This window comes from Theobroma cacao, chromosome 1, assembly GCF_000208745.1.
Source record: "Theobroma cacao cultivar B97-61/B2 chromosome 1, Criollo_cocoa_genome_V2, whole genome shotgun sequence".
Classification (NCBI taxonomy): Eukaryota; Viridiplantae; Streptophyta; class Magnoliopsida; order Malvales; family Malvaceae; genus Theobroma; species Theobroma cacao.
Genome location: NC_030850.1, coordinates 29,716,357 through 29,818,668, shown reverse-complemented (window position 1 = coordinate 29,818,668; position 102,312 = coordinate 29,716,357). Strand labels below are relative to the sequence as shown.

The window sequence follows — 102,312 nt, the reverse complement described above, 5'->3', positions numbered from 1 at the left end:
AATGACTTGGTATAAAAGGGTTATATTTAAGGAAAACTAACCCAAATCGGCATCCATGGATGAAGCCTTTGCTTTGGAAATTGCGATTAGAGTTGTGGAAAATTTTAAAAAATTAAAATAAAAATCTTAATTGAATCATGATGTATGAATTCAGTTTGTATAAATTGTGTGGTTAGGTGTATGTTTCTTTTTCTTTTTCAATAAAAATTGAAGTCGAAATTAAGTAAACTTGAGTGATTGGTCATACAAATGTTTATTGTAAAGTACATTGTAATTTCTTTTTTCAGTAAAATTCACTAACACTTCTAAGTTTTGCTTATAATTTCACATGAGTCTATTAGTTTTCAAAATGAACAATCCGTTCCAAACGTGTACACAGTGTTAACAGTAAACATGAAATGTGTAAAACACCTTTATTCTTTCTTCACTTTTTTTCATTATTTTTTTCTCAGGTTAGTCGACGACGCTCTTTGGCGGGATTTGGTCAGTGGGGGGGGAGGGTGTGGCTCCCTTAAAGAGTGCGGGGGAGGAGGGCGACAACTCTCCTGGAGAGATCTGATCGGAGCCAAATCTGGTGCTACTCAACAAGAGCTGGATTTGACATTTTGGCCTCAAGAAGAGGTAAGGGAGAGATTTTTTTTTTTTGATTAGGAGAAAAAAATAAAAATGAAAAATTATAATTCATATAATGTGATAATTTTTAAAATTAATGAAAGATAAAATTATTTAAAAAATATTACTACGTCATCAAATTAATAAAAATATTAACGGTTGATTAAAAATTAAATTTATCTGTCTAATGAAATATATTTTTTTAAGATAAATTATATATTTCGAAAATTCCTGAATTCGTATAAAATTATCGATAAAATTTAAAAATATTAATATATTTTACTTTTTTTTATTTATCGAGGTCGAAACAAAGAGGTCCAAAAAGGACTTAAGAACGTCAAATCGTTCTAAAAGTTCAAAAGGCAAATAAGGGAGCCATAGGAATTTGGTTTCATAGTCTCTTTAGATACCAGATAGTAATGGAGGGAGAAGTAAAGTGACGATAATTTATTAGCAATGTGTTAAATTTCATTTTTTTTTTTTGGTTTAAATAGTAGATGACTGATAAGAAGGAGAGGAAAAAAATGAGATTACTATAGGCTTGCTTTTGATTTAACACAAGTGGTTCATTTTCTTTACATTTCATTTGGAAAGTCTCACATCCTCATATTTGGTTTAATATATTCATGAAAATGTGCTTCCATAGAAACGTGATTCTCATTAACCATGGAAGGAATGTAACTTTTCCATTAAAGTTCTATATTAAATTCGGACAAGTTTATCAAATCATGCACGAAGAATTGCATTAGCATAATGTTCATTTCCCTTCAAACTTTTGAATCAACTTACGTACAGAGATAAAAGATGGAACCGACAATAGATAATGCTAATGTCTCTCTAATTTGAAATCCAAAAATGAAACTTGTTTACTATCACTTTTCTTGGTTTCATTTCTCTTTGCTTCGTGTCAACACCAAGCATACTCGTATCAAACATTTGGGAGAAAAGCTACGAAGGGGACAAAATCCCTCCTAAATTCATGTAAATCTCACAACCTGTGTGTGTGTGGGTGTGTTTTTTAGTATTATTATTTTAGGGTTTTGTGATTTGGTCAAAAAAATAATAAAAGGTTGGAAGAAGCGAATGACTGGAAATCTCCAAGGAGATGCGGTCTCTCAAGTTTCCCTACTTTGTCATAAAAAGAGAGCAGGTTTGATGTGAAAGGGTAGGATTCTGTTAAATGAAGACGGAGCAGAAAGAGTTAAAAGGGATACATGGGAATTATTGTTGCCATTACTCCCAGGTGGAAACTTGGTCTAGTACTATAGTCTATAGTCCAGTCTCTTTCTCTGCGTTAGTAGAGTTGACCCAGGCAGTCTTTTCCTTCTACTCTACTCTACGCACAGAGGTGGAAGGCCTGCGACTCTATATTCTGATTTTCTGACGCGTGCTCGTGGATTGTGTTTCTCTACTCTTTTTATTTCGAACCATCATGTTCGATCATGGCTCACCATCTTTTGTCTTCTGCTTCCTGCTACTATTGTTGCCTCAATGAAATGCAACAAAATCTCCTATCACCTAGGCTCACGTGTTTAACACCATTGCAATTTTCCATCTTTTCTTGTTTGGTTTTTTCTTCCCCACTCTGTTCTAGCTAAACAATATGTGGTTCCACTAATGTTAAGGAGTAATTATTTAGGCACCTGAACTGAATTAATATTTTACCTTGCTTAACAAATGCCTATGATATGATATGAAAGTCTGTTACGTTAATCATGAATTTAAAGATGATTTGTTAAGCAGGTGGGAAGCATGGACGGTTGTGATTCATTAAAGCAATAATAATTGACGTCAACAATCAACAATGTACGATCATCATCAATCTACACATGAGTGGGCCCTGTCTAACAGCCATCGTCAAGACATATTACTAGGAGGATATTAAAGTGAGGAAAAAAAAAAAGAAGCAGAGCTTAAAATAAGTACAGTCGAAAGAAGACAAGAAATCTAATCATTCCAATATATCCCAACAGAGGAAAGAGCCGCACAGGCGGATATCCAGAATCTAATGGTAACAGGATTATGTCGTGGGTCCTGTTTTGATACCTTGATGGACTGGATCCTCTGAAAATCCACCATTGACAAAAGAGCCACCCTGCTTCGACTACTCTTCCTACTACTGCCACTACTACTCGTACTCACTGTTTCTGCTCACTTCACTCAAAATCGTCGCTGTATGTATTATGTGGAACATAACGCAAAACAAGTTGGCAATTTGGTTCGAATAGTGGAAGATGGAATGGCGCTCCTTTGCCCCTTTGCTAGCCCCCTAGCTCCACGCGGCTGTCCCAATTGTGCACGCATCATGATTTGCTGCTGCGATTGTCATTTCATTAATTAATGTTTTGTTTTGCATGATCAACTTTCTCTTTTACGTAAAAATTAAAAAAAATTATAAAAAATAAGTCTCCTCATAAAAAAATTTTAAAAATAACTATTCATATAAAATTATTTATTTCTAACAAGAAATAAGCATAAATAGATCAAAATGTTTTTAAAAATATCATGACAAATTAAGCTCCCAATGTTTTCCTCTCGTCATAAAGAAAATCGAAATAAACACTCAGTTGTTTGCGATCACTCAGCTTTCTCTCTCAGCTCTCTGAACTGTATCAACTCTGTCAACTCTTTGTTAAACACCATCGTCATCAGCTCTCTGAACTGTATGAGCTCTGTCAACTCTCTTTTGAGCACTATTATCATCGTGCTGTGATCTATCTCTCGACATCTGACCATATTGTCGTCGATAAATAGACCTTATAGCAGATATGACATCAAGGTATGTTATTGGGTTTATTGTTGCAACACATAAATTTTTGAAACTTTTTGTGTAAATTAGAACATGGATTGAAAACATTGACCCAGAGTTGCTACACCCCATCCGTCTATAAAGCAGATGACGTGTGAAAAATATACTGAAATAACATGTATTAGCACATGACGTGTAATTTTTATTTAACATGGCGTGTAACATTTTTATTTAACATGGCATGTAACATATTGTGAACATAACGTGCTACATTTTTTAACTTACATGTAACATTTTTGAACAGGGCGTGTAATTATTTTTGAACTTGCGTGTAACATTTTTGACAAGACGTGTAACAATTTTTGAACAATGCATATAGATAGCATAGTGTTCAACTTGCGTGTGATATTTTTGAACATGGCGTGTAACATTTTTCAAAAATTACGTGTAACATATTTTAAACATGGCATATAACAACGTGATTGACAAAATTTTGAACATGGCATGTAATGTGTAAAATGATTGACAAATTTTTTGTTCTCGTCAATTTTAGTGGGGTTCTAATTGTGCGACTTGTGATAAGACAAGGTAGTCAGTGGGTGAATGACATTTACAAGGGTGGTGAGTCACGAATGCAGGGGGTTAGGAGTGATTTGTCGTTTGCGGGCTTGATGAAGCTGGTTGAAGATGTTGTTGGGGTAAACTCAAAAATTGACGAGATTGAGTTACATGCATTGATTAGTACACCCGGATAGCTATCTCGCCCAATTATCAAGGACGATAAGGATGTTGCATTAATTTTACTAAAACAGAGAAATGTTCAGGCTGTGCATGTTAGCATTAAGGGATGTCAAACAAATATTATGTCACATGAAAAAGTTGAACAACATGATAATCAGCTTAATGAAAATGAGATTTACAATGCTTCACATACCACAACATTTGGTCCATAACCCACAACAATGGCAATTGACGTATGCACAAGAGTTTGTGCAACCCGGTAGACAAATGACATTTACAAAACAATTGGCTGCACAATTTTGATCAAGATATGCATTGAACCAATTACTTGCTTCTCTCCAACAAATGCGGCAATCAGGTGAAACTGTAGAAGGTGTAATGCCATTTTCAAATGAGAATACGACACTTGAGGATAACACTGCGACGCTCGATGATAATACTACATCTGATGAGGGAAATGAGTATTTGTTCCCTGTCGGTGAAGATAAATTTGATGACAATTCAGATGATGGGCTTGATGAATGGCATGATGACAGTTCAAACGATGACTGGCTTTATGACAGTGACATTCCAATTTGCAATAATGTTGAAGGCCAAACGGAAGCTGTTAGAGGTGTTGATGTAGGAGATGCTCAGTGTGATTATCCCATATACAATAACCCCATCGCTGAAGAAAACGGGATTCGTTCCCCTAATACATTGCTCGATGACAGTTATCAAGAAAGGGGAAATGCAAGGATATCTCGTACGTGGGTAATTCGAAGTGCAGAAAAGTTCTCTTTCCAAACAATTACCACCGAGGAGTCAGCATGTGTCGATGATCGCTTATATAAAGGAAGAATGTTTTCTTCGAAGGCCAAGTTGAAACGAGCTTTGAACATGTTGGCTCTAAAAGAGCAGTTTAGGATAAGAGTAAAAAGGTCATGTAAAGGTCGTTATGAGGTTGGTTGCAAGAACAAGGCATGCAAATTTGGTGTGCGTGTAACGAAGTTACGTGAAAGAAAATATTGGCAAGTTCGGGCATTCCACAAAGTACACACATGTACTGTCGATGGTTTGCAAGGACGATTTCCAACCATGAGTGCGAAGATAATTGGTGAACTTATGTCACACAAGCTTCAGGCTAATGGAGTAGCATTGAGACCTAAGGACATAATTGGTGAGATGAAGGTTCAGTGGGGTTTGGAATGCTTGTACAGTAAGGCCTGGCAAGCGCAGAAGTATGCGAAGAGGCTTGTTTTCGGTCCCTCGGAGGAGTCATTTCAAGAACTACCCTTGTAATTTTATATTTTCGAACAAGAAAATCCCGGCACAGTCACTGCAGTGGCTATTGATGAGGTAAAAAGATTCAAATATTGTTTCTGATCATATGGGGCTTGTATTCGTGGGTTTAGGGATGTAATGCGTCCTATGGTTGTAGTAGATGCGACACATCTAAAAAGTAGGTTTAAAGGTGTTCTGTTTGTCGTTGTATGTAAAGATACGAATGAGTGCGTATATCTAGTTGCATTTGGCATTAGCTATGTTGAGGACGAAGACTCGTGGACGTGGTTTATTAGCAAGCTGCGTGATGCTGTTAGTTGTCTTGAAAACACTATGTTAATCTCTGATCAGCATCTCAATATTAAGAAAGCAATCCAAAATGCATACCCAGAAGTGTACCACGATTTATGCAGTTACCAATTGAAGAAAAACTTTAAAAACAGGTTCAAGCGTGATGACGTTTCTATGATTTTCACCCTTGCTCGAGATTGTTATAAGGTTTCCAATTTTAATAGACATATGAACCAGCTGAAGCAGATTCACGTGGGAAGCCCACACTGACCTTATGAGAATAGGCCTTGAAAGATGAGCATGTGCATGTTCACCGGCAAGGCGATACCAACTCATGACATCCAACATTGCGGAATGTGTTAACTCATGCTTGAAGTATGCAAGACAAATACTAATCACTGTTTTGATCGAGTTCATTAGAGACATGTTCCAACGTTGGTTCCATGGCCAGTACGAGGACGCCGTCAAGGTCACCATGCCCCTCAACCCTTGGGTTATGAGGCAGTTGAGCAAACGGTTCAATGATGCAGATCGCTTTATAGTTAAACCTATCAATGGAGTGGAGTTCAAAGTTAAAAAAGGGAAGATGGACGGACTTGTAAACCTATCCAAGAAGACGTGTTCATGTTGTGAGTTCCAAATAAATTTACTGCCATGCAGCCATGCCATTGTAGTTATAAGGTCAAAATATCTTTATTTCTTATTTGAACCCTAATTGAGATAGCATTTACATTGTGCTTGAACATTGGGTTCATTGTATTTTTCAGAAACGCAAACGTGAAGCCTTTGAATTCTGCGCTGACTACTACAAGACAATCGTTTTGGTGGAGAGTTATGTGGGGTCCATTCTCCCTGTAGGGCATCTTAATGAGTGAGACATCCCCCCTTATGTGAAACAAATTGTCTTGGTTCCACCACCTTAGTGAGACCAAGTGGGAAGACCTAGGAGGAGAAGGATTCCATTGGCTAGTAAAGACAGTAGAGCATAGAGATGTTCACAATGCAAGAGGTACGAGCATAATATATAGAATTGTCCATCCTTATTTGCAGTTCTATCTACAAATCCAGCACCATCTCCTAGTCAATCGACGCTTCCACGAGTGCGACGATCGAAAGCATGTTCAAGTTACAGACAAACAGGTCACACACGTAACAACTGTCTAATACGCAGGACAATGTATGAGAATGTAGGGTGTGTTGTGGATGAAGACAACTTGTCAGCGTAACTAAATGTAATGAGCCATGCGCAATACCTTTCTGACAATTTCCTCTTGCAGTTTCTTACATTCATTCATATTTTATGTTTGTTAGTTACTCTTGTGGATGAGTCTTTATTTTTTTATTAATTTTGTAGATATATTATTTGATTATTCATTTCATTTTGTCTGTAGTTTTGAGCAGTGAATAGACTTGCGAAGTCCCTATACTGTTCAAGTATATTATTATTGATATGCTTATTAATACATCAAATATTTAAGTGTAAAAGATTTAGGGTGATGGAAATATATATAAATATTTTTTCACTTGATTATTTGATTGTAGAATATGTAAATTAATTTAGCATTTTGACAAAAATTAAGTTTATTAGTTCTATCTTATTTTGTTAATATTTAAGGTGTATAGGGGTGTTGGCTGTTTTATAAAAAGACATGTGTTTGATTTTGATTTTTGATTTTTTGTGCTAAAAGTCTAACCATCTTGTTGTAGACTTCAACCAGCATTCTAATCTTCGCTTAAACGAATTTAAGGTTTTTAACTTTTGAAAAACACACTTAATAATCTGAGAAGTCGGTTCTTTATATTTTCGTCCTCATAAATTGAAATTTCTCTCAAGTTAGTCCTTAAGCTGAAAATTTTTTTCCACTTTAGTCCCCATTTTTTTGTTGGTGGGAAAATTTATAATTTATTTGGAGAACTAAATTGAACTAAATGCGAAAGTATAGGGACTACCTCTGTCTTGTCAATATTTTATCAGCCACATGCTGTAATTGGTAGATGTCGATGACATCTTGTGGTGACACACTAAGTGGAAGTAGATTTATCGTGTGACACGTTGACTTGTCCAATATTAGGGTGACACGCTACACCGTAATTGTCATGTGTTGATGACACCTTGTGGTGACACGCTGAGTGGAAGCAGATTGATCACGTGACACGCTGACTTGTCCAATATTGTGGGGTAACACGCGCTGCCCTAATTGTCATGTGTCGATGACACCTTGTGGTGACACGCTGAGTGGTAGCAGATTTATGGGGTCACACTCTGAGTGCAAGCTGATTTATGACTGACACTCTAAGTGATAGCAGATTTATGGCTTGACACGCTGAGTGGTAGCAGATTTATGGCATGACACACTGAGTCATTGCAGATTTATTGCGTGACACGCTGACTTGTTGGAGTATTGTGGGTTGACATGTTGCGCCCCATTTGTTAGATGTCCATGACATCTTCTGGTGACACGCTGAGTGCAAGCATATTTATAGGGTGACACGCTGACTTGTTTCAGTAATGTGAATTGACACATTACGTGGTTACACTATTATTTCTGAAAAGGAAATCACCTTATAATGAGGGCTATTTCTCATAATTTTCTCTTAATTTAATTTAACTTAGCTTCTGAGCATTAAAGTTATTGTGTCTAAATTATAAAATTCTCGTATAAGATGTATAAATATTATTAAAATTAATAAAATTAATTGTATCCACAAAAAAATCTACATATAACTTTTTGTGTAGGGGTTTAAGGTTCGCTCGCTAAACTATTACTAAAATTTTCAAAGCATATTGGCGACGCATATTAGTAATCATATTCTGCTTAACTCTTATCAGTTTCGATTGCAAAATGTCATCAATGTACCCTATGGTGAACATACCACAGTGACACTATTATTCTGACGATGCACTTTAGCTTTTAGCAAATGAATTTCCAATGGCATCAGCATCAAATCTCGTGTCTTCCGAAGCGTTTTGTTGAAATAACCAGATTTGTGGTAGATGATTGGCATCATTGTAGTAAGGGGTGTCATCTGAACCGCACACACTCCGTTATCTTTAGCATCCGAAGTTCTTACGGAGTCCACCACCTTGATCGTCCACCTCACCAAGTCGATCTTCCTAATCACCCAATACCCACCCACATTGCAAGGTGTGAGGATGAAATTGACATATCTTTTTTTACCATAGGTCAACCTCTCACCCTTCACGTACGCCCATAACTCATCTAGAATTTTCATCGTGGACCGGCCATCTTCAGTTGGAAATGCGATGTAAAGCATATGGATGGTGTCTTGTCAAACATGTATACATTAGCTTACACTTTAAACCCCCAAAACTTTACTATTTTCAGAATTAAAAATTTTACAGATAAACTTACGAAGAATATAGTATCAACCACAAATGCATGGGGGTTGTACAACTTGGACTTTGCCCCTGTCATTCGCTTACAAAGTACATTGAGGCATGCGTCAATTTGTTCAATTGTCATTTGCTCTTTGGGATCCTCTAATGTTGTGAAAAAGTCAGCCTCTTGATCCCCTAAGATCCCGACGTTACGCTTGCACATGTAACCGAATGAATTTTAAAAGGCTTGGTGGATTAATGTTTCATTCAAAAATAATACATGCAATGTTATTTATGAGTTTACCTCGCACACTCGTCTTTCTTGAAAGTCTCGTAGCTTTCCACCATTGAGTTCTTAACATTTTAGCTAGTCATTGACGGGTCGAAGTATGGGCTTGCTATGTATTTGCTAGCCGTTTTGACCCGTGCTTGTTCAGGTGGGTCTGAAATCACTGCTTCACGATGATGGACATCAGACAACTTCGGTGACGACACTCGTGACGCGCTGCCTTCGGGAGCGCTATGAGAAAGATGGTCCCCTTCAGCCTAAACTAATGCAAGGTTTCAATCCCTTCCTACTGTTTCCTCGACTACTGCATCGGCCTTAGGAAGATGGTCCCCTTCAACCTCAACTGAGTGAAGGTCCCCCTTCCTTCCCGCAGATGCATCGATAACCAAATTGGCCAGCTAAACATGGTCTCCTTCAGCAGCATCTGATTGAAGGGTTACATCCCTGCCCCAACATCATCGATAACGTCATCGACATGAGTTATATTTTGTCCATCAGCAACAACAACATCATCGTGAATGTTAACAATAGGTTCATCACGCTGCCCTTCATCAGCATCATCATGGTCGTCACAATCATCGTGCGATGAAGCACTGCCCTACAGAACGAGACAAATGGGAAAATCAGTTAGATCATAAAATACCTCAAAACATAAATCGAGAATAAAAAATAAGACTACACCTGCTAAACGAAAACCACCAAAATACGAGTGAAGATAGAATAACGTACTTGTGATTTCAGGTCGTCTAAAATCTGAGCAACGATACGGTCCTCAAGCGTCTACATTACGAGAGTCAATGACTGAATTGAAGCCTTCAGCTACAACATGTCTTTTTGATGCATGCACATGATCCGTCGAAGCTGACATTCTGTGACTACTCCGTCATTAACTCTTGTGGAATGGGCCAACTTCAATAACATATATTACTGTGTTATTCAATAATCATATATGGAATTGCTGAACATTAACCATTAGAACTTTAATATCCTTACCAGCTGCTCATTAATATTGTGCAGTTAAGCCGATCGGTCAATGAGGACTTATAGTCGCCTCCATCAACTGCAATAATAAACATTACTGTATTACTCGATAAACATGTGAAAATGTTGAACACAAACAGTTAGAACCGATCTTACCGATGGCTCGTTAGCTTTGTGCATCTGAGAAGGACTTCTCAGTGGTTGTGGAGCTCCAGTCGCATGGTCTAACTGTAAACACAGAAATGTTATTCGATAATCACATATGGAATTATTGAATACAAATCGTTAAAATCGTCCTTACTGACTGTTCACTGCCATTGCCATGGTCGTCCCCTTCCTCTATCAACTTAAGGCCCGACAGCTCATAGACTAAAGCAGCTATGGTGCTCATTTGTTTCATGCCACCAATGGCTCTTATCTCCTTCAAGTTTCTCCTTTTTTCCCTCGCACCTAAGCCCCACTCCACCCGATCCTCCATGTGCCCTATTAGCATGTATTGGTGGCCTTCAGATAACGGAACATTAGTGTCCACAAAATACTCCCGGTTGGTCTCATCTAGGGTGGGCTCGAAGGTCTCGATTGCCCACAACTGCAAAAAGGGTATTGTGATTAAATTTTAGGGAAAATTATTATACAAATTCACAATAAAAATTAGTAGTTGTTCACTCACATGCTTAGATGACTCCAACTTCTCAACTGCCTTGTAGAAGTCTTTTAGCTTTTGATTGCATTGCCATTTGCACATTCATGGGTAGACGTTGTCCTTTGGACCAGAGGAGGTAACTATTTTTTGCAAGGCTGAAATTACCTTCATTGCCCAGAACTGTAAGTCAAATGTAACCATTATCAGGTCGTAAATGATAAACGAGTGCAACCATAAATTATTATGTCAAAAGGAAAATGAAAAATGTTACGTGACAGTATCTGTATCACCCACGCGAATCCGTAAATGTTATGTTGTAAACGAGTATCCTTCTGCAAGTTTGAGGCAGGCACTTTGAACCCCTTCAAAAGGTAGTCCAAGGTCAACCTCTAAACATAGTGATCCCATGGGAAGACATTCCAAGCGTCGATGTCCTCCACCAATGACAAGAGCCAAGGCATCACCCATCTACGATAGTCTTGACCAAATAAAATGTTATTCCCGATCAAGACGAGTGCCATCTTGGTCGCGTCTCCTAGTCACTGAAAGTTACCTCCACGGAACGTATCAAGCAATGCCAGCAGTTTAACGCTCTATTGCCCATTCCAGTATCTCGCATGAATTTCGTCCGCAACAACCTCATACGGTCGTGTGAACACATCGGGCATTCAACCAAACTTCATTCAGTGATAAGGCAGAACTTTTGCTTTGATATGCGCGCCTTGCTTTTGCCAATGGAAAACCATAGCTCATGGTCCATTAAATCTGTCTCAGTGATTTGACGAATCATGATGTTATGCAGAAGACCAGTGCAAAAGTAGCCTTGTGGATATACGTCCAACAACATTCTGAAGCACATATGCTTCACTGCATCGTACTCCTCTTTCTCTTGGAGGTCTTGTTGATGTAATGTAGTTGCGACCACTTACAATGGGTGTTAATAGTGACATTGAGCGCCCACTTCTCCCTCGACACAATAAGCAAATTGTTAAATCCTTATATTGTCTGACTGCATCTGCAAAACATGGCACACATGCACAAATGAGTTAATCTATAATGTGCAACAAGGTATACTGAAGAAAGAAATAAATGTTGTTACACACCACGCATATCAAGTAAAATGTTGTTCCATGCCATGCATATCTAGTAAAATGTTGTTACACGCCATGCATATCAAGTCAAATGTTGTTACACGCCATGCATATCAAGTCAATTGTTGTTACATGCCATGCATATCACGTAAAATGTTGTTACACGTCATGTGTAAAATGTTGTTACACACCAACGCTGACACGCCAATCACTATAATTACTGTCTTCTTACACGAACTGGCCTAAAATACCAATAGCGTGTGACACACCAATTAGTGTAATTACTGACTCATTACATAAACTGCCCTAAAATAACCAATGTCGTGACACGCTAAAAACCCAAAAAAGCAATTAACCCACTACACGCCATATCAAATGTTATAGTTCTTGTTACACAATATGTAGACATAGACCCCCTTCAAACCTTTGGTACGACCATAAAACTGGAAAGAAAACAGTTTAAACATAACAATTATAAAAAACACGAACATATCAAACAAACCCAGTAAAAAATTAACGAACAAAAGAAAGTTTTAATTTCAGACTGACTGACATCTTCACTGATAACCGACATTGTTGTTGTGGTGTCGCTAAGCTTGCTAAGAACGAGGTCGAACACTCTCATACCTTTGGGGATGAAGAATGAATCAAACTCTCTGAGTTCCTTCACACAAACGTTTACGATTTCTGAAAAATATTTAATTAAAATGAAATGGCCCTATAATATTCATTTATTCATTTCATTCATTCAGCGGAAGTCTAATTGGTTTCCTCGTTACTTGGCCACATCTTTTTCTTTTCATATTTCAAACCATGTTGTGTCACATGTTCAAGCCATGCCATGTCACACTCTAAACCCTACCGTGTCACATATTCTTTCTATGGCGGTCACAAAGTCTGAACCCTGCCATGTCATAGATTCCCTCCATGGCATGTTATAAACTCTGAACCTTGCCGTGTCACAGATTCCTTCCATGGCGTGTCACAAACTCTGAATCCTGCTGTGTCACAACCGTGTCACATATGCTCATCATACTATCTCACATATTCTCACCATGGTGTGTCACATATGCACACCATGGTGTGCCACATTCTCACATTGACGTGTCACATATTCTCACCATGTCATCTCGCATATTCCCTCTGAGTCGTGTCACATTCTCACCTTACCGTGTCACATATTCCCTCCATGGCGTGTCACACATTCCCACCATGCCATGTCACACATTCCCAACATGCCGTTTCACAAACTCTAAACCCTACCGTGTCACATATGGCCTGCTGTATCGCGCTTTGGATTCACATCTTTCTCTTTTTGCTTCACCACCATATCAGGGATTTCTTGTTTCACATCATTCTCAAAACTTTTGATTCATCACGATCGATTCCTTGTTCAGTTTAATATCACTTTTCTCGTATTATTTGAATGCCATGTCCGAAATATTTAAAAACCATGTCATACAACATTATTTTGTTTTGCATAAGCTTCGCGAAAAAAAAATGGATGTTTTACATAAAATTAGATGTTCACAAATCCTTTGCATATTTATTTTTCTATTTTCAGCATGTTTGAAAGTGCGCGTCAGCGAAGATGTCTCATTAAAGGCATTTTTGTCCAAAAATCTATTCTCTTGGTTAAGAACAGTTAAAATTATTTGGAGGCTTATTTTCAAAAGCATTTTATTTTTAAGGGCTAAAAAAAAAATTTCTCTAAAAGCTATATCCACTCAGTTAATATATACATATATATATATATATATATATTGCATTTTCTTCTTAACCTATACTAAGATTCAAAGGAACTTACAAGCTTCACATAAATCAAAACCAACAAATACCACCACCCAAGCAATAACATTAAAAAATAATAATAATAAGCATCAAGAGCTCTTGGGTGGCCTTGGTCGTAAGCCACTGTTTCTATATATGGGCCCTTTCATGGGCTTAGGGTTCTCAGCAATTCTTTCTATTCTCTCTCGCTTCCGAGACGCTATCAATTGAAAGTTTGAATTGCTCGTTAAAGTTCAAACCTGTGTTACAACTTAACTGACTTGGAAACATTGTTTTAACCACTCAGGAGAACACTTATTGTTGTGGCCCCAAAAGCAAGAACTAAGAGTTATGCAGTATTTTCTAAAGATTGTCTAAGAAAACTTTCAGTTAGACAATAATTAAAAGGAAACATCAAGGTTGTGATTGGAAGGCTTTGAGGTCATCCTAGATATGAACGGATTAAAGCGAGAGAAACTAGATTAGGTTGGTGATATGGATGCCAAAGGACTACATAAAAATCGTTGCAATCATGTGCATGTGGAGAGCAATGAAGTTGAACACGTAGGAAAAGTGGGTAACATGAGTGGAAGACCACAAAAATTGGTGGGGGATATACAATTCTTGGAGTTGGCACGATGAGGCCGACCACGGGAAAATGTCCCCCTCTTCACTCTTGTAGGTATTAAGGTTTGGTTTTTAATTGGTGCGGTATTCCTTAATATGTAACATATATTGTCGTCTGTTTATGTCAGGTATATACTTGCCTTGTCATCCACACACATGGACAAAGACAACTCAATCGTAGCTGTACTATTAGCTAGAGAGAAAGAAAAGCACAAAGAGCAAACTTCTCAAAGAGTTGTAAACGGAAGCCAAAACAAACAAAGACAAAAGTCTGTTTCTTATTATTCGTCAACTTTGTGCGGCGGCCATGGTTTCTTTTTGCGTCCACGACCTTGCAGAGAGTGATGGAGTTGGCGAACTAATTAAAAGGGCAAAAGCTTTATCCTTTTCTCGTCGATGCTGATATATGACTCATGATATCAACTGACCCAGCAAAACCTAAGGCATTATGCTTATATATTTCCATAGGAGTTATACTATATAATTTCTCCAATTTTTGTTTATTATTTAGCTACTCTATGATACAAAACGCAATAAATAATAATTTTATAAAATAACTGGATATAATTTAAACATCTCTATTTTCGATATTATCTCTTTTCTCCTTAATTCGTTTATTTTCATCCGTGCATTGCATTATCAACGCTATCATAGCTAGTCACCTTTTTGTCCACTCTTGGAGCTCCATCTTCCAAAAGTTTTGGGAGGATAAGTTCTCAGAGTGCATGGAGGCCACCTCCGTTTCTCTTTCTCTTAAATCTCAAGTGGAGACAAATCAAATCAATAGAATTTCACAATAACCACGTATTCAATCATATGAAAGACTAAGACCATTACTAATTTAATGGCAATATTTTCTTTCCCTGTTTGACGACAAAAATAGTAATCAAGTGGCTCGTTTCTGTTATTTTTTGAGTGGAATCAATACTTGAACAAAACAAATTAGAACAACTTCAAGATTGAAGACGATGTGTGGAGGCTGTCTTTATCAGAAGGACAACCGGACGAGTCCTTTTCCATTTCACTGATTTTTTTTTTAAACAAGTTCTTAACATATATATATATATATATATATATATATATATGCCTTCGATTAATGTAACACTAAAATTACACTCCACAACGTTGTTATTTATTGTATTTGTTAATATTAAAATTTTCACCCTCCTACCATATGAAAGTTTTTATATCAAGATCAGTTGTATTAATTTTATCTTCAACTTAAAATAATGTATAAGTGTATTTTTTTTAAAAAAAAACTTGCTTTGGCAAGAATGATTAATATTTCCCAATATATAGAATGTAAATGATTTATACATATGCAAAGTCAAGATATATACACGCCACGTAAAGAATACAATTGCATCTGATATTTGATTTGAGAATAGATGCATGCATCCCATATTTAAAGAGTTGAGTTTAATTTTTTTTATATAAAAAATAGTAATAATATAAAAAGAATACAATTGAATATGCAATGTAAGAATTATAAGGTAATTTATATATAGATGAAGTTACTTTTTCTGAAATTTTCTTTAAAGGTTAAGGGATAACTGAATACTTTATTAAAGAAGCAATAAATCTAGCATTTGGGTTATAATTTTGTTGATGTCAGCCCTGGTATATTGTTAGAGGAATATAACTTAACTACTCGGCTTAAATCTGGAGGAAACTTCCTTCACCATGGGATGACATTCTTGGTATGTTTTGTCCCAAGAATTGGATCAACTTTGGTGTACACCAAAGAAGCATGTTAGATCAAATACCGAACTGGAACTCTGTTTTATCTTTATAATGCAAAGTGTCAGAGGTCAGAATTAATTATTGGAGGAGGTGAGCATGAGCCTGGTGGTACACCAACAGTGCAGGATAAAGTAGTACGACGAATAAAAATAAGATTGCAAATTTATTGCTTACGACACTTTGCAATTAATGCATGGTAAAACCGCTTAATTTCTTTCACCATTCTTCTCTTAAACTCAAAATGGGCTCCATGCCACCTATATAAAGGTAACATTCACCGACTACTTGGAAAAGCACAGATCAGTTATTTTGCATGGCTAACCTTATTTTCTGAAAGTAATACTACCCATCACTTAAGTTTCATTTCATTGATATTTTCGCTTTTCGTTTTTAGATTAATTTTTTATTAAAAATACAAAAAAAAAATATCATTCAGATGTCTAAACTTCAACAAGTAATAAATCATTAGCTTTTATGAGCATAATTAATAAAAAAAGGAGTAATTAATAGCATATTTAGATTATCAAATGGTATATATCTAAAAGGTATTACAAAAAGGGAAATATATCTACTTCTTGTTAGGTAGAATAAAATATCAAAGTAACTGATCACCTGGAAACAGGCCATAACTATATGATGCTGACATCCCCGCATGTTTAGGAAAAGTCTCACACGGTAGTGTGTATTCAAGCAGCTAAGGGGTTGACTTCTACTATTCCTAGAAAGTTTGCTAATAATTCCTTACCACATGGACTAGACACTGACATATGTTTTGCTTGTTTTGTGGAATCTCAAAACCAGTACGGCCACATTGAATTTAATAAAAATAGATTCAACTCTTTTAACTAATCTCATAAGTAACCAAACCTTTCCATGCATCCTATCCAACTTCCTATTTGCATTCAACTCTTTTAATCTTATCCTCGACTTGAGATCATCAAATTGCCTTGTGTGTGAAAGGTTGTACTTTGATACTATCTTTAGTAGATCTACTCAAGGATACTCATAAAAGATAGCTGTTAGGTATAGCATGAAAAATATGAAAGCCAGCGAATGATCGATAAAAGATTCATCGTCCTAAATGATACTAAAAAGAATATCCCAATTGCTTCTTAATACGTAATAACTCAAAAGATTTTTAGACCAAGGCAAAATGAGATTTTAAAAAGGATTTTTCTTAATCTTATCATGGACTTGATTAGAAGCATTAAGTGTTAATATGGCAAAGACAATACAGAATAGACATCGAGCCAAGTTCTATGTTTTGTTGAGATTTTAGTAGATAAAAGGATATTAGTTATAGGGGAAGACCCTTTATTAAAGGGTTGAGTCAAATTTTTTTTTACTGTTCTTAACATTTGGATAATCATGACATAAGTTAGATGTCAATCTTCACTTACAAATACGAACTAATTAATTTGAAAATTGATGATGAATACAAATGTGTTTGATTCATCTAATTTGAATTTTTTTGAGATTATAGTTTGTATATATTGTCAACTTGTTAGAAACATAATAGGTTAAACACATTTAAAAAATATCAATTTAAAAATGTAAAAAGGTGGGGATTAAGTTAGACTTAATTGAAAAAAATTATGAACTTTAAAAACTTAATTGAATGTGTTAAATTAAGTTGGAGAAATTTTTGTAATTAATATAAAATTTATATTAAACCTAATTGCCTCTATATAAACTATGTTATTCTGCCTTCAAAAGACACTTTTTTTTTTTTTGAAAGGCTAGTATTCATTCATCACAGATAGCAAAATTACAACAATATCAAGAGGATAATCAAAACCCCCACCACCAGAAACAAACCTGCAGAAACCAAACATATATCTGCAAAGTCTAAACTTACCCTTGATTCCCAGAAAAACAACATTTACAACCCCATTTCATGCAAAAGAGGTTAGCACAACCTCGTCCTAACAATCGGAGATAATCTAGAGTCTAGGCAGCATCACATAACAAAATTAACCCCTGTACAAAACACAAAATTCAACCAAGTGTGACAACACTTAAGAGGCAAGAAAAAAGAGAGAGAATGGTTCGGCTAACAGAGAGAGAAACCCTGAAATTATTTCACCTTTTCTTTGTGTCGTCACTTGGTAACATAAAGATTGAGTTCCTGTAGAAACATTGATATTGATTTTATGAAATGTATTAATAAAAGGTTTTCTTTATTAATGATTTATACATTTTATTTTGGTTTCTTTTCAAAAATACCCCTCATACATAAGGTGTTTTTGAAAATAATCTTCTCTATAATTTTAAATATTTTTAATCAAGAGAAATTAATTTTAGATAAAATTACCCTTAATGAAACTGACTCATAAGTTTAGGTCTACGCCTTAAACCAACTCATATCCTTAAGTTTTTCTCATCAAACCATTCATCTTTGAAGTATTTCTTACCAGAAAAAAAAATATTTAAGCATTTTGAGTATTTTAGAGTAGTTTTTGACACATAAAGAAAAACCTTGAGCGTTTTGAGCATTTTTAAGTATTTTGGAGTGATTTTTTATGCATGAAGAAAAACCATTGATCATTTTGTGCATTCTTCGTCAGGTAACCATATTTGTTGTTTATATTGTTAAATAAAATATGGTGTATTGTTTGAAATTGTTGATTTTATTAAATAAAATTCAATAATTTTGGTGATGTTTAGGTATTATATAACCGATTTTTGGACATTACGTGATTAATTTTTAGACATTACGTGACTAATTTTTAAGTATTACGTGACTGGTGGAGATGACATTACGTGACTAGTTTATATGTATTGTGTGATTGGTTAGCAAGACATCACTTGACTAGTTTTTAGGCATTATATGACTTAGACATTATCTAAAAATCAATCATGCAATGCCTAAAAACTAATTGCGCAATGTCTAAAATTAATCACGCAATACTTAAAAATTAGAGATGTAATGATTAAGTATGCAATACCTAAAAATCAGTCTCACAATACCTAAAAACTAGTGACACAATGTCTAAAAATTAGTAATGCAATAGTTAATAACTAATTGATTTGCTTGCTTGTAACTAGGTTTAAATTGCCAAAGTCATACAGTGTTCTAATTTATAGATGTGTCTAATCAATTTCAACTCTTCAATTTTAGGGTTCTATGAATAAACCATTAAACCCAATAACCTAAAATACATACATTGATGTCATCGTTGCCCTTTAGGATGCTAAGAAAGAGTTAGATGGTGAGATAGACAGTATTTGGTAAAAGAGAGAAATTAATATTTAATTTTAAAATTTTTATTTGGATGACGGGATAGAAAAAACTAAAAACTATTTTAATTTGTTTGAAATTATATAAAGAGCATTGTTGTCAAGTCATATAAAAATTGACTAAAAATAATTAAAATTATAATAAAAAATATTTTTGAATTGAGTTTATGAGGAGAGTTATTTCTCATAATTTTCTCTTAAATATATACTTTTGCTATGCAAGACAGCCCCTAGAAATTGGCTACACCTCTAAAACCCTGTATATTGATTTTGGTGCTCTATTCGTGGAATTATCAATGGTTGTTCTTGATCGGTTTTTGGATACTCCTTAATGAAAAGAGAGAAACCGAGAGCCTCTAACTAGTTAGCACTAGTATGGGTAGCATAAAGCAAATCCTAATCACCCTTGCTGTTGTTCTACTTGGATCTGTGTGGATCACCATTGCCCTTGATATCTTAGCATAAAGCTTGTCTTTACTCTCGTCGCCTTTTGATTTTGACATCAAAAGATTAAAAGTATAATAAACTTCTACCTATTATTTAGGGTTATCTATGTCAAACAATCAAAGTATGATCTTGCTTCATGAATTTTTACTTATCTTAAATATTTATGTTGAACTTTCCTTTTTATGTTTTGTTGAATAAATGTTAATTTGTTGAATAAATATCTATTCATCTCAATATTTTACACATAATCAGTTGATTTCAGTTATTAAATTTTTAAATTTGAACCGATCGAACGGATTAAATGTTAGTCTCTCCACAAGTTGCACCATCATACGGTTGAAAAGAAAAGTGAATGATCATCAAAGATTGCAGTACAAAATTGTCGAATCCCTGCGCAGCTATATAGCTGGAGGAAGAGGTCTTTATATCACTTAAGCATCTTTTATTTTTATAGCGAACACAAAAACAAATTTTTTCCCATGTGACAGTAAAAAAAATGTGGAGACATGCTGATTGCCTAAAGATTTTGCTTACTTGTGGAGTGATATGGTGAGAGAATATGTGCTTAAAGGAGGTCTATAAGGTTCTCAAAGCACATGATGTTAAGACACAATGATGCATATGAAATATCGTTTGACAATTTCTGCATCCCCCTGCTAAAAAACACAAAAAAAATCTAGTAAAAATAAATAAAGAACCTTAAAATGTATGGATACCCAAACTCCACGATGGGACACTGCCCTCCTCTTTTAAGGAATGTTACCCACCCCCCACATCTCTTCCAATCAATTCCTAGCCCTTGCGCGTATCCCTAAAGTTACCCGGCCCTCTCTCTTCACATCCGGAATTTAATTGGTATTATGAAGGCTACAGGCTACAGACCCCATTCCTCATTCTTTGCTGTACGTACAAATCATATTTTCAATCTATGTTTGATTCTTCCCCTCATCTTTCATCGGATTTCCTAACCTTGTGGCTTATCGCACTTTATCTTTCTCAATTTTAAAGCGAAAAAGAGGACATGCGGTTTAACAATTTTCTCAAGTCGAGCTAAGAGGTGGGGCCAGCTTTGAAGTGAAATTGTCTGTCACATGAAGAAAAACCTCGTCAGCAAAGGCTTGGAAAGAAACAAGTTAACTGCTATGAATCTGAGAAAATAGGGGAGAGCAGCTACCGGAGCACATGGATGATCATGTGTAATGAGGTCAGTTGCATGTTGCCTTTGTGGGTCCGAAACTTTGACAGTTACCAGGCATTCGTACTCCCCAGTCGTACACCCAACTTGCCCCTTCCCCAGACTGTAAATTAACTACCACAACCCCACCCCGTGCCAACCATCTTCATTCACCGATATTCTTTTTCCTTTTTTCTTACTCTCCGATACGCATTAGACTGTCATTTACTACCGTTCGACTCCCTGCTTTGACTCCCCCAACCAACCCCAACCGTCCATCACCCAGCTATTTGACAGTTGATGAATAATGAATCGAATTGAAGGACTACCAACTCTTTGAGAAATTTGATGGTGTAGTAGGTTTCACAAAACCACCATATACACCTTTCTGTACGCGAATTTCATTTGGAAATTGAAAAGGCAAATGCCGCTCGGTACCACTTTATCAAAGCACGTTTGAATTGCTAGCTTGCGGTCGCGTACTGTTTTATTCCAGTACGTACCTCTAACAATCAAGTAAGGAAAATGCGAGCTACTCTTAGCCCCAATCACGGTCATCGTAATTAAGCCATATGTTCAATGTCACCTAGCAATTATATTTTTAAATTACATAATCTTATAGAGTTAACTTATTTTTAAAGTTTAACAGTTAAGGTGTCATACTAGTAGTATTTTACGATGTGCAAGTACAAATTTGCACCATATGTTTGGAGGTTCATAAATACTTTCCCCATTTCCTATATTCTTGTCTTCAATGATGGTCCAAGAAAGTGTGACCAATGAAAGCGACGAGCACAGAAATAAGAGGAAACCCATTAATTGCTTGTGCTTGGGACCAGCCAAGTCACTATACTCGGTAGTTGGAAAAATTAGGCCAATCCTTGATCTATGTCGGTATGTTTAATTCAGAAAGATGTCCTTTCTTTGTGTAAATCTTGCTTAAAGGAATTACTGTTAATATATCAGGTAAGTGAAGGGTACGTACTATCTTGGAAAGATAATAAGATAAGAAAAAAAAAACATGAAATAAATATAAATTAAAAAGAAGGAAAAAAAAACATGATCGAGAAGACTGAAACAGGAGATAGGGAGAGAGACGAGGTGGTCCAATAACGATAATAACTACCATAAGCATATTTTAGGAAATCCATGGTACGGAAATCTCAAACTTTAATAACTGAAAATTAGAAATAAAAATAAAAAAGGAGAAAAATGGAAATTAGGGAATCCAATAATAGTAGTTCTCCGGGGTTGAGAAAAATCTTCAACCTTTTAGCTTTTAAGTTGCCACCCAGAATGGCCCCCAATTGAGCAAACCTTTGTGCCCACGCCCACTTTCTTTGCAGCTGCTTGGCCTAGGCAACTTCCCTGTCCCAATTTCACCACCAACATTCCCACTATTTCCTTCCATACCCTCTCCCCAATAACACTCCTCATCTTCAACTTCTCCCTCTACTCCTTTCTTTTCGTAAACTACCTCACCATGTTCGTCCTCCTCTACTACTTCTTGGTCTTCCTCTTGGCCGCCTTCGTCGCCGAAAATCGGGGTAGCATCCTTCAAAAGGGAAAGCCTAAGCCTCCCTTCGCTTCGTTCTGCATGGAAGTAACTATGACAAGGAGGGATGCTGACGGCTTGCAGAACTAGGCGGCCGCCTTCCCGGTGAGACCTAACTTGAACACCATTGGAACCGCTAATGGATGTCAAAGGAGGTGGAAAGCTGCTGCTACGAGTCATTTTTCTAGCCACCAAACTTTCCCTTGGTTTTGATGGATTGCAAACCACGGTTTCCAATGAAAGCAAGGAAATGTCATCGCTGCTCTCGCTAACTTCACTGCCGGTTTCACTCCCTAAGCTTTCGGTGCACATTTCAAGACTCTTTTCACTTAGCATAGATGCTGAACGCTTAACAAGAGGGTGCACATAAACTTTGTCATTCTCCGTAGAATCTTTGGCGTTGGCGGCGAGGGACTGCAGGAAACTCCACCCACCCCTGTCAACATTTTGATTGCCACCAATCAGTTTGCAATCATTGGTGTCGCTCTCATTGTGGGTGATGGAGGTGTTCTTTTCTTCATTATAGGGCGAAGGCTTGGTCTCAGTAAGGGCAGGGTTTGTGAAACAGGGCCTAGGAACAATGGAGCCAGAAAAATTCGTTTTTGGTGGAGCCAGTTTAAGCCTCAAAAAACGTGATTCGACGAGCCTTGGCTCGAGGCATGATTGCAACCCTTGACAGACATTTGAGGACATTTTCTTATCCACAATAAAATGTTGGGAAAAACAGAGGAAACAGGGGAGGAACAGGGGAGCTTTGCTTTCTTAGATTAAAAATGAAAAGGGAAAAAAAATCCTTCTTTTTTCCTCACCCCTTTTTGGAGTTTTCTGAGATCAAATGGAGAGGTGGGGATGCAGATGAAAGAGAAAGCTTTTTATAAAAAGAAAAAACCCCCCAATGTATCGGTTTTTGATTGTCAATGAAGCTGGGTGGCTTTGGGGAGGGAGAGAAATTGGCAAGGAACAAAGCAGTGAACATGAAAGAAGTGAATGGGGTGGGGGATGATTTATAGTAGGAGAAGTGAGAGACAAAGGGTGGAAGGTCATAGCCACAGTGGAATGAGGGAGAAAGGCCTTTTTACGCCCACTAAAATTTTTACGAACTCTGTACTCTACCACACGTTAGAAAGCATAAAAAAAATAAAGAGATAAAGTAGATTTATATTGGATTTAAACTTTTATCGAAACAAGGTAAAGACATCTTTGCTGTTATAAATGATCATAAGGTTAACTTGTTTCTTGTTTCAGGATAAAAAACACAACAAAGTAAATAGTTGCTAAAACGACCAAACCCAAACCCAAACCCCTACTTATGTACATATATAATTCTACTTTAAAAAATTTTTTATGTTAACCAAAATAAGTTATTATGAGATGTGGGTTTTGTTTTGCTATCAGAAGGAAACCAAACATAGCAACCAGGGAGAGAAGTATTGATTCTACTTATGTAAAGTTTTAACCATTGCTTGAAGTTGTCTTAGCTTTGCCTAATTTTCTTCATAGTCGTCATGCACTCCCAACTAGTGAAACAAACCAAACATAGCACAGCATTCAAGTGAAAGGACACCCAAACCTGCAAATCCTTTGCTCTTCCAATAACTAACAATTGCATTCACCCTTATTCAATCAAGTTAGCAAAGGATTGAGTGATGTTTGCAAGATTCTATTTTAATTAGATTGGGTCCTCAAGAATAAGATCAATGATCATCTTTAGTGTAATTAACTGAAATTATGTGTAAGACAACCGACCAAAGGAGAAGAGTTAATTGGCAGATGATACTAAATTTTAAGAATGAACCTTCACTTTTAATGTCTTCTAAGGCAAGAGGTCTTACAACTTTTCATTCAGCAATCATAAAGCTTACTATGCACACCTTAAATCTCACTTCACATTAATTCTATTTTTCTATATGGGGGCAAAGGAAAGCAACATCACCTTGCTTTTCACATCTCTGACCTTTATAATGGACTAATATAATATTTTTATTTTTATTTTTATTTGTTAAGTAATTGCCAAAAAATGGTGCGGACTGGATTGTTTGCCTTTAAGATATTAGTAAAATTTTGTGTCTCGTACAACATTATTTCTAAAAGCCTTGGCATAAGGGCAACAAAATCTTTCCCACTAACTCCTGCGTTGCTTCGGTTGTTGAGGAGACTAATTTCTTTCTTTGCTCTAATTATAAGCTTAACCCCACATTGTTATTAAAGAGACGAGGGGAAAAATGTACGGCAAATAAGTACATTCAAGGGGATAATAATGGATGGATGGATGGATGGATGGACCTCAAATTGGCACTTCCCTTCTCTTGTTTGTTGCTAGCAAGCTACAATTTCTCAATTGAGCTACCTGGCAACAACTTGGAACAGGCAAGAAATATGAATGTTTGTCTCCAATCCCTCCTCCATCGAAAGACAGCAAGTTCCTTATTCAAGAACTGAAGAGATCCTTTTCTAATAATGGAGCTGCAACCCCCCTTTTATCTGTTTGTCTTTTGGTCCTTATATTATTTATCCATGAATAGGGAAACCCTCGTTGTTGTAGACTTAATCATCATCCAATAGGTCATGCTGTTGTTCACTAATGAGGAAACAATGGGGAAAAATATACGCTTAAGATCAGTTTTCCAGCATATAGCAAATGGGAAGGAAAAGATTTGCTATGCACAAGTATCAACTGACATAATGAATGACAGTTTGTTTCTTCTTTCTTTTGTTCTAATTAACCATCCAATTCAAAAAAGAACAAACAAATTAAAAAGATAGTTACTTGAATAGATCATCCTCATCTGGCCAAGCAATTTGTGCTGATAGACAGTCTCTGTTACATCATGAATTGTACTACTACAACCTTTTGCTTTTCCAATTTATTGTTCTTCGTAAGTAGTAATTTCCACTCATCTCGATTATAAATTTTAATCTTTTTTAATGCAGAACTTTATGAATTTAATTTAAACAAACTTAATAGTGTAATTCCTTTTTCCTTTTACCTCCAAATTAATTATTACAAGGTTGCAGTTGAAGCAAAAGGAAGTCAAAATTAGCTGCATGCCTGAATGCCAAGTTGAACAATGGAAATGTCCATACAGATTTAACGAGACAGACAGGCAGGAAATGCACAAATGAGATTTGCGAGCATCAAAGTTTTTCCCCGCATCCTTGTCAAGCATTTGTTGTTTGTCCTTTGGTTTTGAATTCCAATCTTTGTATAAAAGTTTGTCTGAGGGAGGCAGACATGGAAGGGCAGCTGATACCTGACCCAAGTTCCAAAACAAGTAAATCAAACTTTACAAGAAGCAGTGTATGCAAATGCATTACAGCATTATCCATGTACCAAATCCATCCCTTTAAGATACTTAGCTAGGACATATGCACGCATTTAGAAATATATTGATGTGTGGTAACTAGAAATTATCATCTTTGTGATACTTACAACTTCCAAACCAGAGACATAATATAATTATTTGGAAGTACGCCTTAGACCTCTTTGCACCAAGATTAGGTCCAGGGTCTCTGTCTGAATTCCAATCCTTACTTCCTCTTTTATATACACCCAACACCAGTGGAAAAGGATAGGATTGTAGAGTTGCCTAGGCAGTCTTGGTGGTTCTAGCCTTAATAGGGAATGCTTTAAAGGTCTACTATGTATCCAAGTAAAGAAGTCTACAGTGCAGGCTCTAGCCTAGTTTTGAATTTTGCTAGGGAGGCCGGCTTGACAAGAATATGTGCCAGTTGCACACACTCTTTGCCCTAACCATCGAATTTGCTTTCGAAATCTGCCCCTTTTTTTTTTCTCGTGTTTCTTTTCTTTTAAGGTTGGCCAACCAACGGAAAAGAAGACTCTATGCGTGGCCCTGCCCCATTGGTCTCCATTGGAAAAACCTTAGAGTTGGTCTGTTTTCTTTCCCTCATTCCAGTCATGTTTATTGATTTGTCTTCTTCCACTTTAAATATCATTACCAAGAAAGATGATGGAATCAAATCCACGGCCTATGCAAACATGTCAACCCAGGACAGGAGGCGCACCCTGGTACATAATAAACTTTTTGACTATTTCAGCACCCCTTTTTTTCTTCCATTGTTCGTAGAAGTTAGCAAAACAATTTAAGTTGAAACCATGTACACGTGCCCTCACGTCAATGGTTGCAGCTTTGTTAATTACCATGATTATCTATAAAGGGCTGACAACAAACTTTGTGGACGGTATGTAGATATCATTGTTGACCAATTAATCTCGAATCTCAACTAGCACTCACTAAATATAATAATACAATACTAATCCTAGTAATAACTTATTATATTATTTATCTAAATCATGATTTATACTTTTGCTCTTGTAATAATTAGTATTTCTCTCAAAGAAACCTTTTAGCTTTTCTAACGTGCGATTACCGGTTCAGATTCAAACAATGGATGTCAAAAAATTTTAATGTTAGCCGACAAAGTTAGAGGAACGACTTTGGCAGGAAAAAACACATAAAAATAAAAATAGACAAAAGGAATAATCTTTCATCAAATTCTAATTCAAAGCTTATACACAATTAACTGGAAGATGCATTGTTCTTTACTTAAAACCTCTCATCCAATATAAAACGTAAAAGCAGCATAAGATGCTTGCTTGCACTGCTTACATCTGCAGCTGCATACAATTCCTAAAGTATTCCGTTACAACATTCAATAACACCTGCTGACCAGTTTGAAGATGCTGGAAAATTTATCTGCCATTGCTTATTTTTATTAGTACGTGATGATATTGTACACCCGACCCCACGAACTCGGGATAGAGACGTTATTACGCAGGGACAACAACGTTCCCTCCACTACCAAAGCGGAATGCCCAAAACAAATCTGCTCATTAAACTGGTGTCATGATACATGAAGATTTTGAATTTCCACTTGTAGCGTTTGAAGTGTTTCCCTCACGTTTGATAGTTCATCTTTTATCTCTAGAAGTTTGTCCAGTCTCTCTTCTGCTGCATCTCGATAAGGCTCCCCAATTATTCTTACAAACTTTCCCAAATTCTCAGTAGTTTCTAGGAGATCCTTCTGCATTGCATCTTCAAGCTCCCGTGCCAATACATTTGCTGTCTTTTTCACCTTTTCTATCATTTCTTGTCTCCGTGCTGGAAAATTTGAAATGGCTATAAACCTATCACAAGAGTATTTACTCAATTATTGATTCAAAACACGAAATATATTCAGAATAATTAATGTCAAAAGAATGTAAAATCCAATACCATACAAAATGAAGTCCGGCCGTCACTTAGGAAAGGATTAATGCAAAGAATGACCAATAGTTTTTATACAATAGAGACCTTATGTCACAGATTACTCATTATTGAGGAAAACTTAGGCATGCAGCTTGAAGAAAACAAAAAAATCATAAAGAACAAAGAAAACACAAATTCAAAAAGATACATACCCTCCAGCAGAACATAGGCCTAGAGCAAGAAGATCTTCTAAAGTGGTAGGTAATATAGATGTTAGAAGTGAAGCAGACAAACCAGCTGCTCCAAGTCCACCAAAAGTCCCCAAGAACTGAGGTTGAAGTAAAAACATTTCAATTCAGGTGAATTCAATCATATTCAAATTAACATTGAAAAATAAAATTATACAAATACAACAACAATAAAAGAGCAAATTCAAAAGAGTTCCAAAGAATGTTCAATTACAAACAACTGTCAACGTAATCTTTCTGACCACCCAAACATTACATAAATATACTAGTTCATTTATTATCATAAAATGAAAAAACAAACTTCTGCAAATAAAACAGGGCCCCTTGGGAGCCCAAACAAAAACAATAGGCCACCTGGAGTTTTTCTAGGGACAGTAAATAATCATTCTTTATAGAAGTTGCTTCAAACTTTTTTGTTTCCTAGGCATCCAACATAGAAAGATAATGACACACCGACAATGGTGACTATCAACAATAACCAAGCAAAAGGTAGAATGAGGAGAGATACAGTTTCAGCTTATGACATGCATGCATGCCACCCTTCCAATATTATTATGGTTCCAGCTTTTCTTTCAAATGCCTTACATTTAGACATCAGAGAGACTACTGCCCTGTTATCGTATCTTACTTTATTAGTTTGGGCAAGTTTTAATTTTATTTTGAGGAATTCTTAACTCACCACTTCACGAACTTCTTGCTCAAATAGTTTGGAAGCAGCATTGGCACTGAAGTTCTCAATCACTCTCAAGCTGAGTTGATCCAACTTTCTCAGCAGTTCATAGGTCTCCAGATGATGCTGTTTGTCTGAATAGGCAAGGGATGGCCATCTTTTCTCAAAAGATTCCTTATACAGCCTTCCTTCACGAGCATTATTCGATTGTAACCATGTCAGATATTCTCCAAGCAAGTTCTGTTATGCAATTACATACAATAAATTCATAAGCAATCAACTTGTATATGCAGCTATATAAAGATGCGCCCCAATTAACTTGACACCATAAATAGACATATACTTTCCACACAACCTAGATCATGAAGAGGTCTGAGCCATTAACTCACTTGTGCATCAGCAAGTGCAGGACCAAGTATATCATTTTGAACCCTTGAAGTGGCAGGCAGTGTGGCAGACGAACCCCCCTTGAGTACATAAGCGGCAACAAGATCAAGATTTGATAACTGTAGTGTAGATTCTATGAGCTCCAGAACACGTGATTTTGTAGTATCAATCTGCAAAACCATGCACAAGAATACACCATATAAATATAGACAACACCATGTAAAAAACAAAGTCACCTACTTGCCTCCAACTCAAAGAGTTTAGTATTTCTAAAATTATACCATTGACAAAGTTCGTCTTCTCCAAGAGATGCTCTCATTTTCCATCTTTATCACATACTCTTTCACACTATCAAGAATTTCATTTGCAGATGTCAAGTCCTGCTCAGCAGACTGGCATTCTTTTCTATTAAGAGTTTCACAAGCAGAAAGTACTCGCTCCGCAATTGCAATTGGTGTTCCAAGTTTGAGCTTCATTCTCTCCATTCCTTTACTAGTTGATCCATCTAGAAAACTATACAAGAAGTTTTCAAGCTTGTAAAAGCTACTGGTTCTCCAATTTGAATCAGAGACTGATAGTTCTCTGTATTCTTTTCCAACACCAGAAGATGCTGAGAGCTTTTCTTCAAGAACAGATCGTGCAGCCACTGGATATAATGTTACATCTCCTGTGTTTAGCAACTTTTGCGTATTCTCTTTGATGAATGATATTGCCTCCTCTAGCTGCAGTGAACAAAGAAAATAGTAAACACTCAGAAATTGTCTTAGTAGGACAACTTAAATGAAGCAACTGACTTAATAGTAGCATCAATAATCAGTGCGAGGTGAAAAATTAAACCTCTTGAACATTCTGATAAAGATCAGCTTTGTTCAACACAAACACAACTTTCTTCTTCCACTGCTGAGTATAACGAAGAAAAGCAACCTGAAAAAAACAGCACGTGCTAAAGGCATTCAGTTCACTTCAGATCAACTTACAAAATCTTCAATTGAACTATTTCAGTTGGCAAAATCCATGTTTAAACTTTTCTGAAATTCAAAAGGGTAAAGTGACAAAAAAAAAAAGGATTGATGTTCGTGAAGCCAAATGAAAAGCATCTATCACGCTGCAACATTTCCAAAAGCAACCTTAGTAATTCATAGGATATTCTTTGATATATTAACTAGCTTTATGCGTTCGCTTAATGAGCCTTTGGATTCATTACATAATAATATCAAGGAAAAAGAGAGTTAAAAGTGTCAAAGAAAATTCCCCTAGAGGTCATAAGAAAATACTCTTGATAGAACTCCAAAATGATTGAAGACCTTTTTGCATGGCAATGGTCATATCATGGTAGAACTTTTCCAGTTCCATATAGTGTTAAGTACTGAGTTCCTAGACAACAAGCAGCAGTGACTACAAAAGTTTTAATTTATTGTCTCACACAACTAATGAGAACAAAAAGAAGCATGCAAAACTAACCATACCTCACTCTCAGTTAATGGGCGATCAGCTGAAATAACGAAAAAGAGCAAATCTGCACGAGGGACAAATTCCTCTGTCAGGCGTTGTTGCCTTTGAAGAATCACATTTGTCCCTGGCGTGTCAACAATATTCATCTGTTTTCAAGAGGAACTATTAAAAATTAGTTTTATGACATAAACAGTTCTATTTCCAGGAAAGCAAATACAATGAGGAAAACAGGCAGCAGAAGATAATCTGCTATCTACATGGTGTTTACTTTCACTAAACTTCTCTATTCATCAATCTTGCCTTTTTCTCATTGTTCATGTGATATGCTCAACCTATATGATTCTCAGCACACATCTCCAATTTTCATTTATAATATAGATTGAAAGTTCACTTATAAGTAACTATCATTATGAACTATTGTGCTTGATTTTTTTTTATAAGTAAAACTGTGAGTGATCATTTTCCCATGTGATAAACACATATAGCATCTTCAAAAAGTTTTATTCACAATTAAAATTGCATGTCACATTCAAGAATCATGCACAATCCATCAAAGCAGATTCTGGACCTTTTTTTTTTAAAACCAAAGGCAAATTGGCATGAATGAGATCAGCAAGTTCAATAAAAATAAGCTAGGTGGATGTATCTGGTGATTATATAAGCTTTCAACAAGATTAACCATTATAACATATAGAGAAGAGTAAGTTTATTTCAGCAACAACTTAATATGAAGAACGCATACACATGAAAGGATCAAAATTTTGAAGTATCAACTAACAACTACCTGCATGAAATTTATGCTTCTAAACTAACAAATATTTCGGACACTTGTATGCAAATGCATGCACAAATACAAGAAGTATTGTTAATAGGTACAGAGAAAACAACCACTGACATAACCAGAAGGGATCTCTGAACTTAAATTCAGGAGTAGAAATTAGGAAAAACCAAAAGGACTCACATCCTTGAGAATTGGAGCAGGAAGGTAACATATTAATTGACCATCTGGGTGCCTTTCACAACGCTGTAGGTCCTTGCCATCCAACTCAGAGTAGCACAAGAAAGTGATTTCATTAGTTGTAGGAACAACCCCCTCTTTGAGGTATCTTTCCCCAAGAAGAGCATTAATGACAGTGGATTTACCAGAATTGAACTCACCCTGAGAATCCAAATGACATAAGAAAATAATTCATTACAAAGCCGAAACCTTTAACATGATCAAGCAACAGTCTATGGCATGAATAAAAGAACAATTTACAATGTTTAGTTTCCTCACTGCAGAACAAAAAGATTTTATTGATTTAATATAAGGTCAATATCTTTAGAATGGAAATACTATTGCAAATTTTCAGATAATGATTAGGGAACATTCATACAAAACAGGAAAAAAAATCAAATCTATACATGTTAAAATTAAAAGTTTAATTAAGTCCAAGTTTTGATTTGACAAACTAAAGTGATCAAAATTGTTTTCAGATTTTCAAACAAGCCCAAACAGTCTTTAAAATAGTAAATTAAAAAGAGCTAAGCACCCTAAATTGAAAACAAGCAAAAAGGCTCTTTAATCTTGAAAAATGTCACTAATCTATCAATAGATAAGTCCATCTATCAATAGATAAGTCCATCTATCGATTAATGAAGAACATCTATCGATAGTTGAATGGTTTGGCACTTGGACCACATAAACTGTGAACATCTATCGATAGATAGCCATACGGAAGTAAAATTCAAAAGGATTCTAACTTCAATCTATTGATAGATACACGCATCTATCAATAGATACGCACCCGAAAGTTTTGAAAAGGACCCTGACTTGCATCTATTGATAGATTTTTTGCGTCGATCGATAGATAGCCACCCCAGGATTTCAAAAATAAGTTCTGAAGTGAATCTATCGATAGATGAGATCGAAGTTGAATGATATTGAAGACAATCTATCAGTAGATGATGAGAGTTGGAGTCTGGAATAGAGTGCTAAACGGTTATTTTCCCGTTTAATACACTCCTAACTACCTCTAAAGCTTTAGCAACTATAAAATCAAGCTCCCACAACATTTATGAAGGTTGGAAGATCTAAAAACACAACTCCAAGAAAAGATTTCACTTTCAAATCATTAAACACTTGTTGTACTCAATCTGACTCTAAGCCTTTTAGAGGCATTTCAGCTAAAATCTTATCTTCATATTTCTTAACTTGAGTGGTTATATCTAAACCAATTGAAAAGGTAGAATGGTTGTGCTTTAACCAAAACAAAAAGGCATTGTAAGGTTGTACTTAATCCACAAAAGGCATTATTGTAAACTTTATTTTAATAGTGGATTTTAAATTCCTTAGTGAATCTAAGGAAGAGGACGTAGGCAAGGAGGTCGAACCTCTGTAAAATTTGTGTGTCGATTTTCATCTTCCTTCCACTTGCTTATGAAGAAGCACCACAAAAAGAAGAAAAAAAAATTGAACAAATTGGTGAGTAAAGTGAGCCTAGCTATCCAATGATAAGAAAAAAAGTTGATAAAAGCATAATTACTGGTGATCCAAATCAAGAAATAAGAACTAGAGCCAAGGTTCAAAATGTTTGTAAGTATGTTGCCTTTATTTGACAAATTGAACCTAAGAACACTGATGAAGCCTTAGATGATGACTATTGGATACTAGTTATGCAAGAAGAATTAAATCAATTTGAAAGGTGTCAAGTGTGGGAATTAGTTATTAGGCAAAATGATTATCCAATAGTAGGAACCAAATAGGTCTTTAGAAACAAAATGGATGAAAATGGACAAATTAAAAACAAAGCTAGGTTAGTTGCAAAAGGATATAGTCAAGAGGGAAAAATAGATTATGATGAGACTTATGCCCCAATAGCTAGATTAGAAACCATTAGAAAGCTTTTAACCTTTGCATGTTATATGAACTTCAAGTTATATCAAAAGGATGTTAAGAGTGCTTTCCTTAATGGACTTATAAATGAAGAAGTGTATGTTGAACAACCACTCAGATTTGAAAACCCTTCTTTTCCAAATCATGTATTTAAATTAAGAAAAGCTTTGTATGGTTTAAAACAAGCTCCTAGAGCTTGGTATGAAACTTTATCACAATTCTAAATCAAAAATAATTTTAATAGAGAGAAAGTTGATAAAACCCTTTTCATCAAAAGCAAAGGGAAAGACATGTTAATTGTGCAAGTTTATGTTGATATTACTTTTGGTGCTACTAATGAAATTCTTTGTCAAGAGTTTGCTAAGACTATACAAGTTGAATTTGATATGAGCATGATGGGCGTGCAAAATTACTTTCTTGGATTGCAAATCCAACAAAGAATGATGGGACATTCATAAGTCAAGCCTAGTATACAAACGACATGCTCAAGAAATTTGATACGAAAAACACAAGTACATATCACACACCAACGAGCACTTCAACATTGCTTGACAAGAATGAGAAAGGTACGCCCTTTGCCCAAAGCTCTATCGGTCTATGATTGGTTCTTTGCTCTATCTCACTACTAGTAGATCGGACATAAGTTTTAGCATAAGTTTATGTGCTAGATGTCAAGCATCTCTCAAAAAGTCTCACTTAAAGTGTTGTTAAAAGAATTTTTAGGTAATGAAAAGACACAGCTAGTTTAGGAATTTGGTATCCAAAGAGTTCCACTTTCGATTTCCACTCATATTCGGATGCTAATTTTGGTGGGTGTCAAATAGATAGGAAGAGTGCATCCGGTACATGCCAATTTTTAGGTAGTATGCTAATCTCTTGGTTCTCAGAGAAACAAAATAGTGCAACTTAATCTACTATCGAAGCTGAGTACGTGACTGCCAAGAGTTGTTTTGCTCAAGTGCTATGGATGAAACAACAATTAGAGGATTATGAACTAAGTATGAAAAGAATTCCAATTAAATGTGATAACACTATTACCATAAATCTCACAAAAAACCGCATCCATCACTCAAGAACTAAACACATAGAAATAAGGCATCACTTCATTAGAGACCGTGTTCGGAAAGAAGACATTATTCTTGAGTATGTTAGTACTTAGCTAATATCTTTACCAAGCCTATTGATAGATAACCATTTTGCAATATACGAAGTGAATTAGGCATCATGAACGCACCTTACTTGAATTAGACAATGAAAAATGGATGTTCTTGATGAATCTTGAGGTGAAACATTTAAACTAATATACTTGTCTATTTATAAATTTCTTGACTTTGTGATGATGAAGATGAACTTCTTGCCTCATGTTTGATTTTTATTATGAGATGTATGTTCTCACATTCCACTCAACCATGCATACACATACACAACCATCCAACTCTAGCAGCATTTCACTAAAATGTTGAAGAAATCATTTTCTTTGAAAACTCCAACTCTTTGATCCTACAAATGTCACTTGCATTGGTCCAAACTACAATTTGTTATGTTTTTCTTCAAATTTTTTAACTAATTTTTGATCAAATATTCAATTTTGGACCTTTTTATACGTTTTTGAAAACAAAAACTCTAATATTTTAAGGCCCCAGATGAACATTTATCGATAGATTGTCAATATCTATCAATAGATCGCTTAACAAGACCAATATATACTTTCTTGTGCCCAATCAATCGATAGATCAATCATGTCTATCGATAGATGCAACAAAAAAAAATTCTTGGTGTTAAACACCATGTATCGATAGATGAAAGCAACTATCGATAGATGAAGTCCCGTGGTCTTTTTAAGATTGTTTCACCACATCTATCGATAGATTGCATTATTTATCGATAGATGAGGACCCGAACTAACATGAAACGATTCTCGAAAAATCTATCGATAGATGCAATTCTTTAAACATTTCTAATATTTCAATTCTTTTCAAAATTGCGACCTTACCCTCCCTCTCCCTCCCATAGTGTCTCAACTCACTATCTGTTTTCGCCCCTTTTTTCTTTCAATCCAAGCATTTGCTCCATCTTTTTCAGCTCAACATACAACCAATTTCCTCAAATCCAGTCAAAACTCCTACCAACATCTCCGTTCACCATCCCCAAACCCTCAATTCTCTCTCTCCTTGTTTATTCGACCTTTCATCATAATTTGTAGCAAAGCCCTCTGATTTCTTCTCTCTACTCTTAACCCTTACCCTCTCTATCAAATCTTTAGTCCAAATTCCATCTTCTTTTTCAAATTACATCATGAGCCCGAGGCCCAAATGAACCAAGGTCACCGTTTGTCGGGTGTTCAGTGACCTTATTGAAGCCAAGTCCTCCTCCACCCCAGACGAGAGCTCTTTGCTTCGAAACTTCACCCATTTGTCGCATGCTCAAAAATTTAGCAACAACTTCGCCAAACAGAAGGTAATGCCCGGGTCTGTTATTGATTTTGATTACCTAGCATTAATTAATTTTCCATATCTTAGCAATCTCGAATATCAAGGCTAGACTCATTACTTGAAATTAAATCGAAAATATTATGAAAACTTGGTCAGGGTTTTTACTTCAACGCCACTCAAAAATTTCCTGATTCAAAGTCTAATGAATTAATCTCCCATGACAACAAGTTTGTCACTCACGTCATGGGCAAACGTATACTTGTCACTTGTGCTCCCATTGATATGATCCTTCGCACTCAATCCCGCCAAGATGATCTCCGGTACATTTTTTATGATGGCAACCTTCGAGAGGTCTTTATCTATCCGCCCCCAAATGACAAAGGCAGTTCCAACTGCACTCAACTGTGCTTTTACGATCGTGTACTCCACTTGATCATCAACCCAACCATTGATGACAAAGTGCATTTATTGCTCATTTTCTTATTCACTAAACATTGTACCTAATCTGACTCTCAGCCTTTTAGAGGCATTTCAACTAAAATCTTATCTTCCTGTTTCTTACCTTAAGTGATTATATCTTAACCAATTGAAAAGGCAGAGTGGTTGTACTTTAACCAAAACAAAAAGGCATTGCAAGGTTGTGCTTAATCCACAAAAGGTATTATTGTAAACTTTATTTTAATAGTTGATTTTAAATTCTTTAGTGAATCTAAAGGAGAGGATGTAGGCAAAGAGACCAATCCTCTATAAAATTTGTGTATTGATTTTCATCTTCCTTCCACTTGCTTATTATCATTTGTGCTTTTCAAATTCTCCAACTTTACAAGAAACCATCCATCTTGTTCATGTCTTGAATTGGAAACTTCCTTTTTAAAGAACTTCACTTTCTCAAAATTGAAAAAAGATTTTCAAAATTACAAATCTAATCTAATTCGGCCCCTCTTGGATTCAATCACATTGAGCTATTTGCAGTAACAATACACAAATACTCAACAATGACATGACAAGAAACAAGTAATCGAATAACATGAAGAAAAACTAATAATAGATCCTAACTTTGAAGAGGATTGACTACAGACATTCTGTCAATTAAGATAGAAAAGTAGCATCATTGTTTTATCACTAAAACAGCAAAAAGGATAAAACTATATGAGAATTAAACTCAACTACTCAACACAAACGGGGTAAGATTAAAAAAAAACACACAATAATGAACCATTGGATAGCAAGGCTGATGTGATGGCCTTCAAAACAAGAGCCATGAGAATAACGGAAAGGATAAACATAGTACAGTTGATTCTAGTGTCTTGTGAGGTTTTATTGAATCTAAATCCCTATGAGATATGAAACCATTTCCTGAAGCCATTGTGATAAGTATATGCAGCAGCATATCAACCAACACAGAAGCCATAAACTTAAGCATTCCTTAATTTAACATTTCCTTAAATCAAATGTAAATAGAAGATAAACAGTCATCGTATTGGTATATGTTTTCAAATAAAGAGTAGGCATTCTTTTGAAATTTAGAGCTAATACCAATGCATATCCCTGCAACCAGAATTTGTTGAAGTTCAGCACACAATTACCACTATAGCCAGTAGAAATGGCTCATCAATTTGAGCGACAGCATCAATAAGAAGTGAAATCTCCTCCATCTGTCATTAAAAATCCACAGAGATTCAACCAAAAAAGTAAACAACAAAAGAATTGATAAATCTCATAACCATATGGAAATAACTTCAACTACCAAAGCTTAATTAAAAGATCACCAGGGGAGCAGCTCTCTGGAAGACACTTATCGCTCCATTTAATACTGATGTTTCCTTCTCAATAAGCTGTTTTTCTCTATCCTCCACTTTAATAAAGCCAGCCACACCCATTTTCTGGCGAGTAACAAGATCGATATCTGCCATATTTAGGTCATCCAGGCTGTCATCCTGAGGCTTATTATTCGTTGCAGATACAACATTAAACAACTGTCTCAGAACATCATCAGTAAACAACCTCAAATCTTCCAATGACACAACTAAACCACTAGCACCTGATTTGAGAATCTCTGCTGCCTCAGTATGCGATTTAGCCTTTCCTTGTGAATTGTTATTTACAATAAAAATCGGTATCTTCACATTCTCAAAAACAGACTTCACCACCATATCAACATGTTCTTCTTCACCCAGATCATATATAAGAAAATCAGCACCTTCAGAACTTGAAGCATTTAAGGCAGCATTTGCAGTTTGCACAGTCCTAGCCACTAAAGGGAGAAAGACTGATTCTGATTTTGAATCCATCATTGTGTTTCTTGCAACAATGGCAGGAAGGCCTGTAAAATAAGGATTTCCAGTAAACAATTACAACAATGTTGGATATGGATATCAATGCATTGACTTTAGCAGCTTTAAATATCGGGTCAATTTCATCTTGAAAACAGTTTTACTCTATATTCTGATCAGATTTTTTTCAAAAAAAAAATCAAACTTCGATTATCCTTCTCCATTCTTACTTAAAGAAAATGACCTTTGAATGAGCAAAGTTTAGAAGGAAAAAAAAATGCAACAGTAACCTTGATCAGAGAGGACCACGCCACTAGCACGGACAGCCGCAGCAATATCAACGCGCTCCGTGATCAAAAAATAAGCGCGATCTTTAACGACCGCCTTTAACGAACGGGCAGCTTCATAAACCCTGCCGCCGCTTCCTTCGCCACCATTGAGCACTACAAGACCAACCCATTTGGAGACGGCCTTGTCAATGAAATCGAGCGCATTGCCATCTGCCAATACCTCCTCGGGGTCCAATTGGAGAACGACATTAGGGACCTTGATCTCGGGACGCTTGTAGCCGCCGGGGAATAGAGTTCTGGGAGGCTGCTGGTTTTGAGGGTCTTGGGGACTGAGTTGTTGGGAAGTTGAGTAAAAAGGGTTGTTGGAAAGGGATGATTTAGTTGGAAGAAGAAAGCGACGGTGAGGGGATTTGGCGAAGCGAGGGAAATGGGGAGGGGAAGGGGTGAAGAGGAAAAAAGGGGCGGAGGTAGAGGCAGGGGAGTGGAGGGAGAGAGGGGTCATGGAAAATTGGAAATAGGAATTTTGAGGGATTCTTGTTAGTGCGTAGTATTTGGATATGGGTTATGGGGGGAAAGGAAAAGATGGGAAGAGAAGGAAAAGGAGATAGAGTGGAGTCGCTGATTGTTAAGAGATGTGGTATGTTATCTTCTTATCCTTAGGGCGGGAAGGAAAGGAGTGATGAGTGATACCGATGAACCCCACTTCGGATTTTCACGAATCCACCAAATTTATTACATATGGACCCGCTCACTCACTCCCTCCCTTCCTTGGTGTCATTCTAACCACTTCTTCCTTCCTATATCCAGTGACTTTTCCTTATTCCAATGTAGCCAAACTTTTCATTTTCATTTTTATTGTAAAACCAAGGCTAAATTACAAAAACAAAAACAATTACCTACTTTCTCAAATTTCTCTTATAAGCTTTATATATATATATATATATATATTAATTTTCTCTTTATTTTTTACTATATTTAATTGAACTTTTAAAATATTATTTTTATTTAATTAAACTCTTATTTTGTATGAAATTTTTTAAAATCTGTTATTTCTATGACATCAATACTTGAGTGATTGTTATATTTGTCAAATAACGTCTTCATGGCAAAACATGAAAATGTATGCTTAATTGCTTCTTTCACAACATGTCACGTTGCCTTAATGCCATATCTTATTAGCAGCAATAGATACATCAAATTAAGTAAAATTCGTCATGAGTTTACTTAAATTATTTGAATTTACTTATAAATAATAATTTTTTATTTTATATATCATTTTTAACAAACTATTTATTATTATAATACTTTCTAAAATTCAATAATTAGTTTCAACTTGATTTTTTCCTTTGTTTGGTGTATGAGCTGGTCGTTTTTGAAAAAACTAAAATAACTATTATCGAGGTTTTCCGCTGTTAAATAAATTTCCAAACAAAAATACCCTCAATTTTGTATAAAATTACTATCTTTTTTACATAATAAAACATATCCCTAACATGTAAAACCCTCTTTATTTTCATCTTCCTCATTCTCTCTCTAAACCTTTTCAGTCATTTGTAGCTTCAAGTCAGAGTCAGAGAGAAAATGGGTAGGAGGCCACTTGCTCAAAAGCTTCAAAGAAAGGCTACCACGGTAAAAGCAAACTCACTTTTACTTTTTTTTATTTTTTTTAAACGGCATAATATTTTGTTAACAAAGTTGTTTCTTTTTTCTTTTCTTGGTTTCATTTTGTGGGTGTTTTCTCGATTGTTGTTTTATATGTTCTTGTGGGTTCGTTTGTATTTGGTGTGAGTAGTTTTTAGTACAAGATATAAAAGAAGAGAGACTGTCTACGGTTATGGGTGATTTTGATGATAAATGATTGCGCGAGTAACAGAAGGTGCCTTGTCATTTAATTATTTTTTCACCATGACAATGACTCTTGAGATTGTAGGGCCTTTTCTGCTCTAAGCTCCGACTTGTAATCTTTATGGGCTCTATCTGTCTAAAAAATCCTATGTACCCTTGGACTCTTGGGTTTTGTCAACAGAGTAACATCATAGGTTAAGTTGCATGTTGATCCGAGAAAAGTGATTTTGCATGTAGATTTGTGTTCATTTGTGCATACAAGTTCTCCTTGTATCTGAATCCTTGTTGGTATTCGTATTTTCTGTTCCTGTGCTTTACTTGCTACTATGTTCTCCATTAGCAAGGAAATTCAGAATTTGGAGAAGAAATTCTTTTCCCGTGAAATGGATCATAGGACTCCTATCTCATTTTTATTGTATAATTACAAAATTCTAGTCTAAGCCTGACATTGCGGACCCTTCTGGGGGAGTGGAAAAGCAACCTGATAGCTCCAATCCTTCATCAGAGAAAGAATTGCAATTCGAGAAAACGAATCCTCAATTGGAGACGATAGAACCACAGACGAAATCTGCTGATTTATCTTCAGTAACAAAGGCAAAGAAACACATTGCTGGTACTAAGCTTAGGAGATCTGGACGTCTTTATAGTGCAGGTACTCCTCAAGACAAGGATATTGATCGTATAATTGAAGAGATGACTCTGACTGAAAGTGAGAAGGATGAGGAGCCATTGAATTTTGAGGGGGGGAAACTACCAGAGCCAACCTTGACAAATAAGAGCTTAGAAGAAAAAGTTGATTATCTTTTACAACAATTTGAAGAACAACAAAAGACCATAGAAGAATTAAAATTGAAGGTATTCAGTCTTTCTTTTGCCTAAATGTAAACGGTTTATTGCTGATCATAATATGTCTCTAAAGGCAAAAACCTGTGAAATTTAATAAAATGTTTTATTGACATTGAAACAGGTTACAATAGATTCTTCCCCAACTGGAAGCCCTAGGGCAGCAGATACCAGATACAGAAACTTGTATTTTGGTTCCCAAAAGAAGGTGACTTGTTGACTGCTATATTAGCTTTTCTTTTGAAGGTTTAAGTTATATGCTTTTTCCCCCTAACTGGAGATTGAAGTCTTGCTGCTTTTTTTTTTTTGAGGTTTAAGTTATGAAGTGCTTTTATCCTGCCTAAATGCAGATTGAAGCCCTGACAGATGAAAATCGCCAGCTTTCTCTCAAGTTGGAGCATGCTCTTGGCAAACTTGAAGCAGTATGTCTCTACAACACTATCTTAGCTCAAATATGCAGCCAAAGAGCTCTGTTACCATCACAAGAAAAGAATGATCTCTTTATATACAGTTCATATATAAATATTTGTTAGATTCTTTTATAGTCTATTGTACTAGAGTGGTGCTGACTGTAAGCTTTGCAAGTAGATATCTACAGCATAGAGGCATCACATTGATCCCTTGTGGTAACAATGAAGCAAGAGGCAGGATACACTTTTTTTTTTTTGTTTTGCCAAAACAAAGTGTCTTTCTTTGTCATGTGTAATTATTTGTAGCCTTGAACAGCGGAGTCATAAAATTTGACCCTTTTATGTATAAGGAGCAATATTATAGCTTAAATGAATTATTTCACTTTTGATGTATTAGTTGCAATCACATGTTCAGTTCCTATGTTGCTTTCTAGGCATATTTTAAACCTTGTTGGGGTTTGATATTTTTGGAAATTATTCTTAAAAATAAAAAATATGGTGCTTCTACGATGGAAACCAATAACATCTTGTTTTTTCTTGCAGTACGAGAATGGGGCCCGTGTATTTTCTGAAGGACTTGATAAACTGAAGGATATGATCTTGGTCACAAATCTGGCAAAAGCAACTGAAAGAGCAGTGAATTTATCTTCTCAAGCCTTTACTTCAGTGGATGCTGGTGCTGAGGCAAAAACTGGTGCTAAAAGAAAGAGAGTCCTTGCTGGTAAATAAAGAAGCAAAATTGAGCTTATACTTGAGAAACTTAGTTGTTCTGTAAGCATTTTGATTGGTATGGAAGATCTGTACAAGTTTATGATGCTACTCTATCCTGTACAAGTTTATGATGCTACTCTATCCTAATGCTTTCTTGTTGAACTTGTCTGTATGATGCTACCTTGTCCGCACTTTGACTTGCGTTTAGATAATTGCTAAGTACTCAGAGGACGTGTGTTTTGATGATGCCAAATATTTTGAACGTATAAAGCATATAACAAGTTCGTAGGCTCTATGGTCTTCAATTTCTATCTTGCCAACTAAAATGGAATATAAAATTTGCATCTGAATTGCTTTTACATTTTAACAAGCAAATTAGATTCAATTGTTAGACGTTTGGGGATTTGAACTTATCTTAGAAGAGATATTTCGGAAATGCTGCTGTAGTTCTGTGAAGTTACTTTGATTCAGTTGCAGTGGTGCTAAACGAATTTTAGAAGCTGATGAAAAACAATCTTTTGTTCTCTAATGCTATGGTACCTTTGGGTGACTTTTGTTATTGTTTGGAGAAATGAGCGAAGTGATAGTTAATCATCACAACATACTTACTTTCCAAAAGACCATCCTCTTTCAAAGTATCGTGAAGATACCATTCGATCTCGGTCATCCTTTATCTTCACAGATGTTGGTGTCAGTAGATCCCGTTTAGAGTTGTTGATCAGATAATCTCCGTCGTTTCAAGATTGGATGCTATTAAACATTGATGGAGTGCATCGAACTTCACGCCATCAACCTATTGGAGAAGGTGTCTTTCGTGATCACTTTGAAAATTGAAAATTCAGTGTTTTGATCAAACTCATAACCGTTCTGCACGTCGAGTGGAATCATGGAGTGTTTATCAACGTTTGTTAACGACATGGGACGAGAGATGTTCTAAGGTGATTTTGACTATGAACAATAAAACTGCTACACAGATAATTCAAATAAAAACAAATGAACCAAATACTAATTAAGATTTAACTTTAGCTATTAAAGATCTCTTAAAAAGGAATGACAAATCAGTATAATTCAGGTGTATTGCGAATATTATTTAGTTGATTTTTTTACAAATATGACTTTTCAATATCTTATTGGTACAATACTTTCCAAGATCCTCTTAAGGAAATGCTTCAATTTTACTAACGGATGTTGTGGGAATTGCATTCTCATGCATCATTTAATATAAATTTACTATTTTTATTTCTTTAAAAAAATTATTGCAATGTTTGGTTAGAAGTTTTTTATTAATGTTAATTTACAAAATTATTTTTTATATGAAAATATAAAATATTGGGTAAAATACTCTCACTCTTTAACTTTTAGTAATTATTTCATACGGGTATATTAATTTTCAAAATAGAAAGTCTATTTCAAAAGAATATTTTTCACTGGACACATAGTTCAATCTTAGTCTACTGTTAATATTTTCATTAATTTGATAATAAGATAATATTAAAAAAATAATTTTATCCTTTATCAATTTTAAAAATTACCATACTATATAAATTATATTTTTTATTTTTTTCTTATTTAAACAAAAAAAAAACTCCCTTGGGTGCAATGCTGCGTGTTCCCGTGTTCCCCAAGGAGCATAGATGGGTGCTCCACAGGGAGCACAAATACAGTGCTCATTAAGGAGTACCGATCTTGGTGGTTTTTGGGAACACCAGAACTGGTGCTTCTTGAGAAATCGGACCGGATCTGAGTCAGATCTGATCACAGGTGGTCGGGGTAAGAAACATCGTCGATCAGTCTAAAAAAAAGTAGAAATAAGAAAAAGGATATTTTAAACATCTCAATTTAAATATTAAAACCGTTTAATTGTTAAGGACGAAGAGTTCATTTTACAAATTAGTGGATTCATGTGTAATTATGATTAAAAGTTAAGAGTGATAGAGTATTTTATCTTAAAATTTAATAAAATTACTCTTTTAAAAAATAAATTTTTAAATTTTATCTTTTAAAATAATAAATAATAATTTAACAAAAATAACATAATAATATTAAATAATTTAAATGTGAAGTTAATAATATGTGAAGTTACTAAATTTTTATTTTTTATACTAATGCGTAGAACTAAATTTTTATTTTAAGCTGTTGGCGATTTTGTTATTACTAAGGAACAAAAAAAAATGAAAAGAAAAGAAAAGAAAAGAAAGCGATGGAAATTTCAGTTAGAGGTTGCAAAAATTAACGTAGTTTCCATTGTCCTCATGCGACGTAGTTTTGACAGCTTTTGCTGCTACTGCTTAGGTATCGTTAAGAAGCCAGTCTCTGGTTCGATTTTTTGGCTTTCAGCAAATTTTCATCGATTTGTATTTTTGCTTTGATCAGTTTACACTAACTGTTAATGCGCCTATTTTATGATTAATATTTTTTAAAAAAATTATTTGCAAGTTACAAGAAAAAGACAGTGAATTTTATGTTTTAAATCCTAAATTAATATGGAAAACTTGATGCACGGAAAATTCAATTGAAGTTGAATAAAAAGAAGAAATTGGGAAGAAAAATAGTGTAATTTTTCCCAAAATAATGGAAAAATTTATATTGTTTCCATTTTTAATAAAAATCACATTCTCATAGTATCAAAGGCAACCTTAGAAAACAGGAGTTATATTATTTGAGATATTAAGTAATTAATCATAAAATTTATCTTGTTACAGCCAAACTATCAGCTCCAGTGACGAGACATTAAACTTCCACCTATATTGCGCGTGACCTATTGCTGCTCTTCATCGAAGTAGTCGTCAAGAGACGTGGATAAGCCGAAGATATCCCTTGGAGGTGTTCGTGTAACTCGCTTGTCAGCATCGTCACAATCTCCATCGATTTCCTCTTCTTCTGCTATAGGAGACGAAAAGTCTAAGCACATTCCTCTTATTACTTCCTCATACGATGCAGAGAGATCTTGGGAGGTCATTTGATGGTACTCTACAAGCTGGTGAAGGCACTGATTTTCCCTTACCAGATTTGCATTTTCATTGGCTAGTCTGGATTTCTCTGCAAGCAGTGCTTCCAGTTGAAGCCTCACCTGTCAATGTTTACATCAATTTGGATCAGAACTATACACTGTGCTAAGATAACAAAAATTTTGTTTCTACTCAAGTGAATAAGAAACTTACCAGATCATCTTCCTCGGGTCGGATCCCCTTACCAAATCCATCTCGAAGCCTTCTGTTCTCTTCCTCAAGCAAACCGCAACGCTCTTGCACAAAACATAAATCAGATTTTATGGACTTCAACTCTCTTGCAAGTGAAGCGGCTTTGGTCGCCATGGAAATTGCAAGCTGCGAAAATTGAAAGGGAGGGTTAGAAACCGGAGAGCTAGGAGTACTACTTGGGTACTGATCAAGTCAATTAGATTCAAACGAAGGAATAACGAACATTTTTGGCTTTCTTTATCATCTTCTTGTCTTTGGGGCTTTGCTCGTTCTCTTTTTGCGAATCATCTCCTTTGTTATCATCTGACAATTCACTGGAATCAAATTTCCTCTTCACACCTATCTTCCTGTCTTCTTCCTTTGGTTTTTGTTTTGGATCTTCCTCTTTGGCCTCTGAATTCTTCAGGTTACTATGAAATATATCGGTCAATGTGGGAGGTTTAGCTAGCTCTCTAGCTCCCTTAAAAACAGAGCAAACAGAAAACACTTAACTTCATCAAGTTTGCAAATTTCTTATAGCTAAAGCTACAAAACTAAAGATAATCTCATAGTCTTAATTTAAAGGACGTTTTCTAGATTACCTGAAGAGCATTGTCGAGATTGTTAGATAGCTGAGAGAGAGTTTGTGAGATGGAATCAAACCCTCTTAGCAAAAGCAATGAATCCTCCTTCAGTCGCTTAGCTTTGTTGGATTTTCCTGAATTCTGCCCAAAATATCAAAATAAGAAACCTTGTCAATTGAACACCAACCCCAGAAGCAAACTTTCATAGCATAGCAATTAGCTTTAAGAAGTTGAAGAATAAAGAAAACTTACAATCTGTGTAGGCAAAGACGGATCAATATTTTGGACGGTAGAGAACTTGGCATTCCGATCATCGATGAGAGCATCGACCCGGTTACGAAGGGTGCTCCAAAAACCCTTGTCTGAAGCTGGACTGAAGAGAGGAGATGAAGAAGCCATCGAGCTTGTGGGCTCCTGTTAATGTATCCAAACAAAAGAAAAGATATATTAGAAGAAAAGGGACAAAAGGGAAAAGAACACCCCCATTAAAGGGGGAAAAAAGGTGGAAAAGGAGAAAGGACCTTGGTGAGATGAGGTGGAGATGGAGTGTCAACTGAAGCAGCCATGGAAGGAAAAGCAATATGAGAGAAGACAGATGTAGAGCAGCGAAGGGTAACGGCTAGTTTATGAGGGAGCTCTGGACTCTGGGAATTTAAAAAAGGTGCGCCGATCGGGGCTAACGTTCTAAAATCTAATCTGATGCAAGAGTTAAGTTGGGTCCACTGCTTTTAATAGATCATTCAAAAAAGCGCGTCAAGTAGGGACCTGGTGAGAATCTGACGGCCCTGCTTTCTTGATGCCTTTGGGGGTTTAAGCTGAAATGATTTAACTCTGGGTGTAGTCTGATTTGATGCAGTAACCAACTTTTTTGTTTGTTTATCATCCACAAGATTCTAAAAGTGTTTTTGAATTAGGATTTGGTTTGTTTGCAGATATGGCAACAGACCCTTCTTTGAATTTGAGCATTGTTCACTCCAGTCTTGACCATTCTCTTTCTTTATTGCTTTGCCACTCTGGAATCTTGACTTATCAAACGTTTGGGCTCAAGCCCAAAGCTTGCCTTTGCTCTTCTACTATATGCAACATAAAAAACTTTAATCTACACTAATTCTCATTAAATAAAATCAAAAGAAATGATTTTTGACATTTAGAAAGTTCATTAACCCCAGTTCCAAAATTACCCGGGAAAAAAAACTGTCGTGGGGTAAATGAAGGGGGCCAAACCGTTACCTTTATCTTGAACCAAAAATTGCTGGTTCTGAAACAAGCACCAAAAGTAACGGTCAATGGCTGCTCTCGCTTCCTCATCCTCGTCTCTGCTCTTCTCCTCTCCTCCTTCCAAGCTTCCTTCACCTTCTCTCTATCCTCTTCCTCGCTTGTCTCTTTCCACTTCCTCTTTTCTCTCTTCTTCTCTTTCCATATCTCCTTCCTTCTTTGCCTACCCCACGAGCTCTAGGAGATACTCTCCCTCTTCCTTCACTGTCAAGGCCAGTGGTGGAGAGAAGAAGAAGGTCCTGATAGTTAATACAAACAGTGGTGGGCATGCGGTAATTGGTTTCTACTTTGCAAAAGAGCTATTGGGTTCTGGCCATGAGGTCACCATCTTGACCGTCGGAGATGAGGGCTCAGATAAAATGAAGAAGCCCCCATTCAACAGATTCTCTGTAAGATCAAATAACCATTGTTTTCTGCTTTTCGTAATCATTGGTTTCTAATTAGAGTTTTTCTTTTCCTTCTTCTTCTCCTTTTTATGGGATTTGAGAATGCTTATAGGAAATTGTGAGTGCTGGAGGGAAAACGGTGTGGGGAGACCCGGCAGATGTTGGGAAGGTTGTTGCAGGAGCAACATTTGATGTGGTGTTAGATAACAATGGCAAGGACTTGGACACCGTAAGGTTTGTTGCATTAATTCTGTATAAGTGATGATGGTTTTCACCATATTCTGCTTGATAGACTCGGCGGATATGCTGAGTTTTAGTCATTCAGTAGAGTACATGGATCAAAATATTTAATCGTGGTTTCAATTTGCATTCACAATTTTGATGATCAGGATTAGATTTTCCTTCAAAATTAAGGAAAAGATATTCAAATCTTGGACCAACCATTAGATAGTTAAGAAAGGAAGTAAGAAATTAAACCTGTATGTAATTTAATTAAAGCAATTCATTATGGCCAAAACAAAACGGTAGCCATTCTAATTTCAATTTTCTCATGTAGGCCTGTGGTAGATTGGGCCAAAAGCTCTGGGGTGGATCAATTCTTGTACATCAGCAGTGCTGGAATCTATAAGCCTACCGACGAGCCTCCTCATGTTGAAGGGGTATAAGATAGTAATGTGTTTATAATGCCACAGGCATGAATAACATTATTGAATCGACTCAAGCAAAATCTTCATTATTGCAGGATGTTGTTAAAGCTGATGCTGGTCATGTTGGAGTCGAGAAATACATAGCCGAAATTTTTAGTAGTTGGGCTATATTCCGGCCACAATACATGATTGGATCCGGAAACAACAAAGACTGTGAGGAGTGGTTCTTTGATCGTAAGTGAAGGAATCTTTTGAGCTTCCTAAGCCATACAACAATTTCACCATCAGATATATTGCCATAGACTTTTGCCTTTAAATATACAAATATATTGCCATGAACTCTTTTAAGGCTTCATTCCCGTTTCTTGGAGGTTCCGAAAAAACTGTTGTATCAGTGTTAGTATGTTACTTATTTTCCTTGATTTAGGTGTTAAATAAGTGCATGATATTTATTCTCGACAGGAATCGTCCGGAAGAGACCAGTGCCAATCCCTGGCTCAGGGATGCAACTTACAAACATCGCCCATGTTAGGGACTTGTCCTCTATGCTTACTCTGGCTGTTGAGAAACCAGAAGCTGCATCTTCTAATATCTTCAACTGTGTCAGCGACCGAGCGGTGACTCTGGATGGAATGGCCAGATTATGTGCTGAAGCTGCTGGCTTACCAGTTGACATTGTTCATTATGATCCAAAAGCTGTTGGAATTGATGCAAAGAAAGCTTTTCCTTTCCGTAATATGGTAATATCGTATTTGTTTACTGTTTTCCAAGACAAATTTGATTTCACTGCAAAATCTGCAATCGCTCAATATAAACCATGGGTTATCTTCATCTCAGGTCGACCGATTTAGAATGTTACAATGTATTCTATACTGTAAACTAACTGCTAATCCAGAAGTTCTGCGAACTGAAGTATAGTTACCATCATCCTGTCATTGTGCAGCACTTTTATTCAGAGCCAAGAGCAGCAAAGGACATATTGGGGTGGAATGGCACCACAAACCTTCCAGAAGACTTGAAGGAGCGATTCGAGGGGTATGTAAAGATAGGGCGAGACAAGGAACCTATGCAGTTCGAGCTTGATGATAAGATACTAGAGTCCCTTAAAGTTGCAGTAGCTGTTTGATCAACCAAAATCAAGCGTCAATTTTAACTCAAACCAGTCCATTGGACAAGACTGTACGAGATGAAATTTCATGTTTCTTTCCCCTGCATGTCATCTCAATCTTATATATTCGTTTCTTTTCATAATTAAAAAAAAAAACTGTAACCTCTCCATAAACCTCATGATGCATTTCAAGACGAAGGTTAATGACATTGGAAAACCATTAATCCGAATCACATAGGTAGCATTGCATATTAATATTACGGTGTGGTAGCTAAGGTAAACTTCGTTGCAAGAAGCCTGCCAGAACTGGACAAGGGTATATTCATTACTAGACCCTACCAGGCATGTATTTATAATCAAAGCAATGACCAGAACACACATGAATGCAAACAGCATAACAACTAACAAGAACAACTGGGTCATCCCAAAGGCATTGGGTTGATATACTTGTACGTCAAGATAAGGTCCCACTTCAAAAGCAGTCAAAAACCAAAATACCAAGTCCACAACAGAAAACGAGTAAAGATCAATCCAAGAACATATTACAAACACACTTCAACAAAAAAAAATGCCACCATACTAATTCTCTTAAAGATTTAAAAAAAAATGCATGAAAGTGCAAGTGAATTAACTATTACTTGCTACTTCATATGAAATCTCAGAAACATTTGAAAAAAAAAATTGCATATTAAACTGTTGAATAATGATATCTGAAACAGATGACTGCTGTATCTCAAGTACATTACAGCTACAACTAAAGGAATGATAACATGCTGTCCAAAGAGTATGTTGCTGAGTAAATTTAAATTAAATTCAGCTTCCAGCTAATTAGAGCTACAACAATTAAACTCAGACTCTTCTATTATCTGACTTTGACGAATTAGTCTTCAAAAACCTAACCTACATTGGGTAGATCTCCCACACTAATTTTGTACCTTAGACTATAATAAGCAAGATTGAAAGTAGAAGATTATTTAAATGATTTTCAGCTGAATATAGCAATAACAACAGACATACACAGCATGACTATTCTTCTCGCTCGATCTTGAGATCCTTAAGCTTGGATTCCAGTTCACTCTCATTTTCTGCATTCTCCTCTTCATCATCCTCATCATCTTCTCCTTCTGGATCATTCTCATCCAAAGGACCAAGCATATCAGGCCAACTTTTAAATGATTCCTTCACCTCATCTATCCCATCATCAGAAATGAAATTTCCATTGATATTCAGCAACTTAAATCCAGGTTTTTTCACAACAACCTGAGCCAAAAGCCTTGCCCCGGCTCTCCTTATGGCATTTGAGCTCATATCAACTTCATTCAACTGACCATGACCCTCTCCTATTGCCTTAGCAATCAAAATAGCACCTTCATCCTTGAGTTCATTCTCTGCCAAGTTTAATTTTGTGAGGAATTGTTTTGATGCAATACAGGCTGCTAAAGAAGCAGCACCTTTGGCTGTAATGTCATTTCCAGCCATTTCCAGAACTTCAAGAGAAGGTGCACTCTCTTTCAGAGCATTGGCGAGTGCTTCTGCCCCCTCATCCTCCAGGTTCAAAAAACTGAGGTAAACCTCAGTAAGATTCGCAAACAGGGAGAGAGCTTCGCTCAAAGCAACTCCAGCTTCCACACCAAACATGTTGTCACGCAGATCAAGCTTCTTTAAATGGGTACATGTCTTTAGTGCTTCAGCTAGAGCCACACCACCATCTGCGCCAACTCTTGTAGAAGAACACCGGAAATCCTCCAATGCACAGGAGCGCTTCAAAATCTCAGAGATAGCAATTGCACCTTCATCCCCTGTCATGTTATTGTGAAACTGAAGAACTTTCAGCTTCTCAGTAGAAGGAATTAGCTCAGAAACTGCTCGAGCAGCTTCTTCTGAGATACCATCATTCATCAAATAAAGTTCCTCCAAATTATTCTGTGACTTCAAGAGTGCCCCAAAAGCTCGGACACCCTTTTCACCCAAGGCATTGTTCGAAAGGTTCAGGTACCTCAAGTGACAACCTTCCAGGACTGAAGAAAAAATATTCATGACTTCGAGAGCTTCTGATTCTGGCCTTCCAGCAATAAAATCTGAAAGGTCTACCTCTGTCAATTGATCTTTAATGGATGATAAGATGGGTGCAGCAACATTTGCTGCATCCAAGCCAAAACTTCTGTTGCTAAAGCATATCTTAGTATAGGAATTTCCTGGCTGTCTAAGTGGTTTCAAAAGGTCCTCGGCCTCCTCTGCATCAATAAATGCCCGCCGACCTCCAGATATATCAAAGACAGTTTCATGGAGAGCAGTATTTTTATCTGCTAACTCTCCATCCTTTACCGTAGGGCCTCTTTTAATAACTTCCAGCATCAGTCTACTGGATTCTTTTGCATATATTTGCACTGCAGAACTTCCATCACCATCAGGCTCCTTCTTGTAGTGTTGATCTGCAGTTGCAAAAGCTAACTCTTCTATTTTCTTGGCATCCTCCTCAGCCTCTTCACTACTTAGTAGGCCATACTTTCGAGAGAAAATGGATGGAGTTGTAAGATTCTTGGTCATCCGCTCTACAAGCATTAGCCTTGTACTATAACTAGGTGGCCACAATTTCACTGACAGCAAGCGGTGTTGTAAAGCTTGTGATCCAGATTCCATTATTAATTAACCTAGGAGCATCACATATTACAAATACATTATAACAAAACCAGGATACATGCCAGTGCACAAACAGAACAAAGTACAAGTTAGTTAACCATTTGAATTTGATAGCCAAAGAGATCTGTAACCATTGCTCAAAACTATATACCATAATTTCAGAAATGCAGTATTATAATCATCCAAGTCGAACCGCTAAGTGCTCAATAATTTTCATGCCACCTCCTAAAGCTAAGAGGCCACTTAACCAACACATTTCTTAAATAACATTGACTGAAACAAAACAATCAATAAAGATGAAATGCCAAAATAAAGGACCCATACGAAAAGAGCAATGAAGCTGGACTTCAAAATAAGCAACTATTTTTACATGAAGTAATTGTACAACATAATTAAACCATAAGTTTAACTACAACACCAAAAAAGGGCATAGCAAAAATAATTTTGAAGAAATCAAAATCTCAACAATTTTGTTTAATTCCTGTTACACTACTAAAAGACTTTAATTTACAGTTTAAAAAAAAAAGACTTTAAGTTACAAATATATCCCCTATGAATAGCATCAAATATGTTAGTGCCATGAAATTCTTATCATGATAGATCTATTAGCCAATTACTACAGAATCAGTTCAAGCAACTTTCAAAAGAATTAACCAGAAGCAATCTTATTTAATTCTAACTAAAGCAACAAGGCATCAGTTACCTTTCAAAGATTGTTTCAACAGAAGCAATCACCAAAATGGTGTTACAAGTAGTAGTGGTGATAGCATAGGGCCATCAAAAGATTGGACAAAAGGATAAGCATTGTCAATGATGGCAGAGTGGCAAATCCGAGATGCCACAAGCCAAGGTTTTGATGGAAAGTGAACAACAATAAAGGCGTTGATAATTCTGGAGGAAAGTCAATAACGTTACATTCCCTTAAGCTAAAACCTTGAACTAGCCAATATGCAAACTTAATTATTGATCCAGGTTGACTGTATTTTTGTTCGATAAACATTTTCAGTAGCAACATTATACCAACATGTTAAAACTTCTGCTTTTGACAACCAATCACCAAATCAATAATGGAAAGTTTAGGTAGTGCACACCTGAGGTGGAATAATAATACAATCCTTCTTCCCAAATTCTAAAGCTATTGAGCAAAGATATCAACACCAATGATTGATTGCTTATATCAAAAATCATCTCAGCCTATTTCAATTAATGTAGAATTTGTCTTCTAATGCCCCACATATATGATTATGAACAATATTCTCCCCACGCCCCAAAAACAGCTTATAATTTTTTCCATCAAAAGCAGAAATTAAAGATATCTAAAATCCATCATTAGGTTGCTACGAGATCATACAGAAATGAAAAAAAAAAAGTTAAAAAAGTCTTATGAAAAAAAAAATTACAAGTTAATGTCGTCCAATTCAACATTGAGAAACTAAGAGGAAAAAAACAAACGTTATAAACAAAGCGGAAAATAAGGAAATAGTGCACGAAACCCTAAAATGCCAATTCACAAAATCACTAATTACATAATAGATTGCCCATGAATAAAAAATAGATTTAAAATATCGTTCAATTTCTCACCTGTATACCGCCTGGTACTTAATAAAAAAATTTTAAAAAAAATCTTGAATCTTGCACTAGCTGATTCACCAGGAACCTGAAATAATAAAAAGAATCCAATGATTACCCACTTAGTTTTCAAGTTGTTTGGAATTCAATAAACCAACTAAACAAATAAACAACCTTACGATAAAATTAAAAAAAAAAGGGAAAAACAAAAACGCTACACTGTTTCTTTTCTGCCGAGAAACAAAATAAGAATAACAAACCCTAGAATGAAAAAAAAAAAAAAAAGGGGGAAGGGTTCCATTGAGAGCAGAGAGTTAATACCTTTTTTTTTAATTTTTGAAATTTAAGAAAGAAAGGAGGAGAGGTTTTTTAATAGTGAAGAGGTGCAGAGTAAAGTAATGATGAAAATGGTGATGAGGGAAAATCAAAAGAGTGCGTGCGGGAATTGGAGGGAAATGATGGCTTTGCTTAAATTTTATTTTGAGAGCCAAAGGTGCGTAGGATTTCCGCTTCTTATTTTCATATGAAATTACTATATTAGCCCCTACTTTTTCGTGTATTTTTGTGTTTGGGCTTGGCCCTGTTTCTAAAAAAAACAAAAAACTCGTGTAGTTTGTTGAACGGCATTATTCAATCTATATCTCATTTAATTCAAATTTTTATTGTTTATTTATTTTCCATTCAATTTGAAAAAAAAAGTAAATAGTATAATTTTACTTTCTATTATATTTTTATATTTTATGACAAACATTATAAAATAAACAGGTAAGTATGTTATAAAAAACAACAAATAAAGCAAAATTTGTCAAAGTTATACCTAATATTGTAACACAAAATAAGTTCTTGTGATCATGACAATTGATTTTTAATGATTATCAAGTCTTACTATTTAAGAGGACAATCATAGATTCTTCAACAATTAATCATGTCCATGATTAGTTATAATTAATGGTTTAACCATTCGTTCTAAACTCAAAAAGAAAAAACTAGGGAAAGAGTACTTCATAATTAGTGTTTCGTTCAATTTATGAAAGAGCTTTTATTGTAAAAACAAAAGTAAGGTGTTTGATTTTTGAAATTTTAATTTTTATGTGAATAGTTAATTTTAGTTTTTAGATGAAATTGCAAATAAAAACTTTTTTCCGTAAATCTTAATCCTCAATAATAATATTTAATGAGACTTTTTTTGTATTCTCGCTTACTTTACCTTTCAATAATTTATAAAATTATATTTTTTTCACATTTATTTTTTATTTTATTCAACTTTTTTCTACTAACTCCATTTATTTATTTTTTTCTTTTATAAAATTTATATTTAATTTTTTTTATTTATTAAAAATATTATCAAGATAGTTTTTACTTTTTATAGCATTTATGCATTAAATGTATCAAACGCTATAGTAATTACTTTTCATAGCACTTGTATAACAGTTGTAGTGGAATTGTATCTTTTATAAAAGTTCTAACTGGACCAAATAGACTCATAGTATTAAGTATGGAGGTGAACGATTATTAATTATCCAATTAATGAGCAGCGCAGCATTATTATAGAAGTTGATGAGTCACGCAAGTAGCATCGGACAGTGAGAAACTGCTTTGGGGTGAAAATTAATATTTGGATGCTAAAATTAGATGGAAAAAAAAAAAAACAAAAACAGAGCTTCAATCGTACCTAACATAGACTTGACAACTACCAAATCATATGTTGCTTTTAGGGTGCCCAATCTCATGATCAAGCTGCAACATTTGTTTGGGGAACAGTTTATGACATTGCTTCTAAAAAAAGTTGCATTAGCATTATTTATTTTATTAAAATATAATATAATATAATATTATTTTATATAGTTAAAGCTTGACATGATCATATATGAAAACCGACACATTGCCAGCTGTAAACTAACATGGTCTTGTTCAAGACAATGTATGGCCGTGGTTTTTGGTGAAATGGACGTGTCAACTATTTCACCTTTTTTTCTTTTCACTTCCATTTTGTATTTTGTTTGTTTGCTCGCTATTTGTTAATACAGAATAAATCATGTGAATATATATATATATATATATATATATATCGTCATCAACAAGTAATAACATCTACAACGTCTTTTTCTTTTTTCCTACAATTCTGATATAAGTGAAGAAAAAAAATGCAGTAATCCTTTTTAAAAAGCATCCAGCCATATTAATTATCAAATACAAAATAATATTTCAATGATTTGCATGATTAGTAAATTTTATGTATAATTATTTATATTAATTCAAAATTTATTGTAACATGAATTTAAAACATACTTAATTTTTTTTGGACAGAAAATACATTTCATTTGTCATGACTCAGAATTCCTATCGAGCCCGTAACAACCGTCGCGACGTCCCGATAGATATTCATTACCTGAAATGTCAATCGAAACCTTTCAAAGCTTAACACCAATTTTTTTTTTGTTTCCCCCTGTGAGTATTAGTTACTAAAATCATGTTTTGAGATATTATAAACTATTTTCAAATCAAAATAGTAGAAAAATAATTTTTTTTTCACATGAGCATTTTGGTCATTTTTTCTCAAAAATCTTGAAATCCGCTAAAAATATAGTATGTGAATACAAAACACATAATTCATGATCAAAAATAAGTTTAAACATCTAAAACCTTCATTTAAAATAAAATTATAATTATTTGGATATAAAAAAAATAAAAAAAATATTCAATAAAATATTTTATTTTCTTATAAAATAATATTTTTAGAGTTATACGTAAATAATTTTTACAGCGTAAAAGTAAAATAAATTCATACATATTGTAATACAGTAAACCAGAGTATTTAATTTAATTTACAATAACTAGTGGGCCCCTGAATAACCAAAAGTAAGGAAGACTGTGACCGTACAGTTTAGAGGATGTAAATCCAAAGGTAACCTCGATGAAATCAGCTATCTATAGCCTATACTAAGCTTGAAATGGGTGAAAAGGATGGTGGTGAGATTATATAATCTCAGTGAGTAAACAAATACCATCTAAAATATCTAAAACTGAGTAAATGGAGACAGATAAAATAGTTTAACATACTGTAATTCATCACCTTTCAACTCATTTCAACCAAATAAAATCAATTCATATAAATCGAGTAATCAATATGGCTTATGATTTTCTTAAAACTTTAGCTCATGCCAAAATTATTCTCATACTCAGTTATTAGGGATACCTTGACCGAGGGCTATCCCAACTGAGATCGTAAAGGCTATTAAAAAGTTATGTACGCATAAATCATATTTTTATTTTGAAAACATAGTCATTCATTGGCGTTGGCTGAGTTCACCCTCACGTGGTGGTTTTACGTGAAGTGAAACTCTAAAGTTATACCTCGAGAGTTACTCTACTCACATCTCCAACCGAGGTAAAATATAACGAGATTTCGTGCCCCTCTAATAGGTTGATCCACAGAAAACTCGCCCACTGCAGCAAGCTAAATCCACCATACAATAAATTTTGCGATAACATGACATGGCAATTATTTTATTTTACAGCCTCTCAAGGCTAAATACACAGTTCATACATTTCAACACAAATATTAATTCAACTATTCATGCAATTATTGTCATAAGCCATTCAAGTAGAACCATAAATTCATAATACATCAAATGGTCTCCAATTACTTTATTTTCAAATCCTTCATTCAATTTCAAGACCATTTACAAAATCATTTTATTTAAACACATTTTGTTTATAAAACCTAAAAATTAATCATTTAAACTCATTTTTCATAAATTTCATAAAATCGAATAAAAACATACTTTAGATAATTAAGATGATGATAAGGTTACTTACTATTTCGGGAGTCGAATTCCAAGTACTCCGATTCTTGATCCTCGGATACTATCTCTTTACTTTTGCCAGAATGCTCACCACCTAGACATAATGCACAATAAACCAATTACTACATTGTGCTAAATTGTTATAAAACCAATTCAGGTTTTATGATAATGTATGAAATGGAATGCAAATTATTCAAATTATTGTCTAAGCACGGTGTTCTACACAAATTCAATTGTGTATCTAAATAAAACGGTATTGACCTAATTCGATCTATCACTCGATTAATTGACCAATATGTCCAATTTAACTCCAAATAATTTCATTTTTCTCCTAATACTCCAAATCATCAAACACAAATTAAATAACTTGAAATATGGTAAAATCATCCTCACATTTTCTCTTGGAAAATTTGGCCATGGTGGGTGCATCAACACTATAATTTTTCCTACTTGATTCTCACACCATAAATCACTAATTTCTAACCAAATCACTTGAAATAAAATCAAAATCATTATCAATATTCCACATGGAGAATTTGGCCAATGATAGGTGATGGAAGAACATGAATTTTTCTTGTTGACTTTTTATGCTACACATCACTAACTAACTAAAAACACTAAAATATCTTAAAATCTAACCAAATCAAGCATCAAAACTCCTCCCCCCATGTCCGGCCAGCAAGGGTATCCTCATGCAAACTTGTTTCTCAATCATGAAAAATGAAAAAGAATGCATAGGAAAGATAGATTACAAGTTAGAATTGAAAAATCTTATCTTTTTCCACTTGTTTTCTTGAATTTTCACACTTTTCCCTTGAATTTTTCCACCTAGGGTTTTTGTTATTCTTTTCTTCCTTTGTTCTTCCTTTGGCCAGCCATATGAAGAGAAATAGGCTGCTTTTATGCTAATTTATAAGGAAAATAATAAATGGATGAGAATTTGACACATATCACCATTCCATTGGTCCATGTGTCATACTTAGCCATTAAGTAATCTCTCTACACCACTTAAATTTTCTCAATTATCCATGATAATATTGGGTAAAATTCATGTGCTGGACAAGTGTTGGGTGGTGTAAAATTACAATTTTGCCCTTGGGGTGGCAAAATAATTATTTTACCCCTATGCTCGAAAAAATGTCGGAATTAAAATTTTTACTTCTCAAACTCAAATTATGTTCTAAATAGTCAATCTTGATCAAAAACTTCTTCCAACATTCCAATTTTAACCTCGGGTGGTAAAATGATCATTTTGCCCCTAGGTCATGAAAATTCTAATTTGACTTCAAATCGATCATCGAACTCCGAATCACTATTTTAAGTCATTCTGGGGTTTTAAAATTCTCAATTTCATCTTAAAATCTCTATTTGGTCTAGTTCGAGACTTAATTCAACTTAATTGTATCATTTGGTACATTGTCATCCTTTAACGATTTTCGAGATACCCAAGTAAGCAAACATGCATTCTTATGTAAGAATGACATAATAAACATGTTGTAGAGCTGGGCTTGACATCATTAATTCCATATACAGTGAGATAATCAATATTAGACGAAGATAAGCATCCCACCCCTTATGTTTCTCATCCCATGGAGTTGAGCCTCGTTAAAAACCTTGTCATAGTAAACCTTGTGGGACAAACCTATGATAAGGAAAAAAGAGTACTCATCTACTATGGAATATTACAATTTCTTATACAAATTCAATTTGTCTTAGGAACATGTTTCTATCATTATCAACAGCTTTCTGGATTAATACTGGTAATTCTGATAAATATTTCCATTCTATCATCTCATCCACCATTCTTTTAGCTGTTTGGGCAATCGAATGTGTTGTTCGATTGGTCTCTCTTGGGCAGAAATCAATGGCTTCACAGTTTATCCTCTCCATAAAAAATGCACAATCTTCAATCAAGTGACCCAAAGCTCCAGTATTTTGCTTTCTATTTATCCATCTTGTAATTACCTGATTATCCAGATAAATATCAGTAAGCATAATATGTTCTTTATCACAATAAATTAAAGCCCAAACCGAAGCCCTTAACTCAGCTTCCTCTACACTTGCACAACACTGCATTTTCCTTCTAGCAACACAAAGAAAACCACCATTCAACCTTCTTATGATAAATCCAACACCCACTCTAGTTGTTCCGTCTACTTGGTCCATTAGTTGTTATACTAACTAACATACTTAATTATTAATACATGACTTGATAATAAAAATAATACTAACTAAATTAACTATTAAGTTAATCTGTTTACAATTCAAAGAGTTAATTTACACTTGAACATTTGATTTACTGATTGATGCATAATCCCTTACTTAAAGAGTATAATTCGAATCCCCTTTCATAATTATAAAAAAAATTAATTTACCTTAATTTGGATAAAATACAAAAAATAAAAAAAAGTAACACACACATTTTCATTTTATAAGAAATTTTGGCATCATATAGCCACAATTAATGTTTCCATTTTTTTTATCTTTTTAAATTTAATTAAGAAAAGCCTCTCCTATGTTTTACCTTGAATGTGTATTATCGAAACGCGTAACTGTCTTTTTGCTCATGAAAACATTGCATGTGCTTTGGCCATTTATAATAATCTAGTTTCTTTTCTTTCTTTTTTCTCGTTCAATGCAGCAAAAAAAAAAAAAACGATTTATTTTTTTTAAGTATTTCTCTCTCTCCCTCTCACAAATTAATTCAAAACGCTCACACCAAAACAACTCAATTACGTTGGAGTGGCCTAATCAAGCCTCTAAAGTCTAATGCTAACACAACACCTCACAAACAAAATAGTGTAGTACTGACTACTATTGTTTTATTCTCAACTTAATTAGTGGGTGGTGTTTCACAAGAAGGGGAAAAAAATAAAATAAATAAACATCGCTAGGGCTTAGAGAAAAGCAAGAAACCCTAAAATTTATTCAACTCGCAATCTTTCATTCGATTTAAATTGATTTTTACTTTCATACTCAGTTTGGTTCAATTATGGATCCACAAGTGTAAGAAAAATATTTGACTCAAATTAAATTTCACTTTTAAATCACATTCAATATGAAATTTCATTTTTTATAAAATAAAAAATATATATTTTATCGTTAAATTTACTTTAAAATAATTAAAAAATGAAATTGACAAACTGAATAAATAAATATAACTCAAATTTTTAAAAAATAAAATCAAAGGAAATGAAGCAATGGATATTTTATTTTATTTATGTATTGTCAAAAAAGAAAATAAAGAAAAGAAACGGTTTTTTAAAAGAGGAGTGAACCCCACTGACGGGACGGTGGCTAATTTTGCGGCACAATTTAATACTGCCGCCATACTAGTAAATTACAAGCGAATGCAGGTCCACCCTTTTTCTCTTCTTTCTGAAGTTGCATGCAAATTACGACTCGTCTAATATCAGCTTACTAATCTTTCAATGGGCTTAGTTTTAGGCTTTTGTATTTCTGCAACATAAGTTTACTAATTGTTCTTTTTGCAATATTGTTTAATATAATATGTATACTTACAAATTTTAACTTATAACACAGAGAAAAATGTAAATATGAAAAATTTACTGGATGTAAATACACTGCAATATAATTTTATAAATTATAAAATTATTTTATATTTTAATATTTGATTTATTAATTTATGTATGATCTTTATTTTAAAAAAATTAAATTCGTATCTTATTCTTCTGAATTTAAAAAAAATTATAGAAAAATCCAAAATACAACTAATCCACAATGGACGGCGACGATGACGTGAGAAATGTGGGGCCGGGACCTTAAGGCAAAGGGACAGGCAAAGCTTGATGAGCATTGAGAAGGATAAAGAACAAAGTAAGAGTTTTATCCTCTTAGCGTACGCTTATCAATGGTGAAATCCACTACCGACAGTATCTTCCGTGTAAAGCTTCAAACACATCAACAGTGAAGAGAGAGAAAGAAGGTGAGATTGAGACACCAACGCAGACTTCCCAATAAAAGCAACAAAGTTAGAGAGAGACTCGTGGAAGGAAGTTAAAATACTCGTAAGCTAAAAAACCTGAACAAATTTATTCTGCCCCTCTCTCTGTCTCTGAGAAAAAAGTGGAAGAGGGAGACAGAGAGAGAGAGAGAGAGAGAGAGAGGAGACAAAATGGCTAAGTTTATGGAAGGATAAGATTTGATCTCTTCCTCTCTCCCTACATCTTCCGTTTATCTTCTTTGTGTGAAGAAACAGATTCCAGGACTTTGTGAAGAGGTTTCTAAAGATTCTGTAAGTTCTTTATGACCTCTATTTGTTTAGCTCAGTGTTTTTTCTTTCCCTTGATGGAAATGGGTTGCCATGTGTGCTAAAAGCTTGTTCTTTTCTATATTTGGGTTTGGTTTTGTAGTTTTTGAGCTGGGTTTTGATGAATAGTGTGTTTTAATCAGATTTGATTCGATGGGTTTTGCTTAATTTCTCATATTTCTTTTTGTACTATTCTGTGAACAAAGCATGGCGAATTTTCAGAGGATTTGTATAGAATTGCGGTAGTTCGGCTGGTTAATTTGTTTCTTTGGGGGTTGTTGGGTATTGAAATTCAAACCTTGTGAGGATGGAGAGCTTACTTGCTTGAAAAGCTTATACATTACTTAATTGTGAAAGATATTTCAACATATCAGATATTGGGTTGGAATGAAAAAAGGGCACTGAGATCTGATACCTAACTTGGTCCATGGGAAGAAGATCAATGTGGCGCGAAGCTGCAGGTCCTCTTTTGCAACATGGACTTGGTACCCTCTTTATGGCATTGCAAATAACCTCATAACATGCCTCCTACTCCATGTTTATGTAGGTTACTTGTTGATCCAGCAGATAGGGGGCACTGAATAAAATTTCCCACCAAGTAGATTGCTACTGATATGAGAAGAAATTGCATTCCATTACATTCTTATATTTCTACTCTAATTGCCCTGTTTGATTCAAAAGTTTTACTAGTACTTTTTATTGTCCAAAAGAATATCGATTTGTTTTACAATCGACATGGTAAATACTGCTATTACTTGGTGTTATTCTTATTCAATCTCTCGCTGTCTCATACTTTGATGATGCTTTTATCACTCTTTGAGACTAATGAGCTCATTAATGTTGATCTTTTGCAGTTCAGGCTAGCTATGGGAACTCTTGCAATTGATATGGAGGGTGTAGACGCAGATATATACCTTGCTTTGGGACTCAAAGAATTGGGTAAAAGAGCTATTGGAACTCCACGGATTTTATCACTTCTTTCTTCACTTCTTGAGAAATCTGTCCAGAAAAATGAGATGCAATCAGAGACAGTAGACATTAAAGATAGTGTTGCAATCTTTCATGGGTTAAGAGCTCCCAGTATAAGCATCCAGCAGTATATTGATCGCATCTTCAAGTATGCTGGCTGCAGCCCTTCGTGCTTTGTTGTTGCATACATTTATGTGGATAGATTTGTTCAACAAACTGATGTGCATTTGACTTCCCTTAATGTTCATCGGCTCCTTATAACAAGTGTTATGGTAGCAGCAAAATTTATTGATGATGCGTAAGTAGTAATCTTTCTCACAACTGATTACTGATACTGAACTCTTTACCACTGTTCTAAAAACTAGGGTTTCTTGGGTGGAAATTTATAACACTTTTATAGAAAATTACGCATAGATTTTGGGTACCTTTTCTTTTTTGTTTGGTTAGTTGGGATTTTATGGGCTGATAGCCCTATTAGGAGAAATATCTATTAGATTGTCTCGACGCTGTTTGTATATATCCTTTTGAGCATGTATCTCCTAATATGAGATGAAATTTGGGTTAGAAGAAAAGTATATCCGGTTTTGCAGCATTTCATTCCACGCATCTTTTGCAGGTTTTTCAACAATGCCTATTATGCCAGAGTGGGAGGGATAAGCACAGCCGAGTTGAACAGGTTGGAGATGAAATTTTTGTTTAGTCTAGATTTCAGACTTCAAGTAAGTGTCAACACATTTCAAAGATACTGTTCTCAGCTGCAAAAGGAATCTTCGGAAGGGCATCAAATTGAAAGGCCTATCCGAGCCTGTGGAATTAAAGAGAGTTGGTCAAGCAAAAGTGATACGCAATGCGCTCCTACAATTGCGAGATGAAGATATGAAGTCATCTTGTTGTATAAGTAAAATCCCACGTGATGCTTGAACACGGTTGAAGTTAGAAAACTTGGATGATGAATAGAGATGTCAAATGTAGTTTTAGTGATGATTCTTGAAGAAGCCGCAAGCTTGCTCCCTCGCATCATTTTTTTTCCTTGTGCCATTACTTAGCAATGATTGTTTTATGTTCCACGCTGTTGTTTATTTCTTAGCGTGCACCTTTCGGCGTTGCATCTTGTGTTTTCAGTATCCTCGTGCAAAAGTCATGTACATCAAAGATTGAATTTGTGGTCATGAAAATTAGCTGCTAGAGCTTCCTCCCCTCTGTATGTAATTGCGATAAAAGCTAAATCATATGCTTGGACCAAACTGCGATTCAATTCTCTTCTTGGGATGGATTTAGCCACTTTTTTTTTGTCATTAAGAGGTGTAGTTTACAAGCAATTGCTATACATCAGGAATACAAAATCATACTGAGGTTATTGTAGCAAAGATTAGCAAATTGTCTTCACGGTGAATCTACGTTTTCAATGGACTCCTTGCACATTTAGCCATTCACAAATTTCTCAACCGCCCAGCTGCATCTCTTTAATCAATGTTGTTATGATTTCCACTAAAATAAAGCTGTCTCCTCTATATGGCACCTGGTTTTTCCAACATCAGTAAGCCATAGGTATCTGAAGTCTGTTTCTGACAGCTGTTGTGTCCTCAAGTCTAGACAATTTAAACTTGCCAGCAAGATACATCCAACGGCATTATCTGGGAGGTCTCTCCAGTGCAACCCAACCAAACTTCCCTTTTCGAAAATCAGACAAGACGCGGAATGCTGCTTGCTGGATATCCCCATTGAACAAGCGAAGGGCTACCTTCTCAATAAATCTGAAAGTCAAAAAATTGACAACCAAATCAATCTGGAATTCATGTAAAAGGAAATGCCAGGATGACTTTTAACTCCATGGAAAGCTTCCTAGAGCCATATTATTAATCAGAATGTATAGGACAGGTTTTTATTTGCTTCTGGCAATTTATTTGGTTGGTTTTTTGTTCTTCCTGACTGCTCTTTTGGAATCTTTTCCTGATCATCAGCTCATTTCAAGTGAAGATTATAAGGTGCCAGATTAAGACATACATTTTTCCGCACTGACCATCCACATCCACCTTGTAGCGGTTTTGAAGAGCTTTCATCCCTGCAAAGTAAACATTAAAATCTGTTAGCAGCAGCTAGTTTCAGCCAAAAGAGCCTCAAGGAAAAATGTAGAAGTAAAATTTATGCAAATGAGAATTGGAATCAAACAATCAACTAAATAGTTTCCTTGCTATAGAATACCATGACTATACCAAATTTTTCATGGAGCATAAGTGTTACTTGTTGACAGAGCATTGTTTCTACAGTCCAGAAAAAGCAACAGTTTTAGACAAACAAAAATGCTAAATCTATCAGTTTCAATAAATAATTTAATTCTGCCAACTCTCCCTCCAGCTCTTCATCCAGGGTTTACTGTCTAAAAAGAAATAACTACATAGATTTTCATCTACTAAAAATCACTTGCTTTCATTGCTTTTTCTTCAAAATTCTCCATATACGTTGAGATTTGGCTAGAAAATTTTAGCCCCAAAGTCAAAAGCTTCTCACCTGAATCAGGGTTTCATCCATCACTGATGGGATCTAAGCAATAGATAAAACTTGTTGACATGGTTGCTAGCATGTCTTTGGCCAAGTATAAGGTTGAGAAACAAGGAAAAAGAGGTATGACATCTTATTATGAAATGGCCCTCTTGAGATACCCTGTCCCCATTTTGAATCCCTATTCTCCTGTAACTTTGTCAGTTCAGCTTCCCACAGCTATTAAGATTATCTAATGCTTGTTACACCATCTTGATCCAAAAAATTTGGTTTTGTTCTCACCATCCATAATTTGAATTATGATTTTACCACAGAAGTTATATGTTAACTCTCTCTCATTAACATAAAAGGTGCCAATACTGACCAGCCTATCAATTTAGTCCTTTGCAAAATGTGATTCAAACTGACATTGTGTAGTACAATTCACTTGACATGAAAGTCCTAGCTATGAAACTAGAGTATTTTCTTGACATTTATTGCAAAAAAAAAAAAAAAAAAAACAAAAGCCAGAAAATGAGCAAAACATAATCCATCATGCATACCTACTGTTGGAAGCTTTGCTAACATCTGCACAAGAATGACTGCAACATCAGCAACGTCATATGACCTCTCTCCAATGTCATCACAGATGGCAAGCTTTATTGCAGCTGCTTGATCACTGATTCGCATTGGGAGTATTCCAGGAGAGTCCAGCAACTCAAGATCTTTCCCAAACCGAACCCACCTTTCAAAGAAGTAAAAGAGGTAAACAAATGAGTATAAGAAATATGTTTTATAATGCCAAGCTTAAAATAAACTTTGGAAATGTTGTTTTGTCACCACAAAAGGAAAAACAAAAATTAGTTCTATTAAGATGGAATAATACCAAAACTCTTTAATTCTGAAATTCTTATAATTTATATTTATCCAAGAAAAGAAATACTTATAGTATACAATAAAACTCTAAACAAAATTTCAAACCATTGAACAACTGTAAATTAATTGCACACCATTTCAACATTTTTTTTTAAGAAAAAGTGGCAAAATACCTTTTTATAAAATTTTTTCCACAATGACAAAGTCTGAATTTCTTAGTATTTCACAGTGCAGGATTACACATTTTTCATACTCATTGAATGCTCTGCTTTTCCAAACTCTCACCCCTTCATCTTCTTCATAACTAGTTTCCATCTAAACGACAAAACAGAAAGAAAAATCACCAAAATACATACTTCAGTTCTCTTGTAACTCCAGGTCTAGGAGCTGCTGGACACATTCTTCGTTTCAGCAAACGGTTGATCAAAGATGATTTCCCAACATTTGGATACCCAACTATTCCAGCTCGAACCTGGACAATAATATATAAAAACATAAACAAGTATATTAGCGTTTGATGTGAAGCTTTACAAAATGGATTCAGGCATTCAGCACTGGTTATTCCAAAGAAAATCTATACTGATATATTATCTTTTTCTGATAAGCATTATTAAAGAGATTATCTAAATAATTCTACCAGTTTTACAGACCTAATTCATACAAGTCCAGCAAGTGTTAACTCATTATTGCTCAAAATTCATTAGTCATATTTGGACATATAAAACTTGCAATAAAGCCCAATGAATATTTCATAATGAAGTTTAGAAAATATAAATAAGCAACAGAGAAAACTTGCAAAATGCAGTGAACAAAAGAAGCTAAGACACAACTCCAGAATTAAAAAATAGGCATGCTAACAATGCAGAAAAACCCACCGGACGAGGAAGGAGTCCTTTGGCTCTGCGTTTAACGTTTACACCTGATGCTAATGACTTTGCCAACCGACCTAGCTTCATAGTCCCCTGTGTTTGCCAAATTTAGATAAGTTATTTACCAAAACATGCTCAAACTACAAAAGTAAAAAGCTCAAAGAGAATATCTTATTTGAATACCATTCCAAGTTGCCCATTGGAAAAGACAACCTTCGTCCCCTGCTTTGAGAAATACATTGCCCAAGCATTCCTATCTGCAGTAGATATCATGTCTTCTCTGTTTAAAACTAAAATCCTCCTTCGATTACCAAGCCATAAATCCATCTGTGCTCATTGCAAACTCAGCACATAACAAGTTAACAAAAGCAGCCAAAAAAGGAAAGTGGCAATTCTGCTGAAAACGCAATAACCAAATGACAGAAAAGGCTAACCTGGGGATGAGTAGTAGACAATGGAATTCTAGCATCTCGTACTTCTATAACAACATCCATCAACTTGAGTTGCTCTTTTAGTTTTTTTTCTGTTTTTGCAATATGACCAGGATACCACTGTACCATGTGCCAGAATACCCAACACCCAAAAGAAACAACAAAAAATAAAGAAAATCATTTTTAATGCCCATCAGGAATTTTAATCAAAATAAACAACAACCTACTTATACCTGGACTGGACGCAGTGCCCTGGTCCAGTAGCAAAGATCAGCATCCATTTCAACCCAATCAGCTTCATCTTCAACCGCGCCATCGACATTCTCATTGTCACGCCACATCGGAGTTTTCCCACCGACAATCTGCAATGTTTGGGGATTGAGTTGGATTAGTTATTAAACATAATGAAAACATGAAATTATGAATTAGTTCTGGGAGATGAACAAGCTTGCCCGGATGGTGGGAGGGGGCGAGGAGAGAGAAGCGGTGGCTGAGAGAGCTGTTGTTCGAGAAAGTTTGGGGTCTAGGCTTGGAGAAGCTGGGCATTGAATAAAGTGAATAGGGATTTTGGGAGAGGACAACCACAGTCCTGATAGCTGTACGGTCATCTGTGTATCTCTACAGGGCTGCTCTTCAGTTCGAGTTCCGTTTAGATAAGTATGGAAGACTGGTTATTTTATTAGCTTATTGCATCTTGTGGACTGTTCTGTTTTGACTGAATCTTTGCCTATGAATAAGTTTTTCGAGAAAGAAGCATAAAAATATAAATTTTTAGTGGTAAAACAACAACCGGAGAATGAAGATATAGATGCAATGGGCCAAGAAGTAAAAAAAATCTCATAACATGGAAAAGCTATAAGTGGATTGATATTTTGGGTGAGCCCATGAACCGGCCCACCTAATGCTGGCCAGTTCTTTTATTACCCACAACTTACGCTTCAGCCATAACCCATAGGCCATAGGCGAGGCCCCAAAGCCAAGCTTTTCAATCTGCAGCTGTCCCCATTGATTTAAATAGATTTGTCATGATACATGGCATTTGAACCGGGCGGCGTGAATGGTAGTTTGCATCACAAATCACAGGACTTACATGCTGAAATGGCTAATAAACCTACCTGAAAGCACAGGATAAAGAAGTATGGCGTTGGAATGATGTTTTTCTTCTCTTTTTTTTTTTACTTAATCCAAATAAAAGAGATGTTATTAGTTACAGTGAACAAAATGCACAAAGGGTGTCAGCAAAATTTCTTTACATCAGATCGACCTGTAATTTCTAACTCCTAAACTATTTATACGTGTAGATGGTGTTCCAAGTTCCAACTCTAATGTTAGTCCAAAAGTAAGGCCGAATCATTTATAGTTGTGTTGCGTCAATTTGAACAGTCTTCGCAAGTGCTTTAATAAAGTAATTCCGTATATCTGGAACCATGCGTTGAATCAAACGAGAATACCTGCATGATTCGAACCATGAAAGTGGAAACAGCTTATAGCCTGACAAGTTTTTCGACAACAAAACACAATTTGTCCTCTTATTATAAAAGGGAAGGGAAGGTATAACATACCACGGCTTGGTACTCAATCTTTCAAATTGCTCTAATATGAAAAGTATGCATGCTTCCCGCAGTGTCATGGCATTAAAGGCCTCTGCTAATTCATACATCAGCGTAACGTTCTCCACAGAAATATCCTTAAGAAGGATAATAGAAAGCCATTTCTCTTCAGTCATCAGAATAACAAACAGCATGTATCTGTTATAATCCAAGTACTAGAATTATCACACTAAAACACACCTGGGATATAGCATACTCGCAAAGATGCTTAAGGCCATCAAGAAGATACTGATCAGCAGCTCTAAGAAGATCTTGAGCAATATCAATCTCCACATTCACTGATCCTGTGTATATATACCTAGAAGCACAAGACCAGAACAATACAAGTCAGGTTGTTTGAAGGAATTCATTTTATACTTATAAGGGAAAATTCAAAATTCTACCTCATCATCAACTCAAAAACATGCCATCTGATATTTGGAATCTCCACATCTTTGGCATCCCTCTCCTGCAACCCCAATTTTCATGTTCTTAATACAATACCTTGAGTTACTCCACATCTACAATATTAAAAATTATTTATTGTACTATCTAGTGATGTAATCCTCAAACTTATGATTTCTTTTTCCATCTTGTTTGTTATGTTATGCCTTCTATTTCTATGGATGGTGACAACAAAGTAGCATAAGTTAAAAACAGATCATGGAAAAAATATACTTGAATTGTATAACTCACCCGGTAACCACCATCAAACATTGCACGGAATGTATCCGAAGAAGCAAGAAGACAAATTCTGTGAGCATAGAATCGTTTACCTGAAAGAAGAATATGCAAATTGCAGGTGAATACAACTTAAGCAACAATTTTTTAACTTAACATGAAAGAGGAAATATAAAGATTTAAACACTGAATTAAGAATAATAACAAGCAAAGAGCAAAATCATTTCATAAGAAATGTCCGTACCTTCAACCAAGAAAGTAATATCAGATAATGTAGGATTATTTACATACTGCTCACCCAAGTACACCTGCATTCCAAAAAATTAAAGACAAGAGAAGAACGCTTAATCTAACAGGAAGGACATTTTTAACACCATTCATATCCCAAGCTAATAAAGAATTACCCCTAGAGCATCAAATTTTAATCAGTTTTTAGGCAAAATAATGCCACCCAAGGATTACATTGCTTAAAGTAATAAAAAATTACTGCTATGTAGGATCTAATGTTAAAAAGAAAAAGGTGGCAAAAAAATTAGTTACCAACCTCGTATATAAACCATGACCTTATAAACAATAATAATTAGACAAAAGAATTTGAAATTTAGGACATTTTAGGTGAATATGAATAATAACAGAGATACAGATCATGACAAATTAACTACAAAAAAGTGGTTATAATAACAAAAAGAATCCTATCCTGCTAGTGAATTGTTCATGCCACTCTCAAGAAAAAGCAACCAATAATCTGCATCCATATCATCCTATGCTCATAGAAGAGTTTAAAACAAAACTGAATGTAAAAATGTTCTCACAATAGACCAGCTAGCAGACATAAATTACCTGTGGAGTTGGTGATGGTGGAGCTGCATCTGCAGATGAGAGTGGATTGCCCTTAGTGGCCAACTTATACAAGGCTGCTGAACCATCTTGCTGTTGTTTGAAACTTGTAGACTCAAGAAGGCCCAGTAACAGCTCCAGTCCTGGAAAACATTGATGTGCATTCAGAGAAGCAATTAGATATTAGAAATTCAAAAACAGAAAAAAATGCTAAAGCCAATCATTTTGCAAGAAGAGAAAGTGGTGACAAGAATGGGAACAGAAATTTTTTTTTACCATTATTGTCAACAAAAATATATTGCCGATCATCAGGGACACAAAGATGAGCAAGAGCCAGAGCAACTCGTCTTTGAACAGCCTTGTCTGCTAAACGCATCAGGTATAATAGGTGATTCAGTACCTGTCAAGAGAATGATGCATTAATCTCCCAAACTATGACTTGTAAATGTTTTCACAATTGGATAAATGCCACTTTCTAACTTTTAACAAACAACAGGCCTACCCAAACTGCAAGCACACAACTATGAAAAGGTTGAGAGTTAGCAATAAATAAACTCACTCGTCCGTGAATCTTCTCCTCCAACCTCTTCAATGTCTTTGCCACACAATCTTTAGTCGGCTGCAAGTATTACAGAGTGCCTTAATGAGTAAAACAAATAATCAAAAATGTATGGGCTAGAAACATTTATAATTCTCCTAACTATAAATTCTATGGGTATGTAAAAGGAATGAAACAATTCAATAACCTTGAACATCAGCATATACAAAAGCACAAGAAATTAAAGAAGCAGACCTGGACAATAAACTCCCCTTCCTGGAGTTTCTGAGCACCTCCAGTCCTGATAAGATCTACAACATTATCCTACAGAATAAACCACATGTAAACTTCAATAGACTCCCAGTGCAAGTAAAAACTGCAGTTCAAGTTCAATATATCATAACAGACCAATGGCTACCTCATTATCGGCAAGACCATATAGAGCAAATGCAGAATTATGTTGCAGAGGTCCATTTTTTGAATCAAGAAGCCTAAGCAAGGGCACTAATCCACCATTTTGCACAATTCCAGCTTGATTGTGTGTGTCCTGAAAAAATAATAATTATTATTAAGCATACTTCAAATAACTATTATTAAGCATTTGGGGAAGAAATTAAAACATATATTCATATAGCATAAGATAATAAATTACTGATGGGATAATTTAAGTCCACCGACAGACATAATGCTTAAAGTTCTTATCTAGATAAACTGTTTAAACCAATACAAAATAACAGCAAAGAAATACAAACCTGGGCCAAACGTCCAAGTGCAAATGCAGACATTTCCTGGAGTTGCACATCTGAAGACTGAAGCATTTCAATTAAAGGAGGAATAGCTCCTCTTTGGACAATATGTACCTGCAAGATCTCCATCTTCTTAACTTTTAGCAAGAAAACACATAAGCCCTGTGTTAAAATGTACCTAAAACAGACAATCAACAACAAATAATAATCCATATCCTTCACCTATGAGCACAATTCAAGTATCAAACTAGAACCAAGATCTTAACCGACCTTGCAATCAGAATCAGCAGCAGCAAATTGACCTATTAGTAAAGCCGCTTCCCTTTGGCTCTCCAGACAGCTAGAACTGTTGGCAAAGTAACATTTTAGAATGAGCGTGTACTTGCAATATGATTAAAACTAGAAATATTATGAGACTAATAAAAGACACGATTCTCCTAAGCAAAAAAGAAAACACAATGTAAAACTCAGGATTACCTTAGTAATCCAATAACAGGCTGCAGTGCTCCAGCAAGAAGAACTTGTTTCTTTATACCTGGAGAGGAGTGGACAAGGTTCCCAATCACGCCAACCTGAACATCCTTTATGTGAGTTTATAACAGGAATAGAGCTCCAAAACATGTGTTTGCAGATATAAACACTTAGATGAGAACCAACCGCTTCATAATGAATGGAAACATCCTCAGAGCACAGCATTAGTATGAGGGTGGGTAGAGCATTGCATTCAACAATCTGCAAATTTGCAAAATATATTCAAATCCACAATAGAGCACCAAAATAATACGACATATTGGAAAAGATAACTTTACCTGATTTTTATTCTCATCATTCTTAAATGCTAGGGTCCTTAAGGCCCCAGCAGCTGCCCTCTGCACCTTTACATCATGATGCTCAAGCAACTCAACAAGCGGTGGGATTCCACCCTCAATCCTAAACATATAGAAAAAGAACCATTCAATATGTGATGATTAATAGTACGAAAATTGAGAAGAGATATCCAAACAAGCGAACCTGATGAGGGTTTTAATGCCGGCATTTTCATGAGCAAGATTTGTTATAGCATCAGCAGCTTTCCTTATAACTCCATTGACTGCTCGAGAATTACAACCATCCCTATGCCTTTTTAGTAGATTCAGGAGATAGGGCAGGGCCCCAGCGTCAACTATGAGTTGTTGATGCTCTGGCTACTTAACATGAAATAGCAAACAGAGTAACTACCAATGTAAGTGGGGAAAAGAACAACATTGTAATTGAACCGAAATCAAGTAACTAAAGTCTTCAAAATCAACCTTGACGGCGAGTAGTCCAAGCGCAAACGCACTTCCTTTCTCCACTTCATGCTCTAATGGCATCGCGTCGCCTTCTCTCAACGGTGGTGGCGTTTGAAGATGCTTTACCAGTGCAGGGACCGCGTCGCACTCCACAATCAAATTCACAATATCCTCTGCAATCGCCAAAGAAAATATAATGAAATAAACAACGAAATCTTTGTAACATTCTAAACGAACTGCTACTAAAACAACAGAAATGGAGAATTAAAACATACCGTTCTTGGCGAGTTCGGAGAGGAAGTGAGTGGCGCGTTTGGCGGCGGCGCGATCGGCTTTTGAAAAGGAGAGAGTGGAGTTGAGAAGACCGACGTAAAGGCGAACCTCGTGAAGGAGATCTTGGTGAGTAAGGCGAGATTCGACGACCGGTACCTTGCAGCGATCTGCTTTGCCTTCTTCAAGATCTTGCTCCAACTTCCGCTTCAAGCTTCTTCGTGTTTGGGGCTTCTTCAGGTGATCCATTTGGAGAAATCCAGAGGAAGAATGGAGAGAAACGAAGAGTGTAATCTTGGGAAAGTGAAATATAGGGAGGAAGATTTGTTTTTTTCAAAACAAGCGCGTTTCAGATTTGGGTTTTTATACCGGTAAATTGTTTTGGTGGAGAAGAAATTGGGAAAAGGGAGCCCGCCAACTGTTTTCAAAACTTGCGCTCCCGCCTTTTTCTTACGCTATCTTGCGCCTGCCTAATTTGGGCTTCAGTTTAGATTTTAAAATGGGTTTTTTTATGTAAAATATTTTTGAGACTTATACTTGTTTGAAAGAAGAAAATTTTATTTTAAAGATAAAATATTTTATGGATTAATGAGAAAAATAACCATTGATTCAGGAAAAAAAACTCTTATATTAAGTTCAGTAAATATAATTTAATGAATATTAATATTTAATTTAGATTATTAAAAAAATAAAAATATGTTAATATTTAACTTAAATTTATTTTAAAAATATTAATATTTTAAATTATTCAATACTATTAAAATAAAATAATATTTTTTAATTAAACCATTCAATGCAATTAAAATTTTTATTTATAAATTGAATAAATCTTACTAATAATTATAATAAAATGAAAACATAAAAGTATTTGTTTTGAATGTTTTATACATTGATAAATATTGATATTTTTATACTGAATACATATAAATACAAAATTTAAATTTATTACATAATTGATAAGTATGAATATTTTTATAGTGTTATGTTAAAAAAGTTATGAGATAGAATTTTTTTTTGAAAATTATGATGTACTTTAATTATAAACTAATATTGTATAAGAGTTAAAAGGATTGTGTGAATGATTGTATTGCACTAACCATTAAATAAAATACTCAAATACGAGTATGTTTAACTAATATCTATAAACATTCGTTAACAAGATTCAGACAACTTAATTGCTGTAAACAATTTTTTGAAGATAATTTACCTACATTGGGATTTCATACAAAGCAGATAATAAAAAAACTATTGGCAATAGTGGAGCAAAAATGATCCACACTCACGTGGATGCAAAAGAGGTGTGAGGCAATTAGCAGAATTTACTACCAAGCTGAGAAGCCATGCATTCATCCAACTTCCATTATTTCAATTTTTGGGTAAACAATAATGTGTAGCCCATACCTCAAAGCCTATAACCCAACAAATATGGTTTTACAAGTTAAAAAAAAGTTTGACCGAGGCAAAATACAAGTATCCAATCTATTGTTTAAAACCTTATAGTTGAGGATAAAGTAAAGAAAATTGATACAGAAATTTACAAATTTAAATGGGATAGAAGAATAGATGAAGAGAATACAGATGATAATGGCGATCATATTGAGAAATAGAAGAAATCAAAAATGAAAAACATAGACGTGGGAGAGCTCAAGCCCACACGTTTAGAGTGGCAGACGAAAAAGACTAAACCCATGCCTGAAAGCAGGGACGGAGCGTCCCATCACTATAGGAGCCGTGGCCATAAAAAAATTTAAAATTTTTTATATTATATATATTTTTTAATAGGCTTTCCAATTCTAAAATTTTTAAAATTTGATACTTCAAATTAATAAAATAAAATAATTATTATGTGGTTTGATTTATAAAATAAAATAAGATTAGAATTGTTATTATAACTTATTATGATGTTTGGTTGATAGAATTAGTTTTGAAATAGTTAAGGAATAAATAATAAAATAATAAAATTATTTTTTATTATAATTTAGTAAATTAAACAAAATTACTCATTACTATAATTTAAAAATATTTTTCTTTTTTTAATATTTTAATTTTTATTTTCATTAAAATTTTAAAATATTAATAATTTATAATTAAATTGTTAATGTAATTTTTCATTTTAATTTCTTTTTACTTTTGTTTTCTCTATTTGTATTTTTATTTTTTAATCTTTTGATTTCTATTTTCATTAAAAATTTAAATGTTAAAAATTTATTATTAAATTATTAATATAATTTCGTATTTTAATTTTTTATTTATAAGTTGTAATTATTTTCAATAAATAAAGATATTTTTGTTCAATAAATTTTTGATTGTATTCCATAATCATGAAATAGCGAGGAACATGGAGGGGTGAGGAATGGCTAAACCAAAATTTTGGGGATTTCAAAAACCAACCAACTAAAGAATAAAAATGTGAAAAGAATAAGGAGTTGACTTAACTATTTCTCCATAGCCAACGTGCCATGAAATCCTCAATTACATTTCCAAACACTATTTGAAGCCTTGGATAACGATTTCAGCCCAGACTACGGGATTAGTCTATCACTGACAATCCCACAATCCTATGGGCTGTGCATATGTTCTTCATTTTTTTACCCTCTCGTGATACATTGGGCCAAGCTTCTTGGGAATTTAGATCTCAAAGATCTTCCACACGAGGTGGAAACAGATACTCAAACAAGCTTGCAATAGGCGTTGTACGTAATAGTTCTTTGCATTTGTCAAGGAAATAATATCACAATGTTTTGTATTTAAAAAACTGTAAAAGAAGCAACATTAATTTCTGGTGGATGACTTTTTATTCTTTTATGATGCCAGTTACCATACGCCCCAACTTCTGGTCAGGAGCTGTGGTCACGACGAAGCAAGATAAAGACGGATCGTTTCACTTCTCTGCTATAGTAGGCACTCTTTTGACTTTTCTGAGTCACGTTGTGAGGAGCCTGGGCGTTTTATCTTTATCTCATCTCACCGCCGGACTATGGTAAAAATATAGAGATGAGCAAAATCTTCATATCATGGAATCGCGAAAATCTGATACATACAATGTAAATAAATTTCTACCCAACGTCAAATCAGGTAAACTGTAAGGTGTTCACTGTATGTTTGCTTTGGGGACCAACAATACAATAAAAGAACGAAAGACTATTAATCTGATTAAGAGCCAGCTGCAGCATCCCTTCTTGCTAAGCCTATTGTCATGAATCATGATCTCATCTTTGTTCCATAAATAGGCATTTAATTTGAAACAGGCCTTCCTGTTATGAGGTCAAAGATGCCACCCCATGGAATGGACAAGTTTCAAACAGTAGTATAAAGGAAGTATATGATGTGAAACTTGAACATCCCGTATTTGTACGAAGATTGTGGGGATTCTTCTCTTTGTTTCTGGGTCTCGAGACAATATGTGTGGTGTGGCGTTCCCATCACGGAATTGGGCCTTAAGACAAAGGGTGTACGTGGTAAACCAACTTAAAGTTGAAACTGAACAGAGCAGGCCCATATACAGCCAACAATTTCTCACAATAAAACCTTTTTTGTGTCCGGACAACTTCCTGATTTTCTTACCAGGAAACAAACAGGCAAATGAATCATAAGAATCTTGCCAATTTCAAAGGCATAAATTAAAAAAAAAATTCACAATACATACGGCAGCAGTACCACTAAGACCCTTTACCATGCACAAAGAAGTAGTTGTCGGCGGTGTAAACAAGTAATGCTAGTAGAAAATAGGCATCAGAACCTTCCCGCGGTGTTTCCTAAAGACACGGCCCCCTTCAGATTCTCCCACCAGCGCATTTGCTGCCATGTTCAACAACTCAGGAGTCTTGTCCTTTTATTATAATATCCTTCTCAGTCTCTCAGCAGCACTCCTCTTTTTCCTTGTGAGTAGTACAACAGTCCTATTCTCTTTCTTCACACACGAAAATGACAAAAAAGTCAATCACATCGAACCATTGCCAGGTGTTTGTCTTGGAAATAGTGAAAAGGCTTTCACCATCCTTAGGCCCCTTCTCCACAACCTTCACGGGCTCCGCCTTTATGCACAAATATGAGTGTTTTATACACCATCTAGCTTATCTACTGGCCACGTGACTCGTACTGTCCAGTGTTACTGCCACTAGTACTGGAGCTGTACTCACTCTTGTTCTAAGAAGGTCTACCCCCCTCCCTTCTTCCCCCAAAAAAGAAAAAACTAGTAAAGCATGTGTACTTATTAAGTAATACTACTGCTATAAACAAAAATTGTTTGAATTGTTTTTATCGCTAAGAGCCACTCAAACCAGCTTAATTTTGGGGTTAGTTGTGGTCTACGCTGCATTAATTGTTTTAACACCAAAGATTATCTTGCATCTAGATACTCTCCTATAGTTTGACATAATGCCAGTTGGGTTGAGACCCAAAAAGATCTTGCCAGTCAAACTACAACCTGCTCACATGATGTTCTGCGTCTAATAACTCTTAACAAAGGGTTAATCCATTTAAATATTATGATCAAGTAATTCGGAAGTTGATCTTTTAATTGTGCATCAATCGACTGTATAAGATTGCACACGAGGTCTATCGAACCACGATCCGCCGCCCCCCGCATGGGTGCCAAGTGCTCCCGTGTGGTGAACTTGGAGGGCATAAACTAAGGATCCAATAAATGTTATTCAGCGGAGATCAGTTTCTTCCTCGCAGAGCTGCCCAATTCTTTTCAGCAATCTCAAAGATTCCATGGACGGAATAACATGTTTAATCGGATTCCCAAGGGCCAAGGGCATTATTAAGACTTTTTATTCAGAGTTGACTACTTGAAACAACAACCACGGAGACTATACCATGCCTGTCTCGACCTTTTTTGTTTTCCTCGTAATACCCATATCCAGCATAATGAAAACGCATACCTATAAATTAAATAGTAAATACACAACCATTTTCTTTACAGATTTAACAAATCCAAAATTACATGGCCAAATTTACTCACCATGCGTCGCATGGTTAGCTAGCTAGTGGCTTTGCAGCTCATGATAAGAAAGTGATTGGAAAAAGCAGAAAAGGAAGTGGAATAGTGAAACTTGAGCTGGAAACTACGTATGTACAATAGAAGAAACAAAAAATGGGGTTTTCAGCGGTTCTTTGTTTTACTTTTTGTTCCGTATCTCAAGGTTTTGTGGAATCTCGTGACACTCCTTATAGATACTGCAAAATCCCCATCAGAGGCGGAGTCCCCTTATTGTGGGCCATCAAAAATAATTTTTTATTTAATAATTAATAAACATAAAAAATAACAAAATAACTTTATAGGCTTTATTCAGTTTTAAAGTTCTTTTTAATTTTTTTAATTTATATTATTATTTATTTTTATATTTATTTATTTATTTATATTTTATTTACTCATATGTTTTAAATCTCTATAAATTTTTTTCAANTATAGGCTTTATTCAGTTTTAAAGTTCTTTTTAATTTTTTTAATTTATATTATTATTTATTTTTATATTTATTATTTATTTATATTTTATTTACTCATATGTTTTAAATTTCTATAGATTTTCTTTCACAAATTTTTATGAATCATCAATCATATTCTTTTTTTCTTTTTTTTATTATGTTTATATATAAATTTTATTTTTTACTTGTCATGTTTTTTTTTTTTCTATTATGTAGATTTTATTTTTTATAATTTAATTTTAAAAATAAATAAATTATTATATAATTCTCAAATATATTAGTTGTAGTGTTATACTGTTACTTAGAATTTAATCAATATTTTTTTTATTCTGAATAACCAATTCATTATAGCATGTATGTTACAAATTTTAAGTAACAAAAATATACATATAAATTGATAGAATAAAATAATTGTATTTCTTTCAATACAATTTTATTTATTGTGTATATTTTTAATGACTTTCAAAATAATTTTTTTATTTAATAATTAGTTTCAATACAATTTTATAATTTTATTTATCAATCATATTCTTTTTCTTCCTTTTTTATTATGTCATATGTAAATTTTATCTTTTATTTGTCATGTTCTTCTTTTTTCTATTATGTGGATTTTATTTTTTATGATTTTAATCTTTGAAAATAAATAAATTATTATGTAATTTTCAAATATAAGTTGTAGTGTTGCACTGTTACTTAGAATTTCATCAATATTTTTTTTATTCTGAATAACCAATTCATTCTAGCATATATGTTGCAAATTTTAAGTAACAAGGATATACATATAAATTGATAGAATAAAATAATTATATTTCTTTCAATACAATTTTATTTATTGTATATATTTTTTAATGACTTTCAAAATAATTTTTTATTTAATAATTAGTTTCAATACAATTTTATTTATTATATTTATTTTTAATGGCTTTCAAAATAATTTTTTATTTAATAATTAATTTTATTCTTCAAACTATTTGATAAAATTAAAGTCATTATAGTTAGCATATTACTAGGTAAGCTCAACAAATAAATTCTAAATTAATATGCTAAGCCTATCAAATTTTTTAAAAAAATAAAAAGTGAGTCTACTTATCCAAACCTATTAAGTTTTAATATAAATCTAAATTTATCATAACATACTATATTTTAACAGTTTTATCTATCATAATATATTATATCTCAATAGTTCAATTCAATAACTCTATATGTTAATTAGCAATTTAAGAGACAAATTAAAAATAAGAAGAGAGTTATAACACACGAAATAAATAGGTAATTCATTTAATTTTAAAAAATTATTTTCTCTTTCACTCTTGCATACAAAGAGAGAGACTCTTTTTATAGTTCTATTCAATCATATATATAAATGACACCATCATTACAGTTAATGTGTATTTTTTTATATATTCAATATCTTTTAAATTTTATTCAATTTTTTAAATGAATGATAATTGAATTATATATAAAATTCTCTTTAATTGTTTAATTTTTTTTATTTGACCTTCCTTTTAAAATGCTTTAACTCTATCCTTGATCCCCATCTAAGTGGCTTTTACATAAACTCGGAGGTTTCCACCTTTTCGATCGACACAGAAACAAACAAATACCCCCACACCAAAGAGATTTCCAGCATCTAAATGACATGTTGCCCATGTATGCTAGAAATTTCATCCGGTAACCAGTCACTTTCTCCACTTTATTAATTGGGTTAGGAACAGATCCGGAAAATATGCTTGCTTGATCAATGTGTTTGTGGGGTACGGTTCGTTCGTACTTTGGATCCCGTGGTCAAGACTGAGAAGTCGCGAGTATAGCTTATGGCACGTTTTATGTATCTACTGAAATCGTCAAGTAAAGTGATATTGAGGGAAAGAGAAACAACACGTCCAGTTACTACGTAGACAGTTGAATTTCGTCGTTATTGTGCAGGAAGAAGAAGACAAGGTGAGATTGGAAAGGAGATAGTTAACCCAAGCAGACAAGATCTTATCATAATCTCTGTATAATCTATACATACATAAACATGCAGTTCACACGCACACAGAAAGAGAGGGGGGCACACGTGTGCGTAAGAGATGTGGAGGAGACATGGCGTCATGGGTATTGTTGCCAACTGGTGCTTCTTGTTGTTCATCAAGAGTCTACAGAAGGCAAATGTTTGATAATATTTATTTATTTTGTTGAGTCAAAAAGAGTCTACTAGAGCCAGCCAGCCAGGCAGGTGATCTACTAAATATATAGATATATGTAACACACACACACACACATTAATGTCCATTCCGAGTCATACAGCTTCAACAGTAATTGCAATTGAAAGGATGTATGCAAAGGACCATTTTCGGTAATACTGTTTCAGGGATATGTGCTAAATCCTCTTTATAGCAACATAAAGCTATAATCATTTTTTTAAATTTTATTTTGGCACATATATATGGTTGAACCTCATTTGTACTAATCCTGGAAATTAATGAACCATATATAGGTATTAACTAGTGAATATAACAGTAGTTTATTTGAACGTTTTGATATAATTAGAGATTAGAGAACATCTCAAAAGTTAATATCTGTATAAAACTATTTTGAATAATTTGATTTGAAGGGGTTGAGAATTGTGAAATGTTAGGATATAAATTACTTTTAAAGTTTGTGGATTAAGTCTAACGAGTACTATCTCTATATGTAACTAATACAACTGAACCTGGAAGGTCAGATAATTATTGAATGGAAACCATTGAAGGCGTCCTGCAAGGCTAGCTGCAACAAACAGAAGATGTATTACTCAACTGAATTTTTACAACCAATAATGCGTACTCTATACATAATTGATTGAGTCTGTCATAATTGCAGAGCTATATATAACCAAAAGAAAAAGCAAGGAATTATTATGTAGGCAGTGGAAATTCATCCTTTATTACTAGATCACGGTGGTTGTCTGTGGGTGAGTTGAGATGTTCAAAAACAGTAAATTATTTTACCAACTAGGCTGAAGTTTAATTAGAAGCCTAGGAAGGGGTGGGCGTGGAGCCCTTTGCATTAGATGATATTTTTGCAGGGAGAGGACAGCTTGCTACTCGCGTACTTGACTGGGCAATGCAAGGGGGAGAATTACTATGAGAATATCTCTCCCAACATGAAAATAACCAGAGAGTGATTGGCTATATATGGTAGACCCCATGCTTATTTATACCTACTGTTTACAGATTTCATTTATAAGGCAGCCGTGCAGTGAGTACAAAGTGCAATTTTCCTTAGGCCTACTCTTCGAACCGACCTATCTATTGCTAGGAGCAGGACCGAATTTAGCATGGCCGGCCAGCCGAATCAGGTCGAATCTATAACAGATCACGACTACACATGAGTAAAATTTATACGGAAAACCCATTGGTAGGTGAATTTGGCAAAGCAAATTGACAATTTTCTCAACTCCAATAAATTAGATTCAAGTAATTAGAATGAGCCGCCAACCCTAAACATTCATGCATAAAGTAGCTTATTAATGGCAAACTAAGAGCCGCCATGCCAACACCAAACATACAAATCTTAAATGGCTTGAGATAAGGTGACATAATTAAGATCAACAAACCTGATCCAGATCAGCTGAGAAGTCAATGAACAAAATACCTCTTCTTTATTTGTTTTATGCCACAATCTTTCCTTCCATATATATATATTGAAGTCGACTACCTACTTTTGGTTTATCAATGAGATAAAAGTTCATCTCGTTTTGCCGTCCGAGTCAAGTTCAAGTGCCACTTCAACATTTCGCAAGGTTCATAAATTCAGACCTGCTTTGCCTTTTTGGGTAAAAAAAAAAATACACATTAAATCTTCAAATTCTTGTACTAATTCCTAAGTGCGGGGAAACCATAGAACTAATTAAAGTTCAAGCTACACCACCTCATGTAGATGCTGCCAATAGCACCAAAAGGAGCTTGGCATGGTACTTAATAGGGGGTGAGCAACGGTTAGCTCATGATTTTAACCAACTGATCACCCCTCATCAATGAACTAATTATAGGATCGAATTTTAAACAATAATGATTATTTAAAAATTATATATAAAAGAAATTAAATATTTACTAATTGTAAGACTTAGAGGCATAAAAGAATACCTTTAAAGATCTTAACTGTAAATTAAACAGTTATATATCTAAAACGTTTATATCCAATATATATATATAAACAATTAATGAATAAATAAAAAAGAAAAGATGATCACCAACATATACTAAACAAAACGTTAAGATTTTAGAAGTAATAAAACTTAAAAAAATAAATGAATTACAATGCGAATTGTAATGTCAATGTCTGAGTTTACTTGTAATATATTTATGAATTAGTGTATTATTTGATAGTAATCTACACTTATAATAATGAAATATTAATATTGTAAAAAAACTTATAAGATTTAAGATTTGATCTTGGATCACATTGTATCGTATGATTGGTCTTAAAGTTATGAATGGATCCATGATCCAAAATTTTAAGCTAAATCCTACATAAGTTGTCTGCAATCTAATTAACTTCAGGACGATTCACCAATAGATCATACTCACCCTAATCCCAAGTTAACCTAGATAGAAAGAATGTAGCGTATAAAAGCTTTTAGTTACAATTAATGTGCGTACAAGCATAATTGAACACACTTTAAATGGCCATTCCCTAACCCAATGCGGGCAGCTAGCTTGAAGTATTTTCCAAGCATGCGGTGCACGTTTCGCTTGTACATCACTGTCTTTCAATAACCTTTTCGGCGTCGTCGTCTATTTGGAGATTGGTGGCACTAATTAAATTTGTTATGCTTTGCTCATTATAGCTAAAGGTGTCAATGAAAGAAACATTTTTGAGTGGGCTAATAAAAGGTTTAAAGGAGCTACAATGCTTGGCTCCGTCGTAGTGGCGAAAGATTCTCAAGAGTATAACTTGGGTCTTAATCTAATTGGGGGTTCTTTCTTTAATTGCCCTTTGTTCACTTGAACCTTACACCACTCTTCCTCTCTTTTAGTTCTCCCACTGGTGACTTGGGTCTTAATCAATTTGGAATTCTTAGATTACGTGGTCTTCCTCAATTGAATACGATCGGCCACCAACCACTTAAAAGCTCGCACTCACTCTTCATTCTCTCTTTGTTTGTATCAAGGAGGTGGTTAATTATTTAATTTATTAATGATTGGGGATTATATGATTTGGCCTAGCTAGACACCTAAACCCTTGATTCTCTTATCCTTTTCATGATGTTGGAGAACTTAATCAAATTGTGGATAGATCGAGAAACCAACTTATCATCCACTAAATCTCTTAATATGCTAGGGAAACTGGTTTCCTAAGCTTATCTTTATGGAGCAAGGTTGCTCGAATCTGCTTTACTAAAAGAAGAAACAAACTCCCCTTAAAATAAGCACCCGATGGAAAACCAACAATTAAGACCAGAAAAGTCTACTAACGATAAAAGAGATGCTACTCTAAGCTTTTTCAACCTTTATGGCCATAACCGTATTGTTAACTGGGAACAAGGTTAAAGTTAAATCCTACATATATACCAACTTTGGAGCTTCCCTAGGGTAGAATCTAGGTTTTTTACCATAGTGCTTAGTGGCTTCGTCATTTTTTTAGACAAATTTAAAGTTAGTTGGTATTAATTAATTAGTTCGGATCGATGTTGCTACTTTTCCCAAGGAGGCCCTCTTGCATATCAGTGTAAAATAGGAAGACTCTTGTGCCCCTATCTTATCATTAACGCTAGATTTTTTCCCTTGCAAGAATCTTATAAGTGATCATGACATGCCGTAATATACACATTGGATGTTAAATTTAGTACTATGATATATAGTTGAAGACTTGAAGTATTATACACGTTGGATGTTAAATCCAAGGGTGAGAAACAAAAAATTTAGTGTATAACTTAGATTTCTTTTGGTTTGTAGTCTTAATGTTATTTATAATAAGCATATAAACATATATATAATATATATCTATATGATTATATATCTCTCATCTTTTTATTAAAAATAGTTTTTTTTTATAATTAGAGGATGGAGGATTCGAACCCTATTCTTTAGACAAAGAGATTATACATCAATCAATAAAATAAATGTTCGGGTGCTTTTTATTAGAAATAGTTAATGCTTGTATGTTACTCAAAAACAAAATGCCAATAATTCACAGCAAATCATTATTTGTACCCGAAAAAGAAAGGAAGAGAGTTAAGATGAGAAACGGAATCAGAGCACTGAATTTGATAAAAGGAAAGATATAGAGTTTGCATCCAATATCGGGGCCAAAAAACGAAGGGCAACTGTGGTTTTTAACTTTCTACCAATTCTATATATGATTATTTGTGTATAATACTATGAATTGATTCTTATACTATCAGCACATTATTTAATGTTTCTTAAAAAAGAATGGGGCACTCTAACCACTTGTTTCAGGTTTGTGACTAGAAAAGAATCCAACCAATATTATAGCAAGTATAGTACAAAAAAATATCTATAATAATATATTAATTAAGGAATCTAACACTAAACAGGAAAAGCATTGAGCCACGTATTGCGCAGCAGTAGTATTATCATAAACTTTTCTGTACACGTAAAACAATACAGAGGTGACCAGCCAAAGCTGCAAGCAAAAGGGTTTTAGTATAAATTATAATTTTTGAGAGGGTGGGGGATAGATGGGTCCAAAAGGCAGGGGACTCCATCTTGTCGGGTTCAGGTGGTTTGGCTTGGGCAAGGGTTTATGGCATTAGCAAAGTGGGGAGCCTGGAGCCGCTTACTACCATGCCTTTCGAGTTGCCTGCCAAGCGAAGCCTAGGTTGGAAGATTTTTAGGTTTGTATGTTGTTGTAACAAATGCTAACAAGGGATTAAATACGGATTGGGGCTACAAAGCTTAAATATATCTTTGTGTGGGAGATGGAGGTTGTTCCTTGTTCGAGAAAGAAGAGAACCCCCCCTTTTTTTTGAAGGGTGCTCCAACTGCATACATATCAATGGTGGGGTTGATCAAGATCTCCATGGATCATATTCTTGGTTGCAATTTATATTATTTTTAGTCATTTAAATGGAATTTTAATCAATTAAAATGTCAAAATGGAATTGAGATATGAGGGTCGGTGTTGGATGGTGAAAGAAATTATCAATACTCAAATTACATAGTCACATGCAAGCTATATATATATATATCTTGATTCTTGCATGTAATAATATGATTTGTGACCTAGAGATTTATTAAATTTGTTAATTAGTAAGTTTGTTTGTTTCTATAAATAGTTTTGGAGTCGAATTTTATCGATGATGTCTTATTGACATTAATTTTCAATATATAATTTTGTAAGACATAACTCATTCAAATTTAAAAGATAAAATAATTTATTTATCCTTGAATTTTTATGTACCACAGAAATATATAACTAGAAATTTGAAAATTAGGTGAATTTTTCCATTACATGTGTTCATTAATTCTTCATACACATTGTTGAAAACAAAATCACCAATATTTTTGCATGTTATGGTATTTTTACCATAAAAATATTGTAGCTGGACAATTTTACAATTTGATGAAATACCTCAAATTGCATTTCGAATCTTCTTCTCATTTTCCCCATTTAATTTCAAAATAAGAGTGAAAGGTAAAAAAAAAAGAAAAATGAATAAAAAAACAAAGACAAATAGTAAAAGCATGAAACAAAGGAAGATTTAATTAATAATAATGCCTTACACATGAAAAACAAATCTTGTCAACTTAATCCAAGTGATGAAGGAAAAAAAAAGCAAAGCAGGGGGTCAGATAATGGTACGATTATTGAGCCAAAATAACAATTTCCTTAACCAAGCATCCCCGGTTGATTAGCAGCTTCTTAGTTTGTATATAAAAGTTAATTGGATGAGAATCAACTTGTCTTTTTCCATGTTTTGGTACAAATCTAGCGCTGTCTCGTAGTCAGCCAACATATTAAAAAGCAAAAATGAATCAGCGATTACATTAATTGAGTGCTTGATCGACTCATGTGAGGTCTAAACACGTATGCCTGCTCCTATGAAAAAATATACAGTAGATAATTTGCTTCCAAATGAAAATTTCCAAAAATCATGTTTACAAACACAATCACTCCCTATATATAATTTGTTTGAGATAAATGGAATTGGAATTAATTAACTAGCTAGCTAGTCACGGTTGAGGTCCCCCTACCATTGTAAAAAGAATGACTTGTAAAACTAGACTGGAGGTCCTCCTCCCTCCCCACACCACCGTAGGGCCAGGCCGTGGGGGGGTTGAGAGCTCAGCAGAGTCCACATCAAACAGGTTGGCCAAGCCAGAAGAGNGGGGGGGGGGGGGGCGGGTTTCGGACCCTATGCAGGAAGTGAAAGGTGAAAACAATCCAGTCTTGTTTAATTACGGCTGTAAATCTTATTTTAACTAATGTCATTATCATCCCCAAATCGAAAGATACTAGAGAGGTGAGTGAAGTATATTCTACCCAACTGGTATTAAAGTATCCCACCCTCTCAGAATATGAAATTTCATAAAGCCAAAAAAACCAAATGGGAAGCCACAAGGCAACAAATCAGGGACCATTTTAAATCCAAGTAAGTGAAGGTGAATACTGGGATTGTCTCATGCCAACTCGCAAGTGGATAGAGAAATAAGGGGAGTGGGAGAAGTACATGCTGCTCCAATCCTCCACCGAACTTACCTACCAAAAGAGGGAACAAAGAAAATTCAGAGGAGCATGTTATAAATGAAAACTAAAAAAACGTTGAAATCATTGAGAGAAAAAGTTTTATTTTTTTTCCCTCCATACTTTTTACTGACTGATGTTAGAGGTTTTTTTGGCCGTTGACAGTGTAAGATATCCATCTAACAGTAAGAGGATTTGATTCCTTTTCCGTGTCTATTCTTCTGTTTGTAACCACAGCTACAACGTTTACAAAAGGGGTGGGAAGGGCATAGTTAAAAGGGAAATTTTATTTAATGCAGGAGGAGTAATGTGCCCCACTCTCCAAGTTGGATCCCATGGTTTTTGTTTGGCAGGGCCCCCTTCCCCCCTCTCTGGTTGCGTGAACTTATCTCACAATTTGCTCGGATGAAAATTGTTCTGAGTTGTCATGGTAGCTTAGGCTCAGCGCTACCTCAATCTTAAGATAAAGCTTCTATTCATAGATGTGTAAAAATGTTGAACTCTAGTAGTGTACCGCTTTTCCTGCAAATGGTATAGAAATTTATTGCATTGCACAAGCTAGAGATTTTCGCAAGGCTTTCAATTCACAAATTGTTATGCAGCCATTTAGAAAGAGATCTGGGTGGTCCTTTGGAATTTGGACCTTGATTCAATATCTGGAATGTAGACATGTGATGGCACTAATTTAGCTTCTCTTATAAACTCCTGCCTCTCCAGTTACCTTGAATCCCTATTGCTTGAGGACCACTTGATAATTTTCATTATTTACCCTTCACATTTGGTACATTTAGATGGGAAAATGAAAGCTATCATATAGGTATCCTTTTTATATATACATAGTGAAAGATATTGTTGCAATATTATTTGATTTCTATTTTAGTTAGTTGAAGTAATTTTAAAACTTTTTATTTGATATTTTTTTTTCAAAATTAACAGCGTCACATTAATTGCTGAGCTTAAAATTTTTCATTAATGAAAAAGAAACAATGCACCAACGAAGTAATGTGGCATTCTCCGTTGGAAAAAGTTGGATGAATTAACCGTTTAAATGCTCAAAAAACTGAAATTTGGACTTAAAAACATTAATAATAATACTGCTGCCAAATAGTTGCTCATGACAATGTTTGTATGGGAACAAAAAGAAGTCGGTTGAATTTGGCATTAGAGGTCCACCGGGCAAAGTTAATCATAAAAGAGATACACTTAATGTTGGTAATAATAATGGCATGTCATTTAAATCATCATTAACTTAATACTAATTAATCTACACTAATTCCGCCACAACCCAGACATCCACTAATTAGCAGCAGCTATTTTTGCCCCATATGTAGGGCACGGTTAAAGTAAAACTCGAGGTTGGTAACTTACAAAAGGGTTAAGAGAGAAAACAAAAATAAAAGTAAAAACAAAGGAAAGGACAAAAAAAAAAATTTATGAAAAGAAAAAGAAAAAGGAAGTTGCTAACGGCCGTTTGCGAGTGGGCTAACGGCCGATTCCTTGCAGGGACTTGGAGGAAGGCTGGATTTTCCGGAGGCAACAAGACGTTGCACAAAGCTCTCAATTCTCTGTCCATTGGTCTCCGTCAGTAACCGCTTCCCGCCAAACGGTAACGACTCGACTCCTCTCTCCTTCAGTACCTCCTCCATTCTCGGCCCCACCATCCTTTCTCTCCCCAGTCCGTTGGCCTGTACGTTCCAAACCGTCGATCACCAAATTGTATTAAGTCCAGAAGGAAAAGAAAACTTAAAATCGTTGAAATCTGTTTGGCCATTCAGAAGACCGAGGAAAATTATAAAAAAGACTCACACTTGAATCGAGTCTTACTACTTTAACCACGGATTAACGATTTTCTTAAGAACCAAACAGAGCATCGATACATGAAAAGAAAATATTATGATATACATACCTGAATTCTAACGTAGTCCGTACGGTTCCAACAAAAAGCGTTCCCCAACATCTGGTCTACGGTCTCCGAGACTCCGTCCAGCACAATGTCAACAAGGGAGGAAGTTGAGCACTCGCAGTTATTGCGAACCTTTGACCTTCCGCACCACGGACCGTTGCCTAACGACAAAACCAGCAGATCCTCCACGCTGTTAACCGACGGGAAATCCCTCTTATTATGGAGCACGTGTGTAACCGCCGCGGCTGTAGGGTTGTTCATGACCAAGCCGCCGTCCACAGCGGAGCAGGAGGTCTTACCGTCGATAGACGTCAATGCGAAAGGTTTGAAGAGGCTGGGAGTGGCTGACGTGGCGCGGCACACTTTCCAAAGCTCGAAGTTGAAGCTAGGTGATTCGGACGCGTCGGCGCGAGAGAAGACAAAGGGAGCTGAACTCTTGAGATCAAAGCAAGGAACCAGGAGAGGCTTACACGTGTCCTTCAGTGTTAAAACCGTTCCATCTTCTCTCTTAAACATTTCCTTCAGCACCTTATCCATGCTCTTACCGGAGAATCGCTTCTGCCGGTGAAGAACTCCGGCCAGCTTATTAACTTTGAAGAGCTCGGAGTTATTCTGAGTGATACACTTGATCGCCTCTCTAGCAGTGAAAAGCGGATGGCCTGTACCATCGTCGGCAGAGAGCATGGCAGCAAGAACAGCACCGACACCGGTGCCTGCGATCATGTCAAAGAAATCAGCAATTTGAGCATGCGGATCACCAGTTTTGAGGCGGATCTGGTCTTCAAGGTGGATAAGAGCGGCACCAGAGACAATGCCGGTGGTTCCACCACCGTCGATGCTGAGGATTCGAATCTTCTTAGTGGTTTCACAGTGTGATAGCCATTTTTGCTCAAGTTTCGTGAAGATCTCCAAAGTTACCTTACTCAGCTCCATTTCAGGCACTTCCACTCTTTGCCCCCTCAAAAAAAAAAAAAAAAAAGAGAAAAAAAGCCTTGGAGATTTTAATAATTTTTAATCTTTTGGTTTGATTGATTGCTTTCTGGCGTCTGGCAAGTCCGTGAAAAAAGCAAAGAGAGCTTGGCTCAAGTCACGGTTTGTTGCTGATAAGCATTAATGGTGGCGATAAGCAAAAATATAATGTTTGCACGCTCTTTCTTTCTCTCTCTCTCGCACTTCAAATCTCTGTGGCCTGACGAGTGAAAGTTGAGAGAGCGAGATGTTATAGTTTTCTCTGCGGGCTACTGGGCTCTGAGATGAGAGGCAAAGAGGGTTAAAACCGGGAGTGAGCGAGGAGAGGAATAGGAAGCGAATGGTCTGGCCTTTTGGTGGTGGTGGTTATCTTATATTCGCAGTGTGCTTCTTCAGTTGCCCTTTGTCGTTTATTTTTTAAATTACTTTTTTAGGTTTTACTGAGAGTTTACTTTCTCTAATTAGGTAGTGAGAGTCTTACTTGTTTGGACTGTCCTTGCACGTGTTCTTTTGGGGTTATGGGAAGCGCCAACTTCGGCTTCTTACTCGGCTCGGCTCCCGCTTTCCCTTCTTTAATGCTTTCTCCCATCTTCTTTGCTACTGCAACTTCCTTCTTCACTCTTTTCTCTGAATTCTGTCCATTTTTAATTCTCAAACTGAATCAATGTAGGAACAGAGTTGAACGTCCATGCAAGCACCTCCTTAATAAATAAAGTTTTATGCCTTTGATTTTAATTTTCTCGGTACAGTCGCTATTCAATCTTAGTTGTTTTGGAACTTATTTTTCTAATTACTTTCCATTTTGGTAATTAAATTCTAAGACGGTATATTTGGGATCAATGGCTTGCAAGAATATGATAGTGTGATTGAATTTGCTAGCCGGCTGCATTCTGTTTGCTAAAACAGGATTGAGGAAGCTCAAAGTTATTCCTTCATACACAGTTGATTGAATCCAACATACACATATAAAAAGAGTAAAATCCCGTACTATTTTTCTATGCCAAAATAAGTAAATAGAGACACTAAAGTGCCTGTGACCTTTTATTTCAGTCTATTGTTTTTTTTGGTGTTCTAATTCCCAATTATTATTATCTTTATCGATGGTGAATTACTTCATCCAATATTACTTCGTTTTCCTTGTTATGAAAGTAGGATGAAGGTTTGGTTAGAAACGCCTAAATAAGTGAATTAAACAAAATACTGGCCTTGGAGGAATTTGCTGCCTCCTTTATACTTTTATACATCTCTCTCCAAGTTAAGATGCCTGCCAGACACACCCTGCACAGTCACAGGGTATCCAAGACATATATTATGGCAATTCTAACTCAAATTGTTGTCTTAAAGGCTCACTGTTGTAACTCTTAGTCTTAAAGCTGATGTATAAATGAAAGCAGATACATTTGGTCAAGACTCAAGGCATTCATGTGGAATATGAATATTACCATCTACTTTTTTTAACCCAACAATACTAGCAGAAAAAAAGTTGCAATTCACTCATCTGATCCGTCTCTCTCTGCTTTTCAATTTTTCCTTAAGAACACAAATAACCTTCCCATCAAAGTTGTTGACACATTACAATGATTTCCCTTCTTTTAAGTTTCAAAGTTGAAATATTGAGAGTGAGAATTTTATGTTTTAATTGTTGAGGACAATTGTTTTCTTCTCATAAATAAAGGTTTTATTTTTAGCTGTAATGTGATTTACCAGGTCATCCAAACTAGTAGTTAAAGGAAACAGGGGAAAAAACCCTCTCTGACCCTGATCTCTGCCCCCCCCAACATTTTCATTTTAATATGGAATAAACCCATAAGGTACGATAAATTTGGCTTATATGGGACCTGCATCTTCTTGGGCTTGGAGAGGACACCTGCCCCTAGCAGTTAATGTGAACCATCCATGAGAAGTATTCTTGCATTCATGATGGGAGCTCGACCAGTATCTCTGCAAGTTTGAGAATGTGCATCAAGGGCCAACGGCCATCCCCCACTCTCAAATCAAACTCGATCAAAATTTGTCCATGATTTGTACGGAATCACAAGGGCAGAGAAATCTGCAATGATTTTGTTCGCAACTGGGGCATATGCCCAGTTGACAAGCGAAGGAGGATAAAAAATGTTTTCCCTGAGTGACTATGTCTCTCTTCCATTGGATTTCTTTCTAGTATGGGGAGGAAAAATCGTCAAATATCTTTGGTGGAATTAATTTCCACTCAATTTATGGACGTTGGTCCCATTTTTGGCATTTATCCCATGGATTCTATGCATAAATAATAACCAATACAAAAAGTTACATACTTCATTCCAATTGGATTATCAAGGTACAAAGTAAAATACTGAAACCGTAAATCCATAATGCATCATCTCTACAAGCCTACTGGGTATTTGGGTATTGCCACCCATGCTCATGCAACAGTAATTTAGGTGAGGGTGAACTAGCTAGGGCCACGGCAAGATTCACGTCCACCCTTTCAGATTAGCCATGATGCTATACCATTGCAGTGAAACGCCATTAAACAATAGCAACCCATTGATTGAAATTCAAGGTCAAATGGAAGGTAGGTTACTGCTAACATTTAATTCATTGAATTTAAGGCCATCACTTTTCAAGAGGAGAGACCAGGCTAGTGAGAGGCCGGCTGAGAGGATTGCGGATCTAACTTTTAACAACGTTTTCTTTTTATTTCTTTTTTTTTTTTGAGGAAAACAATTTTTATTCCAAAGCATTTTTAAAGGAGATGGATTTATAGTGACGGAGACAGTGCTATTGAAAGTTTGTCTCTCGTTTGCGAGACAGTTTAATCCAATCAAACTTGTTTTCTGATGAATGAAATTCCAACAAGCTAGATAATCTAAAGAGGAGTTAACACATAATCAAACAAAATATGCAAGGACAACCATAGCCACGGATTTAATGGCAATCTGAACAATGGAAATATGGATTGATGAAGCACTATTGGTACGAACACTGCTTGTAGCTGGATTCTCAGCTGCAGGAGATGGTGGCAATGGAAGTGAATTAGCTGGAGCAGGGCTGGGGCTGGAAACTTCATGGACGTAGATGTCAACCTTCTGCCCATATTTGCAATGGTTGGGGAAGCCGCAAAGGAAGTAGCGGTGGCCAGGCTGCTTCAAGGTGAACGAATCATTGCCAGTATAGTAGGTTGCAATTGGATTTGTTGCATTACATGCTCGGTAATTTGGTTCAGTAACTTCCTTCACATTGTGAAAGATAGCATTATATTCAAAACCTGCAAAGTGAATTATTTAATACCCTATCAAAGAAGCTGTATTTTCCTGTAGAGCTAAAGACTAAAAAGGTCTGGGTTGCGTGGTTGTAGTAGGGGTTGAATCATAGCACTAAAAAGTTCAGCCGCAGACGAAACAAGAGCAAGGGGTAGTTATTTCACGAATGACGGAATGACTTGTATAAAATTTATGTAGCAAGCAGTCTTAGAGTAGAAACCCAGACAAATCAAAGGCATTTTTGTCTATGTTTGATTAATGTAATTAGGAGCTGAAACAAATGTAAAGCAGATATTGCTAGACATGAGACAAGGGTTTAGGATGGGCAAGGCCTAGTGCAAAGAGAATGAGAAATGCAATAAATCATATAAAGGTAAATGGATCGCTTTTCCCCTTAGTTTGGTCCATCTGTTGTAAGCATCAAAATTTTCTCTTAATTTTAGACAAATATATTAGTCGTATAGCCTAACAAATGAATAAAAAAGCAAATGACAAGCTTACACATACAAACATACGGCATTTGGTAAACAGAAAAGAACAAGAACACCAAAAGAAAAAATACAAGTTGTTTTAGAAACGGAAGAATAGCTTACGAATAGTGTCAGCCACACAAAATTTCTTGGAAGATGCCCATTTTTGGTAATCGAACATTGGATGCCAACCAGAAGCATCACCAACCCTGTAAACAGTCCCAAAACAGATAGCAAAAGGAGCAATTATCGTGAACATAAACATTGCATTTTTAGCAGAAACCATGGCTTAACCACAAGAGGTGGGGCTGAGAGAGGCAGAGGGATTTCAGGGCAAATTAATGACAGATTGACTATCTGTTGTTGGAAAAGTTACCCTATTTACAGCAACATGTCTGATGCCAGATTAGGGAAAGAAACGATTCTTTTGGAAACAATTAAAAAAAAAAAGAGGAGAATACGTTGAGGATATTTGCAATCAGTGTCGTAAATGTATAGAATTAATGCGGTATAGTGCAATTAATTGTGATTCTTTTTGATAAATTAATAAAGGAAATGTTAATAAAAAACCTCGGACCATGAAAGAATTAAATTAAAGAGTTAAAAGGACCATATAAAAATAGCTTGGACTTGACCTATTACATGCTTTAATGTATTAATCACAATCTTATTATCTTATATACATATTTTCGGTGCTTCCCCTCCCAAGAAATCTTTGAAGCCCATTTCAATTTTGGTACTGCACTACTTGCTATAACTAATTTCGCCTATGTTTTTTACTTGAACTATTAATACTACCTCCTCTGCCCTCACCTCCTCCCTTCTCTGTCCCGTTGACAGTCTTTTACTAGAATTAGTGCCTAAGCTTCCGTCCGGTTTCTTTTCCAGCGTAATGTTGCTTTCGTTTTATTTTTCGAAAATGATCTGTTAAATAAATTATCACTACAACTAGAAGACAATGGGATTACTGTAGGTTATTTCGCCTATGTTCTTTATATTAAGAGTTCAGCAATGGGTTGAAAGTTTAGTTTTTCCTCCCTTTTTGGTGGGAAGTATTGATGTAAAAAAGGTAAAAGTATCTTAATGTGGCTGTATTTCTGATATTTCCTTTGTTTTTGAGGTTTAATATTTATTTGGTTTTCTAGATGGAAATTGAATGCGTTAGATTCGCAAGAAACGCCAATCCTTTGATAGTACAAATAGAGAAAATCATGTAAGGTGCAAAATTAGAACGATGTATTTTACTTGATTGAACATTTGTTTAATCTAACGATTAAACAAGCCAATTACCATAGGACAAGTCCAAATTAAATAACAAAAAAAAAAAAAAAATCCCGCCCGAACAAAGTTATTGAAGCAAAAACCAAGAAACAAAATGCAACAAGACACAATGCCTAGGGAAGCTTAAGGAGTTGGGCCAGGTGCCGACATCTCTGACTGTGGGTTTGCAAGTGGCAAACCTTAAGGAGATGGGCTTCTGACTTGCTCTTGGGCCCAGGAAAGATGGCGTGACCAAAACGTCAGCTTTCTGGCCGGCTTGCAGTGGCCAGGAACTCAGCAAATGAAGAAGTAGTCGCCGGGCCTGTCGAGGGGAGGGGGATGGAGTCAGAACCAGAGGTGTCGGAGGCGATAGCGGAAGTCCCGCCGCATGATTGGAAATCGTTGAAACTCACTTGCTTCATATTGTAAAATTGACTGTTTTACTCGAAAACTGCGTGATAAAGAAAAGGCGGTCATGTAGTAGCAAAAGGTATATATCGTAACAACACCAAGAAGCAGAGTCTCTCAAAAAAATAAAAAAATTAAGAAGAAAAGGAGAAACAGAGGAAAATTGATAATTGCTTAGAAAACTTACGGAGAAAGTCGCTGACCCACTTGCTCTGAATCGGAGGTTGAAGAACGGGAAGAAGAAATCAATATTTCTCTTCATACTCCAACTAGCAGAGTCGCCGACCTTGTAAACGGCACCAAGGAGGACTCCAGAGAAAGCCAGCATCAAAAGGAAAGCCAGGATTCTCTTAGCAGAAGCCATACTCGAACCACGATTATCAAAAGAAATCAATTAACTGAAGAGCAAGAAAGCAACAGAGAGAGCAAGACTGTAAAAGAAAGCGTTTGCAACGAGTTGGTTAATTTGTGAAGAAAAACCACGGTGCTGGCTGACTGGCTCTATAAATACATGTATCTCTTCAAGTTTTGCATGAAAAGGGTTTTCCCATACCAAAAGGGATTTGTATTCTGAAACGGATGCCAACAATAAAAAATACGATATACTTTTGACATTAATTATTGTTATTTTTTAATTGGTTATTTATTTTTCCAATTTAAACAAAATTTACTTTTTTTTTCTTCTCTAAAATTTAAAAGATATATTTACATAAAAGTCTTAAAGTTTTAATATGTTTGTATCCTTTCTATGGATAATGTAGTCATTCAATCATAGTTTTTATAAATAAATTAAGCGCTTGAACATTAAAAGATAAAATGGCAAGATAAAAAAAAAAAGAATTGAAGATAAGATTTACGTAAACTTTCTTAAGTAAATTTTGGTAAAGTTGTCAATTAAATTAAGTTATGAAAATTAAAATTGAGAATTAAAACCGATATATTGAAATATTATTTATAAAAATATTTAAAAATTTTAATTGAAAAGGTAATTATTAATATCTTTGAAAAATTTTAACAAGTTATTAATTTTTGTCATAATTTTTCAAATTCATTTGAGTGAAAAGCTATTATGATGTTTGTCAGAAAAAATGGAGAATTTTGAACATTATGATATTAATTTCTCTCCTTTTTGTGCACTAAAGAACAATAACATATATATATATATATATAATATTATTGTTTTAGTTATAATAGAACTTAATACTTGCATACATTTAATCCCAAAATGTCATATTTTCATAAATTTTCTTGACTGTCCAATTGAGTTTGAGTTCCTTTTATTTGTAAAATTTTTGACATCACAACAATCTGTCACATGTTTCGTGTTTCGCCATGTCATCACGTCATGCAACATTTAATTGATTTCAAGAATTAGTTTATCTTAGTTTAATTCCAAACTCAAGTTGCATATAATATCATTTTGAAGAAAATGTTAAGATAATTATACAAATTATTTAGTTAAAGTTATTATACAATACTATTATCTAGTTAGATTATAATATCTTATTAGAGTTATACTGTAATATTGTTTGTTAGTTTGAATTAAATTATGAATAAGATTAGGATTAGCCATATATAAAAGATAATTATACAAATTATTTAGTTAGAGTTATTATACAATAATATTATCTAATTAGACTACACTATCTTATTAGAATAAAAATATTTTAAATAGAGTTAGACTATAAATAAAATTAAGATTAACTTTATATATATATATATATATACTTTATTTATCTATATAATATATACATAATTTAGATTTCGAAATATACAATTTAGATCTTTTATAACTTATATAATTTTATATTATATAAGATTTTTTCTTCTCTAACAATTGTCATTGTTTTTTACCAATCACGTTCAATTCAAACACTGTTTCATCAATTCAAAAGAGCAGATTAACATTATAGTGTATTTCAAACATGCCTGTCGTCAGTTTAAGCTTATTTATAAATAGAAGACTGTAACATTGGCACAATTACTTAAAAATGAAACCCAATCAGCTAGTAACCGATGCCAGTAACACCTAATCCAAATGCAAGGACTGCCAGAGCCACCCAGACGTTGAACAATTTGAGAGATGGAGCACCGCTCTGAGCTGGGCCAGGGATCGGTTCTATGTTCTCTGAACTGGGTGCCAACGCCTGATAAAACACTGAGCCTGACTGTGGTAAGTGATTAACACCGGAAGCAAAAGGTGGAAGGTTTTCCTGGCCGTGAGCGACCTCAATGTGAAGCTTTTGCCCGCTTAGACAGTGGCCAGGAAGACCGCAGATGAAAAAGAAGTGGCCGGGCCTTGTGAGGTCATGGTGTCAGAACCCGAGGAGTAGACTGCAATCGGAAATGTTGCGTTGCATGACTTGAAGTTCTGGTGTGTCACACGGAGCACGTTGTGGAACAGCTTGTTGTACTTGAAAACTGCAATCAAATTAAACCAACTTTATCATGTAACCAAATCATCAAATACTAGTGGAAAAGAGTATAAATCCAGAGGATCGGGGAGCTTAATTAGTTACCAACAACGTCGCCAACGTGGTAGTTCCTGGTTGCAGCCCACTTTTGGTAACCAACTGGAGCAACAATGTTCCATCCACCAAAGTCTCCGACCTGGTGCACGGCCCCCATGGAGACGCCACAAAGCGCCAGCATAAAGAGGAAAATCGCTGTACTCATACCAAACGCCATGGCTCGAGTAAAGTGTGAGGGATTTGAAACTAAAAAGAAATTGATGATGGAGTGCATATGTGAATAATACAACCTTAATATATAAGCCGAGGAACTGTGTTGATTTTAATCGAGGGAGACTCGATTCTAGATATGGAACAGCATGCATCTTCTACGGATTTCTATAGCAAACAACATTTATTTACCAAACTATACATATTTTACGTTCCTATTGGCCCATTAGTGAGGTTGATATTATTAATGTGGGGACATGGATTTAATCATAAGAATAAAAATCAAAATGGTTACCACTTGGGGGCCCAAATGAGTTCGAGGGAAGTTGGTTTTTTAGCCAAAAAAGGAAAGAAAGAGGGGGCATCTGCCCGCTCCTTCCTTCTCCAGTGCCTAGTTGTCGTAACAACACCAAATTTAGCCCAATTACTAGCTTGATCACCTCCAAATTGCTCAAGTTGAAGCTTATTCCAGATCCAGCTAGGTTTCCACTTGGTATAAATAATTTGCATTTATGCATTCTCTTTCTTAAAGCAACATTCGTTCTAACTCTAAGAAGGATAAAAAAACTCTTTGTATTATTTCAGGTTTTTGACATTGTGACAATCGTTCTCTCACAAACGCATAATACTACTTGAGTAATCACCCAATATGTGGTCACTGGGCCTTTTGTTTTAATTGGCTTAATTTAGTGGAATTCCTAACCGCTAAAAGACTCTGTATATTTAATAAAGAGAAAATTGTGAGAAATGACCTTTCTTAATAAAGATATTTTAAAAGTAACCATTAAAATAAGCTTAACTGTTTTTAACCATATTTAGTTATGACTTGACGAAAATACCTTTTAAACTATTTTAAATAAATTAAAATGGATTTTTTTTAGCCCTTATAAATAACGTATTTTTGTAAATAAACGTCAAGATACTTTTAACTGTTTTTAGCCAACAGAAAAGATTTTGAGATAAAAATGCCCTTAATGAGCCGTCTTCGTTAGCGTACACTCTCAAACAGGCGAAAAATGAGAGAAAAAAAAATATGCAAAGATTGGTCGTGCAAAATACCTAAATTTTTTTTTCGAAGGTTGTGCAAAACAAAATAATGTTGCATGAGATGAGTTTTCAAAGATTTGGGACATGGCATTCAGATAATAGGAGAAGAGAGATATTAAATCGAATGAGGAACAAGTCGTCATGAATGGAAAGCTTGGCTACTGATGTGAAACCAGAAATCCTTGATACGGTGGTGAATTGAAAGAAGAAAGATGTGAATCCAAAGCAGGAAATGGTCCTGCTATAGCAAGCCATATGTTAGATGGCTGTTGCAGGGCATGGTTTAGAGTTTATGAAACGTCATGTTGAGAATGTGTGACACGGCACCGCTCAGAGTTGGTGAAACGCCATGGAGGGAATCTGTGAGACGCCAGAGTTTAGAGTTGGTGACACGCCATGGTGGGAATATGTGACATGACAGCGTTTAGAGTTGGTGAGACGCCATTGAGGGAATCTGTGACACGTCAGATTAAGAGTTGGTGACACGGCATGGAGGGAATCTGTGACACGTTAGCGTTCAGAGTTGGTGAGACGCCATAGAGGGAATCTGTGACACGCTAGAGTTTAGAGTTGGTGACACGCCATGGTCATGTTTAGAGTGTGTGACACGGTAGTGCTTGAGCAGCTGACACATCATGGTTTGAAATAGAGAAAGGAAAAAAAAGCGGGCAGTTAACGTGGTAATCCTTTAGACTTTCACTGAATTAATTTCCCTTTTTCAGAATAAATAAGAATATTAGAAGACCATTTTTCATTTTAAACAGTTATTATTCAGAATTCGTAACGTTTGTGTGATTCATTTCTCATTCTCGTCGGTATCGGAGTGTTCGAGAAGGCTCTTTGCAAGCGAAACGAAACCATAGTAACAGCATAAATGTCGGCCATGAATGAAGAGGTCAGTGAGTCTCAAATTCGCAACATTCTTATGTTTGTTAATTTTTTGATTTTTTCTTGGGTTTGTTTGATATGTTCGGGTTTTTTGTTTTGTTTTGCAAATGTTTAGACTGTGTTTTCTTGTTGGTTTGATGGTTGTTGTGGTTAAGTCGTAGTGGTTTTAGCGGTTTTGGGTGTTTACCGTGTGACGTCATTGTTATTATAGTTAGTTATTAGTGTGTGACAGCATTTTACTTGATATGCATAGCGCGTGACAGCATTTTACTTGATATGCATGGCGTGTCACAGCATTTTACTTGATATGCATGTCGTGTCACAGAATTTTACTTGTTATACATGGCGTTTGACAACATTTTACTTGATATGCATGGTGTGTCATAACGTTTAACTTGAGATGTATGGCATGTCACAACGTTTAACTTGTTATGCATGGCGTGTCACAACATTTTACTCGTTATGCATAGGGTGTCACAACATTTTGATTGTAATGCATGGCGTGTCACAACATTTATTCCTTATTTATGTCTTCAGTGTACCTTGTTGCACATGATTGCTTAACTCACTAGTGCATGTGTGTCATATTTTGTAGATCCAGCGCAGACAGTATGAGGATATTGACAGTTTGCTGATCGTGCTGAGGGAGAAGTGGGCGTTCAACGTCGCAATTAACACTCACTGTAAGTGGTCGCAGCTGCATTACATCACAAAGACTGTCCAATAGAAGGGGGAGTATGATCCAGTAAAGCGTACCTGCTTTGGAATGCTCCTGGACGTCTATCCGCAGGGGTACTTTTGCGCCTGTCTCTTGCATAGCATCATGATTCGCCGGATCACTGAGAGGCAGTCAATGGACCACGAGCTATGGTTTGCCATTGGCAAGAGTAAGGCGCGGCTATCAAAGCAGGAGTTCTGCCTCATCATCGAGTTGAAGTTTGGTCCAATGCTCGATGAGTTCAGACGACCGTACGAGGTTGCTGCGGATGGAATTCATGCAAGATACTGGAACGGGCAGGACAACGTTAAGCTGTAGGCTTTGCTTGATACCTTCCGCGGGGGTAACTTTCAGTGACCAGGAGACGAGACCAAGATGGCACTCATCTTGATCGCGAATAACATTTTATTTGGTCAAAACTACCATAGACGGGTGACGCCTTGGTTGTTGTCATTGGTGGAGGACATCGACGCTTGGAATGTCTTCCTATGGGAGCACTACGTTTGGAAGCTGACCTTGGACTACCTTTTGAAGGGGTTCGAAGTTCCTGACTTGAGCGTGACAAAGGAAACTCGATTACGCTACAACATTTATGGATTCGCATTGGTGATATAAGTACTAAAACGTAACATTTTTCAGTTTTCTTTCGAACAAAAAATTTATGGGTGCAGTCGTTTATGATTGACGGTCTGATAATGGTTACATTTGACATACAGTTCTGGGCAATAGAGGCAATTTTGACCCTCCGAAAAATAGTTGCCCCCTCTGGTCCAAAAGACAACGTCCACCCACGAATGTGCAGATGGGATTGTAATCAGAAGCCAAAAGACTTCTACAAGGCAATTCAGAAGTTAGAGTCATATGACCAAGTGAGTGAACAACTGCTAATTTTTGCTTTATATTTGTAAAATAATTTTTCCTATTCGATAATGACAACATTTTATTTGTTTATTTGCAATTGTGGACATTGGAGACTTTGGAACTCACCGCGGATGAGGCCCTCTGAGAGTATTTTGTGGACCTTGATGTCCCATTATCGGAAGGCCACGAGTACGTGCCAATAGGGCACATGGAGGATCGGTCGGATTGGGGCTTAGGTGCGAGGCAAAAAAAGAGAAGCTTGAAGGAGAAAAAAGCCTTTGGTGGCACAAAGCGGATGCACACCGTTACTGCTTTAGTTGATGAGTTGATGGATGAAGAGGATGACCATGGTCAAGGCAGTGAACAGCCGGTAAGGACAATTGTAACGGTTTTGTGTTCTCCAATTCTATTTGTGATTATCGAATAACATTTCTATGTTTGCAATTGGACCATGGGCCGGCAGCTTTAGAACCACCCACCGGTCCTCCTCAGATGTAAAGTTAAAACGATCCATCGGTAAGATCGGTTCTAACTGTTTATGTTC

General features: G+C 35.3%; 12 protein-coding genes across 14 annotated transcripts; 3 read left to right on the top strand and 9 right to left on the bottom strand.

Annotated features, from left to right (window-relative positions):
* On the bottom strand, positions 22,104 to 23,540 carry LOC18613364 (protein FANTASTIC FOUR 2). Its single transcript, XM_007050565.2, has one exon. The coding sequence runs from the start codon at positions 23,247 to 23,249 to the stop codon at positions 22,281 to 22,283; it is 969 nt and encodes a 322-aa protein (XP_007050627.1). The 5' UTR covers positions 23,250 to 23,540; the 3' UTR covers positions 22,104 to 22,280.
* On the bottom strand, positions 27,037 to 39,075 carry LOC18613362 (probable transmembrane GTPase FZO-like, chloroplastic). Its single transcript, XM_007050563.2, has 11 exons — positions 38,391 to 39,075; positions 37,597 to 38,150; positions 37,414 to 37,482; positions 31,482 to 31,679; positions 30,535 to 30,666; positions 29,906 to 29,992; positions 29,350 to 29,790; positions 29,071 to 29,238; positions 28,691 to 28,921; positions 27,976 to 28,091; positions 27,037 to 27,702 (listed from the first exon to the last, which is right to left on the bottom strand). Exons 1-11 carry the CDS (start codon positions 38,890 to 38,892, stop codon positions 27,420 to 27,422), a joined length of 2,781 nt encoding a protein of 926 aa, XP_007050625.2. The 5' UTR covers positions 38,893 to 39,075; the 3' UTR covers positions 27,037 to 27,419.
* LOC18613361 lies at positions 39,872 to 42,504 on the top strand. Its single transcript, XM_007050562.2, has 5 exons — positions 39,872 to 40,019; positions 40,671 to 41,090; positions 41,203 to 41,286; positions 41,429 to 41,500; positions 42,032 to 42,504. The coding sequence occupies exons 1-5, from the start codon at positions 39,972 to 39,974 to the stop codon at positions 42,215 to 42,217; spliced, it is 810 nt and encodes a 269-aa protein (XP_007050624.2). The 5' UTR covers positions 39,872 to 39,971; the 3' UTR covers positions 42,218 to 42,504.
* On the bottom strand, positions 44,832 to 46,615 carry LOC18613360. Its single transcript, XM_018115191.1, has 6 exons — positions 46,484 to 46,615; positions 46,215 to 46,376; positions 45,981 to 46,103; positions 45,623 to 45,859; positions 45,361 to 45,525; positions 44,832 to 45,269 (listed from the first exon to the last, which is right to left on the bottom strand). The coding sequence occupies exons 1-6, from the start codon at positions 46,526 to 46,528 to the stop codon at positions 44,958 to 44,960; spliced, it is 1,044 nt and encodes a 347-aa protein (XP_017970680.1). The 5' UTR covers positions 46,529 to 46,615; the 3' UTR covers positions 44,832 to 44,957.
* Positions 47,177 to 49,633, top strand: LOC18613359 (chloroplast stem-loop binding protein of 41 kDa a, chloroplastic). 2 transcript variants are annotated; one of them, XM_007050559.2, is made up of 6 exons: positions 47,177 to 47,626; positions 47,736 to 47,857; positions 48,180 to 48,282; positions 48,366 to 48,504; positions 48,754 to 49,010; positions 49,214 to 49,633. In XM_007050559.2, the coding sequence occupies exons 1-6, from the start codon at positions 47,249 to 47,251 to the stop codon at positions 49,394 to 49,396; spliced, it is 1,182 nt and encodes a 393-aa protein (XP_007050621.2). In that variant the 5' UTR covers positions 47,177 to 47,248; the 3' UTR covers positions 49,397 to 49,633. The 2 variants fall into 2 exon arrangements, with proteins under 2 accessions (XP_007050621.2, XP_007050620.2); XM_007050558.2 differs by having other exon boundaries at positions 47,182 to 47,626; positions 48,733 to 49,010.
* Positions 50,046 to 54,046, bottom strand: LOC18613358 (RAN GTPase-activating protein 1). Its single transcript, XM_007050557.2, has 3 exons — positions 53,909 to 54,046; positions 53,600 to 53,675; positions 50,046 to 52,029 (listed from the first exon to the last, which is right to left on the bottom strand). The coding sequence occupies exon 3, from the start codon at positions 52,016 to 52,018 to the stop codon at positions 50,405 to 50,407; it is 1,614 nt and encodes a 537-aa protein (XP_007050619.2). The 5' UTR covers positions 52,019 to 52,029; positions 53,600 to 53,675; positions 53,909 to 54,046; the 3' UTR covers positions 50,046 to 50,404.
* On the top strand, positions 61,198 to 63,711 carry LOC18613357 (cyclin-U3-1). 2 transcript variants are annotated; one of them, XM_007050554.2, is made up of 3 exons: positions 61,198 to 61,648; positions 62,518 to 62,930; positions 63,249 to 63,711. In XM_007050554.2, the coding sequence occupies exons 2-3, from the start codon at positions 62,530 to 62,532 to the stop codon at positions 63,502 to 63,504; spliced, it is 657 nt and encodes a 218-aa protein (XP_007050616.2). In that variant the 5' UTR covers positions 61,198 to 61,648; positions 62,518 to 62,529; the 3' UTR covers positions 63,505 to 63,711. The 2 variants fall into 2 exon arrangements, with proteins under 2 accessions (XP_007050616.2, XP_017982788.1); XM_018127299.1 differs by lacking the exon at positions 61,198 to 61,648 and adding an exon at positions 62,383 to 62,401.
* On the bottom strand, positions 63,878 to 68,035 carry LOC18613356 (DAR GTPase 3, chloroplastic). The gene is made up of 9 exons (XM_007050553.2): positions 67,739 to 68,035; positions 67,520 to 67,648; positions 67,290 to 67,406; positions 67,039 to 67,182; positions 66,862 to 66,948; positions 66,343 to 66,458; positions 65,674 to 65,855; positions 64,637 to 64,694; positions 63,878 to 64,386 (listed from the first exon to the last, which is right to left on the bottom strand). Exons 1-9 carry the CDS (start codon positions 67,892 to 67,894, stop codon positions 64,263 to 64,265), a joined length of 1,113 nt encoding a protein of 370 aa, XP_007050615.2. The 5' UTR covers positions 67,895 to 68,035; the 3' UTR covers positions 63,878 to 64,262.
* Positions 68,426 to 73,558, bottom strand: LOC18613355 (ARM REPEAT PROTEIN INTERACTING WITH ABF2). Its single transcript, XM_018127290.1, has 19 exons — positions 73,224 to 73,558; positions 72,967 to 73,121; positions 72,689 to 72,861; positions 72,487 to 72,607; positions 72,335 to 72,409; positions 72,155 to 72,249; positions 71,948 to 72,023; positions 71,684 to 71,791; positions 71,350 to 71,478; positions 71,187 to 71,255; positions 70,953 to 71,012; positions 70,670 to 70,793; positions 70,397 to 70,536; positions 69,801 to 69,864; positions 69,572 to 69,651; positions 69,280 to 69,344; positions 69,077 to 69,194; positions 68,849 to 68,973; positions 68,426 to 68,737 (listed from the first exon to the last, which is right to left on the bottom strand). Exons 1-19 carry the CDS (start codon positions 73,465 to 73,467, stop codon positions 68,641 to 68,643), a joined length of 2,118 nt encoding a protein of 705 aa, XP_017982779.1. The 5' UTR covers positions 73,468 to 73,558; the 3' UTR covers positions 68,426 to 68,640.
* On the bottom strand, positions 88,531 to 90,738 carry LOC18613354 (probable inactive patatin-like protein 9). The gene is made up of 2 exons (XM_007050547.2): positions 89,228 to 90,738; positions 88,531 to 89,006 (listed from the first exon to the last, which is right to left on the bottom strand). The coding sequence occupies exons 1-2, from the start codon at positions 90,155 to 90,157 to the stop codon at positions 88,782 to 88,784; spliced, it is 1,155 nt and encodes a 384-aa protein (XP_007050609.2). The 5' UTR covers positions 90,158 to 90,738; the 3' UTR covers positions 88,531 to 88,781.
* LOC18613353 (mavicyanin) lies at positions 93,031 to 94,191 on the bottom strand. Its single transcript, XM_007050546.2, has 2 exons — positions 94,029 to 94,191; positions 93,031 to 93,440 (listed from the first exon to the last, which is right to left on the bottom strand). Exons 1-2 carry the CDS (start codon positions 94,189 to 94,191, stop codon positions 93,064 to 93,066), a joined length of 540 nt encoding a protein of 179 aa, XP_007050608.2. The 3' UTR covers positions 93,031 to 93,063.
* LOC18613351 (mavicyanin) lies at positions 97,514 to 98,292 on the bottom strand. Its single transcript, XM_018121641.1, has 2 exons — positions 98,093 to 98,292; positions 97,514 to 97,994 (listed from the first exon to the last, which is right to left on the bottom strand). The coding sequence occupies exons 1-2, from the start codon at positions 98,259 to 98,261 to the stop codon at positions 97,825 to 97,827; spliced, it is 339 nt and encodes a 112-aa protein (XP_017977130.1). The 5' UTR covers positions 98,262 to 98,292; the 3' UTR covers positions 97,514 to 97,824.

Bases quoted from the DNA above. Each gene is read 5' to 3' on its own strand.
- LOC18613351 (XM_018121641.1), bottom strand. From the start codon at position 98,261: ATGGCGTTTGGTATGAGTACAGCGATTTTCCTCTTTATGCTGGCGCTT. The intron at 97,995-98,092 runs GTAACTAATTAA...ATTTGATTGCAG, and splicing joins CCACGTTGGCGACGTTGTTG to TTTTCAAGTACAACAAGCTG.
- LOC18613356 (XM_007050553.2), bottom strand. From the start codon at position 67,894: ATGACCGTACAGCTATCAGGACTGTGGTTGTCCTCTCCCAAAATCCCT. The intron at 67,407-67,519 runs GTATAAGTAGGT...CACATGGTACAG, and splicing joins GGGCACTGCGTCCAGTCCAG to TGGTATCCTGGTCATATTGC. The intron at 67,183-67,289 runs GTTAGCCTTTTC...CAATGAGCACAG, and splicing joins TGTCTACTACTCATCCCCAG to ATGGATTTATGGCTTGGTAA.
- LOC18613362 (XM_007050563.2), bottom strand. From the start codon at position 38,892: ATGACCCCTCTCTCCCTCCACTCCCCTGCCTCTACCTCCGCCCCTTTT. The intron at 29,791-29,905 runs GTTTAATTTTTC...TGTTCACTGCAG, and splicing joins TTTATCAGAATGTTCAAGAG to CTAGAGGAGGCAATATCATT. The intron at 28,922-29,070 runs GTGAGTTAATGG...ATTGCATAACAG, and splicing joins CTGCACTTGCTGATGCACAA to AACTTGCTTGGAGAATATCT.
- LOC18613360 (XM_018115191.1), bottom strand. From the start codon at position 46,528: ATGGCTGCTTCAGTTGACACTCCATCTCCACCTCATCTCACCAAG. The intron at 46,377-46,483 runs GTCCTTTCTCCT...ATACATTAACAG, and splicing joins CTCCACCTCATCTCACCAAG to GAGCCCACAAGCTCGATGGC. The intron at 45,860-45,980 runs GTAATCTAGAAA...TCTGTTTTTAAG, and splicing joins ATCTCGACAATGCTCTTCAG to GGAGCTAGAGAGCTAGCTAA.
- LOC18613364 (XM_007050565.2), bottom strand. From the start codon at position 23,249: ATGTCCTCAAATGTCTGTCAAGGGTTGCAATCATGCCTCGAGCCAAGG.
- LOC18613358 (XM_007050557.2), bottom strand. From the start codon at position 52,018: ATGGAATCTGGATCACAAGCTTTACAACACCGCTTGCTGTCAGTGAAA.
- LOC18613354 (XM_007050547.2), bottom strand. From the start codon at position 90,157: ATGGAGCTGAGTAAGGTAACTTTGGAGATCTTCACGAAACTTGAGCAA. The intron at 89,007-89,227 runs GTATGTATATCA...TGGAACGTACAG, and splicing joins CGGACTACGTTAGAATTCAG to GCCAACGGACTGGGGAGAGA.
- LOC18613353 (XM_007050546.2), bottom strand. From the start codon at position 94,191: ATGGTTTCTGCTAAAAATGCAATGTTTATGTTCACGATAATTGCTCCT. The intron at 93,441-94,028 runs GTAAGCTATTCT...TTCACTTTGCAG, and splicing joins TTGTGTGGCTGACACTATTC to GTTTTGAATATAATGCTATC.
- LOC18613361 (XM_007050562.2), top strand. From the start codon at position 39,972: ATGGGTAGGAGGCCACTTGCTCAAAAGCTTCAAAGAAAGGCTACCACG. The intron at 40,020-40,670 runs GTAAAAGCAAAC...ACAAAATTCTAG, and splicing joins TTCAAAGAAAGGCTACCACG to TCTAAGCCTGACATTGCGGA. The intron at 41,287-41,428 runs GTGACTTGTTGA...GCCTAAATGCAG, and splicing joins ATTTTGGTTCCCAAAAGAAG to ATTGAAGCCCTGACAGATGA.
- LOC18613355 (XM_018127290.1), bottom strand. From the start codon at position 73,467: ATGGATCACCTGAAGAAGCCCCAAACACGAAGAAGCTTGAAGCGGAAG. The intron at 70,537-70,669 runs GTAAAAAAAAAT...AATGTTTTCCAG, and splicing joins TATTTTTGTTGACAATAATG to GACTGGAGCTGTTACTGGGC. The intron at 69,195-69,279 runs GTAGAATTTTGA...TTGTGCTTCTAG, and splicing joins GTTTTTGAGTTGATGATGAG to GTATATATACACAGGATCAG.
- LOC18613359 (XM_007050558.2), top strand. From the start codon at position 47,249: ATGGCTGCTCTCGCTTCCTCATCCTCGTCTCTGCTCTTCTCCTCTCCT. The intron at 48,283-48,365 runs GTATAAGATAGT...TCATTATTGCAG, and splicing joins AGCCTCCTCATGTTGAAGGG to GATGTTGTTAAAGCTGATGC. The intron at 49,011-49,213 runs GTAATATCGTAT...GTCATTGTGCAG, and splicing joins CTTTTCCTTTCCGTAATATG to CACTTTTATTCAGAGCCAAG.
- LOC18613357 (XM_018127299.1), top strand. The intron at 62,931-63,248 runs GTAAGTAGTAAT...CATCTTTTGCAG, and splicing joins GCAAAATTTATTGATGATGC to GTTTTTCAACAATGCCTATT.